We start from the raw sequence: 131971 nt of genomic DNA, 5'->3' as shown, positions 1-131971 counted from the left end.
TTTAATACTCTTCATCATTTTTTTAATACTCTCCCGAAGAAGTTCTTAGTTTGCAGTTTTTAGGTCGAGAGTCGTTAGCATTTTTTTCTTACGCTAGATGCTTACTATGCCTTCAAGAGGTGCTCTTTGCAAATATTTGAATTTTTAGCATTATCTGCTCCCCCACTGCTGCAGTCTTTAAGGTCGATTAAAAAAGGCAGTCTGTATAGTCTATATAGTCGCTATAGTCGCGTCTTTTGGCTTAACGTGGAGGTCTTTAAAATTGTCAAATGGCGATGAAAAAAGTCTGCATAGCGTAGTAGACAAACGTTTAAATGGACTTTCCATGAGCTGTTAAAACTCCTTGGACACTTTGATAATCCTGTATATCGAGTAGGTATATCAATTGTAGATGCGCCGTTTACTTGAACCGTTTACAAGTTTATTGTGCACATCTACGGAGATGGTAGCTCGCTACGACGATTTCGATCTCACTGCGATGGCTCAGGGGTTAAGATGCTCGAATATTGAAACGGAGGTCGGTGCTTGATTCAGGCACGGTAACCAAGTATCCATCGAGGTACTTTGTAATATAGTTAAGACCTATGCATGTTATGATTACCCTGCAATGGAAACTATCCGCAGCACCTTTTCCTGACTTTCCTCAGAGCCGCACGCGTAGGACAATTTGAGGTGTGTAACAAATGTTTGTCCATTTTGTACATTCCAGTCAAAATCTTGAATTAAGGGTTTTAAAAATTAGAAACACCCTTGGTTTGCTCTCAGATTTATTTCAATTAATTTATTTTGGTCCCCAATAAACATATAAAAAGGGATGTAATATATAAAGGTCGAAGATGTCTCGATGTATGTAGTTTAAATATACATTTGACTTGATATACCCCCTGGCAAAGAGAGCACAAAGAAAAAGCAAAAATTGCTTTCGGAGATTTGGAGGGAAGAAAGAAGAGTATGTGAGCCAACACGTGTTTTCCTAATATATAAAATGGGTAACGAATCAGTTAAGTGATTTTTCACATATATGAACAAAGCAAGGCAATGATAAGAATGACTGCTCCTCTTTTGGACCAGGGCCGATAGAAGTCCGATAAGCAGTGAAGCATATTTCTAACATTTTCGCAAGAACCTGATGTCTTTTTCTTTGTATTGCGCAAATTTAAATCTTTCATTTGAGAATATGACGGTCTTTCGGGATTAGTACATCTGATCATGTACTAGCCCAAAATACGCTAGAAAAAAAAAAAAGGATTTTCGGAGCAACTCTCTGTCGAGCATAATGTACCCTTTCCACCTTCTCACAAACTTACAAACATTCATATTGTCTCAAACTGAATTCAAACCTAAAGAGGGGGAAGGGGGGTTTAAATCGATTAACATGGTGTGATTGCCAAAACCAGAAATTAATTAGAAAGAGGATTAAGAAAATTTAGAGATCGATGATGAAGTGTAAAGGCTTATTCAGTACTGAATTTGACGAATTATTATTAGTCGCGAGTATGCACTGGTATATATTGTCACGTGGCAGTGATAGTGCCATGCTCACAAAAGAACACATAGACGTAAAAGCACTGAAATTAACTTTTTATTGGGCGGACGTGCGCCCTCAAAATACCTGAACAATTCGGCGGCGGCGATAGCAGCAAACGTGCTCGCTGGACGTCGAATGACTAACTCCATCACAGCAACAAACGCTCAATTTGTAAGCGGCAAGGAAATATCTAGATCAAGCCCGCAAACGGTGATGGCACAACTTGGTACATTGCAGGAACATACGCGATTGGCCGGAATCTTCGAGACACATCTCGGCGCATCTTGCGCAACAAAGAAACTGATAAAGCTGTGTCTCGCGTCAACGAGCATGCACAAACTAAGAATACGGAATTGATCCGCGTGCCAGGATCGGAGTGATAGGGCCGCACGCCGGCGGCTGTCAAAAAAAGAACAAATAATTATATGAATGGCTTGAAGCAGTATTGAAATAACTATAGAACCACTGAGACAGCGGTACTTTCGCGATGACGTCATGCCAAAGTGTCGGGACTACTCTTTAGAATACCGCCAGCGCCGTCGAGGCCTGATCCGGTAATAAAGAGCTAGGCTTATAAGGCATTCGCGCTCTTACTTCTCGACCTTTAACATGAATCTTGGTCCTTGTACGTCACATATTGCGAGGAAGCCTCAATTTGCAGTGGACGACAGAAACACGCTAGGCACGTTATGCTACGCGACGTCGTTATATGTATAAGGCAAATACATACATTTCACAAATTATTGCATTCCTTTAATTCCTTTGCTTTTAATTCACCAGTAGGTTTATCTGCTTTTTCTAGAAGAGTAACGGGAGAACAGTCCCCAGTGTTCTTTGTTTCCATTCTTGTAGATACTGTTTTTTTAACCGCACAGGTCTGTCCAGATGACTTTGGTTTTTTGTTTGCTTTTTAACACTTGTATGGCAATAAGTCTTGTATGCATTTGTATAATACCCATGACAAAAGTCTGCATGACAGAGGAATGTTTTTGATTTTTTTTTAAAGTGTATAATTGCAATGCTGCCGAAACTGTATGCAGAGGGAAGGCCTCATCAGGCTAGCTGCCTTTAGCCTTCCCTTCACGTTTTCCTGTGGAGGAAAGAAACAAAAAAAAAATCAAAAGATCAAAAACAGTGTTTCTGCCACTTCCTCTTCGAAGATGACCAAGAATGTCGGGGGCTTTGTTTTCCTCAGAGGTGAATAGATTGTGATTACGACAAGACAGGACAAATGCTGCATGAAAAGAAACGGGACTGTTGTAAAAGAGCACATACTAGGTGCCTGTACTTGTGAAATCGGTCTTGTTTACCAATTCATGTTTTCTTTCAGGCTGTAAAACGAAGCACAGCCACAAACCATTGAGCTGCACAACTTTTATTGAAGCAAGTATGCTGACAGTTCAACGACTTCGGCTCTGCTAAATTTACAGTGCCGCTGCGAACCATAAAATCTGAAAAAAAAATAGAGCGGTTCTGAACGGAATTGAAAAATGATTAAGCTCAGGGTTCATGTCCTGGGCTTCGATTGGCCCGATGACGACCGCTATAAAAGATATCGTAGAAGCTGCGTTGCAATCCGCGATGCTATGGAGGCCATAAATAAAATAGATTCCATAACAGAAGCCCACATCTATACAGACTCCTTAGCCGCCATAAAACAACTGAAGAAAGTGACGAAGATGCTGTGTGTTACCCAGGAAATCCACGCACTCAATAAAAAAAACAAAGATAAGCATCCAGATACATTGGACACAAGACGATGCTGAGAACGCTGAGCAGAGAAAAGTTGACCACCTCACACACGAAGTTCCAAACACTAATGCGCCCCCCACCAGGCTCCCTTTCGATGCCCGCTCCGCTGTTCCCATCTTAGCATCCTCTTTAAGGAAAAGTACACGTGCCCTCATTCCCCCGTGTACATTCCCACTCCCTCGTAACTTAACGAGATTGGAGGAGGTTTCCCTTAGAAGGATAAGAGCTGGGGCGGCCCTTACCCCGTCGGTAAAATGCCGATGGGAATCGCAAGCAGACATCGGCCCAACCACATGCCCGAAGTGTTCCACACCAGCTGCAGAAGTGGATGTTCGCCACCTGCTATGAACTTGTGCAGGGACAAGGACATCAAGGGCACAGATTCTGCGCGAAGTGGGACTAACCACAACAAGGGAAGAGGACTTTTCTAAATGGCTCACCGACAACGCTAAGAGCGGGAGCCTGCTCCGGTTCCTCACGGAAAATCATTTACATGAGTTTCTATAATATGCCTTTTTGGCAAGCTTGCGTACAAAAAAAAAAAAAAAAAGAAGCTGCGTGGCATATTGCAAGAGGTCCGTGGTTGTGATGGAGGGGGATGGTCCTAGAATCTTTACCCGTGTGCGAGTGCAACCTTGGTGCGGAGACGGAGACGTGGAGGACCTTCCCTGTGGGATCCTGCGCTTGGTACTTGGGCGGCTGCCAAGACCCCCCCGAATGACGTGAACACGTAGCACCAGTGAACACTCTCACTTTACCTCTCTCTCTGCATTCTATCCGCACTCTCATCCGCTCTTGTCGAGCTAAAGCACACTATTTACATCATGCCAATGGTGTTAACATCACACCCGAAAATGCAATGTGAAATGTAACAAAGGCATGAGTCTTAAACCTAGAAAACCGTGTACATACGTCATTCCCCTTGTAAAGTAATAGTTGCATTTAGTACAGCTGAGGTACATTGTTTCCGCTTCTCAGGGCACCGCTAAATGGGGCCCAGATGGAAGACATGAAGGATAAAATCAAAGGAAGAAAGTGATGGACGCTGCTGATGGTATTTAACCTGCAAATCTATTACACAACAAAGGGGCGTTATTTGCGCTTTGCCTCTATCATCAGACATAATAACCCCAGCCGACACATCTCCCGGGTTCCTTGTCATCATTAGGCCAATCTTCCAATTACCAGGCCGCGTACATCGAGTACAGAGACCGTTGGTGCGCATGGCGCTTTTCAGCCATCTCAGTTCACACCCGCAACTAGACCGTCTTCTCCACTATGGAGCCTACATAAACCACACGTGCTTCTTTCAATACCCGGCATCAGGAAGAAGGTCGAGCTATCGCCGACAGAACTAAAACAAGTCACTCTTAAATACTTCCATGAGCACCATGCAAATAGTATGCACGTCTATACCGAGAGTTCAGTGAATGCCGTGAGTTCTTCAGGCTCCATGGTCATACCCGCAATTACTACAGAAATAAAAGTTAGGACAATTCACCGGACTTCTTCAACAGCCGCAGAGCTAACCGCTTTTCGTGACTCAATTAGGCATATCAGTCAGCAGAGCCCTCAGCGGTGGTCTATTTTTACAGATTCAAAAGCAGCCCTGCAGGCTTTAAAAGCGGCTCTTCACCGTGGAGTCCTTGAGCAACGCGTCGCGGAAAAGCGACAATTTCATCACTATGCCATAAATGGAGGACATGACATCATCTACCAGTGGCTTCCCGGACTCAGCGGCATAGCGGACAATCTCCGGGCGGACGAGGTCGCACGGACAGCCCATCAAGACAGCGATTTTGTGTTGACCCCCTTTTCCAGGGCAGACGCAGCGGGCAGGCTTCGCGCACTTGCGCGGGAACAAACGTTGTCCTTGTGGAATGCTGGCCAGTTTGCGAACTGCCGCTTAACATCCCTGGACCCTGACCTGAAGCTCCTGCGAGTATTGCCATCCCCTGAAAACTGCAGCAACGTAAGTGCTGGATGGCATCACTAAAACATAAAACATAACAAAAATAAAGTCAATAAAGTTATGTTTGTTTTTTTAGTATACATTGAAGTACATAAACTAAAATGCATACGCAATAAAATAGTCTGCCGGAATAAAATTGCTCGCAGTAATCCTCGGATTATACCATTTGCGTCCATCTCGTCATCTATAGTACGTTGAATCAAAACGAATAAGAGCTCATTTAAAGAACGCACTACCCGTCTCTTCTGTTGAGCAATAGATTCACAGCACGTACCTGATTGTAAGACATGTTTTCAATTCCTGTAGGTACAATGTTTTATTTTTAAATTCAGAACAATCTAATAAATTAAGACCACATTTCCTGGGGTATGTTCCCCTCTAGGTCGCATAATACTATGCTTTTGTTCTTATGAGCAGCAAAACCAGCCGCGAACGCAGCCAGGATGTGACTGTTTGACAACGGTTACACATACAATTACCTTCACGGTAATCAATTCCTGTATTCAGTGAGTGTATGTTACCTTTAGGTTGCGTTCAGCGACAGCTCTCAGCAACAATCGCCTTTTAATATGCTTTAAACTCTTTTTAACAGATTTACGCCGCGCAGGTTTTTTAGGTTAACTTATTCAATGTTGCAAAGATGGCGCTACGGATGCCACCGATGTGTTACGCTATTTGCAGTAATTTCAATCCGTAAAACTATTTTACTATTTTTCCTTTCAGTTTCCATACTGCGCTTCATGCTCTAACGAAACCTAAGGTTGTGTTTTATTTTTGAGTGACGCACCCGGCACTTCCGTTGATGCAGTTTTCAGGGAACGGCAATACGCAGCTACGGCTTCCACCTGGCCTACCCCGATGTGAAGAAACTTTGCTGTGCTGCCTGTGGGTTGGTATAGCATTCACAATATTCTTTTGTGATAGGCATGCCAAATAGCCCTGCATGTACAAACTGCGGGTGCGAAGAGACTATAAGTCACATTCTTTGTGAGTGCCCCATATACAGTGAGAATAGACAGTGTCTATGCCGTGCACTAGAGCGTCTAGATGGACGCCCACTGACTGAAATTAAGATTCTAGGTCCCTGGCCACGGCGATCGTCTGCGGTGAAGGCCTCCCAGGCACTGCTTCGCTTTATGAAAAGCACAGGCCTGATCGAAAGGCTATGATTTGGTTGTTATGTTACATGATATGATTGACGTAATGTGATATTATATGACTGAGACGTGATGTGACATGTCTGTGATGGGACTGTACTCACTTCCCCCATCCCTCTCTTACCCATACCTTTTATATCCACTCACCCCTTTCCCCCAGTGCAGGGTAGAAAACCGGTTTCTTTTACCGGTTACCCTCCCTGCCTTTCCTCCTCATCTTCCTCCTCTTCCTTGCCATCTAGCCCAATACTGAACAATACTGGCATGTACAATGCCAGTACACGACGGAATGAAACACGACGCAGAAATGCAGTTGCTATGTGAGAGCATCTCATGCTACAAAAAACTGTTGTAGCACCGTTTTTTTTTTTGTTTTGTTTTCGTCTTTCACGCCTCATTTGGCGGCCGGACCATCCGATCAGCAAAACGGGTGTTAATTCAAGAACTGTATTCGGCATAAGACAGTGAACCTCTACGCGGACGTTCAGGTCAGGAGTCGGCCAGATTGGACTTCGAACCTAGTTGTTGCGACTAGGTGCTGAAACAAGGACGCTACGTCCAGGTCGAAGATAGCTGGCCATGAGGAAAAGTGAGATTTAGCGATCCCTCGATGTTGTGCGTGCGTATAAAGCATATAAGTTTGGCCTCATGCTGCTGCAAGGGAGTATTCAGTATATCCACAGAGAGCTTGACTGCATGGAGCAGTGGTCTATGAGAGTGAGACCTAACACAGCTAAATAATGAACAAGCCTGATTCAGAGTTTGTTTTCGTTTATGGGGTTTAACGTCCCAAAGCGACTCAGGATATAAGAGATGCCGTAGTGGAGGACTGAGGGAAACTTTAACTACCTAGGGTTCTTTAACGTGCACTGATATCGCACAGCAAATGGACACCTTGATTTTCCCCACGCTGCACAAAAGTGAGCTATGAAGAAGGTGGGGGGAGGGGGGGGTCCGATGTAGGCAATGCAGGGCAGCCCCGGGGGGCTGGATGAGGGTGCTGCATCGAGGGTCAACGTAGGCCTGAAGCGGACCGCCGACAAACGTCCCGAGGGGCCAAACATGAGACCGATGCAGGCAGCCCTTATGGGGTGAACACATTCTTCCCGCATTGCCAATTGCGCACGTCCCGCCAACTTTCCCCGATGATCCTAGTCCTATTTCGGACAGGTATGGGCAGCAGCTATGGATAAATTTTTCTTTTTCTTCTTGGTCCGCCCGTCAGATAATGATATAGAACGGATACGGGTTCTGCAGCGCAAGACGAACATGGGCTTGCCCCCATTATTCCTATACGAGTCCAATGTAGATAATTGACGGGCAGCTCTAGTTAAAGTTTCTTCACTGAATTTTACGACCATAATTAGGCAAATATCTTAAACATCTCTGCCCTTTGTAAGCACTTACAACATGAAATTTTACGATAATCTGATAATTAATATAGACGAAATGACATCATGTTCACAAAGAGAAGTTTATTATAACTCCAAAATTGAAAATACGTAGCGATATACACATTGTCTAATAATATACCTATTAAATAATGCAATATAAGCCGCAGGTCTGTCCTGCACAACGATTATATTAATGCCAAGTTAAGAAGTGGACAACGTGTACGTGGCAAAATTGCAGCATCCCTAAAAACGTGAGAGAAAAAAAGGAGGGGGGATGTTGACACTCTTCACAAGTCAGCCCGTTATTATAACAAACAGCGCACGACACTTGATAATATTTAATACAACAGTGCCGGCATGACCAGTCCATCCGGAAGAAAAACAAAGAAACGTGTAATCTAATGCTGCAGGAAACGCCCCTCGCTATCTGTTTCCAGACGCTCGGGCAGGTACTTCCAGGGCAGGAGGCGGAGATCCGCAGCGCTGGATATATTGGGCGGGCCGGTTTCCTGCGTGCTTCCGCCGGAAAGTGGAGACTTCATGATCTACCTTGTTCAGGCGGTGAAGTTCTGTGTTCTGAGCGCTGATATTGTATGGAGAGTTTCAAGCTGTTTAGGAAAACCAATTAAGAAGCAACAGTTTTCAATGTGCATGTTCCAGTCATTTTAGCGCAATTGTCATGAGCACGATAACCAAAACCATGAAATTTTTCTAACCGACTAAACATACTAAAAACTGTTATACAAATAATTTACAGTACTAATTTAGGCCAACGTCTAATACAAATGAAGAATCTAAAAAAGACGTGCAGATTATTATGCAGAGTGCGCTGTATTAAACTCCGCTACGGCCAATGTAGGACACACAGCGGCATTGGTTCGGCAGCCCCATTTGGGCTAGCGTTATTTTTCGCGACAAGAGCCCGGATTTAGGTTGCTTTAGCTGAACATGCCGACGAGCGAGTTTCTATCCCCGCTAAGGCACGCGTTTGACCTCAAGCGGTTTTGTGAGGGCTGCCGCAATTGGGCTGTGTGTTGTTTTCGAAACCAACGCCCACTTGCTGTTGCACGTTCCTTCAATTCCCCACAAGGAACCAATTTTGGTATCATGCAGGTAGGCCTGCCTTCCAGTCCAATTACGGCCGATGCTGGACCTAGAGCGGTTTCGTTAAGGCGGCCTCATTTGGGTTTCAGGAGGGCTCGTCCAAATTGAGCTCTAATTTATATACTCCGGCCCTCAAAGTTATCACGAGAAAAGGTTGTAGCTGGTGCATCTCAATGGTACTTATGTGGCTATGGAAAAAATCCTGGAAGCTAAGAGAATGTGTGTACTTTAAACTAAGGACTTAGCAGCCATACACGGAAAGGAAAAAAAAAATATATGACAGGAGGAAAGGAAAGTGGCACACCATTTCCAGTTTACAAGAGTGTTGTGTCATAAAATCACGGAAGTCCGCAGTTGGCCCACAGGCTCATCACGTCGCTGTCTTGAGTCTTCCCAGCTATCCAAGACTTTGTCTCTTCGACGAGCGCCGGCGTGAAATAGTTTTTCCAGTCACCAACCACTCCTTTGCGGACAAAGCCCACACCTTCGTGCATTTCCACTGTCATCGGAGGGGCGCTGCGAGTGGGAACAGCTGGTTGCCCCATTTCTTCAATCTTTTTTATTCTGTCTTGATGGGAACAATTAACTGCCCGGCGCATGTTAGAAATTTCGCAGGCATCGAGCATTTTCTGAAGCAGCTCTCCGTCTGCATTCAGTGCTGCGATGTGTTCATTGCCAAGAAAGCTGGCGATTCTCAGCACATGTTGCCTGATGTCTGCCTTGAGTTGTTCGTATGTGAAAAACAGGACGTTGGGTTCGTTTCGGCGCTCGTACCAAAATAGAAGGTGGTCGAAGAAATCACCGTAAGGCACCTGCAAATTGAGAAACAAAGAGAGATAGGTACCCACAAAAGTCTAGGTTTGAGGCACACGCAGATGCAGAGAACGCGAAAACATCAGAACTCCAGAACAATATGTTGGTTTTTCTGATTTGTCACGATGTTCTCTAGCTTTATACCAATACCCTTGCTAGACGACGATATAATTTAGATTTAAAATAATTATATGATGCCCTGCAGTCAATCTACCGATTAAAAGCACTTTTATAGTACAAGCACAGACATGTTCTATGCTTTGCAGAAGAATTTTCCGCCATAGAGCAGAGATGACAAACAATTACAGGGGAACTTTTGTCTCCACCTGCAAAGGTATGACGCGATGGCCTTAAATGGCAGCTCCGGTGGGTGTTTCATCATTTTATGTTCTTGGTTGAATTACATTCCTCGGCTTGCCCTGACTTCAGCACAAAAAACCGTTTCTGGAAATTTCAATTAGAAGTATTTTTAAAAAGGAAGAACAGCAAATCGAAATCAAAACTGCTTTCACGGCCAGAAACGACGTCCCAGTTGACGAAATGGTGACGTCACACCCAGTATTAGAAAAAAAAAAAAAACTCGTACGCGCGTTGGATAGTGAAATTAAAGTATGGAAATCATGACGCACTGCATAAAATGTCTGAGGTAGTTCAATACAAGCTTCACAATTTCATAATCACGCGGGAAGTGGACAGTGACGCCGGTATACTGGTTGTGACATCAGAAACGGCCTATTTTAAAGTCGTGTTGTGCGCGAACGGATTATTGTACGGCGCCCAAATTTTGTAGAATGCGTCAGGACAGAGAGGAGAACGTACAGTAAACTTTTTACTAGAATATTAGAATGTCAAAAAACCTCCGGAGTTGCCCTTTAAGGGCTCTCTTGCGGTTCTTTGTTCGCGCACACGTTTCTATTTGTGTACTTTTTAACAACTCCTTAATTTCTGCCTCTACTATAGTGCATATCTGTATTAGCATACAGTACTAAGCTGCCACTTTATCAACCTACTGGTAGTAGGTGAACATCTCACATATAAAGTCCGCTTTAACCAAGCCATGTGAACGTAGCTACGTTGTCTAGGAGTACCGGCCTCACTGGGCATACAAGACCACTCGAAGGTTGACTCTTTTTCCTCCATCCTGCCTCAAATGAGAGACACAAGTTAACAGCCCCATCCAAATTTCTGATATCATACGATCTCATGAAGTTGCAAAACCCTTTAAAAATCAGTGGTCGACCAAGTAAGCTGCCAGCTACCCCCTTTCTAGTGCCGTCCCCGATATTTTTAGCTCACAACGAAGATGTCGGATTATAAGGACAACGGCGCTGTATAACGCTATCGCGTTTTAAGGGTGATTAGTGTGAAGAGCGACCGAGATAATAAAGCTACGCCAGTTCAGCTGTTTTAGTTGAATATCTTTCACTTTGCCAAGTCTTCACGCTAACCGTATTTCAATAATACATTGTATGAAATAATTGCTCGCACGGTGAGCAGCTACCATTAAGGTTAGAAGTTCGCCTGATCGATGTCTTAGCGAGTTAATAACTTTATGATGGGCCGTTTGTTCCAGTATAACCGGAAGTGTAAAATCGTTATGAAAAGTTATGTGCTTGTTCTGATTTAATAGCATACTGATTTATCAGCTTTCTCTGTTCGCAGATTTTTCGTGAGAGTTAATGGCGTTTCAACCTTGCGACATTTATCACTCATACTTGTTCGTTGTAGGTAAAATAATGGGACTGTTTCTTCATTTCGCCCGTATTCACATTTATTCCGACATAATGCATTGCTAAACACCGCTTTCGAGACATGCATGGTAAACAAAAGGCACCAGAATTCGTCAAATACAGGTACTAGGAAGATATTCCAGAATAAGTTAGATAGAGACTGAATAACGGCTTGGAAAGATAACAAGGCGCTCAGCGAACGTTCAGACTCTATCAGGCTGAAGCGGCCTTGTCTTCCACTGTTACTCTGTGTTCTGTTTTCAAGCAACATGCGAATTTGGTTTCATTTAGGCGCACTAATAGAATGAGAAGACTGGGCAGGATGATTCCTTTTGATTCTTGGGTGCCGGCGTAGACAAAGAATAAAACAAATTAGTGCTCACCTTACCGGAGAGGAAAAGTCGAAGGTACTTCTCAAAGGACACGTCAGCGATCTCCTTTGTAGTCAACCCCTTGAGAAAGTGATAATAGGACACCGCGACGTCATAGGGATTTCTGGCCACATAAATGTATTTTGCGGTGTCTACAGGTCGAAGGCCCACGGGAGGAAGGTGGCTCATTATAGGACCTCTTGTGGACTTCGCTTCGCTGAACTTGCCTCCAGTGACGTCTAGGAACTTTGTTATTGAATCGAAGCTCCCATCTTCAGAAGGCGGGCTTGCTCTCGTCAGAATGTTGCAGACAATGTGCTGCATCCAAGTTGTGCCACACTTGGGGTAGCTGGCAATGAAGATATCTCCTGGATGTGGCTCGTATCTCATAGCGGAGCGAATTGTTTCCTGATCGAACAAAATCGGCAGCCACACGCCGTCGATGTCTCTGCACAAACTTTCATCCATTGCAGCCTTTTTTTTTGCTCCTGCTGGAAAGAACGATAAAAGAAGAGGCAGATTTTGCGGAATAGTTTCTCCACAGCTTTGAAACAGCGAGAGAACATTTTTTCTACTTAATGGATAAGTGTCCTTTATGCAAGTGTGCTTAATATATACGGATAGTAGAAAGTTCTTCGCCCACATCGGACACTTAAGTGTTATGTAGCTTCCGAAGATTAAAATCACTTCGTGGTGAGAACTCTCATAGGCCGATTATATTAGTAGAAACCATAACCTTATTTCCTTATTTCCTTCAAACGCTGGACCAAACGAGATCATGAAAGCCACGAGTGAGTAGGCGTGTAAGCCTAGTGTAAATAAAATAACTGACCCCCCAAAATTTCCTCTAGTGCCCAACTGCACGCACGCACGCATGCACGCACGCACGCACGCACGCACGCACACGCACACACACACACACACACACACACACACACACACACACACACACACACACACACACACACACACACACACACACACACACACACACACACACACACACACACACACACACACACACACACACACACACACACACACACACACACACACACACACACACACACACACACACACACACACACACACACACACACACACACACACACACACACACACACACACACACACACACACACACACACACACACACACACACACACACACACACACACACACACACACACACACACACACACACACACACACACACACACACACACACACACACACACACACACACACACACACACACACACACACACACACACACACACACACACACACACACACACACACACACACACACACACACACACACACACACACACACACACACACACACACACACACACACACACACACACACACACACACACACACACACACACACACACACACACACACACACACACACACACACACACACACACACACACACACACACACACACACACACACACACACACACACACACACACACACACACACACACACACACACACACACACACACACACACACACACACACACACACACGCACACGCACACGCACGCACGCACGCACACACACACACAAACACACGCACGCACACACACACACACGTTCCTTGCGAAAGTGCGCTTGAACGTTATTCTGCTGGCAATATTCTCGTGTCTGCGCAATACGGCTCGGCAAATAATCGTACACTATTAGCTAATCAAGCATCAAGCACTATTAGCCAAATAAGGAAATCAACGACGTAGGAACCATCATTCCCTGCATGCACCGCGAAAGTTAGCAATTGCGCTTACCTTTCCAGATGCAAGTGGATCCGCACAGAGCTCTGTTCTATATTCTGGGTTCAGAAATTCTGAGTGCTTTTAAAGTGCTGGAGCAGGGTCAGTAGTTTGTAATGAGTACTTCCGTTTGGAGAGGAGGATTGTGAAGAGCAATAACAACCTTTAGAAAATAGCGCGAAATGTGATGAAATGTGCGCCGTATCGAACAGTCGACAACAGGTGTCTTTGTTTTTATATCCACAGGTGTCTACTATATTCTCTACTAAAATAAGGACACTACTAAGTCTGATTACCTGATGCACCCATCTTACCATTCTGTTAACCATTATGTGCACCTTTAATTGTAGGTAACCCAATAACCCCTGGGAATGTGAGGAAGAGATATTTCAGAACCGCAACAATATTTGGTGGCTGTTTTAAAGACCCCTGCTTACAGGAGCCTACCTCAAAGGAATCCAACTCCCCAATATCGTGCGTTAAGATGATGCTCGCTAATTATGAAAGTTTTATTAAGGCGACAACCTTAATAAAATAATGTCTCATACTGTGATGGACAAAGTGTGTCCCGATTTTTCGGTGGCTGCCGCGTGGCGTTCCTTGGAGAGCATTCAAGTGTGGGATTGCAGATGGCAGGAACGCTAGACAAGATGAGACTTCTAAGGCTTTCGCCTCTGACTACTTTAATCGCGAAATTCCCTCGTATTTTTTTAAATTCTATTCTAGGAGGCATTTTTGCTGCCTTAATTCTATCATTACTAAAAATTTCAATGCTCCCTTTCCCTTCATACCTCCCAGCTACCCTTAACGCACGGTCTCATAGTGTCGCTCCTGGTAATGACCCATATGCGAAAGTGTAGTTCCCTTACCATGCCGCTTCCCAAACGTAGAACCTTGACTGGTATTGAGAAATCAGTACTCCACGTGGTCAGATTCGATAAAGAATCGCTCAAATACAGGAAACTACAGCCGGAGCGAGTATGGAATGCCGTCAACATCGCCGCAGCCGGATACAGCGCTCATTAAACTGACACACAGACTCACGCAGACAAATGCGCGTGATCGCCTCTATCAACTTTAAACTCTGCGTGGAAGCTTTAAGGCGCCCTAACAGGCATAACTTCGTTAAAACCCGAAGGTCTGGCCGCGTGGGCACCAGTTGGGCACGCTGGAACCGGAAGTGGTGAAGGACCAGCACGAAAGGAAAAAGCAAACGGGAGACCGAAGACACAGGGAGGAGGTGACTAACGTGTATCCTGATCTTGTGAACTGAGTAATTCGATTACGGCTACCATGGCTTCACAACGCGCATTCTGTTGTGTGCGATTGTGCTTCCCACGAGAGGACATCTCCACTCGGCGATCATAAGAACCCGAAAAACAGGAGAGAAGAAGGGCGGCGTGCTTGGTTTTTAAACCATCTTTCTTTATTTAATTTCTCACATGCACATACGGGTTCTGTGGGTCGAACGGCCCCTATGCTCTTAATTCAGCAACATGTTACTATGATGAGCTGCTATCTTATCTTTGATGCCAAATGCTGTTCTAGGATAATGACTAAATTGTCAAGCACGGCTTTTTTGAACTCCATACGTGGCTTTAACCTGGTGCGGGAAAGAGGTCCTTGCACGCTTCCGCTCTGTTGGCACGTGCTTTCCGGGTTGCCTCATAATCTAATCCTGTCTGGTTAGCTTATGAGTTGATAGCGCACCGAATTTAGGATTCTTGACTCAGCTCTCTTTGTGACCCGGAAGTCATGATTTGACTAATCACTTTTTTATGTCTCGAAAAAAGCCCTTAACCATGTCTTCATTACGCCTAGTTTATGACTCTGATCATGACTCATGACTTTGAGTCATGACAAACTACAATGAGTGAAACGATCATGAAAATGACATGATCTACTCAACATGCACTACATGTCACAGATGCAGACGTAGCTACTAATTCGACCATCTAATGACTCCATATCACGCGTCAAATTTTGCTTCCAATTTTTGCAGGCATGTTTAGCACCACATAACCTATTAAGGCTTTCACCTTAAGAAAGTGTGATTGTGCAGTAGGAAGATGCCATGATTGGTGAGATATAACGTATAATATAATTTCTATGATTATCCATGTTGTAATACCTAGTCCATTCAGAAAATGAAAGGAAATGCCGGGTATGCAGTGCAATGTAAGCTAATACGGCATCCATCATTCATGCGCTCTTTTCTAGAATAGTATGCTCCCGCTAGACATTGATATGAGATTTTTCCCAGCAGGATCACTGACACTGCTTGCCTGCTATCAATATTTGCGATTGACGTTATCTGGTGACTGCAAGCAAATCATTATGCGTGAAAACATCTTATCATATCAATGTTCTTAGCGTTTTATTTGGCCATACTCTTTTACGGAGCACACAAATGAAGCTGCGCTGTAAGCTCGAGCGTAGTAGTGCTAAATAAAACGTATAGCGTAGCTTGACAACATTACCACGATGTAGAGAGTTCCTTATCGCAGCCCATACCTCCGGCGAACTTGTCTCGCGCTACATAAAAAACTGAGATGAACAAATTCGCGGCGTAATGCTTACAATAACCCCAAGAGCGCTTTCTGAGTTATAAAGACCTTATAAATACGAATAATTTCTTGCCTCACCGATAGCGTGAGCAGGATGTTTCATCGTGATCTGTGGACAGCCATGTGTTCTCAAGTGTGAGAAAGAAAATACCAAAATTAAGTGAATCGTGTCTATGTCAAAAGTCGACCACCACCCTTCTATTGCTCAGCCGAGCGCGCTATTCACCACTCTACGGCTACCTTTCGTATTTTAGCGTTTTGTTATTTGCACTGCAACAAGGTTTAATGTACAGCCTCGTGTATTTCTAGCTATAACATGGTTACTGATTTAAAAGCGTCATTGCGTTTGATCCGGCTATGAAATATAGCTATGTGGCTGGCCATGTGAAGCAGCACGTCTGGATCCCTCTGTGATTGCATCTCTTTCCATTGATATGTGCTTGCGTCGAAGCAGTGTTGCTATCAAGGTAGCGATCGTGTTATGATTAGAAGTGGATGACCCTGTACGTGATACATCAACACATAATTAGGAAAACAGGGTAAGATCAACACGATGCTCAAGAGGGTTTAGCACCTCAGCAAAGCTCTAAACATGATGCAATGCAGAGCACATCGCTAAGAGGGACTGCACTTCGCTGTGACTATGCCTGTGCATACAATTTTCTTAAATGAACAATCAGCCCACATAAATGGTATTTTGCGGAAACAACCAATTGACAATGTCGGTCAAAGTGCGAGTCTTATTTCCGAAATGTGCCTCTACGGCTGCTACGATTTTAATTGCACAGGAGCATCCCATATCTACCTACCTAACAGTTGACTCCCTGAGGGCACATCTCCGACACATCTCTCGGGTTCCCTGTCATCATTTGGCCAGTCTTCCCATTACCAGGCCGCGTACATCATTTACAAAGACCGTTGATGCGCATCGCGCGATATTGCCGTCCCAGTTTACACCCGCATCTAGACCGTCATTTCCACTATGGAGCCTGCATAAACCACACGTGCATCTTTCAATACCCGGGATCAAGATGAAGGTCGAGCTATCGACGACAGAACTGAAACAAATCGCTCTTGAATACGTCCATGAGTACCATGCAAATCGTTTGCACGTCTACACCATTGGTTCAGTGAATGCCGTGAGTTCTTCAGGCTCTATGGTCATACCCTCAATTATTACAGAAATAAAGGTTAGGACAATTCACCAGACTTCTTCAACAGCTGCAGAGCTAACCGCTCTTCGTGTCGCAATTAGGCATATCAGTCAGCAGAGCCCCCAGTGGTGGTCTATTTTCACAGACTAAAAAGCAGCCCTGCAAGCATTAAAAGCGGCTCTTCACCGTGGAGCTCATGAACAACTCGTTGCGGAAATACGGCAATTTCATCACTGTGCAATTAATGGAGGACATGACATCATCTTCCAGTGGCTTCCAGGACACAGCGGCATAGCGGGCAGTCTTCGGGCGGACGAAGTCGCACGAACCACCCACCAAGACGGCGATTGTGTGTTGATTCCCTTTTCCAGGGCAGACACAGCGGGCAGGCTTCGCGCACTTGCGCGGGAACATACACTCTCCTTGCGGAATTCTGGCCAGCTTGCGAACTGCCGCTTAAAATCCCTGGAGCCTGACCTGAAGCTTCGCCTTCCACCTGGCCTACCCCGACGCGAAGAAACTTTGCTGTGCCGTCTGTGGGTTGGTGTAGCATTCACAAACTCGTATTCGTTTATGATAGGCATGGCAAACAGCCCTAGATGTACAAACTTTGGATGCGATGAGTCTATAGGCCACATTCTTTGTGAGTGCCCAATATACAGTGAGGAAAGGAAGTGTCTGTGCCGTTCGCTGGAGCATTTAGATGGACTCCCATTGTGTGAAACTAAGATTTTAGGTCCCTGGCTACGGCGATCGTCTGCGGCGAAGGCCTCCCAGGCACTGCTCCGCTTTATGAGAAGCACAGGCCTAATCGAAAGACTATGACGTTGCTATGACATGACTGTAACGTCATGTGATGTGGCGTGTCTGTTATGTGACTGTATTGCCTTAAACTATCCCTCTCTCACAACTTTTATATTCACTCATCCCCTTCCCCCAGTGCAGGGTAGCAAACCGGTTGCTTTTACTTGTTAACCTCCCTGCCTTTCCTCCTCATCTTCCTCCTGCCTGTGCGAGTCTTCAAGAGACTGTCTGATTTAATTAGTAAGAACATGTCGAAATGCTTATAAATAAATGGCAGCGTAGGCAGGTACCACACAGATTGCAGTGTCAGTCTTCTCTTCAGTGTCCTTTGCATAACAGCCCAGATGAGTTGCATCTTCACAATCAATGAAACAATATTCAATTATTTTCCGACATTTCCAAAGGTGGCAATGTGCTGTAGAAAAAATATTGACCTTGTTTTTCTTGCCAAAATTTAGATACAGGCCAGAGTCTCGGTATATAACCTGCAAAACAAAGTCCTCGTAGATGGCGAGATATTCATTTTTCGTATTCTTTGTAGGGCGTCATGTATCGGTACACTAAGTTATAAAGGACAGTAGATGGGAAGAGTGCGAAGCATCGTGCTGAAGAGTGGGCGCACGATTTTAATGCACACTACGCTTATAGCTAGACCCCTAAGAGCTTCAGGCGTTTCTTCAGGCGTTCATTATACTTTAGCATGTAATGGTATTTCTGTAGAATAGTTTTTATTTTTGGAAGGGCATTGGAGTATTTAATTACAAAAAAAGGCTGGCGTTCAGTGTTGACCTTTGGTCGTTTCGTGAGCACATCGTTGCGGTTTAAAGTGCTCGCTTTTTCGAGGGCCATATTAAGAGAGTTACCAGGACAGCTCGTAAGGATAAGTGTTGCTTTTAATGAATGTAGGTCGTTTAGGTAGTCATTATCATCGCTACATATTCTTCTAAGCCGTGTCGCCTGTCCTACAAATTTTCCTTGCTTAGAATGTCTCGGATGATGATTCGTAAAATCTTGGTATTGTTGCTTATCCGCTTGCTTTATGTACAATGACGTTTTAAGTGTTCCATTTACCACTGACACCGTGGTGTCCAGAAAGTCGACTTTTAATTGCAACGACTGACATGTGAATTTAATGCTAGTGTCCCCCTTAGATTGTCCCCCTTAGATCCATAGCGACAGCGCGACGGGCGGGACGGGGAGGAGGGGACGACAGCACAGCGCTCTGTGTTGTCGTCCTTTCTTCTTTGTCCCGTTTGTCGCGCTGTTGCTAAGGATCACCGTGCACATCAACTCGCCCAACAACTGGTATTGTATCCCTTAGATATATTCCTTATCAGGGCCCTTTGCAAAGCCTGTCCCTTTGTAAGGTGTATCTGCACCAAACCCGCTTTTACTTCTTTTGCAGGCGACAGGACCCCTTGTTCCAGCCTGAGAAATACATACTGAAGAACTTTTTTTTCTTCACTCCATGACCTACTTTCTTCTCACCCATCCTCCCCTCGCCACTCCTTCACCTACTTTCTTCTCACCCACTTTCCCAGCCCCAGCTTTTCTTCTTCGGAAGCAAAAGCGTATTTAAACCCCTGCCAGTGATGATTGCTTTGCCCAGACGAAGACAAGTCCACTTGTCGAAACGTTGGCTCGACCTGCGAACTGAGGCGTACCCCATTTACCTTGTTCAGTGCTCCTTCATACCGTGTACACCATCTTCTTCCTCTCGTTCTACCTGGATCCTTATATCCGTGTAATACTGGAGATAAACAACCGAGGCGCGACTTATTCCGTGCTTTTCGTGAGCGAAACACCACCTGCTTGAAGGTAAAATATTTGAGAGAGCGCATGGTGGAGGTTTTGGCGCGCTGCTCCTGCGTGCTTTAATTTTGTGCCAAGGTTGAAGTAGCCCAAGGCACTGAGCTACGGCCACATAGAAAAGCGGACGAAAGCGTTTGCAAAAGCATTTGAAAATGCTTAAATGCTTTCGTTGATCCAGGGGACGAGGAGTCGCTTGCGAAGCTTTCAGGCCCGTGCTCTGAAAAATGTCGGAAGATGTAGCAAACTTCTTGGCAGCATGTGCAAGCAATCATTACTTGTGGCTCTGAACGCTCTCTTGGGTATTAAAGTTTAGGCCAACAAAGAGAAGACTATTCATACGAATCAGGTGTCAAGGCCTAAAGGTGACACCTTTGTTAGGCAACAACATCGCATACGGAGTATTGATCCGTCACAAACCTTGGAGAACTACCCTTTCTGAATTATTACTGACCGATATGGGATGTAAGGAATTCGCTGAACTAAGTAGTCTACCTTTACTCATACCAGAGTCCTTCAATGCTTTTTCTGGTCACGAAACTCCTCCGTCACGCTATGGGAGAGGTTCATATACCGCCCGCGCCTGCCGCGCCGCGGCGCCACTGGGCACTGAAGGGCATCGTTCGGCGAGCCAGACGGCGAGCTCTCACTGTCGCGGCCGGCCGGCAAGCGTTGCTGCTGGCAATTTGAGTGCGAATTTCGACTTCTGCTGTTGTGTTGTGCGTTGACATCATGTAACTCGTGTGCGTGGCACCATGCCGAATACTTGTTGCGTACCAGGATGCCGTTCCGGCAACAAAGGCGTGACAGAGAAGGTCTCGTTGTTTCGCTTCCCTGCTGACCAGGAGCTGTCGGAAAAATGGAAGCGTGCAATACCTCGGGAAGAAGCTGTTGACTTCAGTTTTGATTCAGTGGCTTTTGCCACTAAAAGGCGGCTAGCAGTATTGTAAAATAAACATCAGGTTGTGTTTGTTCTTCATTTCATGCAACTCCTTGTTTTGTCTTGTAATTACCACTATCATTTTAATTTCTACTGCTATTTGAAATGTTCCTATTCTACTAATTGAAATGTTCTTAATGTTATCCTCACATTTGTTAGCCTCCAAGTTTCCGCGTCATAAGTTGGTGCCAGCACTAACTTTCCTCTTCCTTTTGGGGAAGGAGTTCAAATGGAGACTACCGGCTAATCATCCTGCAGCTCATTCTTGTTTGGCTAGTTTTATTATCATGGTCAGGTATCCCTTTCACTATATTTACCTCAATAAAAGCATTGCCAATGTCCTTCAATGCTCTGGTATCGTGAATCATTTTTCTATGCCAGTGCATTGAACATTACTCTCATCTCTGTATTATATGTACTACTATTTTTTGTTTAATTTTATCTTTTATATTTACACTGTTACTCAAGACATATTTTTACTCCGCCTGCATACACGAGTCGCCTGGCAGCTTTGATAATTGCTTTATTGTGCTTTGTACTTATGAGGTCTACTACAAGACTATCGCTTCCCTGCATTTCCACGTCCTGTTGCAATAGTTACTACACCTTACTGATTTATTGTGTGCTTTCGCTCTTTGTGAAGCTCATGTCTTCAATATTTCATCGTGTAGTTAGCAAAAAATTTGTTCTACTGTATGCATAGCAATATGCGTCATTGATGTTCAAAAAGAATTTTCTGAGAAATATTTGTGCGCTGTTTGCTGTAAATGTTGAAGAATGTCTGATGACAGCTGTGTAATCATATTTTCCTTTCTTTACATATTAAACACGGCTGTTTGTTAAAACCGACTTGCTATTGCTTTTTCATAAGTTATTCATATTTAGTTATTCTTATGCCTACTGTGTATAGGTCCATATTTTTGCAGATTGGATGCGATGGTGCAAAAATATGTAGCTAATGTTTGTAATTCTTGAAAGCTTTATGATGATGTGAGCATTATAAATAAAATTTAGTTTGTGGACTGCATTACAAGGAGCATTAAAAATAGGCTGGGTCAGTGGTAAATTGGCACCTAGGGTTTTGCAAATTAATTAGGCCAATGCGCCTACTGTGGCAATCATATAGAATTTCGAGGTGGGAGAACTACCGGCAGTTCCTCTTAGCTTCGAAGAAAAATTAGGTTCGGACACACAGACCAGAGATATGGCCCACGATTGATGAGCCGCTGACCGTATGCATGAGGTATATGGCAGTTAGTAACACAGATGCCTGCTAATAACAATGGAGTTACAGCAGCTTAAAAAGGAGCCTAAGTTACAGAAGATGGGGCACAAATGAATACACAACTGAACAAATGCAGACCAGTTGTATTGAGGTTTATTGTATTGTATTGAGGTTTATTTTCCTTCCAAAAAAATAAAAGAGGGAAGTTTGGGGTATGAGACATCAGGGTAATAACAGAGACCTTCAATGGTAATAACTACAGAACTAGTGACAACAATAAGGACTTAGAAGGCGTTAGCTGGCAAAACAATTGGAAGAGAGGTATGTAGGGAGGAAAACAAAAGAGAGGTCAATATAGAGGGGAAGCGGGTGCTTAGCTGCTGGGATGACGATCTCCTATTCGAAGGAGGGCAGGGCTGCAGGTAGGTCCAGCAAGGCGGAATTTTGGGCGAGTTGCTAAGTGCTTATCATTTTTGCTCACAGCGCAACAAGAACGGGACACAAGACGAAACACAGAGCGGTTGTCTGTGGTAGTCTTCCGTCGCGTGTCCCGTTCTTGTTGCGCTGTGAGCAAAAAAAAAAAAAATTACTGCAGGTAGGTCGTTGCGGGGCTGATTCAGTGTCGAGGTCGTTGGGACCAGAGCCTGACGTTGGCTCCCCGCGGGGCCTTGGTGTAACGAGGGTTGACATGGTAGGTTCTTATTGGTGTCGCGATCGCTAGCCGATCACATGCTTGCCTGATGCACGCTCCCGTCCGCACGCATCGACTAGCCCAAACGCTCTGTCCGACCCTGCGCTTCCACTGCCGGCTACATATACGCGTCTTGAAAGCGGGATTCACGCTTGAGCTGTCAGACCACAGTTAAGAGGTGTTGAATGGGGACTACGGTCATGTTTCTGCGCGTATTTCGCCAACTGCAAGCTAACGGTTACGCGCTTCAAGATTTGAGATCGAAAACGACGATGCGAAATCAGCAGACAAGCAACTGTCCGCGTAGCGCATATCGCTTCCTTCTCGCAACATCGTCAGCGTTATATCGTCGTCTACAAGGCGTTAGTGCGCCGCATCACGTTCAAAAATGTGCAAGGGGGAGTTCAGAATAAACAGGAAGCTGCGCAGTTTTACACAAATCGTCTGCTTCAGAGAAGTATCTGTACGTCGTTGCGTCGTCATTTCCTTCCCTGCGCCTTTCTGGTGGAAGGTCGTCATAGTGTTGTTAGACTAGATTGGAAGGAAAGCCAAACCGACTGTCGCTGAAATTTTCGACTAATCGGGTGAAAATACCTCCCGTGATTTAAAGCCGGCTGGGCCGGGCAGGCGGCTCCGCCGCGGCTCGGTGCCCTTCAGTGCCCAGCGGCGCCTCTAGCGGCCAGTGCTGACCCTATATGAAACTGAGCGGAAGTTTCGTGACCAGAAAAAAGCATTGAAGGACTCTGCTCATACCAAGAAGCTGTCCTTCAATCTGTCAATGTTTCTTTGAATGATTTTAGCCCACAGTTACGGTGTTGAAGTCCAGCATTCTCAGATGCCGCTTTCAGTTGCAAGACAGATCTGATTTTATATAGGCTACTTTTTGACATGTAAATGGATTGACCTTGACTTTCAGTGCAGTGTCTAAATTAGCGTTTTATCGCTTTGTTGGACTAAAATCGAGCATCTAAGAATGCTATAAGATGAGTGAGCTGTGACCTTGAAATTACGAGGCTGCTGTGGAATATTGCAAGATATTTTTGCGAAGATATTTGTAGAAATTGTCTTAGCTTCTTATGGGCAGGAAAAATTGCTTTTGTACTTTCCAATGCGCATGCAGCGGGTAATTAGGACTGCCATAGGAAACCAAGTAGGGTGATTTTTTAGCAATTGCCAAAAAATTGAAATCCTGACGAGGTAAGAGATGCGGATAGATTGATTGTTATGGTGCAGTTTTGCAATGCTTAAAAAAGTTGCTTTCAAGCGACAGTTCCAACAATTTTTTCCAAGTTTTCTGTAGGTCGTCCGACCAAACCTCTGAATCAAGACCTTAACATTGTACGGCGGACTAATAGTCCTCCTCAGAAGTTGTCTCCTTTCGCTTCGAGCTCAGCTGACTGTCGCTTGCAAATACATGAGCTAAGGGCGCGTGGACACGCCTTACAATTATGTAAGATAAGAAAGTCCCTTTGAATTTTAGGCACAAAAGCGGCTTTGAAGTGCCACGCCTGTGCCTCGGAAGGACACAATTGGATCTTTGTCGGCCAACACGACGTACAAAAGCGCAGTGATGCAAATTATTTCTTTTATGTACAAATCGCCTTAACTTTATAAATCACGTATGGACAGCTACGTGAGCTTCATGACATTATCTTATAGGCTGTGGTCGAAATGAAATATTAGGCACAATTAGAAACCTTCTATTAGGCTAATTTGAGGCGTTCGTGGAATGAATCAGAAAGGTATTCCGGTTAAACTAGAAACGTGCCATTTTTTGTTTTTGGCACTTTGGTCTCTAGCTTTGGCCTGTGTTCTCTATAGAAGTATCTAAATGTGTCCAGAGAATACTGCTGAAGTAAACACACTCTCGCTGTGTGTAGGACAGGATTTACTCACGTATTGGACAAAAACATGTGCTAAGAAGACTAGTGCTTAAGACAATTTTAGGTATACTGAATAACGCATTCAGCAAAATATTTAACGCGTTAGTTATGGTAGCTTGACTACAATTAGAGGGTCAGCTAAGCTAAAAAAATGCCCTGGTTAAAATTGACAGTATTATGTGCCTGTCAAAAACGCTGCTGTTAGTGGCGGTAGTTGGCAGGCCTCATGACCACGGTAATATTGGTCATCAGATTGCGTCACCTCAGGAGATCGCATATCACGGTCGAAATTGCAGGAGCTAGCAAATACTGTTGGTTTACGATGGGACCCTTTGAGTTTCGCTGTTGTTGTTGCTAGCTATAAAAGCGGTAAGCCTTGCGGATTGAGCCGCCAATTGCTACATAGTAGCGACATTCAAATATTAAATAATGCCCGCACATCCCATAACAATCCACACATAAGTACATAGGGAGCTTCCACTGTCATCACATAGAGTCAAGATCCGAGTTCAGAACGAACTTAAAAAGAGGGGGGGGGGGGGGGGGGGAAACCATCTTTCGACCTTACCGGTTTCCGAGCTGGTATACAATGTTGTGAAGAGAACTGTGAGGGGCTCCTGCCTTCTAGAGGGATGCGAACAGCGTGGGCCTTCCGGGAGTGCACAGTGGACAGATATGAAATTCTGTTCTACGGCAACCTTGACTATTGATTCATACAGGCTACTTTCATGCCAGACCGACGGATTCGAACGGCTTGGTTACGACAGGAATTCGTGGGTTTGCATAAATGGGATAGCTTACGAATATATGCTGAAAGATTGGTGAAACTATACAGAGGCACCAATTAAAACGTTAGTGCTTAAGCGAAGAGTAAAGTGCACTGAAGCGATCTAGGATATGCGAAGGAAGCGTCGGCTGTTATGAAAAGCAGATGACGCATAAAAGGTTGGACGAGTGGTGCTGTCATTTAGGCTCAGGAACGACTAGGAGAAACCTTTTGAGAGGTTTCCATGCTCTGGAAAAGGGGTTGCAGATAAAAGATAATGCTGATTGTATAACGGTCGCATTAAAGCTGGTGCTAGAGTAGTTTGAAGATCAGGCTGCATTCCGTTTCTTCCCGAATAATGCACAGGCTTTTCATCACCTCGTCCACCGAAAAAGGACGCGGTTGATGAAACGGGGATAGCTTCGCCATATACCAAATGGGAGTTATTTGCTGTTCTCGAAGACGTGAGCTCTAAAACTGCGCCTGGACACAACGCTGTTTCATATTAGATTTTCAGAAATTTGGAAAAAGACGCGATTTACACCATGTTGAATGAAATAAGTGAAGCATGGCAAGGAGAAGAAATTTCACTCCGCTGAAAACACTTCGTGGCGGTCCCAATAACAAAAAAAACATCTAGCCTACAATATCTGAGGCCTATCTAATGCCCACAATTTGCAAGATTTGTGAAAAGATAATAGCCACATGTCTTTCATGTTGGTTGGAAAGTCAACAAACGTAGTAGCTCGTCAAACTGGTTTCCTTACCGGCCTTGGCACTGAAAATTGGTGGGCTGTACTGGCTGAGCAGATCATAAATGTGTCGCCTCATAGTCGCCTTGTACGTATACTGTGGTGGCTACAGATGTGCCGAAGGCATACCACAAAGTGTTCTACGCAGAGCTTATTAACAACATGAAAAGTGTGGGTATTCCCCTACAGGTCATGCAAGCGCGTAATCCTATTAAGGACTAGATGTTTTCAGTCAAAATAAATGGACAACAAATTGGCAAGTACTCCTCAAAGAAAGCTGTGAAACAGGAGCCAGTTTTAGTACCTTTGCTATTTAGTACCGCAGTCATCCCACTGGCGTGGAAATTGGCCGAAATAGGAGGCTCAGTTTCTCATTCACGAAGACGATATTGCGATTTTTTCTGTTCATAAACACATTGACACAAAAATTTATATGCAGCAGGCCTTAAGTACACTCTTAATCTGGTTCCACATCAGTTCAGTTAAGTTCAGGCGTTCAGTCGTGTCCGACTCTTCGTGACCCTATGGACCATGTCACGCCACGCTTTCCGGTCTCTCACTATCTTCTTAACATCACATAGCTTCATCTGCAATGCCTCGAGAATGCCATCTAACCATCGCGTTCGCTGCCTACCCCTTCTCCGGCGACCCTCAACCTTTCCCAACATCAAATCTTTCTCCAGCGACTCCTCTCTTCTCATCAGATGACCAAAGTAGCTGAGCTTTAACTTCAGAATTTGACCCTCCAATGAGCAGTCAGGGTTTATGGTCGACAATATCGACTGATTTGATCTTCTGGCAGTCCAAGGAACTCTTAAGAGTCTTCGCCAGCACCACAATTCAAACGCGTCAATTCTTCGGCGGTCAGCCTTTTTCACAGTCCAACTCTCGCATACATACATCACAACTGGAAAGACCATAGCACGGGTTATACGGATCTTGGTTGGCAGACTAATGTCTCTGCTCTTTACTAGGCGGTCAAGGCTAACCATTGCTCTCTTTCCGAGAAGCAGGCGTCTCCTAATTTCATGGCTGCAGTCTCCTTCCGAGGTAATCTTGGCGCCCAAGAACAGAAAATCTGTCACAGCTTCCACTTCTTGTCCATTGATGCTCCAGGACTTGATAGGGCAAGACGCCATGATCTTCGTCTTTTTAATGTTCAGTTTAAGCCCAAACTTCTCACTCTCTTCTTGTACGCGCATCAGAAGTCTCTTGAGGTCCAATTCACTTTCTGCCATTAAAGTGGTATCATCCGCATATCTAAGGTTGTTGATGCGTTTTCCAGCGATCTTCACTCCAGCTGAAGACTCGTCCAGACCGGCCTTCCTCATGATGCACTCTGCATATAGGTTAAATAGGCAGGGCGACAGTATGCAGCCTTGCCTCACCCCTTTCTCAATCGGAAACCAATCAGTAAGACCATGCCCAGTTCTGACTGTGGCCTCTTGCCCTTCATAAAGGTTCCTGAGGAGACAGATGAGGTGAATTGGAACTCCCATCTCTTGGAGAGCTTGCCACAATCTGCTGTGATCTACGCAGTCAAACGCTTTCGCATAATCAATAAAGCAGAAGTAAATGGGTTTCTGAAACTCTCTTGCTTTTTCCATGATCCAGCGAAGGTTGGCAATTTGGTCTCTAGTTCCTCTGCCCTTGCGAAACCCAGCTTGCACGTCCGGAAGCTCCCGATCCACATACTGCTGCAGCCTACCTTGCAGGATTTTTAACATCACCTTGCTAGCATGCGAAATAAACGCGATCGTGCGGTAGTTGGAACAATCTTTGGCACTGCCTTTCTTTGGAATGGGGATGTAAACTGACCTCCTCCAATCCTGTGGCCACTGCAGGGTTGTCCAAATCTTTTGACATAATGTATGCAGTGTGTTAACAGCGTCGTGGTTGAGGTTTTGAAGCAACTCAGCTGGAATACCATCAATTCCGCTAGCTTTGTTCTTAGCAAGGCTGGATAAGGCCCATTCAACTTCACTCTTCAGGATGCCCGGCTCGAGATCAGTAATCAGGTTCCACATACGTTCCGCTAATAAGTGGAACGAGATTAAGAGTTTACACTACATGAGTACAACCACGATGCCGGTCTAGATTTGTCACCTCAAATGTCTAGGTATATACTTCTTGCCAACAAGAATAAAAGAAAACACTTAGCAACAAAAAGATGCACGCTAAAGATGGGAAATCAGCCGTTGCAAGCGGTGGCCGAATTGAGATTCCTTGGCCTAGATATTAATAAATCTGCTCATAGAACACAATGACTCCAAATGATGAAAAAGTAGCCAGTACTTTCATAAATGAGATAAAACATATTTCGTCTAGAGGAGGAACTAGAACGGAGGTGACAAGACATATTGCACAATAGGTGCTAACGTGCAGGGTACTGTACATGAAAAGAGTAATCTGACGGGCTAGCTGGTTTTCCATTATGTATTTCAACAGCGCATGCTACACAGGGACAGAGGAAAAGAAGACACACACGAGCGCTGAACTGCAACTCTATTTGAGAAAGGCGCCAACCACAACATATATACCCCCAAGCAACCGCCAACCATGGGCAAAACCAGAAACAACACGTGTCAAGCCCCAAACGAGATAAAATGTTTAAATGTTGAGCATACAGCAGGCAGCGAACCAAGACCGGAAAAGCAGATTACAACGAGCAGCCAAAATAAGTTTAAATTTTTTACCGCTTTTAATGAAACGGTTTTCTCTGTATTGGATTGTCGTCACCGCTTCTTACATAAAAAAGAGGAAAAGTCGAGTAAGTGGAATAAGTGGAATTTTTTTTTTTTTTTAAGTCGATATTTATTGCCTCAGGGCATCAGTAGGTTATGAGATGAAGGATGAATAAATGATTAAATGAATGGAAAAAGGTTGGCTGATTTTATGAAGTCCAGAAGTGAGCGATGATGAGGTCCCTGCGTCCAAGTGACGTATGAGGCAGGATTGGTTGCTGAAAGGCCAGCTATTCTCAGGTGCCGGAATCGTGTTGGCTTGAGTGCTGGGCAGTCCCACAGCAAGTGGTGGATGTCGGCCTCGACATCTTCGTTGTTACAGATCGGGCATCCTGGGCGAGGATATAAGTGTTGGAAGTATGACCACGTCCTAGTTACAGCTGGTGTAAGGGCAACACCGACCCGGATCCTCCTAAGCGCAACCTCCTCTGCACGGGTGAGACCGCGGGGAAGGGATATCGCACACGGAGGGATAAGTGCACGTGTGCGGCGCCGGAGGTGCTCCTTTCTTGACAAAAGGAGGGTAGCGTCGTCGACTTCGAGAAGCTGTGGGATTGATGCGTCTTGGTTCACGAGGCGGGTTGCAAAATCAGCTTGACTTTGGGAAGGCAGCAGATCCCGTGGGACCCACTCAATGCGTATTGACTGTGGGATGCGCGCCGCAAGCTGGTGGATGTCCTGGCAAATTTTAGGGCAGCGGCTGACACGTCGGAGCAGACGTACTGCTTGAAGTGCGTCAGTGCGGATTACAATGTGGGCTGTAGGGAGCATGGTTATAGAAGTCACGGAGCAGAGTGCCTCTTGAACTGCCACAAGCTCAACGCAGAAAGATGTAAGTGGTTCCGAAAGCTGAAACGTAGTTGTCTGATTCAGGCTAGGCCTCCGTGGACAGTGGATTGCCGTTTTGGCTTCACAGCCTTGCAGGCTTCCATCTACGTACACTACTACGGAATCCTGAGGCAGGTTAGCATCTTGCTCTTCAAATCTCTGGCGTAGCAACGATGCAGAGTTGGCAGACGTCGGTCTGCGGATGTCAGTTGGCTTGTTGTCTCCTAACTGTATAAATTTCCAGGGAGGGAGAACTGGCGTAGGTGGCTGAAGAATAATGTGTGACGTTGCATACGCCCTCAGTGCTTGCGTGGAATGTGACAAAGTGGCCTTGAGTCTGCGAGCATCTCGGCGCTGCTGCACCAATTCATCGATGGTGTTGAGCTGCGCATTCTCCTGTAACGCTACGACCGGTGTGATTCGTGGAAGGCATGTTATGGTCCTCATAGCTTCTCGATTTAAGGCTTCAAGGCGATCCCATTGTGCCCTTGTAAGATGCTGGAACTGGGCCTGATAAACAATACGGGGCTGCAGAACCGCCCTCACTAACTGGCGTGCAACAGACGAGCCAGCGCCACCCGTTTTAGGTGCAATTCTTCTTATTAAACTTATAGTTTGAAGTGCTTGCTTTTTTGCCTGAGAGAGCCAAGCAGTCGCTGATCCTGATTGGTGAATTGTTAAGCCCAGAATTTTCAGGCTCGAACTTTCTTGTATTGGGGTGGAATAAGTGGAATTCAGCATGCAGAATTTCAGAAAGCTGAAGAACTGAAAATAATTCTTGTACATTAGCCTTCTTGGCGCCCTAAAATTCTCCAAAGCAATTTAGTTTTTTAAAGCAAGACAAACGCCACATGTTCAAATTGATTTTGTTTTATTATCTATGTCAAACGAATTTTAAGCATCAAGGAAGCCCGATGTCGCACCACAAACTCATCACATCACTGTCCCTAGTTTTTTCAGCAATCCAGGCCTTGGTCTTCTCTACTGCCTCCTTAGTGAAATTATGCTTCCAATCACCTACGATCCCTTTACGAAAAAAGTTGGTCGTATTGCAGACGTCTGCAGCACGGTTATCATAATTTATCAATAATTCATTGGAGCCCACAGACGCGGAACACACTTTGTGGGTGTCCTTTTTAAACCTGTCCACCGGGTTTTCCTTGATAAACGTCTTCATGTGTTCCAGTGTGCTTGTGTCAAGGACTTTTTGAAGTAAACCTTCATCTTGGCGCAACGCTGCACCATGTTCTGCGCCAAGAAAGTCGGCCATCTTGAGTACCTGTTCTCTCGTGTCTTGTTTGAGTTGTTCGCAGGTAAGGAAGTGAACATTCTCATCTTGTCGACGCTCGTACCAAAAAAGCACATGATCAAAATAGTCTCCGTATGGCACCTGCAGTAAGCATATAAGAAGCATGTTTAAAAATGTAATCATATAATGCGAAAAGGGGCGTGGTATACGCGAATAATACATACAACATGCGCCTTTCCACGTAAAAGAGTGCGCAAAATATTACGCTGCACGCTTTTGCCTCACAAATCTGCGAAAGCTTTGTAGAGAACTCTAGGCAGTAGCGCACCGGCGGCCCGTATGTCTACCAATAGTGATATCCTTACGGAATGCCTCTTAAAGGCGTAGATAGGGCCAGCATGATGCGTAATGATAAGGTCAAAAAGTGCACAATAATTTCTTAAGTCTATGAACTGTTTATTTGGTTTGAGTGTCTAATTTATGTTATTTACGATGCAAAACAGATAGTCGTTGATATTGGATGATTTCTACTTATGGGTCCGCTACTCGGCTTGACGAAATGATATTCATTCATCTATATTATCAAGGAAGACAACAGCATTCTTTTAAACAATTTTGAAATATACTAAAATATTTTGCGCTCCATAGCATTCTACAAATGGTCAAGAAACCATTATATTTTCTCACCGAACTCTATAGCAAGTGCTTTAGGGTTTGCGCGCCTGCTCATCCAAGGTGCACGACTCTGAATATCATCTTACCTCTCCCGAGACGAAGAAAGTCATGAACTCCTCGAAGTCGACGAAATTCCCCCTTGCGAAACCATTAAGAAAGTGATAAAATGAGACGGCACAGTCGTAAGGGTTCCTGGCCACGTAAATGTACTTTGCCTTTTTCACTGGTTTAAAAACACAAGGGGGTAGGTGAGTCAAAATGGGTCCTTTTCTCATAGGGTGCTCGGCTGCCTCGGCTCCCCTTGCATCGAGGAACGGGCTCCCGAGGTCGAAGAGGCCAATGTCCTTAGGCGGTGCTCCTCGAGTGAGTATGTTGCAGGTGATATACTGCGTCCATGTTGTTCCGCATTTTGGGTACGTCACGATGAAAACATCTCCGTCCCTCGGTCGGTACCCCAGGGCTGAGCGAACGTTCTCTTCGCGAAATGCCTTTGGTACGCGGACACCGTCGATGCATTTACAACGCTTATAGGCCATCACGATTCTCCGTTATCCTCGCAGCTGTTTTGAACTGAAACAGGAAAGAAACATAATATCACGACCTTTGGCCTTACCAACCAAATAATTTTTATTTTGCGCCCAAACACACTGAGAAAAGTGCACCTCGTACTGATGGTGTTATGATGATAGCCGCGTCATCGTAGATTTGTACTCTTCCTCCTGTACAAATCCTCAAAATTCTTAAATCATAAATCATACGGATCTTGGTGTGTGAACACGCGCGCATATATACCAAAAGCCACGTTATAAAGAAGCACGGATCAGGAGTGCAAAGCTTGCATTGTCCGTATGCTTACCTATGCGGTCTGACTCCAAGGCAGTATCGGCTGTATTGAGCTCAGGTTACTAAAGGGGTCAGACGTCTTTTATCCTTGCCTCTAGAGCGGCAATAAATTATACCCTCCCTGCGAGCCGCCGTTCCTGGATCACAAGTGCGCACATGACATGAGAGGCTACCGCGAAACTGTTTTTTTGCCGTGCACTTCCCGCAGATGCAACGCCCAGTGTGACTAGACCGGATATGGCACATATGAATAAGAAAGAGAAAAATAGGCGCCATTTTCCATTGCTCGCGTGGGTAAACAGTTCGTCTTCCCTTCCTGTCTCTTCATCCAAGGGCAAGTAGGCACAGTGTGATATCTAGAGTGCAGCAAACGTTGTCTATCATTCATTAGGAATGAGAAATCGCTCGGCAGCATTGCACAACTGCAGTCTGCAACATCGATCCCGTCATTTAACGTTAACTGGTGGCTGCGCAATACTTGCTAAAGAAGAGTAGAATTTCTGCCATTCACTTCTAATTTTCTGCTTTACGGCGAATTCTAATCCTCGAGATCAGACAAGAACCCCTACTTGCAGGACAGACTACGGTGCGCATGCATGTGCGCCTTATTGCATGTGCGCCTTAGGTTGATTCTCTCAGCTGAACCTCTCAATAATTTCAGCTCAAATTTAGCAAGAAACGGTATCTGGTCGGCAATAGTGTTGTCAACAATGGCTGCCTTTGGGCGAGTCGGTTAGACATGTTAAACCCGAAAAGCGCATAAACAGACAGGGACAACAGCAAAAGACGGACACCGAGCGCTCGCGTGTCCATCTATTGCTGTTGTCCGTGTGTTATTAAGCGCTTTTCAGGTTTAACATTAGTTTTTTCTTGGTGCGCGCTAATACAATTTTATGTCATGCACTATCAAGCTCAATATTCTTCGTTAGCGCCCTCAAAGAGTGTTTGTATCCTACGTTGAAAGAAATAGGTTGATGTATTTACGCTAAGAATGCATATTCACATGGTTCAAGAAGTGTCTTCGGCAAAATCCAAGCATACCTATATTCTCAGCTTGGAGCAAAAATCTCTTCGTGCACTATTTCTCCCAATTTGACAATTATAAAGTACTACTCCGTGGGTACGTCTTTGTGTATGGATGGGAGGTCATCCTTGAAGATCATCGTTGGTGAAATCAATGGCAAGCTCCACTCTCGCGCGATGAACAATAAAAAGTTGATTGCGGAACGCTGTCTATCTAAAGTGCATTGAGCAGCACTAGCTGAAACTGTATGAAAGATATTGTCCTGTGGGAGAAAACAATGTAAACACGAGAGTTCTCTTGAACCTTATATTTTTTACTTGAATCATGGCTACCTTGAAGATTGCCACGATGTTTTTACCCTTGCATTTGAGTAGGCATACATAACAAGTTTGCTATGTTCCTTAAACCTGTTCACCTTATAAACTGAAAACGTTTAAAAAAAGTGCTGCTTCAGAAGTGTACAGCCGAAGTGAAGTGCTTCAGAGTTGTTCAGCGGAGCACCCAGGCACATTAGACAGTCCAGAGTTGGGGAGCACTCAGGATCGAAGACGTTCTACTTTACTGAGATCACGGTCCATGACGATGTGAAGAAATGCACGATGCAGACTTCACAAGCAAGTCACTTGCTCTGTATACGTTTGACGGGGGCAAGCCTTATAGGAATGTCAACGTACTGCGTAGCAAGGAGCGCCAAGCATATCGTATACGTTTGTCGTCATCAAGACACTGGTAGCTGAAAAATATCCGCTTGAACAAAGCACGCCAGACAAGGTGCAGAATCTCATTTGAAGGCTTATTTTTAGAACACGAGCTGCATCTCTCAGATTTTAAGGAGGCTCTACTGGTCTCCTTGCCATTCATATTCTTCCCCGCGCACAATCGTTGCGCATGCGCGACGTCACAGTGCTTTCGCCGGGGCGTAGACTTGTTTCTCCCCATGAGCGATATACATATTAATTTATTTATAGATATTTAAATATATAATTAAAGGAGCCATCAGTCTATGAGACCGAGTCCATACGGTTACCTTGGACTCTAGACTGGTTGGCTCCTTTTATTAGATCATAACGAGACCCCCTTTCCCCTTCAATTGTCGGATATATATATATATATATATATATATATATATATATATATATATATATATATAACGATCCCCTGAGTTTTCCTTCAATTGTCTGGTAAATAAATAAATAAATATATATAATAGCAGACAATTGAAGGGGAAAAGGGGGACTCGTTATGATCGAATGAAAGGAGCCAACAGTCTATTATACCAAGGTAACCGTATAGACCTGGACTAATAGCCTTCTGGCTCCTTAATTATATATATATATATATATATATATATATATATATATATATATATATATATATATATATATATATATATATATATATATATATATATATATATATATATATAAATATATATATTTATTACTGGAGAAAGATCTCAACTATAATTACCCTCATTAACTCATTTACATAACGTTGCTCTTTCATTGCTAGTTTGAAGGCAGTCCTAACATTTCGTCAGCGATATGCAAGGTACTACACTTTAATAGACACGTGTACTCGTTGTCAATAAGCGCGAATTTTGTTCGTGGTAGAGCTGCACGTGTACTACCTAAAAATAGGAATATATGAGCGTTATTTATCCAGAAACAAAAAAATCACACAACGTATTTTATTGCTTTGTTCATCACACTCCCGCAGCATCGGTATGTTAGCAGTTCTCCCTGCGCTCAGTCGGCCGGATACAAGAAATACTCCGACACATTTGCACACGCCGTGGCTGTAGCAGAATTGCACTACTTTTTAACAACCCCCGTCCAGAAGGCTACTGTTCATGTGCGCATATGGCAACCAAAGGAGAAAGTGGGACAGCTTGTTATAACGGTCCCCACAGTTGTGAATGTAGTGGGCATCCGGTAGGTTTGATGGCCACATGCGTGTGATCCACTTTTCACCACAGGTACGCGTATGGCGCAGCGATGATGCCTGCCATTAAAATGCTCCAGGAAAGTTAACCGGATCTTCTTCTCACTTATATGTCTATATGTCGGCAAAACGGGGCATTCAAATACTTTATAAAAGAATGCTTCCTCCGCATAAGTAGGAGATATAATCATAGCTTTTGCTCGCTTGAATAGCTTCCAGCCCAAATTAAGATGTTGAAGGTTGTGAATTTCGTTTCTGTTTTGAATCCTTCCAAGGAAAATTGCCTACAAATTTTGAGAACCAAGAAAGATAAGAAAATTGACCTTCATACTTTCGGGAGAGAACTGCGATTTCCAAATATTTTACCGTAGACGTTTGACCAGTCAGTGACACATACTCTACGATACTGGGCAGCGGTAATACGCGGACTGGAAAAGGGCAGGCATACACATGTGTGGGGTTTTTTATATGTGTGTCGTCTTCTCGTCCACGTCGGTTTCAGCTATTCCAGCCGTCGCAAAGGGTCTACCAATTACTCCTTCGATACATTTGATGAAGCCGGAGCCTTAAACAAACATTAAGAATCCAAAATCGAGTTTAGAAAGAGTACTACTTTTTAATTCGAGAAACCATCTTTTCTTAAAATTTGATACCTTTACAGCACTTCCTGCCGATTAGGACATATGGCTGATGGAAGAAGTCTATGCGACTACAATGCCAAAGCATTTCTCTCCTGATGTCTGCCTGGTTGTGTGCTTGTGTGTTCACACATCTGTGATAATAGGAGGCATCATGAAAAGACAAGGACAAACACAAGACGCCAGGAGTCAGTGCCAGTCTAGTTGTCTTGAGTTTGGTTTTGCATTTTCGCGCTGCTGTAGATTATTATGCTTTCTCACCAGCCAGTTCATACCAATACTCTAGTTCACAGATCTAATGCGTTGTGTTGTACACGGAGGATTTCCAACGCCTGGCTTGTTTAGGCTCGTCTGGGCTTCGCGCCATATAGATTGAGTTGTTATGACTTAAGACACTGTAATCATAACTATGACTAACCATGACTAAGCTATGACTATGACTGACACTACGATTATGATTAACTGTTACTGTGACTAATAAATTGTACCTTAAACTTGTAGTATCGTTTCCACAGAGAATTGAATGAAAGGATTTTTTTAGTCGGCTTCGGAATATTTTCAATATTCAAACGTCCCTCAGTGTTTCGCGTTTTGGAAGCAACTTACAAGCAAGTTGCATAAAATGTTCGTTTTTAAAATTATTTACCCTCTATTTAAATTTTTTTTCGCATTTGACAATGTCCCACCAGTTTTTTTTTGTCATAATTATGCCTTTGTAGAAGTATTTCCTTTAGGGCTAGTTGGTTGATACTAATCAATGAAACAGCGCAAGGTCATGCTCACAGGATAGAAGAGGCGCTCTTTCTACCCTCTTCTTTCCTGTGATTGTGTCCTTGCGCCATTTCATTTGCTATCCCTATGTCAACATCCCGGAACATTTCTTGATAGAGTGCCTTCTAGCATGTCAAAAAGACTATCGTCTCAACACATCAAGGTGCCCTTACCCATTCAGTTCAGTTCAGACGTTCAGTCGTGTCCGACTCTTCGTGACCCTATGGACCATATCACGCCACGCTTTCCGGTCTCTCACCATCTTCCTAACATCACATAACTTCATCTGCAGCGCTTCGAGGATGCCATCTAACCATCGCGTATGCTGCCTACCCCTTCTTCGGTTACCCTCAACCTTTTCCAACATCACATCTTTATCCAGCGACTCCTCTCTTCTCATCAGATAACCAATGTAGCTGAGCTTTAACTTTAGAATTTGACCCTCCAATGAGAATTCAGGGTTTATGGTCGACAGTATCGACTGATTTGATTTTCTGGCCGTCCAAACTCTCAAGAGTCTCCGCCAGCACCACAATTCAAACGCGTCAATTCTTCGGCGGTCAGCGTTCTTCACTGTTCAACTCCCGCATCCATACATCACAACTGGAAAGACCATAGAACGAGTTATACGGATCTTGGTTGGCAGTGTAATGTCTCTGCTCTTTACCAGGCGGTGAAGGCTAGCCATGGCTCTCTTTCCGAGAAGCAAGCGTCTCCTAATTGCATGGCTGCAGTCTCCTTCCGGGTAATCTTTGATCCCAAGAAGAGAAAATCTGTCACAGCTTCCACTTCTTGTCCCTTTATGCTCCAAGACTTGATAGGGCAAGACGCCATGATCTTTGTCTTTTTAATGTTCAGTTTAAGCCCAAACTTCTCACTCTCTTTTTGTACGCGCATCAGAAGTCTCTTGAGTTCCACTTCACTTTTTGCCATTAAAGTGGTATCATCCGCATACCTAAGGTTGTTGATACGTTTCCCAGCAATCTTCACTCTAGCTGAAGACTCGTCCAGATCGGCATTCCTCATGACGCACTCAGCATATAGGTTAAATAGGCAGGGCGACAGTATGCAGCCTTGCCTCACTCCTTTCTCAATCGGAAACCAATCAGAAAGACCATGCCCAGTTCTGACTGTGTCCTCTTGCCCTTCATAGAGGTTCCTGAGGAGACAGATGAGGTGAATTGGAACTCCCAACTCTTGGAGAGCTTGCCACAATCTGCTGTGATCTACGCAGTCAAACCCTTTCGCATAATCAATAAAGCAGAAGTAGATGGGTTTTTGGAACTATCTTGCTTTTTCCATGATCCAGCGAAGGTTGGCAATCTGGTCCCTAATTCCTCTGCCCTTGCGAAACCCGGCTTGCACGTCCGGTAGCTCCCGATCCACATACTGCAACCTACCTTGGAGGATTTTCAACATCACCTTGCTAGCATGCGAAATAAGCGCGATCGTGCGGTAGTTGAAACAATCTTTGGCACTGCCTTTCTTTGGAATGGGGATGTAAACTGACCTCCTCCAATCCTGTGACCACTGCAGAGTTGTCCAATTTTTTTTGACATAATGTACACAGAACGTTAACAGCGTCGTCATAGTTGAGGTTTTGAAGCAACTCAGTTGGAATGCCACCAATTCCGCTAGCTTTGTTCTTAGCAAGGCTGGCTAAGGCCCATTCAACTTAATTCTTCAGGATGCCCGGCTCGAGATTAGTAATCACAACCGTCTTATGTAGGGTTTGCACATCCGCGTGCTTCTTGTACAGTTCTTCTGTGTATTCCTGCCACCTCTTCTTTATCTCTGAGGCTTCAGTGAGGTCCCTGCCTCGTTTGTCTTTTATCACGCCCATCTTAGCACAGCAGCTTCCTTTGATATCTCTGTCTTATACAGAGCTCTTTTGTTCCTCAATTGGCTGCTGTCCTCAACTACTTGGCACTGTATGTTCAGGAAGGCATTGAGAACCTTGTATCTTTCTCTTTCCCCCATAACGTTTGCCATCCTCCTTTCCTCAGCTATTTGCAATGCCTCTTTAGATAACCAGTTTGCTTTCTTGCATTTAGTTTTCTTTAGAACTACCTTAGTAGCAACTTCTTGTATTATATTACGAATATCAGTCCACATCTCTTTAGGCTCTCTGTCTTCTAGATCTAATCCTTGAAATCGATTCCTCACTTCCACAGCATATTCTGATGGAATTTGGTCCAGATCGCACCTGAAAGGCCTTCTAGTTTTCTGTGTTTTTCTCAATCGAAGCCTAAATTAGGCAACACGAAGCTGATGATCTGTGCCAAAATCAGCCCCAGGCCTTGTTTTTACTGCTTGTATAGCGCTTCTCCATCTCTGACGGCAAAAATATAATCAGTCTGATTCCTGTACAGAACGTCCGGTGAAGTCCATGTGTAAGCGCCTCTGGTGCTGTTGAAAATAAGTATTCGCTATGGTCAGGTTGTTTTCTTGACAAAACTCGGCTAGCCTCTGCCCAGCTTCATTTGGCTCACTAAGAGCGAACTTGCCTGTAATTCCGGATATTTCTTCACTCCTCACCTTAGCATTCCAGTCTACAATGAGAAAAAAGGACGTCTGATGATGGAGTGTGGTCTAAAAGGCATTGCAGGTCAGCATAAAATCGCTCAACGTCAGCTTCTTCAGCAGTAGTGGTTTGTGCATAGACTTTGATAACTGCTATGTTTAAAGGGTGACCTTGGATCCGAAGTGAAATCATTCGGTCGTTTTTGGGGTTGTACCCTAGCACTGCTTTGCCCATTCTTCTATTTACTATGAGAGCGACCCCATTCCTTCTCCTGGATTCTTCCCACAATAATAGACATAATGGTCGCCGGAATTAAATTCTCCCATTTAACCTATATGCAGAGTGCATCAAGAGGAAGGCCGGTCTGGACGAGTCTTCAGCTGGAGTGAAGATTGCTGGAAAACGTATCAACAACCTTAGGTATGCGGATGATATCACTTTAATGGCAGAAAGTGAAGTGGAACTCAAGAGACTTCTGACGCGCGTACAAGAAGAGAGTGAGAAATTTGGGCTTAAATTGAACATTAAAAAGACAAAGATCATGGCGTCTTGCCCTATCAAGTCCTGGAGCATCAAGGGACAAGAAGTGGAAGCTGTGACAGGTTTTCTCTTGTTGGGCTCCAAGATTACCCCGGAAGGAGACTGCAGCCATGAAATTAGGAGACGCCTGCTTCTGGGAAAGAGAGCCATGGTTAGCCTTGACCGCCTAGTAAAGAGCAGATACATTAGTCTGTCAGCCAAGATCCGTATAACTCATGCTATGGTCTTTCCAGTTGTGATGTACGGATGCGAGAGTTGGACTGTGAAGAAGGCTGACCGCCGAAGAATTGACGCGTTTGAATTGTGGTGCTGGCGGAGACTTTTGAGAGTTCCTTGGACTGCCAGAAGATCAAATCAGTCGATATTGTCGGCCATAAACCCTGGCTGCTCATTGGAGGGTCAAATTCTAAAGTTAAAGCTCAGATACTTTTGTCATCTGATGAGAAGAGAGGAGCCGCTGGAGAAAGATGTGATGTTGGGAAAGGTTGAGGGTCGCCGAAGAAGGGGTAGGCAGCGAACGCGATGGTTGGATGGCATCCTCGAGGGGCTGCAGATGAAGTTATGTGATAATAGGAAGATAGTGAGAGATTGGAATGCGTGGCGTGACATGGTCTATAAGGTCACGAAGAGTCGGACACGACTGAACGACTGAACTGACTGACTGATTGCGGTCCACTTGAGGTCACTGATACCCAAGATATCAATGTTCAATCTGTCCATTTCTCGCTTGACGACATCCAGTTTACCGTGCGTAATAGATCTTACATTCCATGTTGCTATGGGATATATCTCCTTGCAACATCGGACTTTCCGGTCGCTTCCCGACACATACACAACTGAGCGCCCTTTTGGCTTTTAGCCCAGCCGCTTCACTCGTCCTGGAGGTACTAGAATTCGCCCTTTGTTGATTCCCAGTAACATTTGGGACGCCTTCCAACCTGGGGGCTCATCGCCCGGTGCCATATCATTAGTGCTATTGTGACTAACCATAGGGTTTTCTTGGCAGGAAATACTGTAGTGGGTTGCCATTACCTTCTCGAATGAATCACATTTTGTCAGAACTCTCTGCCGTGACCTGTCTATCTTTGGTGGCCCTACACAGCAGAGCTCACGACTTCATCGAGTTTCGCAAGCCCCTCCGCCACGACGAGGCAGTGATCCATGAAGGGGGCCCTTACCCATTATGCCTATTGTGTAATGCTCTGTGTAAAGAATTAATTTGAATAGGCCCTTACCTATTATGCCTATTCAAATTATTGGTTACACAGAGCATTGTTAGAACAGATTTTTTCACGGGAGTCGCAATAATTCTCGACATCTCGCCAGTTGGTCGAAGTTTGCAGGAAAATTACCACACTACAAAAAAAAAAAACGCAACTGATAAAATCTTTGATACGTGATCATGAAATGCCTCTGCATAGTCATTTATCAACGTTGGGAGGCCTACGGCAGCCTATTCCGATCATGGCTACAAGCGAGTAAACTCTGATAAGCGCCTGTGCCAGCAAATTCCTTCGTCTTTTGTTGATAGCAGGCTCGAAGCGAACATGTAGTACGCAATCTTAGCGACAACAGCATACAGAAGAGAGAAACGCACCGAGGCCAGATGTTTCCCGTCGTCATCCCTCACGTATACTGCGAAAGGAATCGTTCGGACTTGAGATCCGAGCTGCGATCCGGTCAATGATGATAGGTCTGACACTTGATCGGACCGCCTGAATGTAATGTCACAACTCACGTGTCCTGGCGACGGTAATTCAAATGGTGCTTTTGCATGGTTTCAGTGGCCTAATTAGCTTAAACTACGCATAACTCTTTTTCTTGTGAGAGAGTTCAGATGCAGTATTTACACGACAGTAGAACTGTCATAATCCCGCGGACTATTTAGGTTTTTATGACATAGATGCAGTGAGAAAGGCACGCACCTGGTGATGCGGATCTCTGAAGAAAAACAGAAATGACCTGTTATTGGCTCAAGCACGAAACAGCAACGCTTTGCGTGCTGTTATCTCGGGCTAGTTCATGTGTCGGAGGCGTGTGCTGGCGTGCAGATAAGATTGATTGCTCTCGGAATCCTCTGCTGCGCTAAACTACGCGGTGTTCGGCGCAATATTATGCTTCTAGTGAATTTTGCGATGGCAGTTTTGCTATCGCTAATTAGGAAAATTGCTTCCGTGCTCACACAAGCCAGCTGTAGGGAACTGGCGCGTGAAACTCTGACGTCATCCTCTAGACGTGAACCTCGGAGTCCAGATGTCCAAACGAATTTGCAGCCAAAATAAATACGGTACTTTGCGCTCTCGTACTAATTTCTCAGATGAGATGAATGAGAAGAAGGTATCCAAAGTACGTAATGGAAGATGCAGTTTGAGGAATGCGAAACTGTGCTGTCGGATCGCGGAGCTCACGCTCGAGTGCGGAGGAATACGAAGCTTATCTGCTTGTCTTAGCCTCGATTCAAAGTTCATTAGGGGACGAATCAGATTTTACTATCAGTATGTATTGAGATGCAAGGGCATTTCTGGGCTGAATCCTCCTCGAATGTGCTACAGAAAATTTTCTGATGTTACGACAGAATTTCTGTGCGGATTTTGACGGGAAACCTGTTGTGACTACCGAACATTCCGTAGTAAAATCAGAAATTTCTGTACTTACAACAAAAAAGTGCTACAGAACCACAGACAACAGATATATACTACAGAAAAACTACAGAACTACAGACAAGTACTATAGAACTACAGAAATATCTGATGGTTACGACAGAACTACAGGATATTTTGTTGCATTTTCGACCCAGCTCTGTAGTTTTTTTCAACTAAGCTTCAATGCTATGGGAGCCTGGAGGCTCAAGCGATATCTCAGGGTGGTCACAAATGCGATGGCAGGAGGAGGGAGGGGGGATTGTTGTACGCCACGAAAACGATATATACGTCAAATTTAAAACGGAAGCAAATAAACCTCTCGGGATTTCAGTTGTTTTACTGTCAGTCAGATATATAGCCATCCTACTCCTTTTCTACACTGCATCCTGTACGTTTCTTTCTTATCCGCTTCTTGTAGTCTTTTGCAGCCTAAGGTAGACGAGATGTGAAAGCAATTGTTTTTAAAGGGAACTACCGGCGGAAAAATATGTCGCTGCCCGCGACAGGTGGCAAAGATCAGGTAAAACTGCATTTGCGCCTCTGATGTCGAGACATAGTACTACGCATGTACGTCCTTTCATTCCAGCAATCGTATATCGCTTGCAGCGCACAACGTTGGTAGCGTACGGGCTGATTGTGTGTACTGCTTGGAGCCAGGGGTCGCTTTGTTAATTCCCTATGCCATATACACAGGAGTACGACAATGGGTGAAGCGTGCGTTGCTTGTGTGCCCAGATAAGAGAGAATGCACATAGCTGTGAAATTTCATGGCTCGTTTTCCGAACACTGCTGTGACCCTCTAATCGAGTGGACGCGAATTCCATCGAAAATTTATAGGCGCGTATGAAGTCGGGCCTGTGCCAGTAAATTTCAGGGCAAAACCGGACGCTTCCAGGGCAAAACCGGACGCTATGTGGAGCACAAGTCGTGAAGAGCAGGAAATACTTCAAGCTAACCGAGAATATGTCATATATCTGCACGACTAGATGCCGACGAGGATGCAAGAGTTCATTTCCGCAGGCGGTGACCTCACCCGCCACTAAATCTACTGGGGATGATGCCCACACATTCCATCGATGCTTTTTTTTTTTTGTGCCACGTTTTGCACTTCTTCTTTCATAGCCAACCTACGACACGCAGATATTTGCTCCCGTTATATTTCCCCCGTGTACTAGCTTTTTTCGCTTCATGTGCAAGGAGCCTTGTCTACTCATTTCGTCTCATCTCATGTTATGTCGACCTTTTAGGCTCAACGCCTTTCTGTCGTCGGTGTGCTCCTACGTACTTCAACATCAATCGACATGTTTGAACCGAAAACAAAATGCAAAGAAGAAATGAAATGCGCTATTTAGGAACCGGTTTATCGCTGATGCATATAATATACACACTACGTTATCTGTTTAATCAGGGAAAACCGAGCCGCGTGCGCTTCAGTCTCGCTGGGCCTCTCCGAACTGCGCGCGTGGCGCTGTGAGTTATCAAAGTGACCCCTGGTGCCAAGCACCGCATGTAATCAACTACTACTCTGCATGTGAAAGCATGCATCCGCCGGAGGGCCTGCAGATTACCAATTCGAAACAGTGGGAGGCCGCATTGCTTAGCTCTGATCCAAGCCGGGAATACGCCATCACGGCTTGGGCCAAGGAGGTCGTCGAGCGCCATCGAGCGATGACCACCCCTGGGGCGGCTTGAGGAGAAGCGAACTCCCACGAAGAAAGAACTTTCCCAATTCTCCTCAATAAAGTTTCCTCCTCCTCCTCCTCCTCCTCTTATTCTGGAAGCGAATAAAGATGCTTCTGCTAGAATGAAAGTACGCGCATGCGCACTGCTCTGTCTAGACATCGAAGTGCAAGGTCACGCAGCGCGGTAATGCAGTTTTATCTGATCTTACCCGCCTGTCGTATGCCTCGACCTATTTTGCCGCTGGTTATACACCTCAAAAGTTTCTAAATCGACGAAGTCGCAGGCATTGAAGAAATAATACAATTTGTTCTTTAGAGCTCCTATTCATAAGGAAGATAATATGCCATCAGAAACTTGCAGCAGTTGCTTCCACATTGGATTAGTCGCTCCCGGCCCGATACCGGCAGTTTGGGACTATACGGTTTGAAGCTATGATAAGGCTATCTTCGAAGCTGCGATATATGCGAAACGCCCGTGCCTGGTATGTTTGAATGCGCAGAAAACATTGATAACGTTGCTTAATATCCCTCTCCCAAACAGCGTACTTCCGCGATACTCAAGTGGCGCGCCCGAAACAGCCTTCTGTGCGCTTCAGTCTGCTTGCTGCATCTCTCCTATTTTCGGATAAAAAATTCTAGGGGGAGCTTTAGACCACTAAAGTGCGGTGAGGGGAAAGCCTCTATTGCGGTAGTCTGAAGACTTCTAGTACGGCACCTCTTTCCCTCATTTTTCACTCCCACCTTCCTCCTTCTCCTTAGGGCTCATTTAAGGTGTCCGCGGAGAATTATGACAGATAATGCGCCTTTTAATTCCTGTATAACCAATTTGAAACGTCGCTGACGCGTGCTGTACTGTTTCTGCTTGTGTAAGCTGTGTGGTGCAGCGTTCCAGGAAGCCTCAAATGAAAGGCGCCGCACGCCGAGAATCGGACGCCCCTAATGACGTCCTCATTAATTTCAAGGTACAACATACTACACCCCTGAGGACGTCATCATTTATTTTAGGACACGAGATACTACACCACTAATAACGTCCTCATTGATTTCAAGATACGACATACTACAGCTCTGATGGCGTCCTTGTTAATTTCTAGGTACGACATACAACAAGGATGACGTCATCATTATATTTCAAGGCACGACATAGTACACCACTGATGACTTCATAATTAATTTCAAGGCACAACATACTGCAGCACTGATGACGTCATCATTAATTTCAAGGCAAGACATGCTACACAACTGATGACTTCAACATGTATTTCAAGGTACGACATACTACACCACTGATGACGTCATCAAACTTAGGCGTTACGGACGGACGGACGGAGACGATCGTGACCGCGATCATGATACAATAAAGGCTGTCGCCATAAAATTCAAGAAAAAAGAGGCAGATTATCCTCAAATGATTCTCATCGCCTACTGGCGTTGACCAATTTTCATGACGACACGGCCACCCCACTCATTGCACGCTAGCCGAATTATATCTGCCACAACCTGTTCTGTCACGCTAGCCAGGTTCTAAGGTATTCATGACGTCACAAGACTCGGTCGACGCCACTGACTGCAGGGGGATCTTTTCTAAAGAAAGAAGCCTCCTTTTTGTTGAATTTCAACCTCGATATTCATTACTGGATATTTTTAAACGCAGCCGACATTTCATGAGTAATTATAGGTTTATTTATTTTCGATGCTTCAAAAAATAGACTCCATCGAGAGAAATGAAGCGTAGCATTGCAGACAACCCGTTATATTGGGATAAAATGAAAGCACGAAGCGGTAACTGCCCCTCAAACGTGGCCTTGCTAATAACGGCGCCGACTTATTAGGCTTGCAGGCCTGTTTTACAAGCACGGGCGCGGTCAATCGCATTGCACCGGTCACGTTGGGACCGCTGGTCGCCATATATGACGCGACGTTTGGTAGCCATGTCACGGCGCCTATGCTTACGTCAGATGCCAAAGGACCTGCTCCGAATTTGGGAATGTGCTGGCAGCCCGGGCGCTGAGCAAAATATAGATAGAGAAGCCTAGGAGACCTTGCTGCGGAGCGAGAACCGCGCTCAACAGCAACAAGGCATCCGCCAGGCGGCTGAGGCTGTGAAGCAACGATGTGTCTTCACCAGACCTTAGTTTGCGAGGCTCCTAAGTAGGGCTCCCTTAGGCCTGCGTGCCGGGGGGCCCAAAAAGAAGTCTCATTTCGGTGGAAATAAAACGTTGTGATGATGATGATGCCCCGAAGGTGCATTTGCTCAGCCGTTCCTGAAAAAGATCTCAATATGGTCATCCATGCAACATTGCCAACACGAAAGCAAGAACAAATAGCTCGTTCACGGCTCTCAGCGACTCGAGCATAAATGCTGCGTTTGTACTGCGTATCACTGCGCTGCGTTTTCGAGAATGGCAAGCGGCAATAAAGCGCACTCCCTAAGGGCTCTTCGACGCTGCGTGCGTGAGTATACTTGTAGTCTGTGTCGACGGGTGTCCTTGCCGCCGTTACTACCCGCAATGGCGATAGCGTGTTGGGAAAGCGGAAGCAATCCTCCGTTTAGTGAGCGTATATTACGTCACTACGTTCATCTTGGTTGGAGCCGAGAAAGAGCTGGTTGCCGGCAGTTACTCAGTCAAGGACGCTCTGGCGGATCAGGTCTTTCCTACAAGAAGCGTCTGCAGAAGTGACTTCATCAAGTAACTTTTTTGAAAGCGACGGAAGAACGGTCGGGTGCGTATCTTTTTGAGTTGGTAGTTTTTCATTTATCAGCGTAAGGCTAACATAAAACAACGTTCAAATTTAGACAGCTGCACTGGGATGTATATATATTAGCATGTCCCAAAACAGAACTGAAGGTTCGCGCCAACATACTAACAAGCCACGGATGTTATCTTTCGTCTCGCATTAGCACGAATTCGCTTCTCAAGTTAACCAAGCTCCAGCTGGACGCTTTTCAGACGAGGTGCTTGGTCCGAGGAATTTGCACAACTGTGTATGCGTCACTGAAACGAAACTGTGCAAAAGTGCGGGGTTTGGTTTGGTTTTGGTTTGTGGGGTTAACGTCCCCAAGCAACTCAGGCTATGAGAGACGCCGTAGTGGAGGACTTCGGAAATTTCGACCACCTGGGGTTCTTTAACGTGCACTGACATCGCACAGCACACGGGCGCCTTGCTTTTCGCCTCCATCGAAAAGCCGTCGAGGCCGGGATTCGATCCCGCGTCCTCGGGAACAGTAGTCGAGCGCCGTAACCACTGCGCCACCCCGGCGGGGATAAAAGTGCGGGGGAGAACTGTTTGCAATCCAAGTAATGCTATAAAATGATTACTGTTCGTATTTAACCCATGTTTAATTCAAGATAACGTGAAAAAGTGGCCTCACACTCCCTGTAGAAGTATATCCCTTGTTCTTCTTTACACACCTGGAAAACATAATTGGCACCTGTAATTGTCTCCATAACAAATTAAGCAAATGTTTAACACGTCTAAACCGAAGAAGACAAAACGAAAGCATAAGGTTATATGGAGCTATACTTGGAAAAGCAACCAGGAAGTCATTCAGGGAAAACCTAGCTTACCCAAGCGCAGCTATGCATAACCTCATGCGTTTGGTTTGTTTGCTTAGAGTTAGCTGTGTTAAACCTTAGCTTATTTTTATACAGTGGCAAGAATGGGTCTGCGTGGAGAAGGAGTAGCGCATTTGACTGGGGCTGGAAGGGATGGATGGGCTCCTAAACCTTTCATACGAGCAGGGCTGGCCGATTTCGCAGTTTTCTGTTCTCCATGATTTGCAGTCATGTGACGTCACACAAACTTCCGGTCATATCATGGGCCAACTACCACTTATTAGAGAAAACACGTTATCCGCCGAGGCACCAAGGCATCAAATAGCCCACATTAGGCCACCAGAATTATTTTTTCTCGCACAGGCTACTAGCAGAAAGCGTGAAAGAAGGACAGGCAGCACAAACCATAGCTCCAATATTGGAACCATGCTGGCAGTGCTTGCCCTACATAGGTGCAGAGCATTCCCAACGTCAGTCCATTATGGGGCCATGCTTAGTGCTTGCCGGGAGGTTCAGTAGGCGCGAGGAACATGAGGCAAAAACTTTTACAATTTTCTATTGTCTACATACACCTAGGTTATTCATGCAAATTGCGCAATTTTATAAAAGGTACTTTTGAATCCTTTTAGCAAATTAAAGGAGAATCATACATAATTGCTTCTGATGCATTTATTCTTACAGTACGCTTTCAGGTCCGTGACCAATTGCTTCCTCTACGCTTTCCTTCATGGGATATCGACGCCTTTCCACAAACTCATGAGGTCGGTTCCTGCAGTGGCCTCTGCGATCCTTTCCCTCATTCGCCGAATTTGCTCCGGTGAAAAATGATTTCTCCAATCTCCCACCTGCCCTTTGCGGATGAATTCTCCAGTCCTAGGTTTCCGTGCAAAGTCGATGACGGTGCGTACACCCTTTAGCAGCTCTGGTCTGAGCCGCTTCCCTAGGTCCGATTCACTCATGTCTTCTAGCTTGGGTGGCTGATGACTAACCGGTACCTTCTTTTTCATATGTTCCACACTAGTATTGCGGACAATGCGTTTCAAGAGTTCGGGATCATCACTAAGCTTCTTCGCTTTATCTTCTCCGATGAAGACAGCGATCTTGAGGATTCCTTGCACGGTGTCCCGCTTTAGGTCCTCGTACGTCAAAAACAACACATTAGGGTCATTGCGATGGGCGTACCACGAAAGAACGTTCTCGAAGTAGTCTCCAAAGTCGACGCGACCTTGCAGAAATAGTTCGAAGAATTCGTCAAATGTACCGTTTTCGAACCCGTATGACTGAATGTTCCTTGTGTGGTAATAGAAGGACACGCAGCAGTCATAGGGATTCCTAGTGATGTAGATGTACTTCGCGTCCGGTGAGTACGGGTGCTTTTGGAACGACAAGTGCGTTTTGAACGCGGCAGGTCTCGGCCCGTACATAGCCGCCTCCCCACCCTGCAACTCCAAGAAGGGAAGCCTGAGAACGAGGTCGAGAGGGTCGCTGGACTCTTCGGCGTCCATAATAATGTTGTATACAATGGACTGCATCCACCTGGTACCACATTTTGGGTAGCTCACAATAAACAGGTCTCCAGGTCGTGGTTTGTAGGCCAAGGTCGACCGAACAGCGTCGTCTGGAAAATGCTTGCCTATGAAAACACCGTCGATTGTCCGGAATACTTCTGCAGCCATTGCCTGAAACTAGAGGATTCAGCAGGTAATAAAATTGTGTTGACTCACTTAGCAATGGCGGTTTATGAACTAAATTTTCTACAAGAATTAAAAAAAATAATGGCATGTCTCAAGCGTCATAAAGTTTTGCGGATTACCCTGCGACATCGTAACGGGTACTTTCGCTGCGTTATGTGCAGACGTTAATATCCACTTAATGAAGGATAGGCACAGTGCAAGACGAAAATAATGACATCAACAACACAAGCAGATCCTTGACCCTTCCTGACGACAACAGTGCTTTATCTTCTTGGTCAGAAAGAGTTAACACTCAGTAGTTGCATCATATATTGCAGCGTGGCATGCTTACCATCAACTGCGTTTTAAAGTCATCAGGCTTTGAAATTCGACGGCCTTAGTTTCTTGTTGACACAATAAATTCTACTGGAACTTAACTTCGCATCGCATTTCTCAGCGACTACTCTGAGAATATAGTTCCCCCCGTTCATTCCGCAAAAGAAACCGATCATGTGCTGGAGGAACACCTCGCGTTCTACTCGGCCTTCCGAACTTCAGATGAGAGGGATCTTGTTGGCTGCGTCAGATAAAGGCTCTATTTGCCCGTATTTCAGGGCGAAGTCCTTGACCTGTGTGCACAGAATTAATGAAGGAAAATGTCAGTGATTCACTCTCCATTTTGTGGTTATTTATCCGGCATCTGACTGGGGCCTCGCGACGGGTTCTGTTGAAATAAAAAAAAAATATTACGACAAAATGCGTCTTTGGCAATAAAGAAGGAATTGGTTGATTTTCAGAGCAGAAAAACAAAAAGCGTCATACGCGCCTCAAAGCCGAAGGGCACCTTAATCGTGGAGGTCATAGAGTCAATCATACTCCATCCCCCTTTCATCCACCTGTATTTATACATCAAACCTAAGAACTAGGACTTCTTATAGACGTTATTGCGATCTCCATCCTCTTACATTTTCACGTTACCTTTAAATAACGTGTGAAAAATACGAACAATGACCATTTCAGAACATCAGTTGGGTTGAGAACTGCCCTGCCCCGCATTTGCCTCCTGTTGCGTTTTAGTGAAACAAGCGCAGTTGTGGAAATCCCTCGGAGCAAGCATTATTTCTAATCGTCTGAAAACCGACGAACCGGAGCTTGTTATGCAATTCGCAAAATTCCATCTGTGGCATGCTATGCGTATGGCGAGGTGGACATTCATTTCTGTTTTGAAACGTGGTAACATTATTAACTCCAAGCACAGTTGTTTAAATTTGAACGTTGTCTCATGTTAGCCTTACGCTGGTAAATGGACGCTACGAATTCACGACAGATACGCACCCGACCGTTCTTCCGTCGCTTTTAAAGAAGTAACTTGATGAATACCCTCCTGCAGACGCTTCTTGGAAAAACCTGATCGGCCAGAGCGTCCTTGACTGACTAACTGCCGGCAACTAGCGCTCTCTCAGCTACACCCCAGACGAAAGTAATGGCGTGGTATGCGCTCACTATAGACGGGCGCTTGCTTTCGCTTTCTCAACACGCTATGGCCGTTAGGGGTAATAACGGCGGCAAGGATACCCAGCGAGACAGGCCACTAGTACTGACGCAAGACGCTACGGAAAGCACCTAGGAAGTGCCCCTTATCGCCGCTTGCTTTTATAGAAAAGGGAGCGTAGTGATACGAAGTGCAATCGCAGCATATATGCACGAACAATTTGTGCTTGCTTTCATGTTAGCACATTTGCATGGATGACCGCACTGATAACGGCTCAACAAATGCACCTCTGGGAATGCAGCTGGCGTCAGCATAATCGTCGTGACGTCATTGGCAATCGTCGGGTCATATCTGAGCGGCCTGCAGTCCAGACGTGACGCATGCATCGCAATTGACCCCACGCCTGCTTTTGAAACATATCTTCCAGCCTATTAAGTAGTCAACTTATTAGCAAAGCCTCGCTAGAGGGGCAGTTGCCGCTACGTGCATTCATTTTATTCCTATATAATGGGCTGTCTGTAATGATAGACTGCAGTCGTCTCGGTGCAAACAAATTAGTTGTTAAAGCATCGGGAAGATAAACATAAAAAAACTCATAAATTATTTCAAAGTATCTACCAATGAACATAGGGATTAAAGGTCATGAAAACGTGTTTTTTTCCTGCTACTCAAAAGGCCCCCCCTGCAGTCAATGGCGTCGACCGAGTCTTTTGATGTCGTGAATAGCTTGGAACCAGCTAGCGTGAGAGGACAAGGTGTGGCAGATGAAATTCTGTTTAGCATGGGATCCGGCAAAAACGTCCCCGGAAAAAATGTCCCCGGAAAAAATGTCCCCGGAAGAAAGGTCCCCGGAAAAAATGCCCTTTTCCAGGGACGTATCTTCCGGAGACTTTTTTTCCGGGGACGTTTTTACCTACACCCGTTTAGCACATCCTGAGGGGGGTGCCCGTGGCTTGATGAGAATTGGGTAACGTCAATAGATGATGAGCATCATTTGAGGGTTATCTCCCTCTCTCTTGTTTTCTTAGTTTTATCCGGCAATAGGAGAGATGCAGTGAGCCGACTGTAGCGCATAGAAGGCTGGTTCGTGCGCGCCACTTGTGTGTCGCGAATGCTTACAGTTTTGGATGGGGATAGGAATTACTTTTATGTTATCAGTTTTCTTCAGAGCAATAAAAATACCATTACACAGGCGCTTCGTATATATCGCAGGCCGAAAATCGCGCTATATTATCTGCGAACCGAGTAGTGGCAAACTGTCGGTGCAGTGCCTGTAGCTATTAATCCAACGTTGAAGCAACCACTGCAAATCTCGGATGACCCTCTTCTTCCTTTGGTATAAAATGTCTGCATCTTCGTCGACTTAGAAAACTGTGAGGTGCACCTTTTAAAAATATTTCACATCTCCTCAACTTTTGCCCAAAATACTAAACGATTCAGTGAAGAAAATAATAGCACCGTAGAAAAGGGAGTGAGATGCTAATATATCTGACTGACATCTAAAACGACTGAACCCTTGAGGGCATCATTCGTTTCCGCTTTAAAATTGAAACATATAGTTTTTCAGTGCCGCACAACTACCCCCCCCCCCCCCCCTTCCGCATTTGAGAACAGCGTAAATTTTCGCTAAAGCCTCCAGGCTCGCAGAGCATTGATGGTCGTGACTTGCATAACACTTTCGAGGGGGCATTGAGCCAAGAAAAACTCTTCGATCCCAGTTCAAATTTATAGCGAAATCTCCTTCGCTCCCTAATGGACTTCGAACTCAAGCTGAGACAAGCGGATAACCTTACTTTTATTCAGCACGCCAGCGTCAGCCCCGCCGGGGTGGTGCAGTGGTAAGACGCCCGACTACTGTGCCGGAGTTCCCGGGATCGAATCCCGGCCTCGGCGGCTGCGTTTGGATGGAGGCGAAACGAAGTGGCGTCCGTGTGCTGTGCGATGTCAGCGCACGTTAAAGATCCCCAGGTGGTCGAAATTACTTCGTAGCCCTCCACTACGGACCCCCTTTCTCTCTATCCACTTTCACTCCCACCTTCATCCCTTCCCTTACGGCGCGGTTCAGGTGTCCACAGAGCAAGTGTGACAGATACTGCGCCTTTCCTTTCCTATGAACCAACCAACCAACCACGCCAGCGTCAGAAAAGTGCACGGTTCGACAGAACTTCTCTGCCTTTCTCTAACCGCGTCTTCCATCACGTGGTTTGGACGTATTCATCCTCTTCTTCATCTCATCTGACTAATTCACCCAAGAACGCAATGACCGGTGTTCTTCTGGTTGCCGGTTCATATTGACAAGTGGCATCCGAGGAACAGATGGAGAGGACGACGCGGGAGTTTCACGCGCCAGTTCCCTACAGCTGGCTCTCACGAGCATGGAAGTAACATTCATAATTAGCGATAGCAAACTCGTCATTCTAAATTTCGGTAAGGGCATGATCTCACCCCTAGCGGCTTGGATTTCAGTGCAGCAGAGGATTCCGAGAGCAATCAATCTAATCTGGACGCCGGCCCATGCCTCCGTGCCTGGAAATGAGGCGGCACACCAGATAGCCCGAGGTATTTGTCGCTGGACTGGTTCAGAACTCCTCGATCAAGAGAACAGAGAGGGTATGGTAAAATGTGGGAGGAAATTGCACAGCGATAGAGCGCAGGTCGGTGCCTGAGCTTATTTGCTGGACACATGATATTCCACGCCTATAGCAATGTTTATCCTTCTGTCGTTTTGTTTTGTCTAAGCATTAAACTAACCTGGATATTGGCAAAAAGGGCAAGTAGGTGTGCAAGCAATTCAGATGCTTCTCGGGGAGCAAGCACCAGAAGGTGAAGTGTACCCAAGAATCATGCTGTGAAGTTGTTGAAACAAATAACCAATATCCGAGTAAAATAAATTGGTTGGTTGTTTTGAGGAACTCAAATTCCCCAAAGCGACTCAGATTATGAGACGCCACAGTAGAGGGCTCCAGAAATTTTGGTCACCTGGGGTTCTTTAACGTGCGCTGATATCTTGCAACACACAGGCATATTACCGTTAGCCTCCATCAAAGAGCGTCTGCCGCGTCCTCGATACAAGACAGATTACGTAGGAATGTGAGATGTGCCATGACGTATCGGTCAAATTTAACAAATATTTCATTTTATTATTTACCGTCAAATAAAATTGTATAAGCAGATTTTGCTTCCTTTTCCTTACACAAACCTTCGATCATTGTTGGCTGGAACTTCTCAAGGAGAGATAAGTAAAGCACGCAAAATCATGTTTTTGCGTGCTCGAGTCAGTAACAGTTCATTTGTTTTTTTCTTTAGAGATCAGTATCACCAGGTTTCAGTGTTTAATACTTGTGTTATACCGTAAGCAAAAAAAAAAAAAAACCGTTCTTGACAATTCTACTGTCGTGTAGGCACTGCACTTAACTCCCTCACAATGAACAAGTTATGCCCTGTTTAACCTGTTTAGGCCACTATGCCATGTAAGGGCACTGTTTGAATTATCCTGGCCAGGACACGCAAATTGTGACGTCACGTTCCGGCGGGCCAATCATGGGTCAGGTGCGACATCATTGACACGATCGCTGGTTGGCTCTGGTGTCCGAACGATTGCAGGAAACATCCAACCCTCGCCGCGTTTCTGTCTTTTGTGCACTGACGGGACGGAGATTACGTAGGCCAGGTTTGCTTCGAGCAGCGAAGGACAAAGGACAACAAAGGACAAAGATGTTTTGCTGAACAAGGCATTTATCAAAGCTCACGCTGTTGCAGCCACTATCGATAAAGGCAGGCGTTGGCCACCCAAAGCTGATAAACGGCTGTGAAGGGGCAACTCGTTATGATATATCAAAAGCTTTATCAGTTGCTTTTCTTGCAGTGCCATCTTCTGCATTCTAACTTCAACCAGCTGGTGAGATGCCGAGAATTATTGTGATTAATTGGAAAGATTCTATCCTGCAACCTTCTGCGCAAAAACAAATTGGAAATGGGCATAATAGAAAAAGGCCCCTTGATGAGCATTGAGATAACAATCTTTTTGACACCTTAGAAGGTACTCTGTCAAGAAATGTCTTTTAATGATATACAGGGCATAAATATAAAAAAAAAATACCTGGTGGGATTAAATCGTATCCTCAAAAGGGGAAAACAAAAACAAATTTAAATGCAAGATGAATAACTTCAAAAAACACCTATTGCATGCAACTGACGTACAAGTTGCTTTCGAAACGCAAAACATTGATGAGTGTTGTAATATTAAAAATATTCCAAAACCAACTCGAAAATCCTTTCATTAAATTCTCCGTGCAAAAGTACTGCAAGTGGATGGTTACAAGAAATGATTCAAACATATTTTGAAGTTTAGCACTAGTCCTTCGATACGACAGTCACAACCAGTCGCGGTATGGTTTCGACGTTATTGCAAGAAATGTTTAAAAAAAATGTTGTTCTGCTGTCTTTTATTCTTTTTAGATGGTAATAAGTAATCGATGCCATCATGATCAACCTAAAATCATCCAGTGTCGTGCAAGGACCTCTCTATAAGCCTTCATTTATCCCGGCGTTATTCATCAATATCAACCTAATCGCCTCGAGCGGGCTAATGATATTTTTCCCGCTTTGTTTTCTGACTCCCACTGCTACATTTGCTTTGTCCTCGAATACAGTTAGCTCCCATTACACGCCTTACTTATTTATGTATTTATTTATTTGTCTTTTGTCTTTAGCCTCAGGGCCGTACAGACATTTCTGAGGGGAGTAGGCAAAAAGAAATACAAGAAAAAAACACTGTAAAGAGGTTGATTTCTTTTTTATTTCTAGTAAAATGTCAAACGCTCGCATTTGTTCTGTGCCCCACTTTGCTAAGCCAGGCGTGCTTCTTGTTAAATTCTTGCTGGCCACAATATCAGGATACGTTTTGCATACAAAAGGAAATTGACTTTCCAAACCAAGGAATACATATGGGAGCCGCGCAGTTCAAGGCTGGCCATGAAATTACATATAACTTCATTCTTCTCTGAAGCGGTGGAAAGCTCTAGGTATGAGCACCCAAGCTAATATTCGGCTACCGCAGCAGCTTGAGATGACGTGAAAATTACTGATGCGTAATTGTGTTTAACAGAAGTACGTGGCTGCTAACCATCCATCCTGCAAGTGTGCAGTGTGTGTTAGGTTCACGTGTTCAATCAATTATGGCTTTTGTAAAATACGAGATTTCAAATATAGCAATACAAAACTGCTGATTTGTCTCTACACATCCGTACAAAGCGATCGAAATGCTACCTCTGTCTTTCTCCCTCTGTCAAGAGCGAGGCAGCATCGTTCAGTCCCATTTAGCAACATTTGCTGGTGCACCGACCTTGGAGGGCTTGCTGATAGCTAGCTGGCACGTCTTATTACTGAGATATGTAATATCGTATTTCTTTCAGATCCAACGTGAAAAGAGCGATTTGTTAAGTGTATGACATCACGGTGTGGTGCAAATTAAGGAGGGCCTTCGTACGCGGTGTTGTGTTCTTCAAATTGGGCATAGCGTTTCGTTTCTTCGCCAGTTATGCCTGTCATTCTTCAAGAATTAGACCCCGATTTTAGCACAACAACTAGCACGCCGACGAGTTCGACGGTACATGCTAATTAGAAAACGAGTAGAATATAAGGCGTCGAAAATATGCGCAAGAATATTCATGTTTTATTCAACCCAGCTTTAAAACGTTAGCTGTGGTTTACCTTCAGGTTAAACCTTGAGTTACGCTAGAGCTATCAGCATGGCTACATTTAGGTTCGGTTTGAAATTAACGACATGGCTTTGGCACTTAGCAGTTTATCTGTAATGTCAGCTTTATTTATGCATTAGGGGGCTGTTTTGACCACTAAAGTGCAATGAAGCGAAAGCCTCTATCGTGGGGTGGTTCGAAGCCTTCCACTGCGGCACCTCTTTCTCTCTGTTTTCACTCCCATCTTTGTGATGACGCGATAGCGTAAGCTACAAGCCAACCGAGCCGTATGAACACGCCTGCGTGGCAACAAGGGCACCGTGAATGGAAGGGTTTTGACAGGCTGATTGTGATAGCACCCACCCATCTGAAAGGAGAGGCCCGAGTTGGCAGCTTCTGCCAAACGTAATATCAGGAAGCCCCCCGTCCAGTTAGCGCTCGGCCATGTCGTTGTTGTTGTTCTCCTCTAATTTGATGGCACATACCCAAACAGGGGGATCGGCCAAGAATTGGGGTGCAGAGATATTAGATTTTGAGATGTATAACTACACCGCAAAAATAAATAGAAATAAATGCTAGAGAATAGAGAAGATAATGTAAATATGAAAAACCAAAATAAAAAACACTAAATAATAACGCACGCAGTAGGAGAACACAGATTAAAAATTCAAAGCATATTAGCAAGTCAGATGTTTTGTTTCTATTAAGAAGTTTTGAATGGCGTTAAAAACAGACCTGTGGCTGTACCCAAGCATGGTGGCGCCGAACGATAATAAAATTTGGCTGCTCAAATAAAGACCCAGCTGTTGTAACGGCTAAATAGCGTTTTCTCATCATGGTAAAACGGCGGCAAAATATCAAGAAACGATCTATTGTTTCCGGTTGCCTGCAGAATGCGCAGACGGGAGGAAGCGCCAAACCAGACCTGTTCATATAGAAATGTAGGGGCGGAATACGACAGCGTAGCCTGGTTAGAGAGGCCATGTCAGCGGCCAGCTACTGCCTCCCCCTCTTCTTTTTCTCTTTCTTCGCTCTTCGATCTTCGGACAGGCGCAAACAGGCCCGGTGTAATGGCGAGACTGTGGCCAATGTAGCTCTAGCTACAAAAAAAGAAGAAGCTATTTTTACACTCCGCAAAGATTAAGAAAAACCATGTTTCGAAGATAAATATACTTTGTGACTTATTCAAAATGTTTTACTATGCACGACCAATGAAATCGGCTACGTTCCACGAAAAGTGAACATCCAGGTTTATATGCATGTTTTGAGAAGGTACAGAAAAGCAGTTGGTGTAGCGTTAAGGGTTTTGACGGAGAGGGGACATTTCCATATCCCGGACCAAACAGGTGATAGAGATCCCGGTTAAATTGCGTTCCTTCTCTATGCAACTCTCGCTTTTCGTCGGTGTCTGCCGCAAGTAGATCACGCCTACGCTTCGCGGCTGCTCCTCGGAGAGCTATATTGGCTGTATGATGAAAATCGTGTAACCGGACGGATATGTACAGGTGTTAGCGCACTCGCACCGGTGTGTATTTCAGAAATAGCAAGACAGCAACCAGTTAAACGCAGGTGAAGCAGTTGTTAAACACCCCGTCTAGTCATGTGGCATCACAGTGGACAACCCCCGTGTCAACTATACGTATGATTGCTTGGTGGCCTCAGGTAGTACTATGGACGAGGAAGACGAAAAAAAGGGCAGAGGCCAGGGCGAAGCGCTGGCTCTAGGTAAGCTCTGTTGGTTCCAAGTATACTTTAGTGAAACTTGCAAGGGAATGACCGTGGGGAGTGCACTATGAAAAGTAAAGCTACGCTTAATTATGCTGTTTATAGTGAGCGCAAAACACTTTAGTACGCGGGAAAAATTCGATACTACCAGCAGAGGTGAGATCGTCTAGCTGGTACACTTTTTAGCCTATTTTCCTCATTCAGGAGCCAAAAAATTGAAGCTATTTCTTTTTTTACAAGACACCAGGGAATATCAAAACATTACTGCCAAGATCGGTATCATATTCATACTCAGTTCGGCTTCTTTTATGAGGAAGCACTTATACGCACATTAGACCAAAAGAAGTCTTGTCAACCATATTTGTGCCGGAGCCCTTAATACCACGACAGATCGTGACGTCACAATTGACGTGTCCTGGTTGGGTATAATTCAAACAGCGCTTTGTGGGTAGAAAACACTCACTTGATGCGGTCCAACCCAACAGAGGTTGTCATGGCTTGCACGTGCTGAACTCGGACGAAAAAATATTCTGAGGCATTTAAGACCAATGGCGTTACTGCGAAATCCTTTGAGGCTCGTTTTACTGTTGTGTTTATTTGACAGAACCCTACCGATCACACAGCGCAGGAAAACCAGATTTGAGGTGACCAGCTCCACTCGGTGGTGATAGAGCGCACTCGTTGTGGCGCTTGGTATTCGTAGCTGGCGGCAGATGGCGTGTGTCACCCCCCTCCCGTAAAGCCCCTTGATACTTTGAAAGTTACACCAACGATTGAACTTTGCCGCCGCTGAGCTACACCCTCGCCCCTTGCGCGCCCCTTCGCTGAAGGCCGGCTCTCCGCCAGATTTCCTGAGCGACGATTGGTCTCCCTGCCGTTGCCCTTGGAAACCGACGCGCGTCCGGCGTTTTCCTTGTGTTTTCTTTTTCCTTCGCGCCATTTTTTTTCTAGTCTCGGCGAGCGAATATTGCGTGCTGTGCTTTTATTGCAGCGTGCAAGCTCTATGCCGTGCTGTTGCGCGTACAACTGCAGCAAGCGGCCTGAAGATGGTTATGGGGTATTCATGATACCTCAAGGCAAGCGTGACGGCTTGCGCACGAGTCAATGGATTTACAAGATTAGTCGAAAGACGTTTATTCCTAGAAAGAACAGAGTTGTTTGCGACGTCGGGTGCCTTTCTCACTCCCCGTAATAACGAGTCACCTGACGCTGCGTTTTTTATTCCTGCTTGCTCCTCAATATTTTTGCGGCGGCAGCATGTTCATTGTATAAAAATAAGGCTGTCCTCTGCAGCATGCTCTATATTCTGCGAAGCTCCAAGGCTCCATAATTTAACACGCTTCGACCTCTGTGCAGTCAGAAACAGGGCGCTATAATCTGCTTTTTGCTGTCAGAGATAACTGGAAAATTACAGTCTCTCGATTGCATTTGTCGCGATTATGCTAGGATCCCTGGCCTTCGTCACTAAAAATCAAAATTCGGGCTTGTAGAGGGGCTAGCCTTTCCAGCTTGTACTTGTAGTGTGCGTCGGTTACTTGGGAGCAATTAATGCTGGCCCTGAAAAACTCTTTGGCAAGTAAACCCGAGGTACTGCGGGTAATCTGCACTAGTTAGGTCGTACGGCAATTTTTTTTTTCAATTCTTGAATGTGTTGCCATGCTTCGACGCACGCGTGGGTTAAAAAATATGCGTTCGTTTTATGAGGGATACGGCCAATGTGCAGGAGGTGTTCATATGATCACACACGCTTCACTTTGACCATGACTACTAGGCGTTGGCAGGTTACCTTCGCTTTGAAAGCTGGAGCTCTAAAACCGCGATTCCGCGTATTCTTTTATTGCGAGAAAAGTTATCCCATCGATGTCAAATCAGCCGGAATCATTGCATCAATTTTCTGTATTTACGAAACTTAAACAATCAATAATGATTTTAGTTATGATGTAAAAATAGGGGAACATTTTGCGAGCAACAATTCTTAACACTAACATATTACTCATTTCAATTGTATGCAAGAAGATTTTTTTTTCACCTAGCCTAGGTGATTAACTCATCGCTCTATGTTCTAGCTACATTTCACTGAAGACCAGTTTGAGCCGCCAATATTACACGAACTCGAAAAAAAAAAACAGGCCAAACGCAGTTCCATCAATTTTCTCTCACCGACCTGTCCTGAAGTAAAGGAAGCCTCCTCGACAGAGACATGAACCTCGCTCTGATAGTAGTCAGTTATTTCTGTGGCTTGCTCTTTTCCCACCTCCATTTATGAGAAAACAATGAAAGTATAAGAATTAAAAGTCAATGTATAGTTGTCTCGTCAGATATTATGAGATAATAGAGATATGACTGACAACGTAAGTCAATGAAAATTGAAGTATATCAATGGGTCATGGGGCGGCATCAGATTAAATTGTGATGTTTATGAATAGTGATATGTAATGATGCTTACTGTTACGAATAATAATAGTAAATGATAGTAATAGGCCCGGATAGTGAGGTGATAGTGTTCGTTGCGGATAGTGACAGTTACGACAGGTCTCTGGCATTAGTAGATATAGTGATAGATAGGATAGCGATAGTTATTGAATTGGCAGTTATATGCTTTCTCATTTCCACACGTTGAAGACCTATGTGCACCTTGTAATTTTTTTATTTGATTGTTGCGTTCAATGAAATCAAGCTCTTTTACATAGCGCATGAGACCACAGCATGCTTGCCCCAGAACTTCAGTATGTCGGCAATAGTGCCCACCACTTCTCCCAGTGTACCCTGCTGTCTTTTAACCACACGCGAAGTCAATGAGGGGCCGCGTACTCATAAAATTATTTAATTCCTCCATCAGCATCATATCAAGACTTCCGTGGCAAACCTGTTCCTTGCCTCGAAGCAGCAAGGAATAGCTCAAAATTTGGTTTTATACAAAATTAGCTAATTGACGCAGATTATCGCGGATCGTTAACTAGCACAGTGCCATTACACTTGGCCTAAGTTTTCCAACGGTATACGGTTCGATGTTGCAGCCAAAATTTAGATTTTAATTGCAACTTACTCAATATCAATTAATTTGGTACAGTAATTGATCGAAATACATGTACAATTAACCAATAATCCAATCTCATGGTTGATCACGTGACATATACTATGCTTAGAGAGATAGCTTGACAGTATAGCGAAATAGACTGTCTTGATTTGACCTTCTCTGATCTTGAAGTTCAAAGCACCAGATTGGATCGTTTTCCGAAGTTTTACCATGGTGACAGATTTCACGCTCTAAAAAAAACAAACAAACACAAAGTCAGAGGCAGTACTAGATTAAGTGCACAAAGTAAAACCTTATCATGAGCCTTAAAAAGTGTCTGTAGCACAAAACTCGCCTGCAAGCTTTGTTTATCGGTATTCCCCATTCAAACAGTTCTAATAAGAAACCAATCAATTCATGAACTTTACTTTCGGCATTCTCAATGCTTTTCTCGCAATTTTTCAAAACTTTTGTGCACTCCTGAAGTGCAGACCTGGCCCAAAAGCTCGCGCTTCACTCACTGCTGCGGCCGGCCGGCGGGCGTCAAGGAGAAAAAGCGTGTCGTGCGCAGCGCTCGCCGCCGCCGCGCGAGGAGAATCGAGGAGGAAAGCGCGGCGCGGAGGAGAGTGTCGCTACTTTCAGATTATCAAGGGACTTTACCCTCCCGAAGACCGGGGTGAAGGCGTCGTTGTCACACTCCAACGTTGCCATGGAGACGGCATTAACGCTAGACAAGGAGAGCTAAGATATATTTATCTCATGTAGATGGTAGCGTAGTCGGTTAACACGTTCCGCTGGTGATACGAGGGGTAGATTATTTTTCTAAATTTTAGACAGAAACCCCGCCGATATTCCACGAAATCTCTAGGAAAAACATTGCGGACAGATCTCGCGCACACGAGATTTTCACCGTGAACCAAGTAAGGCTTTCGCTTTGAAAAATACATAGGAGAGAAGCGTGACTGCGGAATGCCACTGAGTAGCTAGACCGCATCGTACTATCGCACTGTGCATTGTTTTCGTCGTCTCCTGCTTCTATCTGTGTGCAAAAGCTTTCTATCGTACTACTTGGTTTCACTCCTGTAAAAACCTTACAGTTTTATCATTCTCAGGTTCATTGCTTGTTCTGGCGAATGCTGGACAGAATTTTCCGAGAACTTGAGCTGAATGCACATAGTATATTTAAAAGGCGAGTGTGGCACGCAGGTTGCGCAGGTATAGGGTAGAGACACTACACTATCTCGTCCCAATTGCCGTTTAAAAAAGTTTCATAATAAGTGGAACTCTTTTTACACATATTTGGAACCAGATTAAGAGTGTACGTTTTAAATATATACAAGTAAAAAAATGGTCCACTGCTGAAAAAGTCAGTGCAGGGAACCGTGGCTATTGCGTTTCCTTCGAACGAAAGCGCCAACGCCGCGAAACTGAAATGCCATATATTTCACTCCATCGTGTAGCGCAGAGGCAATGACCCAGGTACGGTGGTGTAAATCTTTGTGTAGCGACATGTGTCAGAAAATTGTCATTAAGTGCTCCTTTTGGAATGACCTGAAGGTTGTATATAAGTACTGCGCAGTTGTATCCAGTCTTCAAAGGAAAGGTAATGGAGGTCAGCGACCTGTATTGCACGTAACAAAGAAACGCGTTACAAGGGGAGCATACACGATCCCTATTGAATATTTGGTATGCAGGGGTATAAGGTCCCAGGGACGTCAAACCGCTGTCTGCCGAACACTGAGAGTAACCACGTGCTACGCCTATGCGTGTGCGTTTTGAGCTCACATTCTCGTGGCTGTCTACAAAAAGTCTATCCCGGCACCTTGCTAGACAGAGAGTTAAACACGGATGGAATGCGAGAGTGGCTGCAACCATCCACAAGCTGATTGCCCCTGCCCAGATTTTGCGTAATGTCCTGAGGTGTAGTTTTCACAGCGGAATCCTGTCCTCTGCTACTAGCGCAGCTTGGGGGGGAACACGTCACGTACGCTCCACGTGCGACCGCAGATTGTTCGGATATCAGCACGCTAAGTGCCCAAAGATTAGTACAGGCATTCTTCCAAGAGAGCAGCAGCCTCTACTCAGTACTAGCTTTTGGCTTATTGCCTCATTGCCCTCGAGATCACTGCTCCACGTACCGTAAGTTTTATATAGTTTTCGATGAAAAATGGCGCTATAAAATATGTTGTTTATTTATTTTTGACAGCGGTTTGCAATAGGAGTGTTTTCAGTAACGTTTTTATGCTGCACAGTGTGTTGTATCTTACTAGAATGCGGCACGGCTAGCCAGAGGCCTGATGCTAAATTCTTGAAGGGCTGTATCGCCGTTTGTTGCGCTTTTCCCAGCCTGTTACATTACGCTTCTGCTAATAATCGGAGCTTTGAATGTCGTCACTCCCGCGTAAAACAGCGCTTATCTTAGCCACGTAGCAGCTACTTTGAAGCGAAATTTGAAGTCAATTTGCGGTAGCCAACGGCTCTGAATCCGAATGTCAGGTGGTGTAGAGTTCTATTGCCCTTACATAGGGGCGTTGAGACGAAGGCCTGTTTAAGAGAGCAACATGTGCCCCGCCGGGGTGGCGCATTGGTTACGGCGTTCGACTACTGTTCCCAAGGACGCGGGATCGAATCCCGGCCTCGGAGGCCGCTTTTCCATGGGGGCGAAAAGCAAGGCGCCCGTGTGCTGTACGATGTCAGTGCACGTTAAAGAACCCCAGGTGGTCGAAATTTCCGGAGTCCTCCACTACGGCGTCTCTCATAGCCTGAGTCGCTTTGAGACGTTAAACCCCACAAACCAAGAGTGCAACATGCCATTTGGTAATGGTTGGTGCGTTGTGTGACCTTCAAAGCTGCTCCTCTGCCCGGGATGCATACGCCTCAAGAATGCTCGTATGTTGCAACGTGTGTACAGGAAAAGGAAATGCCAGGAAATGCAACATTTTCTTAGGGCATTCTCAAATACATCCGGGTAAACTCTTCAGGGCAGAAGTTTAGTCTCTAAGTTAATAATTAGTGATATGGTGGCCTTTTCCTGACTGAACTATTATTTTTTTTGTCTTTGCTTACAGAATTGATATGGACACTGAAGCCTACAGAGATGTCGAAGGCGTGTGGATCCACAAGTTCTTTCATGATGACAACATTCGAGCTTCGATGAATTTTAAACCACGCGGTGACGACGTAATCATAGCCACGTTTCCAAAGTGCGGAACGAAGTGGATGCAGTACATTGTTTGTAGCATCTTGACCCATGGTGAACCCCCTAACAAACCATCCGAGTTCATGCTGGCATCGCCTTATCTCGAAATGATGGGCGTGGACGCTGCTTTGAGGAGTCCGAGACCCTTGTGTCTCATGACGCATCTACCATTCGACAAACTTTCCTTTTCTAAAGAAGCTAAATATATCTTCGTTGCAAGAAACCCATACGACTGCTGCGTGTCCTTCTACTACTTCGCGAAAGGACTCACGCCGAAGACTTGCTCTGACGTTTCCTTCGCAAAGTTTGTGGACATGTTTTTATCAGGACGGACTTTCTACGGAGACTACTTCGATCATCTTCTTTCCTGGTATAACCAGAGAGACAATACAAACATTTTATTTCTCACCTACGAAGGTATTAAAAAGGACACGGTGTCCGCAGTCCTTAAGATTGCTCAGTTTTTGGGCCAAGAGTACGGTAACCTCCTTAGGACAAATGAAGACGTTCTAACGAAAGTGCTGAATGCATGTAGCCTAGAAAACATGAAGGTGGTCTTCGGAGGTAAGCCCCGCTCTGGAATCAAAGAAATCCTGGACTTGCCACCAGGACAACGGATACAGTCAATGGAAGTGTACCGGAACTCACTGGATAGGCATGAAGAAACGCATCAAGGTGCGGGACTCGTTAGAAAAGGCATCATTGGCGACTGGATGAACCATTTTTCCTCTGATAACATACTGAGAATGAAGGCCAGAATAACAGAAAAGACCACTGGAAGTGACGTAATGTCTCTCTGGAAAGACTTGGAACTTCCTTGATCTTTCTCATAGCAAGTTGTATCTCTGATGTGTAACGAAGAATAAACCTGCATTAATGCAAAATCATTTCAACTCTGAGACACATGCTTTGCAGAAGTATTGCTAAGTTAAGCTAGATTCCTGGTGGACTTTCCGTGCGTTTTTTGTGTGGCGGTAGTTATTCTTATTGCCCTAAAACATAGCTGCTTCTTGCTATACCGAAGTTCTTGCTATGACGAACATAGAGATAGTGAAATATTGGTCGTTCAAAAGAAAATACTGTGTACAATTTCCAGAGTGGCCGAACACATGGACCACACTATGAAGGATGGCAATATTTATTCCGCAGAAACGTAAAACATTTAAAAGCAGAACTGAATATAGCTGTGCGGACGCGTGGTTCGGGCATACCGTAACGAGACCGAGACGGTGAATGAGACGTTCAGCTCTCGTCGAGGAGATGGCCTCCTTTTGATAAAGCAATGCAGAGCGTCCTTGCTGCCAGCGTTTCTTTCAAGAGTGGCAAACAGCCGGGAGGGAGCGGAAAAGACAAGCGATAAACAGCAGCTCTACAGGAAGAGCTCCAGCAGAACCTTGATCACGTGTAACTTCCGTACAGCCGTCTTGTACTAAACTTCTGTTGATACGCGGCCCCAGCGGATCTAGGGTACCTTGAATGTGAACATCAGGCTTTGAGCTTGGGACTGTAAGAATGATATCGGATAAGTCAGCTTTCTAACAGACAAACACTGCTCCCACGAATGTGACCACTGGTGCATTGCATGACAGCCTTCTTCCAGCGCATCGATTGATACAAAATGAAAGTGCATAACATTAACGCGTCAGGTAAGGGTGGATTGAGACAAGCAAGACGACTTTTGCTAGTAATGTACACTCAATAAAAAGGCCATCTGCGCGATTTAGGTGCTCATGTCGTAAGCCGGGGAAGACTGATTCTTCCCTCTCTTTTTGGCGCTCTATGGCTGCAGTTTTCAGTTTTGGTGATTTAGGAATTTTCATTGCACCATATCCTGCGGCGAATAATTTAGAACGCATTCGAAACCATCGGCTAACCTACTGTGGGCTTTTCGTCTGTGGCTGTGCGAGCACTTGTTGCATGTGTTCGCCTTGATGGCCGCACTCGCCAGTAATTTGGTTGCGTACTGAGAACCTTTTTGACGATAGCTTACCAACATCTGGAGACCACCTGTTCTCTTTGTACGCATGTTTTGTGCAAGTGTTCGTGCAGGCAATGTTGCTAATGCATCTCTGTATGTGCAGCCTTAGACGACCATGGACAGAGAACGAGAAGGATGCGCACGCAACGCTGCATGCGTCCTTTTAGGTCTCCGTTATTGTCCTTTGTTGTCCTACACACGATGCAGGAGCGTATGAACCAGAACGCCCAAGTTCCGACATTATTGAAATGTGTGAATGTTCACCCACCCTTACAAAGCAACTACAATGCGAACATACAACGGTGCATTAGGAACAATTCACTTTTACAGCGTATTACAACACCATAACACAATGGCCCAGAGCAGTCGACGGTCAGCTGGAAAGCGCGAAAAACATAACGATATACAACACCTTGTGCCGTCACCATCGCGCCAGAGATAACGCGGTACATTTAAAAGGTGGTATATCGCATTGCAGCGGTACACTGCGAAATTCAATGCGATACTGTCGCATTCACGAAAACAAGAATAGAGTCTCCCGTCGGCGCACTATGTGGTTGTTTCTACTCGCCAAATGTCTGCTCTGGAAGCGCGATTGAAACCCAACACTTGCTCTCAGAAGCATAGACATGCTCAACAACACAGAATAGATGAGAATGAATGGAGAGCCCCTGTTTCATTTCTCTTGTTCTAAGTGCATTACGTACAGAGTTGAGCTACTTTGACGGCAAAATGTAGCAACTTTGTATGATCCAAAGGAGGAACGCTGTTGAGAAAAGGTATGAAGAAAAGGCGCTATAAGAGGCTGACCTAAACTACACAGCTGACCTCTCATATAGTAGACATTGAAGGCTGACGGCTCAGTATATTTAAAATGGAGAAGGAACCATTATTACGCACAAGACGCACAGACACAGAATATCTCAGAGAAGAGCAATTTTCGCGGTGCCGATGTTTCCTGTGTTATCGACGCAGCTGCCGCGGTCGCATTTTGCTTCAGGCTTCAGGCGGAACGCAGAAAGCGACCATGTACTCTTGAATCTTAGCGCACGTCGATTAGCCCCGTGGACCAAATTAAGCACAGCTCGTGCCTAGACTAGCTGCTCAATTAACGGAAGCATTAGTAGCGCTGCAGGGAGAAGACTGGATACAAAGCACGAGATAGCAAGAAATAGGAAAAACGACCGAGAACAGTTAAGTGGGCACTAACTGCTCGTGCTAACCTTAAGGGGCTTCCGCCCTTCGGGCAGGGCAGGAGACAGGATTTGTAGTTGTAATAACTGAAAAAAGTTAGTTGTGGTTTAGCTTTGTTAACCATAGTTGAATTGCGAAAGCAACGGCGGAAGCTTCTTTTGCCTACTACATTATTTCCCTTTCACGCACGATCAGTGGAAGGTGCTACATTATTGCGGACACTTATGCTCATCCTTTAAGGGTATGACGCGAGAGCGTAAGCTACCAGCCCACATATAAAGTCACGTACGCTTCAACCAAGCCCTATGGACGTGGATGCGTGTCGTAGGGGTAACGAGAATGCAAACGGTTCTGGCAGGCTGATTCTGATATCACCCTCCCATATGAAAGGAGCGACCATAGTTGGCAGCTCCTGCCCGTGGCATAGGGGTAACGTGAATTCAAATGTCATGGCAGGCTGATTTTTTTATGAGGAGACCGTAGCTACGCCTCTTCACGGCGTAGTTGCGGCCTCCCGAGGTCTCGCTTTGGCTGTTGTAGTATAGGTTTCACAGAAAAAAAAGTTACGCTAAATAAGACAACAATACGCAGTCCTGCCTTTCTTCGTTGGAACCCTCAAGAAAAAACTTTTATATCTTAACATGACAGCAGAATACTAAGGTAAAGTTATGATTTTTAGCTTAGCGTGTAAGTCAGGGGAAGTTAGGTTGGCATTAGCGGCCCAAAGACATGGAGTGGAAAACATAATTTTTCCTCCTATGCTAATTGAAACTTGGCATTATTCCACTTTCGCGAGGGTTTAGAGGCTTTAAAAATTGAAGGGGCGAAACAGCGCTCACAGTCACTTTCAAAAGGCTGAATTCTCTTGCATGAAATCAATTAGCCTAGCGAAATAGGAACGATCAGAATATAAAGTGGGAGCCGCCTTGCCAAAGTGTCGGACATACCATGCATTCAGTACGAATGAAAAGTATCAAAAGCGAGACAATCTGAAGCAAAATGACAGTGCCATTTATTTTGTAGACGGGCATATGATCAAGAGTGCCCACTTTTGTTGCTTCTTCACAGGCAAAGAACGCGAAACCCCTCTTCCGAGAAGTAAAGGTAAACCTTGTTACACTTCGCAGAACGCCCGGCGCATTGATTTTGGTCAACGTCACTGTTAACTATTGATTTTGTTACCTTGTATTTCTCCTGTCTGGCACGACACTAGCATGCAAAGAAGCTACGCCATGACTCTCAGCCTTTGTCCGAGTTAAGGAGAAAGCAAGAACCGCAATCTTATCAGCCTCACTTGAGGTGCCTCGCCTTCTTCTTGTCTCTACCGTTATCAAAGAGATTGCATATCATTCTGACCTCTGGAGATGGCATTTTGGCTTCGCTTTCTCAGTCCAAACGTTGCCTCGTGGAGTCTAGGGCTTCAGCAAGCGTCACCGCTTCGATCCTGTTCCAAAGGCCTCGCTAACTCCTTGTAAGTACTCTATTGTATAACTGCAAGAATTTTGATTTGGCTAGTGAATCGAGTCAATCTGCCGGAAGCCTTACATGTTAAAGCCCTATCGGGCGAAAAAGCACCTCAGTTTTGTGAAGATCCAGCAAAAGAAATATGCTTGCAAATCAAATGGTATTTAATGAAATGTTTTCAAACTAAGTAAATTGTATCATTTTGTGATGATCTTTGTTTATCGGGACCAATTGCGTGCCACATGTGCACAGATATTTGCCCTCGACAGCAGCCGAGACGGCACGACATCTTCAGCGCATATCTAGTTCGCACGAAGCCATCAATATAGTAGATGGCGAATTAGGCCATCAGGGGGAAGCAGCGCTAGATGCACGGTGATGCTGCAGTTAAAGATACACTTTGCTCGTTTGAGCGATACTGTTTTGTGAAATAGTCAACTCTGGCGATGTGTATAATATGTGAGTTTCATAAAGGGAGAGGGTTTCGTTCATAATATGGCGGGACGTCGAAGTACTTGGCAAATCTGCGTTTCAGGCCACTTGACGGCGCACTTCTGCTGTCATGGTTACTGGGAGCCAGCTCCTATACCCTAACTGCTACCTTACGCATATTGTCACAGGCAGGAACCGACATCAGGAACCGTTTCAATATCTCGCTTGCCAAGGCATCCTATATGCAAGCGTATTGGCGCACACATGACTCTGGTTTTCTAGAGTCCTATAAGGGTCGACAATTTTGTAACGCTTAAACGACAGTAAAATCAGTCCTTGATTTTATCGCAACGAACAACTCGAGGAGAATCGTTGCTATTGCTAAGCTTTTGCATCTGCAATAAAAAATGCCCTTCAGAGCTACTAATACGCTGCTTATTGCAAATTAAGTCTGAAACCTCTTTCTTGATATTCATTTTTTTTTCTCACATTCCAGAACCAGCACCAAACATTACCGATGGACTTAGCGTCTTACAGATATGTTGACGGCCTCTGGATACACAAGGTTTTCCACGAAGACAACTTGCGTTCTGTGTTTTCTTACGCACCTCGCCCGGACGATGTTTTCATCGCAACGTACCCAAAGTGCGGAACAACTTGGACTCAATACCTTGTCCTAAACATTTTAAGAAATGGCGACCCTCCAAAAACAGCGCTCGACTTCAGTTTGGCTTCCCCTTTCCTGGAACTCTTGGGCGCTGAAGCGGCCGAGAAAATGGTCAGGCCGGGGCTTTTGAAGGTGCACCTGCCTTTCCAGTGGACCCCGTACTCCAAACATGCCAAGTACATATGTGTCGCTAGGAATCCTTATGACGTGTGCGTTTCTTTTTACTACCATATGAAGGGATTCACGCCAAAATCTGAGAAAGATGTGTCGTTCGCCAGATTCCACGAACTGTTCATCACCGGAAAGCTTTCATGGGGCGACTATTTCGATCATCTACACTCCTGGTACGAGCAACGTCACAATCCGAACGTCCTTTTCTTTACATACGAAATGTTGAAGAAGGATACAGCCGACTGGGTGCTAAACATAGCGGACTTCCTCGGGGAAGCTTATGGCGCAGAACTTCGAAAGGACTCGGCCCTGCTTCGCAAAATCTTAACCAACTGCAGCTTGGAGAATATGAAGAGCGTGTTTAACGACAGCATGCCTACTGTACTGAAGGACCTGCTAAGCTTGCCGCCGGAGAAGGCGCTCAAGTCGGTGGAACGCCTACGCGAGCTTGGACCTCCTGCTGAAGGATATCATGAAAGTGAACGCTTTATTCGGAAGGGTGTCATTGGAGACTGGAGGACTCATTTTACACCCGAACAAATCGAGAAAACAAAAGCATGGATTAAGGAAAAAACAGAAGGATCGGACGTGATGGATTTGTGGCGTGACATGGACCTCCCTTGACTTGATCGGCGTGCTGAAAGATATATGTGAGATTGGATTAAAATACTCCCTAAGAACTAACGGGCTTGCTTCAAGGATTTTCTGTGGTTATTATTCACAGTCACTTAGGCGGAACACCACTGAAGAAGCTCTAAACCCAAGCCATGTGTGGAGACCATGCCAATCATGTTTTGTATTTTGTGCTGGCTAGTTTGTCTACTTAATAAATCAAGGTATTTATCGTGCAGCACAACGATCATTGCGTATTAAATTACTCTACATTTCTAATTTAGCGCAATATAATGAAATCATGCGCCCTTGCTCCGATAGTCGGCACTCGTTGCAGTATCACCACTCTGCTTATGAAAGTAATTCTTGCACAACTATGCAGCGTTAGCAGTACGTTCTCAGTGTCCCTTCTTTCCTGTGTTCGAAGTGCAAGTAACGCTAAATTATGGTATTCAGTTTCTTTATGTTGTGCCCAATTGCACCAAGAATTGGGCTGATATTTGAGATAGAGCCTTGAAAACGAGGTAAGTACATAATACATGAAATGACAATATAGGACTCAATATTTAGGCTTGAAGAAGATTGCTAACACTAACCACGGTTACTTGAAGCCTGAGTAAACAAGAAAAGAATCAGCGGAGAAAGCAAATAACTTAATTGTTGGCGCCTCAAGCAGGACTTGCTTCCCGAGTACAACGTGAGTTTACTAACTGCGATGCAAACTCTCCAGAGGCTATAGCCTAGTTGAGTGACGTCAAGGATGATGAATGTAGTACTGTCAAAGCATGACTAATATATTGAGAGACAGATTCAAGTAACATATTGATGAGGAGGTAAAATTGTAGAAATTAACAAAGAAAATTATTGCACGTTTTAAATTCTTATAGTATACAACATGATGAGGGTCGAAAAGTGGATATACAGAAATATATATTCTTTGAAGCAAGGTGGTGAGGAGGAAATTGGGAAAATAATCGGTCCAGGCGAGATAAATCCTAACATGAAAGCATTTGTTCAGCTCCAGTCATATTCATCGTATCATGTATATTTTGGACATATGATCAGTTATGTCCGCGATTTGGATTCACATTGAAGATTGCCTCACGTGCGCTCAGCGATCTCATATTAGCTATGACTGCACCCTGGTCCTTTTGGGCGGTAATATCAGTACCAAGGCGTTTTGTTTGCATATCCTTGCATACATAATTTCGCAGTGCAGGTTCCCAGTATATAGCACTTGTATTTTTGATGAATTTCTATGCGCGTTTTTTGGCCACCCGTAGTTTCATTGAACCCCTTACTAGTACGCACAAACGCCAAACTGCTCTAAGGTCCCATTTATTTTTTCAGCATTCTTTTTTATTTTCCCCACATGTAAGATAGGACAGCTAGCATTGAATAATTAACCTTTCTGCCTTTTCAATGTTCTGCCTCCCAGTGAAAGAGCTAAGAGTATCGATGGTTTTACGCAGGAGCTTGCTTCAAAACAACTCCTTTGAGGTAATCCAGAATGTCACAGTGTATGTTTTTTTGCCCTCAAGGATGATATCATAGGTTTTCACCCTAAATATGCATTTTTGAGAAAAAAAAGGAAACGAAATCAAGTGAATTTTAAGTATCCAGAGCTTCAAAAAGCTACCTCCTTAACTTATTACATCAATCACGCTGGCAGTGTTATCGGCATTCTTCGATGAGACCAGAAACAAATTATGTTTTCCGGAACCCCAATCCGTCGTGATGATATCAGGAGCGCCCAGATAACACCAGTCCATTTTTCTCATGAGAAGGGTGATACTTCGCAGGATCGCATTAATCTTTGTGGCCATACTGAGCTGAAATAGCCATTAGTCGCCACTCTGCGAGGCATAGAAAGCTTATCAGTTGCCTACAAAAAACTGTCACCCACATTGTTGGAATGATATTGCCATTCTTTGAACGCTTTATAGGAAATACCTGATCTAGATTGGACACCCCTAGGTTGCAAATATTGACTAGCCTTGGAGAACAACCTTCTGAACGATATTAAAAAATCCTAAAGGCATCGCCTTCGAATCTAACGTCTTGCTGCCCACCCTTAAGCAAACCGCCATTTTTCCTATCAAATGTCGTCTGGAGCGTGAAGTCGTGCTCCTTACCGTAGCATTACCAGAAGCAGATTATATGTCTGTATTTATAATAATTCCGCGTAGTAGAGGTCATGTCGCAATTAACATTGACTTTGACTTGGCAAGGGCTAATGCTTTTGCAGGTTGTATAGAAGCTCGGAAGAATCCTAAGCCAAATATATACTTGAAACCATCCGCAACCCTTTGAATGAGTGACTAAGTCGCATTGACCGAAATCAGCGGAGAGTAATTAAAAAATCGCACTGTTCTTTCACGTGATGTATTCGCAGAAGAAAACACAGAGTGTGCAAGATGACTGTTACCTTTCCTTGGGGCTCTAATACTGAAATCCAGGAGAGATTCGCTGGCGACATAAGTTTGTGTCCATCGCACACGAAGGCATGTATTATGATCATGACATAGAATCATCATGCTTTGTTATTTTTGCGATTAATGTTGGGGGGGGGGGGTCCGTAATTCCATAAGTTCATAATTTGGGACTTGTTATTTATTTGTGCATATTACAGTACCTGCTGTACTTATAGCATGAGTGGGGTTAAAAATACATACTGGGAGGGCATGGTAAAAAGACAATAAACTTAATGCAAAGGGTTTACACATACGTCGCATATAATACACAGGTGCTGCAAAGTATTAAAAATTTCGTTGGTTGGTTTGTGGGGTTTAACGTCCCAAAGCGACTCAGGCTATGAGAGACGCCGTAGTGGAGGACTCCGGGAATTTCGACCACCTGGGGTTCTTTAACGTGCACTGACATCACACAGCACACGGACACCACTCCAGTTTCGCCTCCAGTATAAGGACCTCCAAGAAGGAGGTCCTTATACTGAACCCAGGTCACATTCTTCACAGAGGGGTGATAAACGCTGCAATGGTGGGCAGACTCTCATTGTCCTTTGCGTCCACATGGATCTTGAAAGAAGCAGCGATAAGCCGTCGCTCTCACGGGGAATAATAACACTTATCAGTTTCCTACTAAAGACTCCCACACACATTGTCGTAATGATATTGCTGTTTTCTGAATGCTCCATGGGAAGTACTTGATTTCGATTGGACCCCTCTAGTGCGCATACTGTGACTTACCGCAAAGAACCACTCTCTGAACGGCATTCAAAAGAGTCCGAGGTGCCGCCTGTACTTCCAAGATTCTGCAACCTAGCCGGAAGTTGACCAAGGTACTGTGCTTCGGATATTTGTCAGTAGCCTGATGTAGCATCCTTTATTTTGGTATTATCAGAGGCAAAGTGTAAGCCTTCGTATGTATGCACTTACCATAGCAGAGATAATGCTGTAATTATTATTGATTTTGACTTGGCGCCGTCATAACTTACTTTATTACATTGTAGAGGGTATGTAAAGAATCCTGAACTAATAGTTTGCTACAAAATCCGCCGCTATCCTCTGAATGAGTCCATAAACCACGTTGACTGAAATAAAATATGAGAAAGTTCAAGAATGAGTCCGTGGTGAAATAAGTGCTTCTCTATGGCACACAATGTTCATCACAGAGTTAAATTATTGCGGAATGTTTGGCCAGTGCAAACAAATTAACCTGTTAAATTTTGTCAACGCACTAGACTGGAGGAAATGAGGATGTTGTACGGTGTTATCATCGAAGATAAACACAGGTTTTAAAATTTTCGAATTTTAATGCGTTTCCCACCAGAAAAATTGCACACCAGAAATGAAGTTTCAAACCTTCATTAGGAATTTGAATGAACCTAGCTAGAGACCCAACTTCTGCGCACGCACGCACAAGACTGAATTACATTACTTCTAAGACTCGAAGATATACGCGTAATCTCTCACGACGAGAATGGCATATGGGGTGCGTGCAATTATCCACACACTCATCGAACGCTTCTCTCTGGCGAACGTTTCATGCCATGGAGCACGGTTGCCGTCGTTCGGATGCAGCGGCACTGGCATACTTTGCAGCTAACTTGTCTCTGAATGATTTTGCAAGACAAACAGCGCAAGCTTTTCCCCTAGTACAATGTGTGGCCTGCACCAGCTACATAACTTACTTGATGGGCATGCCAGCCCATGCCAATAAACTGCCATCTGCTGCCGACACCAAGATAATTGCGAGCCCATTCTCCATGTCTGAATTGCTTGCAGCTATAGATGATGCCAATCGAAAGAAAGCGCCCAGTCCGGACTCCATTACATACAAGTTTACAAGAACTTCAGTTTTGATGCACTTCCTCAACCCCTTGACACCATAAATAAGGTGCGGCAAGACGGCAATGTACCAGAAAGCTACTGTCATCCCTATACCAAAGCCGCGCAAACTCCAATAGATTTAAGCAACCTTCGACGTTTGTCCTTAACGCCAACAATGCCAACAATTTGCAAGCTGGCTGAGGAAATACTATCCGCATGAATCTCGTAGTGGAATGAACATCACGGTTTTTAGCCCGCGGCCCAAACTGGTTTTCGACCGTCCATTGGCAAGAAGCTTTCTCGCTTTCATGGCGTCCTCAGTATTATCATCCACCCGCAGCCACAATGTATGCACCGTCTTTGCCATCGACGTCGAAAAGGCTTATTATAATATGAGTCATGCTGCCATTCTGCACTCAATCGACATGCTCCATTTTCCACTTATAGAGAATTGGCAATAAGCCTCTGCAGCGATGCAATCGGATCATTCTTGCCTCTTCACGGTGTACCCCAGGGATCAGTGTTGTCACCAACATTATTATATATTGCATTTATCTCCCTTGCATAGAAATTGCAGAATCTCCTTGATGTTTATTTCTTAGTATACGCTGATAACAGCCCGCTGTGGAGAACATACTAGGACCTTCCGACTCAAGCTCTGAAAGCAGCTCAAGCAGCCTGGCAGTCGCTGTATTCACAGCAGAGCGTTGATGTACTGTACTAACATTGTGTCGTGTCCATGAAGTCAGCGTTTGTAGATGTGGATTATCAGTGCGAAGACAAGAATACCATTTATAAAAAATAGGTTTTAAATGGTTTTCCGCAGTTTGAACTCGTCAGCGTCACAGCCGGGCATTCGTCAATTTGAAGACGCTGGTTTGCAATGAAGCAAGTAAAAATTGCTGAAGAAGTCTGTGAACTGTCTCTTAAGGTTAAGTTCAGGGAATCACACAAGTGTTACCAGTCCCCGTAAACACCTTTTGCAGGTCTTCGCTCAAGTAGATTCAATACTTTGCATACTTAATCATCTATCTTTTAAATTCTTCCTCCATTTTCTCATACAAACCTATTAGCATTCAGTCTTAACGTTCTGCATTATGTCAAAGACTCTATACAGCTTTAAATCCCTACTTTAATTAAGCAGTATGAATGTGCCTTCGTAGTGCTTGACTGGTATCCAAGGGTACTCCGAGGGTTCAGTTTACCCCCTTCATCCGTGTTTATAAGAGAATTATGAGTTGGTAGTTCATGGCAACTTGGCCAATTCACGTGCTCTCGTGACGTCGCAGAACAAGCCGTCCAAGCTCCCTGACGCATTATTGCCTGTTATCTATCACCTACCAAAAATGCCCGCAATCTATTTCTCACAAAGGCAACGCTACAGCGAATTTTCTGGAGAATAGAGTGCAACTATAGTGCGCTAAATATTGCAATCTTTAGACTTACAGTAGCATCAATGTGTATATTCATGTTTTATACCTCGTTTAACTATTTCGTTCTTCGTACTGAATAATATTATAAAGAGCATTTCTTTGGTAAAATACAGAGGCATTTTAAGCGCTTTAAATTGTAAGAAGAGGTTCACGTGAAGCCCATGGAATCAGCAAGATCATAAAGATGCCATTTAAACCATTGCACTGGGGCACAACTAGCTTATCATGCCGTAAAAAGCCTGCTAATGGAGTTCAATATTTGGAAACTAATGCCCATTGGAAAGCTTTATAAGGAGGCATCTCTTCCCTTTGTATGACTTTAGTTCTGCAAGGTAATATTTGGACCGTAAATAAACTAAAAGATATATAGTTTTTTATATATTTATGTCTTTTTACTGCTCTCTACCAAGCGAATACTGGTCACCTAGCTGTGCAATCCATCGGATGAGCCCGTGTTGGTGCGTAATCTACTGGTTTTCAAAAAAAAGTCTGTTCTGCATAACTGAAATTCTCCGTATACTCTACGCGCGCGACGGATAGCATAAAACTAAAGTTCTAGTTGGTTTGGGTTGTCTGCGACTTACTCCCGATGTGTGAATACCTCAGAGTATGTCGGTACAGCGTCTGTATGAGCTTGCGCGTTTCAGAGCCACCAGCACGCCTAATATTTACTGCGTTGCAAATCTATGCCACAGTCAAGGAATCAGCTATAAATTACACCAAAAGCTCACTGTCGCACAAAACGTTCATGAAGTGGTGCAACTAAGGTTTAGTTTTTCCAAGAAATTGCGATTACAACACGCGGCTCTGTTTTCCAGTCCTTCATGTTAGGCTTGAACATGCCACCTATTTTCCTGAAGCTCTCCACGGTTCTGCAATGTGATGGCCTTTAGTTTATTGTGGGAATGAGCTGCATTCATAGGACAGAAAAAAAAGGTGCCTAGATTTCGCGTATCTTCAACTTAGCCTTTAAAATGATATAACATATGGTTGCTGTAAAGCTTGTGAGCTTGTTTGCAGGTCGTGCAAGTCGATACTTGAAAGAGGCTAAGCCTGTCAAACAGAAACTAACCTTGGTCGTGTTTATTTTCCTTTCAGATCAAAGCAATTAAGTCAAGTTAAGATGGACGTAGAGTCTTACCGGTATGTTGACAGCCTGTGGATGCATAAGGTCTTCCACGAGGACATCTTACGCTTCGTGTTTTCATATAGACCACGTTCCGACGATGTTTTTATTGCCACGTATCCCAAGTGCGGAACTACATGGACTCAGTATCTCGTCCTCAGCATCCTGAACAAAGGTGACCCACCGAAGACAGCTGTCGATGTTTCCACTGAAAACTACCGCATTCAACGAATATAGAGACATCTTTGTAGGCCTTTTGCGCCTGGAACCCCGACTCTCTTAGCATGTGCAGATTCTACCTTATATCCTTCTTCATGCTGAGAACGTTCAATGTTTTTTTATCAAATCCATCATTACGCAACGCCCGGTGTGGCAAATCTTAAACCCATACTATTACAATTAAATCTTTCTGAATGATGCCGTCTTCAAGGTTTTCAACGTATACATCAAATTTATCATCACTCTTGTTCTTCCTCAATCGATTTGTCTTCGTTCTTGAATGACATTAGGGAGATTAGTTTAGAAAAAACAACTGTGGTTAATTTTCAACTCCTTTATACAAAGCCGCACTCGCCGGAGAGCATCGGAAACGAGCTGCTTGCGTCATCGGCGTCCCTGAGTCTGTTTATAAGCAGAAACTTCACTACGCCAGCCAGCTCGACCCTTCAGCCTCAGTGTCAGTAGGGGTCCACAGTTAATTTTTTATTACTACTAAGGAAGCGCCCCTTCCTCCCCTCAATCCCCCGGCTCAAACTACTAATACATGCGCACACAGTTGTCTCTAGAGGCGAAGGTTGGCAATGCCAGTAATTTCCGAGACGGGCCAAAGCGTCCTTTTTCGGAGCCATTGTGAAAGAATAGATGTTGCGCCGTGGAGGCTGCGACCGCGGAAGTGGCAAGCCGAATCCTTAACAGCTTGTTCCTGTTCGCTATACAAGTTGGATTGTGTGAGCAATTGCCTTTTTGAATTATTTGTTCGCTCGGAGAGTTTATTTTTCAGCCTGCGCCATAAATTGCTATCTTCATCTTCATTCTTCATAGGGATTCCTTTGCTTTATTTTGACTCGACGTTGCGACCGGAAGCTGGCCTTCATCAGGAGTGTGAATGTAAACGATTCGGCTAGGTTCTAAAGACGAAGGGTGGGAAAGAAACAGATGGTGGAGAGGGAAAGGGGGAAAGAGGGTTTAGCGGCAGGAACGTACAGTGGTATTGTGATGGTGGTTGGTGTAAAAAGCAAAACTTAAAAAAGCAGGTTCCGGTGGGGTGCGGGATGGAAAAAAAAAAGGAGAATGAAAGAAAGACGGCGCATAGAATGCCGCATGATAATAAGTATGACTTCAGACAAAGGAGTGGTGCGGCCTTCTTTGTGTATATGGTGAAGGAGGCTGGCACTCTTTCGGACTACAGGTTAAGACTGGTAGACGCCCGCTAGAATAAAGTGAGCTCGACTTAGCAGTGTAGGTGAGTTGTAACTGTCACAGTTAGAGTTTTAGAGTTTGAATGGACTCTTTTGAGCGAGGAAATAAGAGGGTATCTGAAATTTGGAGCGGCAAAAGAATGCGTCTACATTGCGCATGTGTTGTCTTTATGAGCTGTTTTGTTTTATTTTCAAGTGACTAGCAGAAAGCCGCATGCTCTACTTTCGTAGAGAACAAACTACGACCACACATTGAGTGATACCTACAGCAGACCTCCATTCATCATCACCTACGCGTCACAATAATATTGGTTCTGTGTCATAAAGCGCCCGGGAGAGAACCTACTCGGGCCTGCGCCTTCCCGCAGTAATTTAAAGACGGGACTTCCCACTATATAACAGGAGTATTTTGTCTAAAATACCATTGGAAGCAACTTTAAAAAGGGAGCACGAAAGCACTTGGCCTCGAAGCTCAACGCTCTGCCCTTATAGAAATTATCATGCATATAAAAAAGACGATTCCAGTCGTCAAAGGAATCTCCCTGTAAAACATTAGCACATGAGTCCTCTAGTCTGGTGGTGAAGAATGAAGGCGATAACGATTGGCTAAACTCTCGTACAAGCTCATATTTTCTAGTGATGACCTGACTGATCGCAGGACGGTCTGATAAAAGCAGCTATCTGAACGCCATGTCGTACGACCTTTGCGGAGTGGCGGAGGAATCCGATCATGATTATGATGTGTGCTGCCGCTAGTTCGGATTTGTGCGGGTCACGTTCCTGTTCTCTCTTCAGTATTTGTGCTCCATTTTGTGCAGTATTCTGGGACACAACTGCTTTTTAAGCATATTCTTTACATTGCCGGTAAGGAAAATGAGTTCTGCTGTTACATACCGGGGCGAGCAGTTTTAGTCTTGAACCCGGTCTGCTAGGGTACAACCATAGCCTCCTTTATACTCCCTGTGCCTGTCAACACGCCGCGTGAACAATAGAGCGGTGCCGTCGGGTAAAATTGCGCGGCGCTGCCGCTCCCCTGGCTGAGGGCGCCACTGACGTAGGGGTCGAGGCGCACGGGTCTCACGGGTACGAACGTCGGCGCGAGGCTGGAGCGCTGTTATTCGCTAGCGAGACAACTGTTTCTAAGCATGAATCGTGCATATTCAGCATATTTACTTGTAAGGCCGACATCCACTAAGCATATCATGTGATCATATGATACTGGTTAGGCAATAACACCAACGCTATATGACATTTTATGTCAGGTAGTTTCAAAAAATTGCGCATAGCTCGAAAAACTGCATGACCGCTCCGCTAGCGCCCATGATAATGAAAAAAATTACAATGCTAGTCTACACTGCAATAAAACAAAATTTAAGAAGAAAGGCACCAGCATTTATTCACACATTTCACAACAGCAATTGTGCTACAAGAGTACCATGTAGAAGTGGTGTGATTAATAGTTAACAAGTAAGGAAAAATGTTCACGGTGACTGCTGTCACTGATAGCACTTCAGAAGGCAGCTTGATTTACAGATGACTGGAACAACTGCATTGCAGCATGCCCATTGAGATCTGTAAGGAGAACAATTTTGATATCAGCTGTTACTTCCAATGATTAAAGCGCGTCGTGCAAACGTTTTTGTTTAACTTGAAAAACAAGGAAAGACATATACGCGTTGCATATTTCTGTTGCGATCACTCCAAAATAATCGTCACAATAGGCCAAGCTTGTGTTTTTATTTTTTCGCAGAAATGCGCAGTTAGCGAAACAAAAAATACTGCGCTGGAGCACAATTAACATACCACACAGACGAGCTAACCAGGTAGGAAGTTAGCATCGCAGTCCAGAAAATACACGTGCACATTTAATATTATTATGACCTTGCTGACGCCTAATAAACACACTTCTGGTGCTGTCATTATTTTTCACAGGCCTTAATGCGGTTTAGTACGAGTTTTGCGGTTTCCGATGCTAAAGAGGGACAGCAATTTAGTTGACAAGGAAAACTAATATAGGCTTTGCACTATTTGGTTTAACTCACTTTAAATTATTATTCTTCACAATAGGTAAATCTTGTGTTTCTTTTTTATCACAAAATTTCGTTATTAGCGTATACTGCAAAAAAAAAAAAACTTCGCAGGAGCACATCTAACACTACGCAGACGAGCTAGGCAGGGAAGCAGTTAGCATTGCAGTCCAGAAAGCACAGCTGCACATCTAACACTACTATTGCAGTGTTGACGCTTAAAAACACGGTGTTTGGTGCTGTCACTATTTTTTTTACAAGCCTCAAAGCAGCTGAACACTACGCAGCGATCGCCGGAAGAACAAAGCAAAGCTGGCACTTACCAGTTGGTGCAATGCTGTATTCCTGCAGCACCGGAAGGCAGAGGAAAGTACAAGCATGACCTTGCACACTGCAAAACAGTCAACGAAATAGCGAGAAATCCGCAGCGCGTGGCTATCCGCACTGCTTTGCAACACGGCGCACCCGGCACTCGCCTGGCGAGGTTGACCTTACGTCGCTGTCGCCATCTCTCGGCAGCCAGCGGCGTAACTTGTCAACGAGGGAGGAGCGGCGGCGACGGCCGCGGAGCGCGGAGTTGCCAGGCACAGAGTGTATAAAGGAGGCTATGGTGCAACTTTACACTGCCTTTGTGCCTTTTGTGTGTGCTTAATTGCTCGATCATCCACAATCTACCACTTCGTGGATAAAAGTGCCGCCGTTCACGTGCGCCATTACTCGTGCTTACGTCACCGACCCGCATTTAATCATTGTTTTGCCACTGCCTTGGATGACAGCGGTGACCAGAGGCGGGCAACCTGATAAGGCAGACCGATCTTTAAAATCACATCAGCCTCATTAGGCGAGGTGAGGTTAAGGTGAGGTCGACCACAGCTGAAAATATTGTTACGTGGTGGCATGACAAGCGATGGAACACGGCGACACAACAGAAACAGAACGACGTGATGACATGACGATGAAATATGCTTTAACGGCAAGCGGGCCTGGCGCGAGCCCTCCATCCCGCGCCACTTCCTGCTTCGTCATCTTCGTAGCATTACCCGGGGCCACCGAGCGATCGTACCGATCGATTGCTAGAAATCTAATGCATGACGTGACGATGAACACAGACAGAGGATTGGGACATGATATGCTGGACACCACAATGAATGTGAAGATGGGAAGAATGCTTGCGACGGAGCATCAAGTCCAATCTTCACCGTTTGCCGAAGGCCAAGGCTCATGGACACGCCGAACGGCTTGGGCGGGGTGCTGCCTTCCCTCGAGTGGTCGTGAGGTCGCTTCGTCGTGGGGTCGGTAGGGTCGGCTTTGAGCTCTTCCTGGTCGTCGTGTGTTGTGGTCAGGGCTTGGGACGAGGCTGGGGACAGCGGCTGGTCGGGTCTGAGCAAAAAGGGCTGGGGCAGAGCTGGGCGGCGATCTCCACGGGCTTTCGGTAGATGGACCCGGTGTACTGTTGGCTTCGACGGTGCAAGGCGAGAATGGGGATAAACCGCACCTCCAACCAAATGTTACGTGGTGGCATGACAAGCGATGGAACACGGCGACACAACAGAAACAGAACGACGTGATGATATGACGATGAAATATGCTTTAATGACCAGTGGGCCTGGCGCGAGCCCTCCACCTCGCGCCACTTCCCGCTTCGTCATCTTCGTAGCAATATTGTTACCAGGGAACACGTGAACGACGAAATGCTGTGGTTTCGAAGACGACGACGCTTACAGTGTGGGTGTTGGACCACCATTGATGTCCTTGTGGTGAGTTCGGTCCATCCCAGCACAGGTCTAAGTAATTACTTCTGCGTGGCAGGATTTTGAGTCACGTAAGACACAAAGAAGGCGTCCGGTTTCGAGCTGTTGTGACGAAGAGGAGTAATTGGCAATATGAAGTTTCTCAGTACTCCTCCTGAGGTTCTTTTCCTCCTGTCTTCGTTTTCAGCGCTGGTTGTCTTTCAGAGAGTAAACAATTAGGACCTCTACCTCATGCGTGATTTTCAGGTTGAGTAAGGCCGTCTTTGAGGTCCAGACTTTTTGAAGTTGCCATAGCTTCCTCTCAGGAGCATTCCTTCAGAACCGGAGTGCAGAGTCTTGGTGACCAGCGCCTCATTTTGCGGCTCGGCTTTTAGTTTAGGAAGCCCGGATGCTACGGCCTGATTCAAGCTTTGGGAAATTCCACCATGCCCCTTGAGCCGAGCTAACTGGACAGTTTTCTTGGAAGTAGCGCTGCTCCCGCTGTCTGCATATTGTTATATAGTGATTATAGCGGTGGCCTTGTGGTAGAGCATCCGCCTCGCATTCGGGAGGTACCGGGTTCAATCCCTGGTGCCGCCGGGTACCCACCGGTTATAAAATGGGTACAAGCTATCCCCCGGCCTGGTGCTCGGCTCTTCTGGGGTGAAATGCTTGGGAAAAGGGGTCACGGCCCAAATAGTTGCGCCGATGTGGCAGTGATTCGTTCCGCCATCGGACAACAATAAGTCCGCCTTGCGCGGCAACAGCCCATTATGTGGCCCCCTTTTTACCGAAGCGGTGGCCTTGTGGTAGAGCATCCGCCTCGCATTCGGGAGGTACCGGGTTCGATCCCTGGTGCCGCCGGTTACCCACCGGTTTTTAAATGGGTACAAGCTTTCCCCCGGCCTGGTGCTCGGCTCTTCTGGGGTGAAATGCTTGGGAAAAGGGGTCACGGCCCAAATAGTTGCGCCGATGTGGCAGTGATTCGTTCCGCCATCGGACAACAATAAGTCCGCCTTGCGCGGCAACAGCCCATTATGTGGCCCTTTTTTTTACTGCTCACACAGTTGGGCTTAGAAGGCGCGGGCTCCTTTTCCAAGCCACGAGCCCTGGTAAGCCGAGCACCAGGCCGGGCCGTGGCTTGTACCCATTTGAGAAAACCGGTGGGTGTCCGGCCGGCAATGGGAGTCGAACCCACTACTCGCATGGTATACAAGTTGGGCTAGTGAGCTGCTTTGTCCAGCATCCTCTGTACCATTACACCATATAGCTAAATTTTCATTCGGCTATTTTTTCCCTAAAGGTTAGGAGTTTTGCTGTCTCTCTTATTTTCGTGACTGGCCAACAATAAAAGGTAGCAGATGGCTTCCTAGTGCACCAGAAGGGCTGAGCTTCAGGTTTCAGCACCATTAGAGCCCACGCCACCTCTTCATTGGTGATGGGGCTTCAACCCATGAGACATCAAAATACTTTAACACTAAAGAAGATGCAATTTTTTTATTGACAATGAATACGTACACTGAAAGGTAAGATATATTTTGTCGGGGATCCGCGACCCTAAATTCTGGCTTAAGTCAGCAACCCCGTCATCAAGGATATTGAATGCTTAAGACGCTGCTGCAGCGCATGGTTGAACTGAGCATTCGCGAGGCCTTCCAGCAACCATGGAAGTTTTAAGCTCCTCCACGTGCAAACAATGCCAAGCCTGCCAAAATCCACAGGACACTAAACAGTATGTTTCTCTACATATGTGATATACCGAGTATTTCATGCAATTCGAACAAAGAATTTATAAAAAGTATTTGGCCGTAGCCACATGCAAGAAACAAAATATTGTTCCTCACCATGTGGCACTCTTGAGGCTGTAGTTGGCTGGGATCAATAATGCATGGTTGTTATAACTACACTAGCAAGCCTACTGTGCATATATGCACAGTAGGTTTGATAGTGTTTTGATGAATAGTAGAGGGGGTTGCAAAAATGCAGCCAGTATTTCTACCGCAAAGTTATCATATACATGATTTGAAATTTTAATAACATTTGCGAAATATAAATAAAAAAAAACGAAAACATATGGTAGCTCTCTATCACTGCCGCATTGTACCGTTGCGAAAAGTGTTTTGAATCAACAAGGCGGGTTATTTTTAAATTTAAGCAAAAGTGCCGTATGGGTGGTACGCTGACAGAGAAAGCTTGATGCGTTGCATTTTAATCCCATGCAGATAGCATAAATGTAATTCGCCCAAAACTATTTATGCTAAGAAGTTAGTCATTACACTTAGGTAACGGTGTAATTAGGTGCAGATAAAAATGGCGATGGCTTAGATCGGCTATGCCAGGATAGACGTAGCGAGAGGTATGCTTCCCTCGCTGATCTTGTCATGGTCATGTATGTTTATCAATGAGCGACATTGGGCATACATATATTTAATTCAATGTGCTTGACAGAGACGAAGACTGCTCTATGATCTGTGAAGTAGCATGCAGCAGTCTCAATTTTGTGTATACAGTATTTCGATTTGGTACGGTCTACAAACGCGCATCCATTGGATTACTAATCAGTGTCAAGTACAATTGGTGCCACAGTTTCTAGCACACACTACACATGTGTCCAAATGGATTGTTCACAAAACCTGCTTCAAATCTCCGGGTCGAAGATGCACCTTTGCAAACTCGAATGGAGTGATAAGTCCCACGACCTGCCTTCCCATCCTCTTGTGTTGATTCCAGTTGACGGAACTCTTCCATGAGCCCCATCTCTGCGGTCATGCGCCGTCTATCAAAACGCCCCACTATAGTGCTACGTAACGCACGCGCGCGCGCACATCGGCCTCCGCGACGTTACGTCGGACGTTATCGAGGTCCTATACTGCAACGACACGGAGTAATGGACGTAGCGAGTACTAGCAGAGGCTGCCCAACGTCACTGACGTGGAAATAGAGAGAGAGAGAGAAACAACTTTATTTTCTCGAGCTAAATACGACGTTTGCTTAGACGCCGTCGATGGGAGTGGTTCCCTCTTCACGGGACCCATATGCATACCTGGCCGCCTGGCCCCTGGAGATCAGGACGAGCTGGTCTTCTACGACGGGGCTGGTTAGCAAGGTCTATAGAATCTCACCTATTTCTCGCCGACCGCACGGGCCATGCATCCCAGCATTCCTCACGAGCAGTGAAGATGGCGGCCTGCTATGCAGACTGCGACCGCACGGGCGTTTCAGAAATAGTTGCGGAAAAGCTGCTGGAAGGTGTTGGAGCGCGTCCCTGCGTCTATGATACCGCACGTATCGACTGCATATACCCAGAGGGGGAAAAAATGCCTGGGATGCAATCCGTCAGCAGTGCGGCCTGGCACAGTTATGATAAGTAGTGCCGAAAGTTGGGTGAGTTGGTGCAAGTTCTTGATGAAAAGAATAGCGCAAAACGTACACGAAGGACGGAGAGACGACGCAGATAACCGCACTTGTGTGTGTCGTCCTACCGTCCTTCATGTACGTTTTGCGTCATTGATCATGAACGTGCACAGCTGTGAGCTCTTGGATGCAGTGCGTAATGTGCCGTGCCCGTTTTAATGCGTGTGCTCGAGGGGTGTAACGATGGCGTTGTTTTCCTTATCTGCAGTGCTTTCAGTGGAACAATTCCTGAATATGCGGAATCGGCTTCGCAGAAAGTTGTGACCGGTTCAAGTCGGAATCGAAGGCAATCAATTTGGCCACGAAGAACGTCAGTGGCTTAACAACCTGGAAATTCGCGAAATCGATGGAATTCTAGAGAAACTGCGGCCGAGCGAAACAGTGTTCCTCATGACTGTGTAATCTCTAACTCTTCTGTAATCGTACATACATATAAATGATTAGTTTTCAGTAAAACACGCACGTACACAATCATTATCGTTTCGTCCGTAGCATTTTGAGCATTTGCAGTAAACACATCGCATCATTGTATTCATCACGATAGTAATTAGTGCCTCGATAGGTGACCAGTTCCTCCCTGCCGATGCCCTGTCGTCTGCTCCAAAATGCGCACCTAAAATGTTTCGGTTCTCGAGGGGTCTTGGGCGCATGCGCGGTGCGGCCCCGTGCTCGCCAGCCATGCCAGACTGTAGAGGCGGCAGTTTTTTTGAGCCGCCCGTCGTAGCCAACGTACCGTGGCCAACGTCGCCGGCTCTGCCAGTCGCGTCGAAAACGTTGGACTATATTGGGGTCGTTACGCTCGACAGTCTGGCATCGCCGTTTGGGAAGCCGTTCCTCTCTCCGTTCATGCGGCTCCGTGGTTCTCTTCGCCGCCTTATGCTCATTCTCTCTGTGCTGCTGCTAAGCGCCGCATTTTACCGTCTGGATCTTCGCTTATCCGTTTGGCAAGACGTTCTTCTCTTTGTTCGGGCATTGTTGCTGGGGCGGCAGCGGAAGCGGCACGCGGACGCGAGCTCTGTGGTCATGAGCAGCACACCTGTTGCTCATCTCCTGTTTTCGCGCATCCGCACTAGCGGCCTCTCCCAAACACAGCGAAATGCTGGACTGGGTAGCGTAGTGTAGCTCTCGCTACAAAATGCACTGACCAGTGCCACATATAGCCAAGCAATGTGCGTTTAGCTGCACTCAGAAATGGTTTCCAGTTTTTGTAAAGCCTTTGCTCAGTTTATCTTAAACACCCAGGAAAAAGCTGCCATTATTGCCACAAGCGGTTATAGTAATACCGTCTTCGATTTGGGTGACTGGAAATTCTCGGCAGGTTAATTTTAATTCAATTCTAGGATTTAGAAAAAAGCAGTTCGCCGTAGCTGGATGCAAGAAACGAAATTTTATTCCTTGCCGTGTGGCGGAGAACCTCTACCGGCGGAATAACGAGCGGCATGCATGAGTTTCGTGTGCGCAAGATAATTTTCAGTCGGTCCTGCCGTAAACACTAGCCTTTTATCGCTTTTTATGTCGTATTTTTTTCAAGCGTTTAATTGTATGTGAAGGTACAGACAATTTCCGATTAGGAAGCAAAGACGCGGAACATGCCTAATGTAAAGCATAATGAATGCGGTGGCGATTACAAAATCAGTACTCCGTGAAGGTGAATAAGAATTAGGCCGCAGCCAGGAAACTTCGCATGTAGTGGTGTATGGCGAGTATTATGCAAGCTGTACTGAGCCTGCCTGCTAAGGCATACAAATATGAAAAAGAAACGCAAAGCAAGTCGCACGCTGAAAACGAATGGCCCCTGAACAAGGTCTCGAATACGTAAAGTAAGAGCCCAACGGTTCCGTAATTTGTTTTTGTAGCGAAAGCTACATTGGTCACAAACGAGGAGTTTTTCGCGTGGCGGGATGCACACAGCCATTGCATGGCAACCACCGCAGCTGGCGGATGGCGTGCGCTCGCCGCGCCATCTGAAAATCAAGAAGCAACCATAAGAAGATGTCCGGTCTTTAAAGCAACAACAACATAGCAGACATAGTGACCATAGCGCCTTCTAATTATCCTTCTCTAGCGTGAGGATGATAGTAGTGATGGTGATAGGCTTGTAAGCGGCTCATTTTTGCGAGCGTGTACTCAGCGTTAAACAGGATTGTATTGGACAAGATTAGATTGGACTGGATTGGATTGAACGCGATGGGCCTGATTTGTATTGGACAGGTTTCGATTGAATTGGACAGGATTGATTGCATTGTATTTCACTAGTATGAACTTACTTGATTCGACTGGACTTGATTAGACTGAATTGATGTAGATTGAATTAGATTAGACTGGATTCACTGGATTGAATGAGATTAGATTTGATTGGAGAGGAGTAGGCAGCCCGACGCCAGGCACACAAACTTTCGCTACGTAATTCTGGCCTCGCTGAACTAAACCACGACCAAGTTTTAAAGTGGAGACACAAAACCAGAACCAGGAACAATTGACCCCTGACAACATGGAATGAGGTAGAATAATGGACAAATGAACATAAGTGAAAGTTGTAAAAAGCTATGCCGCTGCAGCCCCAAACAACGAGCCGGAGAAAAAAAAACTACGCTGCATGAATAAATGGGGTAAAGCAGCCCATGACCAGGAAAATGACACAGTTAAGAACAGCCAAGTAGAAACAAAATTGTAGTGGACGCTTAAGCTCAACCGTTAAGGGTACGACGCGATAGCGTAGGGAACCAGCTCACATAAACGTCAGACGGTAAGCAAGCCACATGAACGTACGTGGGTGGTCCAGGGGTAAAGTGAATACGAGGATCCTGGCAAAACGATTGTGATACCCCCCTCCCATATGAAAGAAATGCCCTAGGTGACAGCTCCTTCTAAACGTATAACTCCAGGCATCCCTACTTCCAGTCAGTGCGGAGAAATGTGTTGTGAGCTGCCAGCTACCGCCTACCGGCCCCAGGCTCTGGATTTTCCTGTCGTCATGGCAACTCCAGCGCCGTCGGTTGATTGCAGATTGCCGATTTTTAGCGCACGTGGTCTTTCGGGCCATCGCATTAAAATACGGTCAACAGCAAAGCTTAAAATCTGTAATACGTTTACTACAGCGCTCTAAGACCTTTCTGCTCTATTACAAAATAGCCATTCAAATGAGGCTTGTCATCTGTCCATATGGACAAAACTAAACAGTGCACTGTGCCGTGCTGCAACCCTTCCGAGTTGTATGAGACCATTCAGAGCTACCAAACGTCTAGGCTAGTAGTGATTCTCTTTGTCATGCGTAGTGACCGCACAATGTTTTTTTGTTCGCCACTACAAAGTGTGTGATTCCATTTTGGACCACCTGGCACCCTCAGTTGAGTCATATTCGCAGATGTAGAAAATAGACTATTTTTATTCTGTGACGCCTGACAGAATGCACTATTTAACATTTTTTATAGACATTCTCTGCGAGCACTTTTTAATTTTGTTTCTTTTAATTTACTTTTTTACAAACGCCATTGATAAATCGACACTCTAGCAAAACACTGTACTGGAAAATATGATTTGTCACATCAGACAGCTGCTGACGCTGGTTGCCTTAAACGTACTCGTTTTTTCTATAAATCTACTGGAGTGCACCATGGCTGCACCAAACTTCTTAAAACAGCCTATTTCTTTCGAAAAGATATTTTGTGCATTGAATGCTCTTCATAAAATTCAGAACTTATGGCAGCTCAATATCACACCATAGATTCATAACGTCGGATCCTTCAGTTTTGCGATCGATCCACTCTTTGGTCTTCGTTATCATCTCAGGAGTAAAATGAGCCTTCCAGTCACCGACAGTGCCCTTACGGATAAAATTTTCACACTTGTGCATTTCCTTTCTTCGGGACCACGGTTCACGATACACTTCAACTGACTTCAAAGCCTTCTCTGGTGGAAGGTTAAGTAGCTCTGGAATAATCCTACACTTAAAATTCTCGAAGAGTCCCTTCATATTAATAATGCTTGCAGCGTCTAGAACTTTCTGAAACAGTTCTCGGTCTCTTCGAAGCTCGCTTCCGTAATCCTCTCCAAGAAAGTCAGCAATCATCAGAGCCCATATATCCAAATCTCTCTTCAGTTGCTCGTAAGTTAAGAACAGTACGTTTGTTCTTTCTCGGTACTCATACCAGGACAGCAGATGGTCGAAGTAGTCTCCATACGACAGTTTCCCGGCGATGAACAGCTCGTGAAACCTCGCGAACGATGTGTCCTTCACTGACTTTGGAGTGAACCCTTTGAGGTGGTAATAAAATGAAACGCACACATCATAAGGGTTTCTCGCGACATAAATGTACTTGGCGTCGTCCGAGTAAGGCGCCTTGTGGGCAGGCAGATGAATCTTGAGTAGGCCGGGTCGGGACATTTTCTCTGCGGCTTCGGCGCCCATCATCTCAAGATAGGGCGATGCCAGAAGAAAATCCGCGAGAGTTCTTGGCGGGTTACCTTTGGACAAGATACTCAGGATGAGGTACTGCGTCCAGGTTGTTCCACATTTGGGATACGTTGCAATGAATACATCGTTGCGGCGTGGTTTGTAGGAGAACACTGAGCGCACAATGTCTTCTTGGAAGAGTCTTTGCAACCTAAGGCCGTCGATTGATTTATAATTGTCAAGGTCCATCGTGGCTGCAGAGTGGCTGCCCCTGAAATAAATATAAAGGAAGGACATTTATAAATTTGCTTCGCACTTTGGTGATGTGAAAAGGTGTGACAGACCAAGCACAAATGTTAAGAGTTTCTTGAGGCTACCCTTTGATGCACAAACAGAAAGCCATGCCACTGCCACCCTTTAAACTATCGCACATTATTTGGAAATTCGTATCACAGCTAACGCCCACATTATTTCCAACCCACTACTGCGGCCCAGTGGGTACGTGGCTCAACTAGGGAGAAAATGGAGCCCCCAGAGGCCGATTGGCGATGGTGGTGAAAAGCAAGGGGTCCATCTGTTGCACAGTGTCAGAGCAAGTGAAATATTTTCAGGTGGTCGAACATTCCACTGCGCACTACGACCTCTCTCGTAGCCTGAGTCGCCTTGGGGCACTGAGCCCTATAAACCAAGTTTTCTAATGCGTGGTATGGGCATGCCCAAGAAACGTTGTGGAAAGTCTCTAGCGTGGCATGTTCTCGATTAACAAGCTCTCTCAGGAGGCGTAAGTTCTGGGTAAAGCTTCCAGTGTAACAAAACCTCGAGCGCATCATGTGGAATGTAAGAGGCAGATAAATCTTATTCATCCTGTAAGCTTAACTATAGTAACCAAAATCAGGAAGTGAAATAATCCGCGAGCAATAAGTGCCTTGCTAGCGAGAAAGTCCTTTCGTCTGGAGATGATGCTTCGGAACACTAATGATGCACATGCGCCTGGCAAGTGACACGCCTGGCAACTATATTTGGATAACAAGTACTGTGACGTCACGAGCACGCTTTACATGTCCGTGCAGGCATGAACTGCCAACTGAGCGGCTTCACTGAGAGAGAGAGATATATATTTTAATGGCAACAGGAGATGTCTGCCTGGTGGTAAGCCTAGCATGCTACTCCTGATGAGGGTTGAGGGATGAGGGTGACAGAGTGTGGGAGGGGAAGGGGAAATAAATGAGAAAAAAAGAGAATCGGTGTCGCACACTTTCATACGCACATAAGCACACACAGATGAGTTTTAAAGGGTATTTATCAACCCTGTGTCCTTAAGAAAAGTTAACTTTCACACGCACATAATCACACACAGATGAGTTTTAAAGGGTATTAATCAACCCTGTGACCTTCAGAAAAGTTAGTAAGGCCTTGGTAGCTCGCGCAGCAAACGATCCGTCGCACCAAGGACCCAGGACATGTTCAAGGTGCAAGGTTGTTTCTTTAGGTAAGCTTAAATTATTGCGCAGTGTCCTGCGATGTGCAGTAAACCGTTGACAGGAGGTTACCAAATGTTCAAAATTTTCACACACATCACATGTAGAGCACAGAGGCCTGCTCGCTATGCCTATTTTATGTAGGAAGTAGTTTGTGTATGACACATTCAAGCGGATTCTGTGTAGACAGTTTCGATGCCACCTGTACAAATTGTGAGGAATTCGAAAGACGCAAGTGGGATCTATTCGGTGTAGAGGTCGATATTGATGGTTCGGGTCACACCACAGAGAGCGTTGCAATCGCCATGATTCAGTTGCTACAAGTCTTGCTGCATCTCTTCGTGAGAATGGTATTGAAATTGTCCTTGTGGAATCTTTTAGTTCTTTTGCAGCGGCGTCTGCGAGGTCGTTGCCCGCGATGCTGCAGTGAGCAGGTAACCACTGTAGCACAATGCTGTGACTCAGGTCATAGGCCTCTGTGCGTAGCTTATTTATGTCAATGACGAGCTCTTCCTGAATTTTTCATGATTTAAGCAATTGTAGTGCAGCGCGACGATCCCTGAAGATAACCCATGCTGCAGGGCGTTGTTGTGGAATATATATAATTGCTTCTCTCAGAACTGTTAACTCAGTAGCCACAGCTGAAGTGCGATGACTGAGTGTTGCCGAGATTGTGGTGTGCATTGATGGTATCCACACGCCGATGGATGAAGAAATAGCTGTGACAGAGCCATCAATATAGATGTGGCAATGATGACTGTAGCATGCACAGATGTGCTCAAGGGCGAAGTATTTAAGTGCGGGTCCTGGGGTGCGGGCTTTTCTTTTGATGCCAGGTATAGTTGTCCAAATTTGCCATGAAGCAAACCTCCATGGTGGGAAAGATGACGGTACTGCGCGTTGATATTGCTCAGGCAGTAGATTGGAGAGTGATGTCATACTTTGCTCTTAAAACGGGTGGGTAGGTTCACGTGCAAAGCGCAGCTGGGCGCGAAGCAGCTCCTGCGGTATCAGCACGGTTACAGATATACGTCTGCTCTCCGCCAGAGTGCCCACTGTGGAAGTGTTTTTTGGAAGACCAAGGCACACTCTCAAAGCTTTGGCCTGCATGGCTTCAAGTAGCTTAATGCTTGACTGCGAGAGGCTTTGAAGAAGAGGGAGGCTATAACGCAGAAGACCTTCACAAAGTGCTCCATAAAGCCGTAATAAGGAATCGGTAGAGCAGCCTCTTCTGGTCGTTGAGAGCATACGGAATATAGATACGTATGAAGAGAGTGTGGTCTTAAGTTGTTGAACGTGTGGTGACCATGAAAGAGACCTATCAAAGGTCATACATAGAAATTTTTGATTGTTGACATACGGTATAGGAGTGCCAGCAACTTTCAGTACATAACGGGAGAGATCACGTCTTGAAAATGATAATTGCTGCGCACTTTTCTGGAGATATAACAAGACCTCGCTTGTTTAAAAATAATGCAGTGCCAACTATTGCTTTTTGTAGTCGAGCATGCACAATGCGCCTGTCTCTTCCGGAGCACCATATGCAGATGTCATCTGCGTAGAGGGAGATTTGAACAGTAGGTGGCAAGGACCTGTCCAAACCAAGAAGAGATATATTGAAGAGGGTTGGACTTAAAATCCCTCCCTGAGGAACGCCACGAGACACATGATGTAAGGACGTGTCACCTTGATCCGTTGACATGTAAATGGTCCTATCACGAAGATATTCAGAAAGCCAGTTATACATTCGTCCAGCAATGCCAACTGAACGCAAGGCTGAATGAATCGCCTCGTGCGTGACATTATCAAATGCTCCTTTAACGTCAAGAAAAACGGCAATAATTAGAGACCGCTCAGCTTTGCTGCGCCTGACACAGTTGGCAAGAGCAATAACATTATCAATACTGTTTCGGCCTTTTCGGAAGCCAGACATTGATGGAGGGTAAATTCCCCTATTCGTCAAGTCCCAGGTAAGGCGTGAATGAACCATTTTTTCCATCAATTGATGGCTTCACTGAGAGAGGAGGGGGAGATGGGAATCAGATTCCCGGACAATTTGGATCCATGTGTCAAAAAGTCGATCCCTAGTCGACGGAGGCTCGTTCGTACGAATAGTTACGCTTCACTTTCATGTCCGGTGGTCAGTAAATATGCACCTTAAGATTGTGAGGTAATGAGCACATGAGAAAAGAGAGCAATGTTCAGGCATCAGTGATTAAATGAGAAGCAAAATGAATGTATAAGAACGAGGGTTGTACTTAAGCGAGCCAAAGACAGTAGCAATCAACTCTGCTGCATCATGTCATTAAAAGCGGAGCTTAAGTGTGCCTCGAAATTTTGGTTCTTTAGCGTTAAAAGCTCATTTTGATGACGTTATGCATCCAGTCATCCTCACTAGTTTGCCTCTGGCGAACTGCTGTTGGCGACTGAAATGAACCGGCATTGCTTTCATCATCACCATCATTATCGTCAAATCATTTTATTTCCACCTAAATGAGACTCCTATTTGGACCCCACCCCCCTTCCCCCACTGCACGCAGGCCTAAGGGAGCCCTACTCAGGAGCCTCGCAAACTGAGGTCTGGTGAAGACACATTGTTGCTTCAAGGCCTCAGCCGCCAGGAGGATGGCTTGTTGCTATGGAGCGCGGTTCTCTCTCCGCAGCTAGGTCTCCCAGGCTTCTCTGTCTATACTTTGCTTGCGATCTCATGACGTCACACAAAACACAGACAAAGGAATGACGGCGCCTGGCAGCCCGGGCGCCGGCATTCCTTTGTCTGTGCTTTGTGTGACGTCAAGAGACCGCATGGCATGGTCCAACTGGCAGGACTTGAATAATTGAGCACCACGTTTGTGATTTTAATCTAGCCTGTTCGTTGCAGCTGCAGATCTCGAACGAGACACGGCAATCACAGGCCCTGAAAGCAGTTTCTAGGCTCGGTTTCTACCATAGGTATTATATGGGAAGCTATTGGTAAGCTATGTGTTGTTTTCTCAAGGAATATCCTAATGGTAGAAAGTTTTGTAAGATTTGATTCAATGCCGTTTAGATGAGTGAAACTATAATTAGGAGCGTAAAAACATAAATTTTGAGCTGTAAACAATTTTCATAAATTTCATAACAGCGAGAAAGAAAGAAAGAAGCATAAGAACGTAATCTGTGTAATTATCGATCAGCTCAGAATTCTAGCCGGCAGTACCTGCTAACAATCTGCACTTCCCATGGCCCCCGAGGTGTCATGGCTCTCAATTCAGTAGATTTGAACAAGAAATCAGTGCAAAAATGAAAATCAAGGAATACTAGAAAAAAATTGTTTTAAGCTTTGATGCCACCCGCTCGAAATCGAAGATTGCTTCAGAATTTAATCAGACTAGGCTTTGTTAAGTACTATTATTATTTAGATTTTCATGGGACTAGTTGTTACGAATAACAAGGGCAGCTTAATCCAGCGTCATGATTTAATTTAAGGGACATGCTATTACTATCTTATTAATCTGAATAGTTTAGGCTTTTAATGCGTAGCCAGGGAGAGGATTCTGGTGCAGCTTTGATTACGAGACAAGTGTGAGGCATTTTAAGTTACCATTTTGGGCTTGCTTATTTATTTATTTTTACTTTCAGGGTCATATAGGCATTTCACAGGGGAGTGGACAAAAGAAATAGAGAGTTAGCAATGTAAAAAGCGGGTGCATAAATAATCGATCTTATATACACAATCTTAGCTATGAAATCGGCAATAACTTACTAAATAAAAAACTGGTAGTGTGTATACAGTGCAAGATAAAACTTTGGGAAAATTATTTGCATAAGTAATAGGTATAATTTTATTTGGAAGATTGTTAAATTATTTGGAGGTACGGGGAACAAATGAGCGTAAGAAACAATCTGTTTTGCGTAAAGGAATGACAACTTTGTGGGCATGATAGATGCATAGCGATGTATAATAGGGTTTATGATAGAAATGATTGTTTAAGGCGTTAATTCGAATCGTGTAAGCTTCTGATGCGTGACTAAGCTATGCTTTTAAAAATTGCATTGCGCTTACAGCGAGCAGTTGAACGGTGTATATTTGAAAATGAAAATTTTGTGGCGGTTCCGAATTGAATAGACATGCTGATATAAATGGTCTAACATTCTGACGCGCATCGGAATGATGCGCTGCCAAATATTACGAATGTGTTGCCAATGCACTAGTACCAAGTAGGAGCGGATATTTTAAATTACAGTACCAATATTGGGCCCATAGATTGTGCTGAGAACTTTGCTACACCAACGCGGTACAATTTGAAATCATTGCACAGCGACTACGAAATATTGTAGGTGACATTTTTATGGACATATTCATGGACAAACTGTAAGCTTCCAATGGTTACCAAAAGTTAGCCCCTGAAGGTTTCCCTGCACTCGTGCTGATCAGCAAAGACCGTCATGGAAAACTAAAGGGGCTAGTCGCTTACGACGACAGAAAACTGCAAGCACGAGAGGATCCGCGGAAATGCTGACTGGTATAGTATAATCTTAGGATATGCGAAAACTGCGACCATAACAAAAGTAGCCTTTGAAAATGAGCTTGCTCAGTATTTCTCGGCTTTATTAAAGTGGATCTTTCAAGTCCCTTTTTGAATTCTCAATCTTCTTCAAATCGAAGACAGAGCAAATATGGATAATAAACGGCGTAAATGAAGATGAGAGAAACAATGTACCTGGATATTACTCATGTGTGATTAGAGAGGATGCATGGTCACGTTCATGCAGGGAATGCAATGTCAGGCTAAGTGACGTGGAGGTGGTGGTAAGGATTGGCAAAACAGAGTAAAAAAAGAACACAAGCGTTGCTATACTCACCACCTAAAGATATTCCGGCATATGAGATTGGGAGGTTTGCAAGAAAAGCCTGTCGTCAACTGGCATGGGACAGTGTTTATTGAAGCTAGTGAACAAAATATTTGAGGTGGCTGTAGAGGCACTAAGCTGGTGAAGATTATGACCAATGTCTGTCATGTGCTGCTGATATGGTATAGAGCTCAATGTAGCCTGTGAACTTTGCATGAATATACATGACCAAAAAAAAACCTTTTTTTTCGAAAAGGCGATTTCATAGCAACAAATCTATGAATGCATAAAACAAACCATAACTTGTGCTCTAAATGTGCACGGAATTAAAACACTGTTGAGGTTTCTTAGGCCTACAAAGCATAGTAGTGGAATGCAGAAGACAAAAACGCAGACAGCGATTTAGTCAACTGCACTGACAAACACCTCTGCTCCGAACACAATGGAAGAGGGATATTTTATTTTATTCAATCATGCATGCATAAAAATGGCCCATTAGAGGAAAACTGGAAAAATGAAAGCGGAGTTTTTTGTTCACTCGCGCATGCACATTTGGTAATGACAAATTATAAATAACTGTACGAAAAATTTAGTTCTCACTAATGATCAAGACAAATGCTCCTTCCTGAATCATTCGAGATCTTACATTAGACCTTATATAGGCCTTGGTACTGAAGCAGCTAGAATAAACAGCCCTGGATAAAAAATACAGACGGTTTAACACCGTTAACCACGGAATTAGGTGGGGAAACAGGCCGTTCTGACAGGATTGCGTTTCCTTTATCTAGATTATCAAACGTTATTTTGCTGTGTTAATAAGACAACACATTGCACGTGTGCTGCAGCACTAAAAGTTTCGAAAGCACTACAGAATCTGAGTTGAAAGAATGCGAAAGCCTGAGCATTGCTGCTGCGCATGATCTATCGTGTGCCCCTTGTAGAACGCAGACGGAGTTTCGTTGAATGCATCAAAGTTCCCCCGTCTTCTATAATTGGTTTGCAGCGAAGAAAATAAGGCGTATCTGTCACACTTGTTTCTGTACACACCTGAAGTCCTTCGGAAAGTTAAAAGAATGCTGGTTGTAGTGCTGCAGCACTAATGAGGCTTCATTCAGACTTACCGACTTCCTGCCTTCGACCCAACTGTACGGGGCGGGTCTGTCAGGCATGAGCGCCGGATGTCTTCTACTAAGAGACGCTGAAGGCGCTAATCTCGCATCTCATGATAAGAAATGCTCAGTAAAAACACTTCCATTGCACTGTTACCCGTGCTCAGGCTATCTTCGCTGATACCAGGCTAGACAAGACACTAAGCGAAACTCTGTGCAGGAGAATGAGCCCGAGGAAATGATAACTCGATTATAGACTGTGCAAAGAGTGCCTCGATGCCGCGAAGCGACATTCGTCCAGACGGAGAGTGCTCTTTTTTTAATGGGACATGTATGGCGTGTGCCACCTGTAAAAGTAAAAGAGACAGGGTGCTACCCATCAGATAATAGGAGCGTATTGATAAGGATGCCGTGTGACAATCGTAATCAACTACACTTAACCTGGTTCCACCTAAGTTCCACAGACATGCTTGGTTTGGTTTCTAAAGTTTAACGTCCCGAAGCAACTCAAGCTGTGATAGACACCGTAGGTGATGGAATGAAAAATGTCGACCTACCCCCCCCCCCCCCCTGGGGCTCTTGAACGTGCGCTGACATTGCAAAGCACGCATCTGTCTGGCTTTTCGCCTCCATTAAAAAGGAGTCGCCGCTGCCGGAATTCGATCCTGCACCCACGGGTAAAGCAGTCGAGCGCTCTAACCACTGCGCCACGGCTGCTGGTTTTCGAGTAACAAGAATATATATTAAAAAGCTCAGCTTATTACAGAAACTTTTTTAAATGTTCCACTTTAGCTGTAAATTACGTGTATGCAGATTAAGAGGGTTGTTAAAGTGGGCACTGGGCACTACCCAAATAGAGGACTTAGTTGCACTAGTGCCCTGGTTACAAGACGCAAGACGTCGGCTTTTTCATTGTCCTCGTAATAGTGCGTCAAATAAAAGAAAACCTAGTTTTAAGTGCCGCAACTTTAAATTGCTCTAGGAAACCACTCCAAAAGTTTTCATTCGGTGCACATTTTTCATGATCCCGGTGTCAACAGGAATATTCACATTGTATCCTAGTGATCACTGCAACTAAAAACGGTTCCTAGTTTGGTTCCTTGGCTAACGAAGCATATCAGCGCGTTTATGGGTGTCGTTCGTCAGCTTGCTCTTGCTTGCAGGCGTGTTTGTGCACATTGAGAAGGATGCGAATTTGCTGTTGCCCCAAATTACCAGCTAATTATAGTCTCTTTCTTTGCACCTACCCGAAGGACATCGCCATTATATATTGTTGATGACACAAAGTTACAGCCCGCTTGGAGAAAAAGGTGCGCATATAAAAATATTACCACAGCAGCAATTTTCACGCAGAATCGAACTGCAGATGGTGCATAGTAAACCAAGGACCATGAACGAATAGACCGCTGGTCATACATGGATAAACCCCTAGGCAGTGAGTACCGCCGAGGTGGCCAGGATGTAGCGGTGGTTGGGCAATGCGTGGGTAAGCCATAGCCCATGCATGAACCAACTGCGGCAGTAGGGTCGTCAAGTCACACTCGTCGGCCCGAGGTGGAAGGTCGATGATTGGCCGTTCTAAGGCCATTGACTGCCCTGATCTCGGGCCAAGTTGGGCAGTTGAGGTCGGTCCGATGAGTTTTAGTTGGCCATATTGGCAATGGCCGAGCACTGGCCGACCATAGGCTTGCCGGTTCGGAAGATGAAGAGTAGCATAGGTATATGTCCTGCTAATTTTTCCCGTTTTTCAACTCAAAACCTCCGTTTACGGGAAGCGTGGAGCAAAGCAGGGTGCTGCCCGGGCCAGGGGCCTCAAAGTCCAAACACTCGACATCGGCAGAGCCATCATGACCCTCATTTAAGCGGACACATTGATGCCGCGAACAGCTAGACAGGGGGTTTCAGGGGCGCGTTTGCATGCTGCTCGCATGGCTGTTTTTGTTGAGGCTAGGGAATAAAGTGACCTAAACGGTAACTTAGGCAATGCTATCAAGACTACGGACAGGATAGTCAAAGCAGCCGAGGAGTTCTGTACTGATCTATATAGTAGCCGAAGTAGTCAGGACAATAATAAAATATCCAGCAGTCAAACGCAGTCAGACGTTCCGCCAGCGACTAAGGGCGAGGTTAAGAAAGCTTTAGAAACTATAAAAAGGGAGAAATCAGCTAGGGAGGGTTAGATAAGTACAGATTTGTTGAAGTACGGAGGGATATCGTGCTAGAAAAACTGGCTATCCTGTATACGCAATGCCTCATGTCATCCACGGTTTCGGAGTCATGGAAGAACGCAAACATTATCTTAATTCACAAGACAAAGTGTGCACGCTAAGGAGTTGAAAAGTTACAGGCCAATCAGCTTACTATTTGTTGCATATAAGGTGTTTACTAAGGTAATAGCTAACAGAATCAGGACAATCTTAGACTTTAATCGAGCAAAATATCAGCGTGTTTCGGATAGGGTACTCTACTGTTGATCATATCCATGCCATCAACCAGGTGATAAAAACGCTCCGAATGCAACCAGGCCTTATACGTATCATTCACTGATTACGTAAAAATATTTCACTTAGTAGAAACCACGTCATACAGACATTGCGAAATCAGGGTGTATGCGAGCCGTATGTGAAATTACTGGAAGATTTCTACATTGGCTGCACTGTAACAATAGTTCTATATAAGGAAAGTAACAAAATTATCATAAAGAAAGGTGTTAGGCAAGTAGACATCACCTCCCCACTATATTAACATTTTTCTTAGAGGAAGTATTCAGAGACTTGGAATGGGAGCAGTTAGGGATATCGATGGAAAATACCTCAGCAATCTGCGATTCGCTGATGAAAGTGCCTAGCTAAGTAGCTCAGGGATAAACTGTAAAGAATGATTGATGACCTAGACAAGAATAGGCGAAAGATAGGTTTGAAAATCAATATACAGAAGACTAATGCAATGTTTAGCAGGCTCGGGAAGGCACAGCAATTTAAGTTAGATAACGAAGCACTGGAATTGGTGGGCGGATTTGTCTACTGAGGGCAGGTAGTAACCGCAGATCCGGACCATGGAAAGGAAATAACGAGAAGAAAAGGATTGGAATGGAGCGCCTTTGGCAAGCTCTCGAAAATTATGACTAGCTGATTACCGATATCGCTCAAGAGGAAATATACAATAATTGCATCTTACCTGTACTCACCTAGGTGCTAAAACATGGAAGCTGACGAAAAGGGGTCTGCCTAAGTTGATGAAGACGCAGAGGGCTATGGAACAAAAAACGGTATTGTGTAACGTTAAGAGATAGAGAGCATGCAGGGTGGGCCAGAGAAATAACTCGAGTTAATGATATTCTAATGGAAATAAAAAACAAATAAGCATGGGCAGGGCATGTAGTAGAGAGGACGACCGATCGTTCCTTAGGGTAACAAATGGGATTCCAAGGTAGGGAAAGCGTAACATGGGCCTACAGAAAGTTAGGTGGGCGGATGAGGCTAAATTCGCTGGGGTCAAGTTGATACAGCTAGCACAGAAACGGGTTAAATGGAGGGATATTGGAGAGGCCTTCGTCTGCAATGGGTATAGTCCGGCGGATGATGATGATGGGGTAACTTAATAGAAATTTTTGAGTGAACTATTTTTTTTGTCAGAAATGTCTACAACTTCTCACCAAAAAGTACGCAGATGAAGCCAAAACAAAACTTTTCTTAATTGGAGTTTCAGATTTATTTAGGATGAGAAAAAGTATTTCAGACAAACTCGTGATACTCTCGGCAACGCTCACTAGGATTTAATTTGGCTACGACAGTCTGTGCTCTTCAAGTTCGTAGTTTTGTAAACCTGCATAACAGAGAAATGAATTCACATCTATAAAAGCATTTTTGTGGAGTCATATACATTACAACTTCAATTTGTTTGCTGTAGCCCCACCATAGTAGTCATATCCTGAAAACAAAAAACGCATGCGCCTGCGTGCGAAGCCGGGTTGACGTTCAGCCTCTGTGAGTATGTTTTGAGTTTCTGAGCGACTGTTGAATAACAAAAAAAGACAAACATTGGGGGGCAGTTAAGCATGCTTACGTGCGGCAATGCTGAATTATTTCTGCCGTGCTGGCGGTCTGTTCGTGCGCCAGTGTCCACACTTGTAATGTGGTGCGTTGTATGCGGAATTCCGCCAATGTAGGGCGTGTTCACACGTCTGGATCTGCAGAGGCGCCATCTAGTTGAGCTGTTTAACGTCCGACATGATAGCCATGTTTATAACTTTAACAAATCCTTATAAACACATCTATGAATAATAAAATTGTAATTATTATGATTATTTATCAATGCTTAATTTCATTATTGCCGATCTCTGGATGATGGAGAGGTGTGAAGGACGTTATCTGGTCACGCGAAGCATGAGACAAGGCGAGGAAGTATTTCCTTAATACACCAGAAAGAGGGAGATCAGCTTCGATGGGTATTACGTTAATACGTTCGCCTCATCTTGGTAACCAGTGTTTTCATGTGTTAAGCTGCCAGTCTTCCACGCTACGCGTCAGATGTAGTCTTTTTTATTACCTTGATCTCCTCAACAGAGTTCCAATAAATACCGAAACTGATAGTATTCATTACGAATATGCTGTCTGTGTTGGACAATCTGGTGTCATTGCCTAACCTGCGCGTGTTTCAACGTGTGCCTAGCCCATTTTCTCGTGTCAGCACGTAGGCTGACCCATCTACTCGAATAGTGCCGATAGAGCATCGCCGCACGCGACGACGATTACAGTTCCATAATACAACATTTTGGGCGAGTTGGTTACGTACATTCATTATTACAGCGCAAAGACGGACGGGACAAGAAAAGGACACAACAGCGCTGAATCATTCTGTTGTGTCCTCGCTGTCGTGCTATTGTGTCCAGCGCTGTTGTGTCCTCTTCTTGTCCCGTCCGTCTTTGCGCTGTAATAATGAATGGACGATTACAGAGAACGAGCGCACCAGCACGCGAAAATTATGCGGTGAGAACGTCTGAGAACGCCAGCGATGCCTTCTCACAGGCAACGCACAAATTCCGCGAAGTGTCCAATATTGCTTCTACACGATATGCCACGCTCGGATTTGCCGAACCATGCCTCAAATTTACCAAAACGTTTAAGTTACAATAGAAGCCATGGGTTTAGCTGGAGGGTGCTTTCTCATCATCGTCATGAGCCTGATTATACCCACTGCAGGGCGAAGGCCTCTCCCATATTTCTCGACTAATCCCGGTTCTCTGCTAGCTGCATCCACTTGACCCCTGCGAACTTCTTTATCTCATCCACCCACCTAACTTTCTGCCGCCCCGTGCTACGCTTTCCTTCCCTTGGAATTCCGTTTGTTACCCTCAGCGACCATCGGTTATCCTCTCTTCGCGCTACATGTCCTGCCCATGTCCATTTCTTCTTCTTAATTTCCACTAGAATGTCGGTAACTTGAGTTATTTCTCTGACCCGCTCTGCACGCTTTCTATCTCTTAATGTTACCCCTAGTATTTTTCGTTCCATAGCCCTCTGGGTTGTCCTCAACTTCTGAGGTGATCTTAAAAGTACTAGCAATGTCAAGCAGCACGGGGGATGTCATCAAGCGAACGCATAACGTACACATGAGCTGAGTCTCTGCGATATATTGCTGGACGAATCGAGACCCATCCACGGCAGACTGCTTCACTTTGCGCAATCACATACATATCGCTCTTATTCAACCTTATGTGGACCTTATGTGGCGTCACTATGAAAGTTGTAACGCAACCGTTTACTGTAAAGAGTTGAGGATGACGCAAAATATTTATCGTTTGCATAGAGCGTGCACGTGCAGCTAAAGTTGAAGGTTAGGTAGCGATAGATATCCATATGGGCCACATATAGTACATCACCATCTGTATGCTTTCAAATACGTGTTTCGACGAATGCGGCTGCCGGATGCAAGGTGAAGCGCGGCTTTACGCGGTGAACACGCAGAGGAAGAGACTGATTGCAATACTACCAGGAAGAACTTTATTCCTTGTCGAAAACCACAGTTAAAACAATTCGCCACGAGACTATAATGTTTTAGCACTTATACTCGTGACCACAATTGAATGTGTCTGAGAAATACTTTATAATATCTTGTTGTGGTTTGCTTACGGTATTGAGAAACACTTCACCAGTCGTTTACATGAGCCATTTTACTAGTCCACCAATCCTGCATTTTCTGAGTTATATACACTCTAAGAAATAAACTGGCTCAAGGGAGGAGTAATATTCACTTTTGTTCTCAAACGTCGATCATCCCGCATAGGCCATTCTAACAGCGTCATCCTGCATCGTGCCCGCACTACTACATCCCAGAAGTCTGTTTTCGTGTATACAGTACGCGACTGGAATGGCATTCTGAGCAGCTTGCGCTAATTTCTGACCCTGCTAATTTCAAGACTGCCATCGAAGAAGCCTTATTATCGTTGTAATCACCTTACAAAAACCATTGTTAACTGCCGCTCAAATGCCCGCCCCTCATGTTATGTCCTACGTGGGGCCCTTGATGTTCTAATAAATAAATAAATAAATAAATAAATAAATAAATAAATAAATAAATAAATAAATAAATAAATAAATAAATAAATAAATAAATAAATAAATAAATAAATAAATAAATAATCGGACCGTTAGTCCGCGAGAGGGCCAACCTCTTTGATTTGCGTCCCATATGTGTATATTTGGGTACAGTTCTGGCTGAAAACTGACTAATGGGACGAGCAACGGGAGGACGAACGGCTCATGATACCTTGCCGCTTCCCCAGCTCTCTTCCCGCCTGTCTCGAGATGTGTTTCTGGTTTCATCGGGTGGACATGTAACCTGACACGTGCCGTCCTCCCTCTGTGCGAATTGGTGCCATGCCGTTTTCTGCGTGATGTTTTCTTTATTTTGAAATTAGGCACAAAGGCCCAGCAGCCAGAGCCGGCACGCATTCACTGCAGTTCAGAAACGTCACATCACTTGTCAATTACCTATTACGATGAGCCGTTCAGCGCCGCGTCGAGATGGATGGAATAACTTTATGGGCACCCGTAAAGGAATCAGTGGGTGATGAAGATTTCTTTACAGCCGTCATCTTCCTCCCCTTTCAACTGGCTGGAGTCAGTTTGGAGGGCAAGATGGATGGCTTTCTTATGCTTTTCTTCTTCCTGGCGGACCATTAAAGCCTTTCAAGAGTATAATATTCCTTCCTGGTTCGTTGTAGTTAGAGCACACCCATACCATGCTTGTGCGTCACTTCTGTCATTTGTTTGAGGTGTTTGGGTCCCTAAATTACACACTGAAGGAGAAAATGGTTTCTGTAACGCCATATGAATACTCCCTATCAAGCCTTTTGTTTTTGGACTTTATGGCTAAGTTCCGTCTAAAAAAGGCACTGCTTCTAAAGTGCAGATTATCAGAAGGCAGGACAAAAGAAGAGGTCTACCGATTCTGCACTAGTGATTTCTAAGGCCCTTTTAAGGACCGCATTACGTAAACTGAGTGAAGGGACGCTGCATTACATCTGTTGCCATTAAATAAGAATAATAAATTTTAAAACCTCTCGCTCTCCAGCCGAATGCCCAAATCAGCAATTTATGCATCTTGACTTTTTTAAACTTTACTGACATTGGCAGCGCATATCCTACAAAATGAGATATGGTCCAGAAATTATCGAAATGATGATTAAATCGCGTAGTAAAGTGGCATGATTTGTCCTCTTGTACAACGTTCGATGTATCACTACCTTTCCCCTTCATGGATCACTGCCTTGTCGTGGCGGAGGAGCTTGCGAAACTCGATGAAGTCGTGAGCTCTGCTGTGTAGGGTCACCCAAGATAGACACGTCACGGCAGAGAGTTCTGACAAAATGTGATTCACTGGAGAAGGTAATGGCAATCCACTCCAGTATTTCCTGCCAAGAAAACCCTATGGCCAGCCACAATACCATTTATGATATGGCGCCGGAAGATGAGCCCCAAAGGTTGGAAGGCGTCCCACATGTTACTGGGGATGAACGAAGGACGATTCCTAGTAGCTCCAGGACGAATGAAGCGGCTGGGCTAAAGCCAAAAGGACGCTCAGTTGTGGATGCGTCGGGAAGCGACCGGAAAGTCCGATGTTGCAAGGAGATATATCACATAGCAACATTCCATGTTGCTATGTGATATATCTATGACGCAAGGTGAACTGGATGTCGTCAAGCGAGAAATGGACAGATTGAACATTGATATCTTGGGTATCAGCGAGCTCAAGTGGACCGGAATGGGATAATTTAACTCCAGCGACCATTATGTCTTTTATTGTGGGCACGAATTCAAGACAAGGAATGGGGTCGCTCTCATAGTAAAAAGAAGAATGGGAAAAGCAGTGCTAGGGTACAACCTCAAAAACGACCGAATGATTTCACTTCGGATCCATGGTCAACCTTTCAACACAACAGTTATCCAAGTCTGTGCACCGACCACTACTACTGAAGGAGCTGCCGTTGAGAGATTTTATGCGGACCTACAATGCCTTTTAGACCGCATGCACCCCATCATCAGACGTCGTTTTTCTCAAAGGAGACTGGAATGCTAAGGTCGGGAGCGAAGAAATATCCGGAATTTTAGGCAAGTACGGTCTTGGCGAGCCAAATGAAGCTGGACAGAGGCTAGTAGAGTTTTGTCAAGAAAACAACCTGACCATAGCGAATACTCATTTCCAACAGCACAAGAGGCACCTGTACACATGGACTTCACCGGACGGTGTGTACTGGAATCAGATCGATTATATTCTTTGCCGGCAGAGATGGAGAAGGGCTATACAAGCAGTCAAAACAAGGCCTGGGGTCGATTGTGGCACCGATCATCAGCTTCTTGTTGCCAAAATTAAGTTTCGATTGAGGAAAACGCAGAAAACTAGAAGGCCTTTCAGGTATGATCTGGATCAAATTCCATTAGAATATGCCGTGGAAGTGAGGAATCGAATTCAAGAATTAGATCTAGAAGACAGAGAGCCCGAAGAGATGTGGACTGATGTTCGTGATATAATACAAGAAGTTGCTACTAAGGTAGTTCCAAAGCAAAAGAAATGTAAGAAAGCAAACTGGTTATGGAAGAGGCTTTGCAAATAGCTGAGGAAAGGAGGATGGCAAAAGTTTTGGGGAAAGAGAAAGATACAAGGTTCTCAATGCGGATTTTCAAAAAATAGTAAGGAGAGCTAAGAATGCCTTCCTGAACATACAGTGCCAAGCTGTTGAGGACAACAGCCAATTAAGGAACACAAGAGCTCTGTATAAGAAAATCAAAGATATCAAAGGAAGCCTCTGTGCTAAGCTGGGCGTGATAAAGGACAAACGAGGCAAGGACCTCACTGAAGCCTCAGAGATAAAGAAGAGGTGGCAGAAATACACAGAAGAACCATACAAGAAGGACCCGAATGTGCAAACCCAAAATAAGACGGTTGTGATTACTGATCTCGAGCCGGGCATCCTGAAGAGTGAAGTTGAATGGGCCTTAGCCAGCCTTGCTAAGAAGAAAGCCAGCGGAAGTGGTGGTATTCCAGCTGAGTTGCTTCAAAACCTCAACCATGACGCTGTTAACATTCTGCATACATTATGTCCGAAAATTTGGACAACCCTGCAGTGGCCACAGGATTGGAGGAGGTCAGTTTACATACCCATTCCAAAGAAAGGCAGTTCCAAAGATCGTTCCAACTACCACACGATCGCGCTTATTTCGCATGCTAGCAAGGTGATATTGAAAATCCTCGAAGGTAGGCAGCAGCAGTATGTCGATCGGGAGCTTCCGGACGTGCAAGCTGGGTTTCGGAAGGGCAGAGGAACTAGAGACCGAATTGCCAAGCTCCGCTGGATCATGGAAAAAGCAAGAGAGTTCCAGAAACCCATTTATTTCTGCTTCATTGATTATGCGAAAGCGTTTGACTGCGTAGATCACAGCACATTGTGGCAAGCTCTCCAAGAGATGGGAGTTCCAATTCACCTCATCTGTCTCCTCAGGAACCTGTATGCAGGACAAGAGGCCACAGTCAGAACTGAGCATGGTCTTACTGATTGGTTTGCGACTGAGAAAGGAGGGAGGCAAGGCTGCATACAGTCGCCCTGCCTATTTAACCTATATGCAGAGCGCATCATGAGGAAGGCCGGTCTGGATGATCGAGTCTTTAGCTGGAGTGGAGATTGCTGGAAAACGTATCAACAACTTTAGATATGCGGATGATACCACTTTAATGGCGGAAAGTGATGTGGAAGTCAAGAGACTTCTGATGCCCGTGCAAGAAGAGAGTGAGAAGTTTGAGCTTAAACTGAACATTAAAAAGACAAAGATCATGTCGTCTTGCCTTATCAAGTCCTGGAGCATCAATGGACAAGAAGTGGAAGCTGTCACAGATTTTCTCTTCTTGGGCTCCAAGATTACCTCGGAAGGAGACTGCAGCCATGAAATTAGGAGACGCCTGCTTCTGGGAAAGAGAGCAATGGTTAGCCTTGACCGCCTAGTAAAGAGCAGAGACATTAGTCTGCCAACCAAGATCCGTATAACTCGCGTTATGGTCTTTCCAGTTGTGATGTATGGATGCGAGAGTTGGACTGTGAAAAAGGCTGACCGCCGAAGAATTGACGCGTTTGAATTGTGGTGCTGGCGAAGACTCTTGAGAGTTCCTTGGACTGCCAGAAGTTCAAATCAGTCGATATTGTCGACCATAAACCCTGACTGCTCATTGGAGGGTCGAATTCTAAAGTTAAAGCTCAGCTACTTTTGTCATCTGATGAGAAGAGAGGAGTCGCTGGAGAAAGATTTGATGTTGGGAAAGGTTGACGGTCGCCGGAGAAGGGGTAGGCAGCGAACGGGATGGTTAGATGGCATCCTCGAGGCACTGCAGATGAAGTTATGTGATGTTAGGAAGGTAGTGAGAGACCGGAAAGCGTGGCGTGAAATGGTCCATAGGGTCACGAAGAGTCGGACATGACTGAACTGAACTGAACTGAAGCACTACCTTTGACAAGCTGTTTCCGTTGTGAATTAAAGTTTCGCAGATCAGAGATTGATAACCGATTCAGATGAAAAATAAGCATGTGCGTTTCCATTTAAAATTCCCCGAGTTTTAACTGACACAATTGGCTTCTGGAGGATAGAAAAAGTTAGCAGATGCTTTCTTTATTCTTTTCAGGCACTGAAAATAGGCGTTTTCCTCCTTTCAAGCAACGATATATATGCACCGGCGTTTCAACCGCCATCAATGTTTTAACTTGGTATTGCTGGTCGGATTACCTGCTACAGTATGTATTCTTTTCCCAGATGTTTTTCATTTTCATTATCGTCTAGAATTTGTTACGATGTTGCAGTGGAGACATCTAGAATTAATCCTACCGTAGTGTATGGGCAAAATATACTTGCGAAATACGGAATTGCGTTTAAACAATGCGAGGGGTGCGTATACAGTATTTGTTAAAAACATTATAACACAAAGGGTTTGATTCTGTGCCAGATGATATGCCTCATAATGTTTGCCAGTTGTTCCTAATCGCCTGCCGGTAAAAGTCTTTGTCCCCTTTCTCTCCGACATGAAGGTCTTTAACGGACACGTGAGGAGTGCTGCTCTATCAAATCAAGAGAAATGATTTGCAGTACACCAGCATAAAAGAAAAATTGCCTCCGCAACGACGATATATAAATCAGATGGCATTTGTGTTTAAATGCTGAATTTCTTAAATATGTTGTAAGATTATGGTTAGCGAACAGTACTACCATACTCAAAAATCGTCCTTAGCAAGTGTGTATACGCGGTCAGTTTGCTATTTTGTGCGATACATTTAGATTGGGCCTCAAAAGGCCGATTACTGTGGAGCTAAGGACACAACATATAAAGCGGCCGTGTCAATTCAGCCAAAGCAGGAATATTACTGCCATGTATTTATGCCCATTTTCATAAGATAGGACCTTCAATGTGAACGAACCACCTTCTGTAGCCGAGGCGGACGCCCACGTCATGAGCCGTGCCATTCACCTGAAATTTGTTCTTTTAGATGCGCTTTATACTGCAGCGAAAAAAATGTGTATTGTCCTCAGCTTTTGATACAAATTCCAATATTAAAGAAATTAAATTTAAATTGGTCCTTTCTGAATACATCTTGATAAAATAATGCCCTGTTCTGCAGGCAGCTAGTTGTGGCTGAATAGTCAAGGTTTAGTTAGGTAGAATAAATCATTTTTATGGCGTGTTGTCGCGGCTAACGTACCATACGAAGGGTAATCTTAACACAGGCTTATAGGTCACATCTCTGCGCTTATGGATCACACCCCCTTATGCAGCGTATGCGCTAACAGCTGTCTCCATTACGCGTTGGGTTCTGGGTGCAAAGTTAATAAGAACCAAAAATATTACCCCAGTTAAGCGTGCAAGTTAAAGTGAACTTCCGCGGAGTGCACTTCGCAGCTTGAAAGAGACTTTACGCTACGCAGTGCTAAACGGGAAAGCGAAGTGCACTCGCATAAGCAGTCGTTAGAGCGAAATTAGCAACTGAAAAACATGTTTGAAAAAAGAAATTGGAACCTCCAAGCGCGAAGTTCAAGGAACTGCTTTTTAAAGTAGTAAAACATTTAAAAAATGCTTAAAATTTGACACTGGGCCATGATTCATAGACCCCTTATCAACGAACACCATGAACAATAACAACCGCCCTCTAACTGAAAATGGCGTAGCCGCAGTGGCGCACCACTCATAATGTGGAAGTTGCGTACGCGGTTACATCACGTTTCTGTTATTTTATATTTTGCCCGTCGCTATTATAAAACATTTCATCAAATGAAAATATGTACAAAACACGTAAAATCAACTTGTATACATATCCTATTACGTAATACATTTGTGACGAAGAAATGTCTGCCCGCGAGGCTACGCGCTCAGCCCTCGAAGTCTGTTTTGCGCACGCACTCCGACCTGAGCTCACACTTTGGCAAGTGCACTTATGTTACAGCGGTAGAGTGCACTTTTCGTTAGTGACACTCGCCGTAAGTGCACTTTATTTTGCGCGCTTGACAGGGGTGTAACTCGCATTTTTTGTGGGCATCTCAAGCGCGCAATTGGCACAAAGGCTAGGACTGTTCTAAAATCTGATATCTATCTGACGACTCGGAGAACACATAATGCGCTGTCACAGGTGTCGCGCACCGAAGAAATGAGAAAGTCGCGAGGCCCCGCCTTTGCCTATGCTTTTGCTACGATTCTTTCCATGCTCGCAAATACTCGAGACGTTCCCATCGGTTGTAGAATTATTATTCGTATTATTACTATCTTGTCCTCTTTGGGAGCTTCCCATTGCATGCGTTAATTTTTCCTCTGTTCTGCATTAGAAATAATCTACTGTTTCATTCGAGTAACGCGTAGTGTAGGTCGAGTGCAAAGGGTGTAGAATACTTGCTCGTTTTCATTAACTACATTATGGGGACACATGTTTATTTGCACATTTTGATAAGCAACGAGCGAATTGCAAGTGCGACTCAGTGTCAAATATTTCTAAGGTGGAAATTATTCGAAGTAAAAATTTTACGACGAAACACCAGCGGCTTTCGATGCTTTTCACGGCAATAGAGTCAGCTACTTTTTAAGCCTCGATTAGACAACTATTTATATCAGCTTATATTAGTTTCAAGAGGTGTGGAACGTTAGGGTTCATGGAAAGATTTAAAAGACGGGAGCACTACGGAGAACCTGCATATGTGCGAAAGTGAGCCAGATTCCTGTGTCACAAACACAAATGAACACCTCTTCAAAGAAGAGAATGGCTTACCGTGTGGGACAACATGGGAGGTCTGCCTAAATTTTTTTTATTTGAGAGTTCTTGAATACGCTTTACGTGACATCTATGAAAAAAAAAAAGTACCAATATCGCGAAAACAGATTGTCCTCTCTAGAGAAATCTCGTTCACTGACACCATCCTGGACTCCATGACTCGTCGATGTCTAGCAGCGGAGGCGAGTAAAACTGGTGTAAACTATAGTGACGGGTTCAGCTAATAGTAAGAAATGTTTTGAAAATTGCAGCTTAATTTTGTAAGAAAAAGCGCATAATGTTCTTATTACTTTCACGCGGTGCAGAAAGCAGCTTTTTTTGCTACGCATGAGATGCGGACAAATTGAGTCTGATATGGTGACAAATATAAGCTCTCAGCCTGCAAGCATTCTGATTTTATTTTCCTCTTTAGGACACGCACAAATTTCTCTTGCGAAAACTTGCCAGCTCTAAACAATAAAATATCACATCTTTCAGGTCACTGATGTATAAACAGGTAAACACGGCGCTTTTATGTAATAAATGCAAAAATGTCGCACCTCCACCTTTTGTCAATCCGTCTGTCTATTCACGTCGCGAGGGAAGGGTTATATATATTGAGCCATATAAAATGAAGGGCAGTTTAAAAACATTTTATTTACACCTGATCCCCTAGTGCTCCACATTTACCAGAAAGATTTCTGTAACCAAACGAACGCAACACATATAGATTGGTTGACCTCGGTCCGTCCTATGACACGTTACTGCCGTGGCTTTGAGGTTCCCTCCATGCGAGAGGCTGCCGGGTTCGAATCCCCCTGGCAAAGATTCTCGAATTGTTTATGCTTTTTACACGCATGAGCATCACAGGCACACCGCTGATGATGCTTATCATAGTTGTTAGCTTAGTAGTCTAGCGCATAAAAGCATTTCAACTGACGGCAAATTGGTCAAGGACGTTCCTGCAACCAAAGGAGAGTAACTGAGCTGAAATGAATATAGATTGATTTTTTGTGATACATTAATAGAATCGAAATCTCGAAGTGTAGAATCGAACAAGCTACCGTTTAGTCACAAGATTTCTTATTTTCAAGGCGATTTTCAGGTCACCTAATTAAAGTGAAAAGCCAATGTGACGAACCCAAAACCGAAATCGCGTTGAATTCGTCAGCAAAAGTTTATAAAAACCCATTAGCGACATAAATTGTGTACTTTCAAATGCGCATCATATTCGTGAGATGTCCATAAAGAGACCCCTAGTAAACTTTCCTTTTCAATATTACTGCATTACAGCAGGTACTCATAGTTTTATTCGCTTATGTTTTTGCTTGGGAGCTCACATGTGCGTGCTGTGTCTAGGTTTTCTGCCTTTGCCATTGTTTTCATACGCTTGGCTTGATTCTGGCGTGCATAAAGGACCCATAAATATCCTTGTGTCGAAGCTATCCTTCCGTTCTCTTTCACCTGAAGCGCATTACAGAACATAGCAAATAAAAAATGCCCGTGCCGAGAGGCCGACAGCAAGCGATGGTTCCAGTCATGCACGCTGTCTCAGTGCTCTGGCCCGAGAGTGCTTGCAAATGGTTCAATGAAAAGAGTATGGAGACATTATTGACAGCTTTTTTTTTTTTTTTACGGCTTCTTGCGTACGCACGGAACCGAACTCAAACAACAGCAATGTATTTTAGCAGTGGGTTAATATATGGGGAGCATGAACCTCACCTTTAATGTTTTGTAGCTATTGCTATGTGTACTGTGTAGCGGTGTTATAACGACTATACCTGCTAGAAATGCCACTTCCATCGAATGATGATTTTCTCCGTAATCTACAGGAATTACGCAGTATAGGATGGCAGATCAGCTCGCTCGCAACAACGACACAGTGTTCACGCAACAAAGAACACATTTCCTGCCTCGTTTTCGCGCGCTGGACTTTCAGAATGAATGCTTGTGAACTTGAACCAATAGCAGGTATTAGTGGCATGTTTGCAGATAGTCACGTTGGGGTAGAAGAATAGCACTGGCTTCCTTCCAATGAAAAGTCGGTGCCTTCCCTTTCAAATGTCAGTTATGAAACTACAGAGGATTTTCTCAATGAGCTAATCTGCCTCGTGAATATTGGAACAGTGCTTTGTATGTTTCATGGTGCTTACGTTCGCAATTTACCCCTTAATCGACACGTTCACAGAGACAAGTGCGAGAAAGAATAGTATATAATGACACTATATATAATTGCCAGAGGATACAGTCTGCTGTAGCATTTAGTAGCTATGAACATGTTTGGTGTAAGCTGAATCTTAACTAGGCTATGGCAAGTTTCGCTTCCTCAAGCAGTTCTTAAGGGGTACTGATTAGTTTAAGTACGGGTGATACGTGCACCTGGCCATCGAGGGTACTGGAGATGGAAAACTGATTCTCTCATTCAAGGTGCTAAGCATAGGCGAGGTACTTTTGGCTGAATTCGTATGTATGTGCTCATTTAAAACGAGCGTCTCGTCTTCTTGTTTTCATTATTGTTATAGTGCAGGGCAGGTTTCCTAGGAGGCAAGATAATGCTTCCTCCTCATAAAATGAACTTCAAAATATTACAGAAGCTAGGTTTGCATTTTAGGTCACTGCCGCTCCATTTTCAACTTTCCTCTTTTTCAGATTACGCAAGAAAGCAGCCACTACGAGCATCGATGGACGTTGAATCTTACAGATATGTTGATGGGCTCTGGATGCACAAAGTGTTTCACGAGACCAATCTGCGCTCCGTGTTCTCGTACATGCCGCGTCCTGACGACATTTTCATTGCGACGTATCCAAAGAGCGGAACGACCTGGGTTCAGTACCTTGTGCTTAGCATTCTGAAAAAGGGCGAACCTCCAGAAACACCAGTGGACTTTTACCTCGCTTCTCCCTTCCTTGAAATGATGGGAGCAGAAGCAGCTGAGAAGATGGAGAGGCCCGGGCTTCTGAAGGTGCATCTGCCTTTTCATTGGACGCCTTACTCAGCAGATGCCAAGTATATTTGCGTAGCCAGAAACCCGTACGACGTTTGCGTTTCTTTCTACTACTACATCAAAGGTTTGACGCCAAAATATGTCAAAGACGTGTCGTTCGAGAGGTTTCATGAGTTGTTCATCGCAGGCAAGTTCTCTTGGGGTGATTACTTCGATCATCTGCTCTCCTGGTACAGACACCGCGAGAGTCAGAACGTTCTGTTCATGACTTACGAAATGCTGAAAAAGGACACGAAGCGATGTGTGTTGAAGATTGCTGACTTTCTCGGAGAAGAGTACGGAAATGACCTTCGAAAGGACCCTGCGCTGCTTCGTAGGGTCCTAGAAAACTGCAGCTTGAAGAATATGGCAAGCATTTTTAACGACAGCATGGCGACGATGAAAAAAGATCTGCTAAATTTGCCTCCCGAAAAGGCTCTCAGATCAGTACAAGTTCTCCGAGAACTAGACATTCCAAACGGCGGGTTCCACAAAAACGAAGGACTAATACGCAAAGGCCTCGTTGGAGGCTGGAGATCGTTGTTCACGCCGGAGCAAATCGAAAAGACCAAAGAGTGGATTAAGAAAAAAACTGATGGAACTGACGTGATGAAATTGTGGAACGATATAGATCTGCCCTGAAGTCGCTAGGTTGAACGAACATAAATAAAGTATTTTATTAGTACCGGGAAAATGCCGCTAAAAACCTCACGTATCCGTGTTTTACTTTTCGTGATGGTCGTGAGATGACACAGAATCATGTGCCCTATTAAGCATGCGTGAATACGCTGAAACCTAGAATGACCAGGACTAGAATGAAAGACAATGAGAATTCTGCATTCCCTTAGATTTATTCCAATTTCGCAGGTCAACCTAAACCAAAATCAGTGGTATAGTTAGGAGCAGTTTGTACCGAAGCACCAGATAGAAAACCACTTCATTTAAAAATGATGCCATTATAACCGCTGTTTCTGCTATGTAGTTTTTTTTTTCGTCTTTACTTTTTCTGATCACAGAACACTACCTGGGTGTTCAATGCAAAGATTGTTTTTAAGACGAAATTAGCAGTAAGCTTGTGGGGTATTCTATAATGCTACCTATTATTTGATACAATAACATTCTGCAGTGTCTCTCGGGTTGTATGAAGAGCATAAGGAATTCCTTGAGGCGTCGATCCAGCGTTGTTGTTGCGCAGCTGCCTTACGTTTCTTGCGATGTTTATCACCTCAAGGTGCTTAAGGAGCCTCAAGGAGCCTCAAGGAGCCTCAAAGAGCCTCAAGGAGCAAGAATGTTATGACGAACGAAGGGTGTCGTCATATAAATGAAAAAATATTGGCTGATGCAATGAAGTTGACGAGTGAACGATAATGCGGTCCTTGCGTCCAAGTGGCATACGACTGCACATGCTTTGTTGGTAATTTATGCGTTTTCTTTCACTATACGAAGTAATGTGAGTATGTGGTATGCTGAAGAGTGCGACTATGTATGGCATGTGATTGTGGCAAGCAAGACCTTTCATTATTTGCCTCGACTAGTTGGATCACAGTTATTTCGTGGTGATCTCTAGGCATGAAAATCATTCAGCAGAATAGTGTATGTCATGCGACCAGTCGTGCCATATATGGCCCACTTGTGACGTAAGTCACCAGACTAGAAACGATTGCGCAGAATGCCAGAGCAGTAATACAAGAGGGATTTCCCCTGCGTGAAAGTGACATCACGCTGACCGGTAACAACGTCATTATGGCGAGCCCTTAATGCTTTTGCTATCGTAAACTAGGCTATGAATCGTGCAGAAATGCTCGGCGTTTGCAACGTAGGCTCATTTCTTTATGCTTAAAGCGGCTTTTCTAGGGAACATGTGATGGCCTACGGCAATGAAGCCTACATAACATCTTTCGGCATGCGATCATGCGTTCTGCCCATGCGCCATAATATAAGTAAACAAGGCATTGAAGTGGCGTCATGGGCCCCATTTTGGTGGTGCATAGCAAGCTTCAGCAGTGCAAGTCGGAGCAGGTGGTGAAGGCGATTAGGTATGCCCTTTGTCCTTCACTGCGTTGCATACACCACAAAATGACAACCGCAGTGACATAGGTGCACGTTTCCTCTAGGAACTTCCCGGTCTCGTCTTCAGAGGCAGCCTACAATTGTGACTCGAAACAATAATTGAATGAAGCGTAAAACGCAGTGACAGAAACGACGGCATTTGTTGTGGTTTTCTCTGTTCGCACTTATTTTTTCGTACTTTCGCGCATGCGCAGGAAATATTGTGCACCAGCGGACATTTGGTATGAACCAATCAGGCACTGATGCCACTCGTCCTCCGTCATTGTGTGACGTCATGCAATCATGGGAGAGGCGCATAAAACACAAAAGTCATAACAGAGCTTTATCATACTGCCCCAGACATGACTGCAGCCCACGACGAAACGCGAAGGTGAGCTTTCCTGGCTGCTACACATTGGGCAAGTAACTGATGGCGGAAGCGTTTTTTCTTGATTGCCTGGGAAACGTTCTGAAAAGGAGAAACTCGAGCAAGTGATGCCTCAAGTCCCGGTGCTGAGGGCAGGATACCCTGGGAATTTCCCACCAGCACAAATGTCAATATTCTTGGAGGCACACACAAGGATCGATATACGGTAGCCAGATATACAGGTCATTCAGCAAAACGCATACTGCCCACACCAAAGCACACTGTTCTAAGCACACAGATTTGATAGTCGTCGAGATTCGGCGTGGCTGTCCATCATACGGTTTTTCCACAGACTATAGTAAAGTCTCATCTGCATAAATAAATCACAGTGCCCGTCACAGTTTGTTCGATGAGGCAAAAAACAACAACAAATTGCATACTGTCTAATTTCAATGTCTTTCTTAACTGTTCACTGCAATAAGTTCAAAAAGAACATAGCATCACGGCACTGAATAAAGCTACGATAAAAGGCTTCTGGCGTGACACTTCAGCCCACGGCAAAAACAACTGATGATCTCAAAACATTTAAACAAGACTATAATAATAAACTACTTACTTGCTGCGCAAAACCAAGACTTCTTGCTTTGAAAATTTATTTAGCGCCGACGCTGTAAACAGAGGGATGTACTCTGGAAGCGATTAAATTCTTTGATAAATCCCAACCAAAGCAAGAATACCCTCCCACCTACAATAACATTTGATAATTGAACCATCACTGGTGATGAGTTAGGCACCGCCTTCACCGCCTTCATCTCGTTCCCATCGCAAGCACCACACATGATCCAAATTCGATAGACGTAATGAAACACAGCACATACGATATAGTGCTTTCATGTCACCTGTAACGATGACAGAAGTTCAACTGCATTTCTGTCTCTTAATAACAGTAAAAGCTGTGACGTTGACGGATCACAGATACTTCTGACAAAACACTTCCTTCATATTTAAAAAGCACTTCAACCAATTTAATTAACGTAATATTCCTAACAGGCATTTTTCACGAAAGACTAAAGGTCGCTAAAGTTTTTGTTATCTTAAAAGGGCGAGATCGAGACTGTACATCTAACTACAGGCCAATATCTATTCTGCCCAATTTCTCTAAGGACATTGAAAACCTAATTCATGAGAGAATGAACAGCTTTTTAAACAAACGTAACATCCTTGCACTCAGTTCAGATTTACAAAGGATCGCTCGACAGAAAGTGCACTACTCGTCCAGAACGATTTAATTCTGCAAGCTTTTGAGCGCAAAGAGTACATGCTTGCATTATGTATTGATTTTTCAAAGACATTTGATCGTAAACTCTCTCTGAAAAATTAAAACTATATAGTTTCTGCGGTAGCTTCTTGGTTATTTTAAAGAGGCACCTGCATAATCGCCGTCACCAAGTCCAAATTAATGATTTTAAATCGGAGCTGAAAATGGTCCGCTGCGGTTTTTCGCAAGGAAGCATTCTGGGGGACCCTTACTATTTAACATGCATATTAATGACATTTTAACACTGACACATCTGCCGACTTCATAATTTACGCTGGTGACACTAGTTTGCTTTTGCGCGGGCTATCCTTACGTGATCTCCAAGTCAAAGCTAATAAGGCGCTCGTTTTATTAAAACACAGGAATATTCCAAATTCTTTGATTTTAAACACATCCAAGAAAGCCGTACCGCTTCGCCTGCGTAACAAGATTGCAGGTGCTAATATCAGGCTTTTTATTGCTAACATAGAAATAACACCACAAGCCAAAAGCCTGTATGTTTTTTTTTCGTGAGAATATGTATTGGTATCCGCATATCGGCCACATTCGTTTGAAACTCACTCCCACCATTGGTTTAATGTCGTGATTACGGTTTCTATTTCCCGAAAACATTGAACTGCTACTTTATAATTCATTTACCTTTTCCACTTCGAGATACTGTTTCCTAGTTTGGGGCACTACCACGCAAACGTACAATAACGTTCTTTTTAGGTTACAGAAAAAAGCAATACGAATAATCACCCATGCTAAATTTGACGCCCATACAAAACCAATTTTGGCATATAAATGTACCACCTTTTACCTCCTTGCACAATTCCATCCTTACGGCGAGCTACCGCACAGGCATAGCGAAAAATGCCACATACACCTTAAAGACCTAGCCTCTTCAACACTACGAACCAAAGTATACAACACACGTAACTCTGACCGCTGGGTACCTCGCAACCGAATAAATTACAAATGACAAATGTGAAATACTGTTTACCCACCACTCCTAACTCAGAATATGCCTCCTTACTGTGACAGCAGATTGTATACGTTATCCATGCTTTTTAATTTTTTTTGCTATTCTTGCAAATTTTCTCACTGTTTTGTATTCTTGGCTATGCAACTAGTTCATCACTGCTGTTTCTGCCAATTGTGTCTCCGCAGAGTGTAGGTCTCGTCGAGCCTCCAGAAGGCAGTTTGTCTACACCCGCAGCACTGCGTATGCGATGCTGAAATAGAATTCTGACTCTGATTTATAACCGAGAAGTGTGTGTTCGCATTCACGGACGATTGGCGCTCTACGTTTACTCATGCCTGCACACGAGCAAGACGTGCTACTTCTATCCTGTGGCGCTTACATAATGCACTAGTTACCTTTTTCACAGCCATTCTGTGCGAAAGCATTTTGTATTTGTGATTTTTATTTGGTACTTTACAAGCTGATATATCGATACTTTAGTAAATTCTGCTTGGAAAATACGATTCGCAGCTATCGACAGCTGGCGATGCTGATTCCTAAAAAAAATACTCCTCTTTTTTTTGGAACATCCACTGCAGGTTTTCGAGCCTGAAACAAACTCCGAAAAGTGTCTCTTTAATTTAAATTGAGATTTTATCCACTTTATATGCTTTATAATATTCAGAGTTTATGGTAGCTCAATATCGCGCTACAGATTCATGACGTCGGATCTTTCGTTTTGCGATTGATTCAATCTTTGGTCTTTGTTATCATGCAGTTAGTAAAGTGAGCCTTCCAGTCGCCGACGGTGCCCTTACGGAGAAATTTCTCGCACTCGTACATTCCTTCAATTTGCGACCACGGACCACGGTATACCTCAGCCGTCTTCAAAGCCTTCTCAGGTGGTAGGTTCAACAGCTCCGGCACAATCCTGCTCTTATAATCCTTGAAGAGTTCTTTCATATTAGCAAAGCTTGTGGCATCTAAAACTTTCTGAAACAGTACCCGATCTCTTCGAAGCTCGCTTCCGTACTCTTCTCCAAGAAAGTCGGCAATCTTCAGAGCCCACGTATCCAAATAAAACTTCATTTTCTCGTAAGTTAAGAACAGTACATTTGTCCTTTCTCGGTACTCATACCAGGACAGGGAATGGTCGAAGTAGTCTCCATACGACTGTTTCCCGGCGATGAAAAACTCGTGGAACCTCACGAACGACGCGTCCTTCACTGACTTGGGAGTGAACCCCTTTAGGTGATAATAAAATGAAACGCACACGTCGTAGGGGCTTCTCGCTACATATATGTACTTGGCATCGTCCGACTAAGGTGCCTTCTGGGCAGGGAGATGAATCTTGAGTAGACCGGGCCGGGGCATTTTGTCTGCGGCTTCGACGCCCATCATCTCAAGATAAGGCGAAGCCAGGAGAAATTCAGCGAGAATTCTGGGCGGGTCGCCCTTGGACAGGATACTTAGAATAAAGTACTGCGTCCAGGTTGTTCCGCACTTGGGAAACGTTGCAATGAAGACATCGTCACGGCGTGGTTTGTAGGAGAACACCGAGCGTACAATGTTGTCTTGGAAAAGTCTTTGCAACCTAAGGCCGTCAATGGATTTGTAATTCTCAAGATTCATCGTTGGTGCACAGTGGTCGTCCCTAAAACAGTTATAAAACGGACATTTATACAAATGCTTTTGCCGTTGGTAATGTGCAAAGGAGTGATAGATCAAGGACAATGGTGTGACTTTCCTAAGTCTCTTCCTAAGAGGAGGTCCCCTGTGCAGCCATTGGCTTTGGGACCTCCTCCTGTACTTACCAATATTTGTATTCATTCGTTGCATTGAATCAATAAATTAAATTCTGATTCTGATTCTGAAAAAAAGGCAAATGGAAAAAAATGCTACAGACAGCCAGTCCACTGTCGCATATTCTCTGGCAATTTGTAGGGCAACCAACACTCACATTCTTTCCACTCCACCACTGTGGCTTGGTGAGTACATAACTCGGCTGCAAAACAAATGGATGCTGGGTCAAACTATGCCCTCAGCAGCCGCTTTTCGATGGCGCGAAAAGAAAGTCGCCCATCGTTTGTCAATACAGGGTAAAAAATCCACGGTGGTCGAAATTTTCGAAGTACTGCTACACAGCGTCCAAACAGTCTGAGTAGACTTGGGATGGTAAACCCTATAAACCAATTTTTCTTATCCGATGTACGGGCTCCCCCGACTCCCTCCACATAAAAATAAAAAAGGTTTGTTACAAGTGTCAAGTGGGGTGTCTTCTCGCTTAAATGTGCTCTCAGGAAGCGTAAGTTCTGGTTAGAAGTTCAAATGCACCAAAGCCACGAACCAACCATGCTAAACGGAGCTGGCTGAGGAGTCTATTCATCGTGTAAGTTAATTAGTGCATACACAATCGTAAAGTGTATTAATGAGTGGATAATAAGTAGCTCACTAATGAAAAAGCTGCTTTGTATGGAGATGATGTGTCGAAGCACTAATCACGGACGTGCACATGTCCAGGCACTGGTTGGTTGTCGGTTACTGTGACGTCACCAGCCCCTACGGCATGTATAATCGCGAGCATCTGCTGTCAACTAACACAGCTTTTTGAAACACAAGCGGGAGATGATAATCAAACCCTTCAGAACAGTGAACATTGATTGGAAATCACTGGTATAAAAAGAGAAGGATTATTGTGCGTAAATTATAGTCGAGTTGAAATCAGAGAGCACGCATGGTAATGCGCAGGGCCCGTAATGCGGAGCGAATGTAAATGGTGGCGGTCAGGGTTTGCAGAATAGATGAACATATTAGTCTGCTTAAGAGCGGTAATGGTGAGAAAGCAACTTTATAGGGCTGATTTCCTGAATTGCATCATCACTGTAATCACTACTATCATCATCATCACTGCAGCTACCATCATCATTATCATTATCAAATAAATGCACCGTTGTTCTTATTTCTGCTGCCATTATCCTTAACTGTAACGTCATTGCCATTGCTACAGCATCATCAGGCTATACAAGGAGAATTACGATCTGTTTCTCATGAACCCGGAATAGAGTAGTGGTTTGCACATTCGGCTACGGATGAGAAGGATAGTGACTCTATTCGCGTTGGAGACATTTTTGAGCCAGTGCGAAAGATGCTTTCTGATCATATTTGCTGCGGACGACATGCATGAACCTATAAAGGCATTTGTCCTAAAAAAGGGGAGCTACATGCGTCAGAAATGTATTTGGGCGTATGAGATTAGAGAGTGTATGGCAAAACGTGGCTTGAACTGTCGTGGTACAGAGTTTGCGGGGGTATGTGGGAAATATATTTCATGTGCAGTAGGTGCAGTCAAGCTGATGATGATTATTACCAACAATTTCCCTGTGCTACTCATGAGTACAGGTGAAGATAATCTGTGAAGCCTGTCTACACGAACCTACGTAACCTGCTGAAAAATTTTTTTGTAACAATGGTTTCATGGCAAGAAATCTATAACATTGTAGAAATTCATGAATCGTGCTTCAACTAGGCACTAAGGTATAACGTAAATCAGGTTATCCGAGTGTCACAACGCATAACAGAGCATTGTAGTTAAGAAGAAAAAACAGACAGCAATTGAGTGAACTGACTGAGAAACAGGTCGGCTCAATGCACATTTTAAGTGGGCAATTTTAGATAATTGAAAAGTGGTGAAGAAAGAAAGCTTAGGAAGAAACAGAAATAATCAAAGTGGTGACTTTGTTGCTTCGAAAAGGAACATTTGGCAAAGGCAAATTATCACTCACTGTGCTAGGAAATCTGGTTCTCACTGAGCATTAGCAGAAATCTTCTCTGAAATTTATGAGATAAAGATTTAAAGAACATGCGGGAATTTGGACGAAATAGCACGGCGCTAGAGTGATTAGCCCTAGAGAAATAAGGCTCCGCTAGGACTTACTGGTTTCAGGCTATACTGCGGTTCTACTGGGCACATGCTCAAGACGAGAGCACCGGACGTCTTGTATGAGGAGACAGCGAAGGTGCATATCTCGCATCGCACGACAAGATAAACGCAGTAAAATCTTGCACTGCACTGTTGGCTAAGCTGAGGCTATCTTCGCTGATACCATGCTAGACAATGCAGTGCGCATAAATCTGTGCATGGAAACATGGCGCGAGGAAAAGATAACCTAAATAGAGGTTGAGCAAAAGGAACTTGCAAACATCGATGGTGTAATCTGCCAGACGGCTCGTACAATTTTGCGAGTAGAGTATGTAGCGTACTGCTCTCGTTGCGCTGAAAACCCGTGGCCGTACCCCTGAGGTCGAGCTTTCAAAGAGGTGTCGAATTCAATTCCTTTGGCATAAGCATCTGAGTGGCGTTAGCATGCGATGCGATAGTCTCCGAAACTAATGTCCTTGTAAGTGTTTGACAAGGTAACTGGAACCTCTGTATTCTTTGTATCCACATCAAGCCGGCAGTCAGGATCGAGTCGAAACAGAACTGAAAAAATTGTAGATGTGTTTGTGTAAAGACTGTATATGGTGTGTGTAGTGTTGGTTAATTAATTGGGGGTGCTTCGGAGTGGAATTGGTTGACTGATTGATCAATGTGTAGTAGTTGGTGATTACTGAATGAACCCAGCTGGGTGCATAAAAATATTCTAATCTGTGTTTCACTGAATTTGAACACAGTGAACTGTGGCTGGCACTAGTGCCACAATGCTCTCTGATATTGCGCCAGATGTGTGCCAAAGTGAAGGTAAGTTGAGGGTGTGTCTTGTCATGATGGCCCTACTAGACGATCGGGAAGAAGTAAGACAGACGCCAATAAGGCAAAAAAGAACACTCGACTGCAGTATAAGGCAACTACACATGGTTGAGGAGAAGGCGGAATGCCGAGGTACGAACGCCAGGAACGGAAGCGAAGCGTCTTAATTGTGCAGAGAAAGCAGAGATTGAACGCCAGCAAGCTGCCGATGATTGTTAAACGGACCTTATAAAGCCAAAGAGGCCGAGCTGAAACAACAACGTTGTTTATTAATAGACCGCGCGTGTGATGACAGCCTCAGAGTATCGAACATGAGGCAATGTGACCGTGCACGCTATTGCGTCTACTGATAAGATGAAGCTTAAGCCGTTCTGCTCATTTTTGTTTTAAATATGCACCACCTGGAAAAGAAACAGGAAATATTTGTTGGCCATGACAAAATTGAGAATGCAGACAAAGTATGACCATGTGACAAGCTTAATCGAAGAGTTAAGATAACGGATGGACAAGAGCACTGGTTACAAGACGTCGGCTCTTTGGTTGTCGTCGTAGCAGTGCGTAAAAGGCAGGATAAGCCATTCTTAATATTCACTGTCGAAGGCAAAAAATTAACTCTCAGCTGCGCTGGGGAATGCGCGAAACTCTCATTGTGTCCACAATTTTCGGAGGACGGAGGTGTTAACCTGACTTTTCATGCTGCATCTTGATAACTATTCACATTAGTAGTTCTTGAGGAACGGTTGCAAGCTTGACACATTGGCGAACGAAGCGGCATCAGTTATGAATATTGGCGATGTTCTTCATCGCCTTCTCTTCTTTGCATAAGTGTTTGAGCAAGTCGATTTCAATACGGATTTGCCATTGTCTCACACTAAGAAATTATTAACCATCAGTAATAGACGCTTTCTGTATTCTTTGATCCCACTCTGGCTTTTATTCCGAACTGGGTGTGAATGGGGGAATTTCTTTTGAGAACCCGCCACCCCAATAAGCATTTAGAAGCCAAATGGTGGAGGCGGCCAATAATGGTTCCGTCGAAGAAAATTTCTCTAGCGTTAGAACCATCTAGCCCATCAAGGCACTTAGATTCTCAACGCACTCGAACGTTCTGGAAACTTTTGTTCACCGCAGTAATTGGCACCCGTCATTGGTTATGCTAGTTAGAATAGTTAGAGAGGATACCGGTAAGCTGTCTAAGGAGACGAAAGATTTGATTAAGAAACGCCAGAGTATGAAAGCTTCCAAGCCAACAGACCAGATCGAATTGGCCGAGATATCAAAGCTAATCAATAAGCGCAAGGTGGCCGATATTAGGAAGTATAACATGGAGAAAATTGAGCATGCTGTAAAGAACGGGGGAAGCCTTAAAGCGGTAAAGAAGAAATTGGGCATAGGCAAAAACCAGATGTATGCGATAAGGGACAAGGCGGGCAACGTCATCACTAATATGGAAAATATAGTCAAAGTAGCCGAAGAGTTCTATACAGATCTCTACAGTAGCCAAAGTAGTCAGGACCGTAATGAGATTGGCGGTAGGGAAAAACAGTCAGACGTTCCACCAGTGACGAAGGACGAGGTCAAGAAAGCACTAGAAACTATGAAAAGAGGAAATCAGCTGGAGAGAATCAGATAACTACAGATTTGCTGAAGGACGGGGGGGATATCGTGCTAGAAAACCTGGCCACCCTGTATACGCAGTGCCTGGTGTCATCGACGGTACCGGAAGCATGGAAGAATGCAAACATTATCCTCATTCACAAGAAAGGGGACTCTAAGGACCTTAAAAATTACAGACCAATCAGCTTACTGTCTGTTACGTATAAGGTATTTACTAAGGTAATCGCTAATAGAATCAGGACAACCTTAGACTGCAATCAAGCAAAGGATCAAGCAGGGTTTCGGAAACGGTACTCTACTATCGACCATATCCATACCATCAATCAGGTGATAGAAAAATGCTCGGAATATAACCAGCCCTTATACATAGCATTCATTGATTACGAAAAAGCATTTGACTCAGTTGAAACCTCGGCGGTGATGCAGGCATTGCGAAATCAGGGGGTAGACGAGCCATACGTGAAAGTGCTGGAAGATATATATAGCGGCTGCACAGCAACCATAGTTCTGCATAAAGAAAGTAACGAAATTCCCATAAAGAGAGGTGTTAGGCAAGGAGACACAATCTCCCCAGTACTATTCACAGCTTGTTTAGAGGAAGTATTCAGAGACTTGGAATGGGAGCAGTTAGGGATAAGGGTAGATGGAGAATACCTCAGTAATCTGCGATTTGCTGATGACATTGCCTTGCTAAGCAACTCGGGGGATGTACTGCAAATAATGATTGATGACCTAGACAGGAAAAGTAGAAAGGTAGGCTTGAAAATCAATATGCAGAAGACTTAGGTAATGTTCAACAGCCTCGGGAAGGAACAGCAGTTTACATTAGGTAGCGAAATACTGGAAGTAGTAGGCGAATATGTCTACTTAGGACGGGTAGTAACCGCAGACCCGGACCACGAAAAGGAAATAACAAGAAGAATACGATTGGGATGGAGCGCATTTGGCAAGCACTCGCAGATTATGACTAGCAGCTTACCGGTATCGCTCAAGAGGAAAGTATACAACAGTTGCATCTTACCTGTACTCACCTATGGGGCTGAAACGTGGAGGCTAACCAAGAGAGTTCTACTTAAGTTGAGGACAACCCAGAGGGCTATGGAACGAAAAATGGTAGGGGTAACATTAAGAGATAGAAAGCGTGCAGAGTGGGTCAGAGAAATAACTCAAGTTACCGACATTCTAGTAGAAATTAAGAAGAAGAAATGGACATGGGCAGGACATGTAGTGCGAAGAGAGGATAACCGATGGTCGCTGAGGGTAACAAACTGGATTCCAAGGGAAGGAAAGCGTAGCAGGGGGAGGCAGAAAGTTAGGTGGGCGGATGAGATTAAGAAGTTCGCAGGGGTGAAGATGCAGCTAGCACAGAACCGGGTTAAGTGGAGAAATATGGGAGAGGCCTTAGCCCTGCAGTGGGTATAATAAGGCTGATGATGATGATGATGATTGGTTATGCACAGTGTGCGCAAAATAGATCTAAAGATAAGATTTCGCCTTTCAGCAGGTAATCATTTTCCTATAGGCAAGAAAAAAGACAAGGTTTACTGAGCGGGAACAGTTTGGTGGAACAGCCACAGTGTCTTACCGTGTAGGTTATTGAACGCAATTTCGTGGCATTGCACTCTGAGTTTTAGAATAACCACTCCAACACTTTTCTTCCTTTTTATGAGATAAACTTCACCAAACCGAGTTAATTTTCACACCTTTTGTATGGCGGATGTTGTCACATTTCATTTCTAGACGACGTATTGCAAATTAGCAGCACTGCCTCTGATACTAGCGGGCCTTTTAACTCAATGAGAAACACTACACGAGTACATCTGTGATGTGAGATATTATCAACTCCATTTACCTGTCGTGTGGGTGGACATGCTGGACAGCGTGTTATCTTAACCTATACGCGCGCTGTCAACGTTGCAGCGCTAAGCGTTTGAGGGGTGAGCGTGAAATTATGAAAATCCTAAATGGTTGATTGGTTTGTGGGGTTCAACGCCCCAAAGCGACTCTGGCTATGAGAGACGCCGTAGTGCCGGACTCTGGAAATTTCGTCCACCTGGAGTTCTTTAACGTGCACTGACATCGCACACTACACGGACGCCTTGCTTTTGGCCTGCCTTGAAAAGCGGCCGCCGAGGCCGGGATTGGATCCCGCATCCTTGGGGACAGTAGTCGAGCGGCGTAACCACTGCGCCACCCCGACGGGGTAAAGACCTAAATGTTCAACAGTTTTCAACGATCACTGCGCCATGGTTATCAAGCAGACGAGTCTCGCTGCTGCAAATCGCCGGAAGAGTTAATTATTCGCAATTTGAGAATAACCTTTAAACAATACTGCATCGTGAAGGGGCTTACCTGTCCGGTACCGCCATCTGTTACCTCTCCGTCAGACTGCTGTGGGGATTATCTTAGTTATAGATTTGGGGTTCAGGTGCCGCTGGGTGGTTCCTCGGTCAAGACGACGCCCGTTTCATCCACAGCAGCAGGATTGACAAATGGGGACGTTTCATGACGGTAGAACGAATATGAGTGGGCCCAATTCTAATTTTAGAGAGGTAAGAGCAAGATGGGAACATCTCGGCCACACGCGTTGCCGAGTTTTTATAAGATCTGCATTCCCCGCATTTTTTTTTTTTTTTGATAAAGGGCCGGCCCGTCGACAAACGAATGACTTTATAGGCTTACTTTTACGCATGTTAACGCACTGTCGCTGTTGTAGCCACACCCCTCTCTCTTCACTGAGGGTGAGAAGAAGGTCATCAACATGGCGTATACAGTGGCAGCAACAATGGTAGCCCTAGTTTCAGCCGTTGCGTTTTGTGAGGGGCCAACACCTGTGCTGCACAGGACCCGACGTGTGAGGCCGGCACTCAAAGGGGAGAACCGATATTTTGTTCCCCGCCGGGTTACCACAAAAAGGGAAAGTGAACACCCGTTCTCATTTGCGGTGCTCAGCGCGTGTGGCGACGCAGGAAATGGACCTGTTTTCTTAGCCGGTGATTGTCATCCACTCAACGACTGTTTAATCACCGCGCTGCGGGCGGTGATCAAACTTGGAAGACTCTAGATTTCTCTGCGTAAGACACAGGAAAGCTGCATTAGGCGCGACCCATTGCCGCTGTCGTTAACACATTACAGCTTCGATAGATGATAATACAGCATGCGTCTGAGCGCCTAAGAACGCTTGAGGCTAGTTTGGCATGTATTTAGACCAACACCATGTATAGAAACCGGAAGAGCTCGCGGCCGACGGCCGGTGAGGGGTGTAGATGGCGTCAGTAGTGACGCATCTATTGTGGCGCTTGGTTTAGAAATCATCCCTGTGGGAACCTTTTTTCAGCCGTCTTATTAGCGAGCATTGGAGCAGGCTGCAGGATGTCGGAATGCACAAACTATTCTTCAATTCGTAGATACTCTGCGATGACTGAGCGGGTTCGTGTGAGGTACCTTCGACGAGAAAACGAAACAATTAGATTCGCTTCGTTTTAAAAATTTGCTGCCACTTCGACAAATGACCATCTAAGGCCCGTATTCCGAGTTTGCGTCGTTATCGAAGTGTCGCTATTTCACGTGAACTCGAGTCGTCTGATTGATCGAAACACCAGAACCGGGTGTTGCCACTACGGAACCGGAAAATGTGACGTGTTCCTGCGTTTCCAACAATCACATGACTCGAGGTCGGGGAGATAGCGACCCTTTCGATAACGACGCAAACTCGGAATACGGGCCCAGATCTGCGACAGTACACAGACAAACACACACTTGCATACACGCACAGACGCACGCACAAGCACACACATATGAGGAGTAATCGCCACACACAAAAATAAATAATAAAAATAACGATTTTCATTATAAATATTTATTATTAAAATTAATAAAAAATACTCAAAACCGGAAGCGAGACCTAAATCGTAGTGGCTTTGCCCTAAAGTAAGAATTGGGTGCATTCCGTTCTTATTTCTGCATTGTTCAGGGACATTTCGAACTTTTGAGCGTGAAACGCCATGCTACGTTTCGTACTCGCCAATACTTATTTGACTCAGTGGCCTTCAACATAGCGCAGGACATACGCAGCGGCGATGTGGCAGAGTGTTAACACGGAGTTGCTAGTTATGTTTACACGCGGGCCAAATTCTGGACCGAATCTTTATGAACGCAAGCCACGAGCTCCTTCCGTGATGACGTTCCTGGGCATGAACTTAGTTTTATGGCATTATGACAAGCGCGATAGCGCTAAAAGTGATTACCATCTTAACGTCCGCTATGTGGTTAGGTCGCTGAAGCTGACCGGAAAAATTATATTACCTTTCACCTTCTATGCACACAGGTGTCATTTTTTAATGCGAAAAGAACTTCGAACTGTACAGCCACTGGCATTCCTCCCTTTGTATGCAATACGGAGTAAAAGGATCGCGTAACCAGCATATATATTTTAGGTGTTTAAGTTGTTTTTAGTTTGCATATAAAAAGCGAGCCGAATGGCATGGGACCCCAGCTGTGCCCTCCGAAACTCTGCAAATAGAAACCCACTTCGTTATCTTTACAATAAATATGATTTTCGACAATTACAACATTTTTCGCGATGTCCAAGTAAGGTACAATAAGCCCGCAACCCCTAGAGGCGCAATTAAACCTTCCACACAATCGCTGCCGATCTAATATAATCACGACAACCTTTCCAATGCCTGAAGATCTCAATTACAACAATATTTTTCGCGATGTCCAAGTAAGATACGATAACCCCGGAGACCCTGAAGACGCATTTAAGCCTTCCAAATAGCCTTAACATAATCGTGAATACCTTGCCAACGCCCAAAGACCTACTTGTCTACAGAGTTTACGCAAGCTCCGTGGGATGAATTGGGCCTGTACAAGACCTCTAATACCGAAAAGAAATATCGAGCCTTCCGCAGGTAATGAAATACATTTCAAAACACTGCAAGCGTCGCAGGGAAGGACAGAGGAAGAATCATTTGAAGAGGAAACTGGGAAGTTACCCTGAAGAAGATGACCGCAGATAGGAGCAGTGCACCGTTAGGAATTAGGCAGAAGAGGCCTGCGTCCTGAAATTCAAGCTGTAGGACTGATGCTCTTGATGAGTTGGTAATGATTGTGCACACCACACTTCAAGTTGCACACAGCACCTGCAAAAGCAGTATTCTCGCCTCTAACCCCAACTGCAAAGCATGATTGATAGACCAGCTGCTGTCAGAGAGCGCAAGCAAGCTGAAACGACATACTGATATTGGGCTTGGCCACAGCGCGTCATAAGTAACTTTTGACTACAGAAAAACAAACATGGGACAGCCGAGCGTGCTGTTGATGACCCTTACGCTATTTGGAACCGTTTGTTACGCAATATACTCCGTTTTACAGGCGTTTTTGAAGAACTGCGAAGTGTATGGGCTGCGCAGCCCAATCACGGTAACACCCGCTAAATGAATATGTTCCTGTCCCCCATCCGGCCATCCGCGGCAGAATTACAATAGAACAATTATGTAATTCATGCCATCCTGGTTACACCAAATTATCTTTCGTAGTTGTGGAAAGAGCTTTTGAAATGAAATATGCGCTTCGTAAAGGTTTAAGGTCGCAAAGCCGGCACTTTCAAGTATCACGTTGGCAAGGGAACGTATCTTTCGGTGCTGCATGTGATTTATCATTTCTGAACCGAAGCCAAAGTTAAGTTTGGTTTTATGGTTGAACTTTCACACGATTAGCGATATGGAATTCTGGACAGCT

The 131971-nt window shown here is 44.7% G+C and overlaps 7 protein-coding genes and 1 pseudogene across 8 annotated transcripts; 3 read left to right on the top strand and 5 right to left on the bottom strand.

Moving 5' to 3' along the window:
* Window positions 1-7920: 7920 nt before the first annotated feature.
* LOC146176407 (sulfotransferase 1E1-like) lies at window positions 7921-12308 on the bottom strand. The gene is made up of 2 exons (XM_084580967.1): window positions 11834-12308; window positions 7921-9719 (listed from the first exon to the last, which is right to left on the bottom strand). The coding sequence occupies exons 1-2, from the start codon at window positions 12287-12289 to the stop codon at window positions 9246-9248; spliced, it is 930 nt and encodes a 309-aa protein (XP_084437093.1). The 5' UTR covers window positions 12290-12308; the 3' UTR covers window positions 7921-9245.
* Window positions 12309-30626: 18318 nt separating this feature from the next.
* On the bottom strand, window positions 30627-32700 carry LOC146176406 (sulfotransferase ssu-1-like). The gene is made up of 3 exons (XM_084580966.1): window positions 32547-32700; window positions 31777-32260; window positions 30627-31156 (listed from the first exon to the last, which is right to left on the bottom strand). Exons 2-3 carry the CDS (start codon window positions 32224-32226, stop codon window positions 30668-30670), a joined length of 939 nt encoding a protein of 312 aa, XP_084437092.1. The 5' UTR covers window positions 32227-32260; window positions 32547-32700; the 3' UTR covers window positions 30627-30667.
* Window positions 32701-46903: 14203 nt separating this feature from the next.
* On the top strand, window positions 46904-65532 carry LOC146176404 (sulfotransferase 2A1-like). The gene is made up of 2 exons (XM_084582744.1): window positions 46904-47022; window positions 64529-65532. Exon 2 carries the CDS (start codon window positions 64536-64538, stop codon window positions 65478-65480), a length of 945 nt encoding a protein of 314 aa, XP_084438870.1. The 5' UTR covers window positions 46904-47022; window positions 64529-64535; the 3' UTR covers window positions 65481-65532.
* Window positions 48145-51124, bottom strand: LOC146176405 (sulfotransferase ssu-1-like). The gene is made up of 2 exons (XM_084582743.1): window positions 50864-51124; window positions 48145-49540 (listed from the first exon to the last, which is right to left on the bottom strand). The coding sequence occupies exon 2, from the start codon at window positions 49529-49531 to the stop codon at window positions 48581-48583; it is 951 nt and encodes a 316-aa protein (XP_084438869.1). The 5' UTR covers window positions 49532-49540; window positions 50864-51124; the 3' UTR covers window positions 48145-48580.
* Window positions 65533-69162: 3630 nt separating the features above from the next.
* LOC146176403 (sulfotransferase 1C2-like) lies at window positions 69163-71418 on the top strand. The gene is made up of 2 exons (XM_084580965.1): window positions 69163-69302; window positions 70224-71418. The coding sequence occupies exon 2, from the start codon at window positions 70245-70247 to the stop codon at window positions 71187-71189; it is 945 nt and encodes a 314-aa protein (XP_084437091.1). The 5' UTR covers window positions 69163-69302; window positions 70224-70244; the 3' UTR covers window positions 71190-71418.
* A 13267-nt stretch (window positions 71419-84685) lies between these two features.
* LOC146176402 (sulfotransferase ssu-1-like) lies at window positions 84686-98537 on the bottom strand. Its single transcript, XM_084582742.1, has 2 exons — window positions 98443-98537; window positions 84686-91281 (listed from the first exon to the last, which is right to left on the bottom strand). Exon 2 carries the CDS (start codon window positions 91257-91259, stop codon window positions 90315-90317), a length of 945 nt encoding a protein of 314 aa, XP_084438868.1. The 5' UTR covers window positions 91260-91281; window positions 98443-98537; the 3' UTR covers window positions 84686-90314.
* On the top strand, window positions 95305-118236 carry LOC146176401 (sulfotransferase 1 family member D1-like). 2 transcript variants are annotated; one of them, XM_084582740.1, is made up of 3 exons: window positions 95305-95461; window positions 109600-109708; window positions 114851-118236. In XM_084582740.1, the coding sequence occupies exon 3, from the start codon at window positions 114883-114885 to the stop codon at window positions 115825-115827; it is 945 nt and encodes a 314-aa protein (XP_084438866.1). In that variant the 5' UTR covers window positions 95305-95461; window positions 109600-109708; window positions 114851-114882; the 3' UTR covers window positions 115828-118236. The 2 variants fall into 2 exon arrangements, with proteins under 2 accessions (XP_084438866.1, XP_084438867.1); XM_084582741.1 differs by lacking the exon at window positions 109600-109708 and having other exon boundaries at window positions 95326-95461.
* A 2317-nt stretch (window positions 118237-120553) lies between these two features.
* Window positions 120554-121503, bottom strand: LOC146176400 (sulfotransferase 1C2-like; annotated as a pseudogene).
* Between the last annotated feature and the right edge of the window lie 10468 nt (window positions 121504-131971).

This window comes from Amblyomma maculatum, chromosome 10, assembly GCF_055883805.1.
Source record: "Amblyomma maculatum isolate TAMU_Amacu chromosome 10, ASM5588380v1, whole genome shotgun sequence".
NCBI lineage: Eukaryota > Metazoa > Arthropoda > Arachnida > Ixodida > Ixodidae > Amblyomma > Amblyomma maculatum.
The sequence above is the reverse complement of the archived record's forward strand: the minus strand, read 5'-3'. Positions and strand labels throughout refer to the sequence as shown.

Bases quoted from the DNA above. Each gene is read 5' to 3' on its own strand.
- LOC146176407 (XM_084580967.1), bottom strand. From the start codon at position 12,289: ATGGATGAAAGTTTGTGCAGAGACATCGACGGCGTGTGGCTGCCGATT. The intron at 9,720-11,833 runs GTGAGCACTAAT...CTCAATTTGCAG, and splicing joins GACTTTTCCTCTCCGGTAAG to GTGCCTTACGGTGATTTCTT.
- LOC146176403 (XM_084580965.1), top strand. From the start codon at position 70,245: ATGGACTTAGCGTCTTACAGATATGTTGACGGCCTCTGGATACACAAG.
- LOC146176405 (XM_084582743.1), bottom strand. From the start codon at position 49,531: ATGGCTGCAGAAGTATTCCGGACAATCGACGGTGTTTTCATAGGCAAG.
- LOC146176401 (XM_084582740.1), top strand. From the start codon at position 114,883: ATGGACGTTGAATCTTACAGATATGTTGATGGGCTCTGGATGCACAAA.
- LOC146176406 (XM_084580966.1), bottom strand. From the start codon at position 32,226: ATGGCCTATAAGCGTTGTAAATGCATCGACGGTGTCCGCGTACCAAAG. The intron at 31,157-31,776 runs GTAAGATGATAT...TGCTTACTGCAG, and splicing joins CTTTCTTCGTCTCGGGAGAG to GTGCCATACGGAGACTATTT.
- LOC146176404 (XM_084582744.1), top strand. From the start codon at position 64,536: ATGGACACTGAAGCCTACAGAGATGTCGAAGGCGTGTGGATCCACAAG.
- LOC146176402 (XM_084582742.1), bottom strand. From the start codon at position 91,259: ATGGACCTTGACAATTATAAATCAATCGACGGCCTTAGGTTGCAAAGA.